Source organism: Pollachius pollachius, assembly GCF_949987615.1.
Source record: "Pollachius pollachius genome assembly, chromosome: 3".
NCBI classification, from domain to species: domain Eukaryota; kingdom Metazoa; phylum Chordata; class Actinopteri; order Gadiformes; family Gadidae; genus Pollachius; species Pollachius pollachius.
Genome location: NC_136936.1, coordinates 25725270 through 25869448, shown reverse-complemented (window position 1 = coordinate 25869448; position 144179 = coordinate 25725270). Strand labels below are relative to the sequence as shown.

General features: G+C 46.2%; 4 protein-coding genes across 6 annotated transcripts; 1 reads left to right on the top strand and 3 right to left on the bottom strand.

The window, feature by feature from the left end:
* Positions 1-36761: 36761 nt before the first annotated feature.
* Positions 36762-70119, bottom strand: pax3b (paired box 3b; the record flags this gene model as incomplete). Its single annotated transcript, XM_079732248.1, has 9 exons — positions 36762-36891; positions 41744-41939; positions 51652-51851; positions 52395-52554; positions 53291-53490; positions 68257-68394; positions 68760-68817; positions 68927-69162; positions 70065-70119. 9 exons carry the CDS (start codon positions 70117-70119, stop codon positions 36857-36859), a joined length of 1278 nt encoding a protein of 425 aa, XP_079588374.1. The 3' UTR covers positions 36762-36856.
* A 5884-nt stretch (positions 70120-76003) lies between these two features.
* On the bottom strand, positions 76004-76765 carry rnf228 (ring finger protein 228; the record flags this gene model as incomplete). Its single annotated transcript, XM_079733753.1, has 1 exon — positions 76004-76765. One exon carries the CDS (start codon positions 76763-76765, stop codon positions 76004-76006), a length of 762 nt encoding a protein of 253 aa, XP_079589879.1.
* Positions 76766-83025: 6260 nt separating this feature from the next.
* Positions 83026-109169, top strand: sgpp2 (sphingosine-1-phosphate phosphatase 2). Its single transcript, XM_079733228.1, has 5 exons — positions 83026-83358; positions 97633-97794; positions 103379-103558; positions 104767-104856; positions 105515-109169. Exons 1-5 carry the CDS (start codon positions 83116-83118, stop codon positions 106064-106066), a joined length of 1227 nt encoding a protein of 408 aa, XP_079589354.1. The 5' UTR covers positions 83026-83115; the 3' UTR covers positions 106067-109169.
* Positions 109170-109304: 135 nt separating this feature from the next.
* On the bottom strand, positions 109305-138370 carry farsb (phenylalanyl-tRNA synthetase subunit beta). Of its 3 annotated transcripts, none has more exons than XM_079731129.1 (18): positions 138210-138370; positions 137664-137719; positions 137398-137552; positions 126327-126399; positions 123710-123825; positions 122043-122193; positions 121865-121973; positions 120161-120231; positions 119731-119792; positions 119546-119597; positions 118382-118443; positions 118023-118230; positions 115642-115722; positions 113977-114069; positions 112683-112800; positions 111258-111410; positions 110077-110224; positions 109305-109719 (listed from the first exon to the last, which is right to left on the bottom strand). In XM_079731129.1, the coding sequence occupies exons 1-18, from the start codon at positions 138265-138267 to the stop codon at positions 109374-109376; spliced, it is 2112 nt and encodes a 703-aa protein (XP_079587255.1). In that variant the 5' UTR covers positions 138268-138370; the 3' UTR covers positions 109305-109373. The 3 variants fall into 3 exon arrangements, with proteins under 3 accessions (XP_079587255.1, XP_079587256.1, XP_079587257.1); XM_079731131.1 differs by having other exon boundaries at positions 109653-109719; positions 110049-110224; positions 138210-138368; XM_079731130.1 differs by lacking the exons at positions 137664-137719; positions 138210-138370 and having other exon boundaries at positions 137412-137516.
* Positions 138371-144179: the final 5809 nt, after the last annotated feature.

The following is a 144179-nucleotide window of genomic DNA, read 5'->3' as shown; positions in this document are numbered from 1 at the left end:
AAAGCTGTTGCTTTTAGGATTGAGTGCCTGAACCCCTCTCATGATGTCACAGTTTGTTTTTGAAAACCGCCTCTCTAGCTCAGCATTTACACGGTCTAGGATTGGATAGTAAACAGTCTGACAAAAGTTATTCTTGTCGATGTCACTGTAACGTTGACCAACTGTGGACATGACAACTGTGTCGTTAAGAGCAGAGCTTGTTTTAAGTTGCCTTTTAGACATTCTCTCTGTGCTGATGTCGCACTGTTGAGCCATGCTTAGCACTTCTGTCCACAGCTGGTCAAAAGATGATTCATCCCTGTATTTTAACATTGAGTCCTGCAGCGCCTCAATGAGGTCAATTGCTCTGGCGAGGTCCAATGATGAGGACTGCAGCATATCACTCAAAAACTTTGTGTCTCCGAGAATTCTTTTGAAGGTTACTAGAAGGCAAATGAAATCTAGGTTTATCTGCCCTCGCAGTCCACGTGCCTCTACACTTCTGTCTCCATTGTTGTCCTCATCAATGTCATGAAGGACTTGTAGCACAGCTGGAAGCCGGTCCATTAGGTTCCGACAGGCATAATATCTGCAAGCCCACCTAATGTCACTGAGTCTGGGCAACTCTCGAGGCTGATCCTTTGGATACATTGAGCGCTGTATGTCCTGCCACTTCTGGTGGACATAGGAACCGGACAGAAACACATAAAGGCGCTGCAACAAGGGAAGAAAGCATGACGCCTCTGGTACTGCTCTGACTGTGTCCACAATGACCAAATTTAAGCGATGTGCATTGCAGTGCACATAAAAGGCATGCTTGGCCTGGGACTGTATCCGTGCAGACACACCACTGTGCTTACCACTCATTACAGAAGCCCCATCATAGCCCTGCCCCACCAGCTGTTCTCTGTACTCTAAACCATACTTTTGCAGGCTATTAACAATTTTTTCAGTTAGCCCAGCAGCATCAAGTTTGTCTGCATGCTCAAAATGCATGAAGCTTTCATGCACTGTACCTCTGTAGTAGTACCTCAGTACTAATGAAGTTTGTTCCTCTTTTTTTAAGTCTTTTGTTTCATCAGCTAGAATACTAAAGACCCCACTTTCCTTTACCTCTTCAATAATTTCCTTTCTCACCATGTCTGCCAAAACCTCTAAAATCTCATTCTGAATGTTGTTGCTGGTGTACTTGGCATTGCTATGTTCCATTTTCTGTTTTATTAAGGGATCATGTTTGGCTATGAGCTCCAAAATGGCCAAAAAGTTGCCCTTGTTTCCAGAGTCCTCTGATTCCCGATGGCCACGCTGTGCTATGTTCTGAGTGGCTCTGCATAGCAAAACATCAGCAACTGTTTTGATATACTTCCTGTTTTCCTCTACCTTTTTTTGGTACTCTTTGTCCATTGCCTGGAGCAAAGAGGCATTATTGTCAACACCCCTCTGATACTCCTTCCATGCCATCATGGCATTAAGATGGTGCTCTGCTTTGGCATGTAAGCAGAAACCTCCATCTTTATACATGGCCTTTTTCCAATTTGAAAAGCCAGTAGCGGAGTTGAATGTTGTCTCCGGAACAGAGGGCAGCGAAAAATGTCTGCAGACGAAACAAAAAGTTCTATCCTTGCACTGGGAATATTCGAACCAGGTGTAGTCTTTATACCAGGAAGCATTGAAAGCTCTTGTCCTACCCTGTCCGTGCTGAGTACGGGGAAAGTTCTTTAGGGTAGGTTGCGCAGGGCCAGCAGCTCTGGTTTGAGAAATGTCTGAAAATATTAAAAATAAATATCAAAAGTCTGGAAATTACTACTCATGATCCAAACTGACATTTAAAGACAAAAATGTGCTTTTTGTTCTTGTTCCCACATCCAATGTCTGACAAACATATGAAAACATGTGGATTCTGGAATTTTTAAATTATGAAAAATTAAGTACATTTTTAAAAAGATGTTTAACATTTTCTTTAACTTTTTAAAGTTGAGTTGGATCATTATGCAATTAAAACTCCAAAGTAAGATTTTTATATTGTCAAGCTTTACCTTTTTAAATACATTAAGAGACAACGGCATTTCAGCAGGCAAGTAATAAACATTTTTTTAAAAAAGAGTTATTCACATGTTGCTGGTGATAAGTTAATACAATTTTTAATAAAGATACTACCTTGGGGACCTTTCGGTGTCGCAAAAGTAGCATGAACTGGGGGGTTTCTGCTGGGGGTGAGCTGCTGTGACTGCTGGAGCTGCTACAGCTGTCATCTGATTCAGCAGCATCATCAGGGTCAGTCCTCTCCCTTTGTGCATCTGAAAGTATTGATTGACACAGTCAACACATCAATTTTATTTTTAATTGCACATACATGATTTAAATTTTTAATCAAGTGTACATGATTATTTGTTTTATAATACATAGCATGAATTACAGATATTTAACAAATATACAATTTTAAGTTCATAGTGCCAGTTTTATACTGTGATTAAAAAATAGGTAATGAACCCTCAGAACTTTTTGCATGATAATGTTTTGACTCTATAGAGGCTTCTATCTTATTCCATTTTAAGCCACTATACAAAAATGACTGAACAATAACCATCATGATTTCTAGGCAGATTTTTAATTTTTCAATATTTGGCCTATGATGTTTGCTTATTATCAAACATACACACACATATTGGAGGTTATTTACAAATAAATTAATAATAATAACCCTTTCTTTAAACAAATCTAATTGAAATTTGGGATAAAACAAAACAACAAACCTTTTTGTATACAAAAGCAGTGTTACACTGCCTCATTTGTAGTTATTATAGTTTATACAGTTATTTTACAGTGATTTTACAGCCACTACAGTAAAATAAACAAGTGTTTGATTATAGTTATTTTATACAGTTATTTTATATTAAAACTCTCCACTTGTTGACGATCCATCGCTTCACCTCACACACAGGCAGCACTGACTTTCGCGGTCAATTGATTTCGCGGTAAATTGCGATAAGGTACTTCCGGTTCAACGACCACTTCCTGGGGGGCAAACGTCATAGACATATGGGCAAACGTTATATCTGTTACCTAAAGGTCAATGACCCTTTTCCCGGCCTTTCCACAGTCAAAAAATTATAATATCGCGAGTTTTCCGATCCGCGGCTTCATTTTACAGCCGCGGATCAGACGGCTGCTGCATCGCGGCAGCGGTAAAATGTTAGCGGTTTTAAAGTGACCATAACTTAAGCTATACATCACAGATTCAAACATCCAACCCCACATTTTAACACCTGAACCCTCCCCTTTCGATACACACCAACAGGACCTCAATGTAAGGTTTAAGGTGTAAAAGTTTTTATTTTCAGAATTCCGTAATTTTCCCGCGTTGCGCTAGCGGCACGGATCCGTGCCGCTCGAGTTCTAAGAGTTAAAAATGGTATTGAATTAATTAATTCATCGACTAACTGTAAATTTGTGCAGAACACGTCACACATTTTAAAGCTTTTCCCTGGTCCTGGCTGTATTTTCACCTGGAGGTCCGTGAGTGCTGGTCTGGCCCTGGAAATTTTGACCCTGTTCTGCTTGGCTGCATTCGGCTCGACTCTCATCCTGGTCACCTGCACTTTCCCTGCTAATTTTCGTCTTGGAGAAGAAATCGAAGATGTCTCCCTGCCTCCGTTTCATACTGTACTAGTAGGCTACATTGAAAAACATAAATAACGCCTATTACTGAACGTTGATTCAGATGGAGAGCTAACTAAAGTAAAACACACCTGTCGTGTTGTTTTAGAGCAGTTTGTCATGCAAATTTAACAGAAGTTGGCAAAAAAAACAACAACTGTAACAGACAGTTTTAAAGAAAAGGTTCTGTTCTTACCTGAACTCGTTCCACCAGGTCCAGGTCACGTTGAAATAAAGTCAGACTGTTGAAGTTAAGCGAATTCTACCGCAGAGCCGCGGAGCTACTTCCGTTGTATTTAGAAAATAAAAGCCTTCACGAGTCCTTAACACGGTCGTCACGCATAGGTTTCACATTTACTTCCGTTTTAACGTGCGCCGTATAAAGAGAACTTTACACAATGATTGATATTACCAGCGAGCTATTGACCATTGGGGGGGCACACGGGGTGGCCAATCAGATTACAGGGAGGGCGGGTGCCCCCCCGTGCCACCCTGGTAAACCCGCCGGTGCCTGCCTTCCGCCAATTGCCAAACCCTCCTTTAATGAAGTTGCCAGCATTAATTATCCCGTCTGCCCTGACAAGCTTTTTCTCTATTGCAGTGCAGCACACGAAGCATAACACGGTGTCGGTTTCCCTCACGTAGTGTAGCCACGTCCACTGGCCAAACCAATCAACCTTAAATGACCGGCTAAAATTCTCACTTGCCGATCGCTTGGCTGGGAAGTGAAACTCCTTTGACTGGCAGGGCTCTTCAGCAACAGAATAACTAGTTGTTGCGACTGCCGGCAGTTGCACGTTAGCCAAAGCCAAGACATTAGGATCGACCGGAGGGGGGTTAGCATCATTGTTGCCGGCGCAGTCGATATTAGGCTCGACCGGAGGGCGGGGGCTAGCAATAGCACCATTGTTGCCGGCGCCGTCTTGCAGCAATAGCGTCTGTGAACATGAACTCTCTTCCTCAGGGGTGCTGGGGAGACAGCGGGCTGCTGACAGGGAATCGAATGACCGGCTGGTGTTTTGATGAAGTTTTGCCTTCTTCGGGCCAAAAAGAAATCTGAAATAGTCATTGCGAATTGATGGGACTGACCTGTCGCTAAGCTCTGCCCTTAGAATGCAGATGAGCCAATGACATTCCAGCCTCAACTTTACTCGGACATCGGCTCGGACGACTCAATTGAAAATAACAGGGAGGAGGCATAATATAACAATTTAATGGTGGAATTATGGTGTTTATGTAAAAAAAAATAAACATGGTCAAATTATGTGGTTGGGGTACATGTAACACGGACAGTTGGTATCCCGAGAGGCTGCAGAATGGGGTATATTTCATCCTTTTTCCCAAGCCACAACGGGAATGGAGAAGGTGTATAATGTGGATCAGACTAGCCACGTTTACATGGACACCACTCATCCGATTAGAAGTGGAAGAACAGCTCAATCAGAATAAAAAATGATCATATATACGCCTGAATCAAAATACAATTCTCTGAGCGGAATAGAATTCCATGCGGAATAGAAGAGGTGGTGTAGTCCGCTATAATCGACATGTATACACTTAATCCGATTGGTTTTGGGTGGGTGCGGCTACTTTTTAACTTAGAGAGGTGGCATCAGCAGCTGCAGTTGTTCGCAATTGGTCCTTCGGTTTTTTTATGGACACCGAACTTGACCACTCTCAAGGATAGTGGATTTTTTGCCTGATTCACGTCTTTCTTATCACTCCGCAAGTAGTCCGGTAACTTATCAACCCCAGCGTGTCCGGTTAGTGAGCGACGTCAACGTCTTTGGCGGACTATTTCTCTGCTGATGAACACTACGAATTGTAATTGTAAAAAGACACACCGTGTGAAGATATTTTTTCGTTTTGGCAGTGTAGCGTAGTGTACTTTAGCGGTGTATTAAGCGGGATAATGTATAGAACGTCGCCGGTCATTATCGAAAATAATACCATTCAAGGCAAAACAAGACACCTCAGCTTCGCGTCGGGGTCCGGTTCGCCCTGTCGGGGCTTATTTTCCCTATAATGACCGGCGTTCTGTACATTATCCCTCACATAACAGCACTGTTTGCGGCAGTATTGTTTGCCGAGGAGGAGGGGGTAGATATAAAGACCAGACGAGAAATTGACGTCGCTGTGCTGTCATCCTTCTTCTTAATTAAAGGAGCAGGCAGAGAAGCTCTCTCCTGCTGATCTTTCATTAAAATCAAATACATAAAAATGTCGCCGCCAGTCCAGATGTGTGCGGGAGAGACATACGAACGTATGCTTACCAGTTTTGTAAATCAGTGGCGAACCGTGAGCACTACAGCCGGGCCTTCACCTCAGCCCTAATTGCTGAGAAAATAAATCATTGCGGAAAAAAAGACAGTGCACTCAATTTAAAGCGTTTAACCACTGCAATCCTTTAATTAACGATGACAAGGATGTAGCCTAAACAAATAGACCAAAACATCAATAACATTCTCCGCAACAAGAAACATACTCTAATGAAAAATCTGGAAATATAAAATGAGGTCACAAGTGCAGGCTGGAAATGTATTTCTTGCATTTAACCTGTAGAGGTCTGTATGCAGGTTTTGCACCGCCCAGGTAATATAAGGCCAGGTGTGTGTTTGGCAGACACTGAATGCCAAGGGAAGAGGCAGCGGTTTAAAAAAGTATTTTGACCGCGCGCTTATTAAGTCTAGTTCGTTGTTATTTAAGTTTACTCGTTACCTATAAAGGTTTTTTCGTTTCCTTGTAATATTGTCTTTATTAAGAAGACAGTTTGGTTCTTTTTTGAATGGTAAAATAAACACAATCATTTTTTAAAGTCGCGAGTGTCTTTGGAAAATCTTTGGAAGCGAGTCGAACTGACCTCGTCTTCTGCACCCACAGCTCAAACGAAGAACGGCTGAGACACCAACACACCGAGGCTAATTTCATCACCATGGACAGCACTATGAAGTCACGGCGCACAACAAACCATACACATTGACAAATAAATTCCTCCTCAAACTACAATACAATTTCAAATGCACAATAAAAATCCTCTAAAAACAAAAATCCAGCCACACACTTTTGATAAGTTTCCATATTGAATTAAAGGCAATTTGCGCTGGAAATGTTACAGACAACCTCTGCAATAATAACAAATGACTGAATATCCACTTGGCCCGAATTAATCACTGGAAATAATAATTAAGGTGGTTAACATAGGCCTACCTTAAATGAAAACGAAATCCATTCATCGGTCTTTCTTCGTGAAGTGGGCGATGGCAGTGCGCAAAGTTTGTCCTTTGACTTGAGCTTCAAAAGAAGTCCTTTCTCTTTGGACATCAGTGCCAAAGCTCCCAGGCGATCATGTCTAGTACTGTTTCTGGCGTATGTCTTGATGCGCTTTAGAGCCGAGAAAGACCGCTCCACGGAGGATGTGGACACGGGGATGGTCAGCACCAGGCAGGTGAGGTGATACAGCTGCCGCATGCTCTCAGTCAGCTCTTTAAGTGTCAGAAAGTGCAGCAGGTCTGATGGGCTCCTTGCCTCAAAGTTTGCCATGCTGTACATGACTGTCAGTTCAGTCTTGAACCTGGGGAGGTCAAAGTGCAGCCCGTAGTTTTCAGCGAGGCTCTGAAACTCAGAGCTGGGGAAGTTTTCTCTGTATGAGGCAAACTTCTTGGGGTCGAGAAGGGCAAGGAACATCATTCTTTCATGATCCTTGAACCTGTTCCTCAGCTGAGTGAGAATGATGTCCAGGATTTCACTGTGCAGCTGCTGGTACCCTGTCCGCACGTCTCCAACTCTCCGTGCCCTGCGCCTGCTGGGAGCCCCAACTTTGCGCACAGTGTCCTCATAGATGTAGTCAAATTTGGCCTTTTCTCTCTCTGTGGTACTGCAAAAGTCATCAGTGCTGGACAAACAGAACTGCATGCCACACTCCTTATTCTGCAAGATCCCAAAGAGCACGTCGGAGTAGGCAAACACTGAGTTTAATGTGGCAAGAAGAAAGCAGAACTCGAAGCCTGTCAGCAGTGCGATGTATCCATCAGCGCTATGCACAGCATCATCATCAAAATTGTTGTGGTTGTCCACAATGAATTCAAAGAGCTCCAAGAGTTCTTCTCTCCGCCCATACACAGTGCAAACCAAACGTGATGAAAAGTTCCACCTTGTTGGAGCCCCTCTGGGCAGTCTTCGCTGGCATATTTCATCCAGGAGTTTCGTGCATTTGGCTGACCTTGAGAAAAAGGCTGCGAGGCCACTGAGGTGTGAGAAAAATATTCAGAGGTTCAGAGAGTGCGCATAACAGTGAATGAAGAGAGCTTGTGGTATTTTCCCTTTATTTTAGCTTGGACCCCATTCAGTCCAGAGGCCATGACTGCAGCTCCATCGTAACACTTGGCAATTACCTTATTGGTGCAGGCACAGTCCTCGAGAAACTCCCACACTTGTCCAGCTATGGCTTCTGCGCGCTTATCACTACTGATGTCACCACACTGGAAAACGCGCTCCGTCACACCACCGTCAGTTGTGTAACGCAGGACATATGCATCTGAGCGGTGTAACTTACGTCAGTTTGTCATTACGTCCGCCACCGATTGAATCAGATCATTCTGAATTTTGCTGGAGGTGCGGATGAAAACAGTGGCCGAATCAAGATGACAGCTCAGAGGGCTGTCATACTCGGAATACTTCTTTTCGGAATCTTTACTTTTGTCATGTCCTCGAATTGCCAGCCATTGCTTTCCAAGAAATGTGACGATATTGATGAGACATTTCAGGATCTCTCTGTTCTGCCTGACCTTGTTGTTGTGAGCTGTAGTATGATTACGGTGCGGCTCATCTAGCTGAAGGTCAACCCTTGTGTCCCAAAAAGCTTTCAAAATGACCGTCGCCTTGCAGGTGTGCCGCAGAATATTGATGTCGGTGGGCTGACTTTGTCAGATTTGTAAGGCTGACAAATCCGCCCGCTGACCTAAGTGGATGACTTGTCAGTTGTAAAAGGTAGACAACTCCAGCAGTACAGCCTGTTTGTTTTCTTACAGCATGTCATCCATGGATATCTCTGATAATTTTCGGTTTTGAAATGCCTTTCCACTGTCTTAACCTTTTCTTTTAATTCCAGTTCTAGAGTTGGTCTTCCGTTTTTTATTAATTTAAGTTTTTCTGTGAAATGCCGCCTTGCAGAAGGCGATGCTATCAAGCTAGGCACAACGTTGCTCTCGTCTTCCACCATCGCTCTCACCACTCTGCCCCGCCCACTGTTCGGACTTCACGAAGGCCTACAATCTTTTGTTTTTGTCCCGCCCACTGAAAATCAAACCGTGATTGGTCGATTTTACCATCACTCTCAAAACCAAAACACATAGCTTGGCCTTCCCCGAGATTCGTGAAGTCCTAACCAATTAATGAGCCAGCTAACCGGGCTTCGATAGAGACAGACTATTCTGATTGGAAAACATGTTTCAGGACAGTAACCCTTTCATTGCTGATGTGAACTGTAAACTTAACTTTAGAAGATAGATGAGAGAAAATGTATGTAATGTATTGTATTAAATTAAATTAGTTCGATTTTTTTTAATATACATATCATTTACATTTACATTTAGGGCATTTAGCAGACGCTTTTATCCAAAGCGACTTACAATAAGTGCATTTGTTACAATAAGTACATTTGTCATAAGAAGTGAAACAATATATCGCTGTCGGTACAGTAAAGATGTTCATAGAACCAAGTGCAAGTATTACAATCGCTAGGCTAACCCATTCCCCGTGTAAAGCAATGATAGCAGCTACTGTAGATGCTACACAATTAAGTACCTTGAATAAGTGCAATGTACAAGTGCCAGGATATATTATTTAGTCAGCATATTTTTTTGGTTCAGAATTTTTTAAGGCCTTCTCTGAAGGCCCTGAAGGTTCCCCTCTGTTGTAAATGCCATATATACAGTACATTCAGATCGCATGATAGGAATAGATCTATGCCGATTAGAAATCTAATCGGAGAAGTGTCCATGTAAACGCTGCTACTGTGCGGCAGGCCAGAATACCAACTGTAATTAATTTTGTTACCTTATGCATGTATTTTAAAGTTTTGAGTATACTCCTCCATACTGTACTTTAGTCCCTTTCGATTGATCCTGGAAGGAATTAAATACTTTTTTGCCCAAAACTTCTCGAAAACCTGCTTTGATATACTGTAAGCTGACATTTTTCCATATGTTTTTGTTATCGAGTCTAGTTTGTTTGTCCGAGTTCTTCATGGTAGCGACGGGGGACGTGACTTAGTGACAGGTATATTCAATCGCGGGGCCCATGAGATCTAAAATAGTACTTTCAAGCTCGGATGAGCTGTTATAAAGTCAGGCACGGGCTCACTGCTGCTGCATCTGCTACATTCTGAAATTGCAGCACTGCTCAGACGTCAGTTTGCCTCAGGCTTCACGCCCCCCCTTGGCTCTCTGGCCAGAGCAACCGTCCACTCTCAGAAGAACATGCTGTCTATCGCTTTCTCTAGCATAATAGAGTGGAATGTGGTCTCTCGCTCGTCCTCCCACCTTTAGTTCTTCTTGTCTATCTCACTCGCCCTCTCTCACTCAAATGCACACACACAAACGCACATTGACACATACACGCTGACACGCACATGCACACTGACACAGACACACGCGCACACACACACTCACAGACACGCACAAAGCCTCTCTTACTCTCTCGCTCGGCTACACACTGATGCACACACACGCACACACACACACACACACACACACACACACACACATACACACACACACACACACACACACAGAGTCCGGACAGAGATATATGCCCAGCTGCTCACGCTTTACTAGTGAGGGGCCAAAGTTGTCAACTATTCCTGTCTGCTTTGGTCAATGTTATTGTTCGTCTGCCACCGCACCCACAATGATCAACCACAGCAAAATAGCAATGAGCGTAACAAAGCGACCAAGCGTTGCGCAAATAGCAGGGTTATTGACACAAAAAGTAACTATATTAGTCCCAACCATACAAGTCGAACTGACCGCACTTGGTTCAAATAAGTATATTTGTCCGAACCATATAGTTCTAACTGACCGCACTCGGTGTCAACGAATATATTTGTCTGAACCATGTTAGTCGAACTCAAAACAATCGGTCTCAATATGTATATTTGTCCGAACCATATAAGTTGAACTGATCGCACTCGGTCTCAATAAGTATATTTGTCCGAACCATGTTAGTCGAACTCACCACACTCGGTCTCAATAAGTATATTTGTCCAAACCAAAATCAAGGAGAAGTACTTTTCGGACTATTGTTCCATATTTGTAAATGTCAGTTTTACAAATGGAGTGGTAGGGTGACATCTGAAAGCTACTTAGACGTTTTTAAGTTTAAGCTTCACGTTCGTGTTAGCATGGGTAGTACTAGGCTACTGACTTTAGTGGCTTATAGGCTAGTGACAATGACCCCCAAATTCTGAGATACCCCTACCGGAGGTAGAACTAAACCCAACAATGTTTTTCCTCATCTCTAAGGTCTCCCATACATGAAAGTGATTCTTGGCTAAAATATTTTTACTGCTAAGATTGTGAAATTGACAGATATTGTTATATACCTCCAAACAAAAAAAGGCCTAAAATATAGCCTGTCCGTATGGGAGTTAAGACATATAAACTAATGCAGAATGATAACACAAGCTCTGAGAGCTTTGAGACTTGGCAAGTTTGTAGCCAGGGAGTCAATGCACCTACTGGAAAAAGCTGGATGTGAATATCTTGATGTATGAAGTAGATGGAGACCTATAAACACATACCTAAAATAAGCGGACAGTGAAAAAAATTATTTCTATGCAGAATGTTATCATTTACTTTGTAGTTGCTTTGCCAGGCATTATCATAGGAACACATAAGATGGCTTGTTGGAAAGGTGGGATTGTGCTGAATCCAGCAATACCAAATATGTATATATGGTATGAACAATAAAGATGGTATGTCACTCAATGTATGAGGTGTCCAAAATGAAAGAAAATGAAACTCTGATATAAAAGTCCAAAGCTGCAAATTGCAAATTAAGTAAGAGGTTAGTGCTGCTCTATACTACACATTTAATAATGACACAAATAATATAGCACAATGTATATATACTGTTGTAACGGGTTGGATGAATGAGAGCAGGCGGGGTTGTCGTTCTCTCCGCAGGAGATCGGTTTATTTTGCGACATAAACTGAACAGAAATCTCAAACGGTAACAAAAAGGTCATTTAGCCGTCTCTCGGTGAATCTGGCTCAGCGTCACGCTCGCTCCGGACCTCCCTGGTCCGTTCGCTCCCGGGTCTCCTACTATAACAGAAAACAGGCACATAAGTACAGCCTCCCTGATTGACCTGAGTGCAGACACCTGCTCGTCACCAGGTTCAATTCCCCCCCCGGCCAATCCCGTGCGTTCCCAACCTGTCCATACTCCCCCTGCAGGCCAGACGTCGCACGTCCCCCCACAACTGTATATATCTATACAGTTCATATGGAAACAAAGACTGAAATTGAAAGGTGACACGTTTACAGTGACTACTTGTACTGTCCTCGAAACTCATAAAATGGCTTGTTGGAAGGATGTCATTGCGCTAAATCCAGCCAACCAAATATAACAATATAATATAAATATATTATATATATAATATAAAATAAAACATGCAACCATTCATAATTAGATGTTTTAGCTGTCCCAAATGAAAGAACTCATTGCATTGCAATGTGCTGTAGTGTCCTATCTGAGGCGAGTCTAGTTATGGCTTAGGGCCTGGCAATAGCACACACAGGAGACCAGGAGTCAGGATTGCAGTTTGGCATTGATGAGCCTTTTAATAAAACTATTACTTAAACTATAACATTTCATTGTCACTCATCCACATCATCATCAGTGACAAAATGAGTCACATTTGGAGAGTCTGGAAAAGAGCAAGAGCAAAACTCAGTGCAAGTCAATCCCACTGCAAGACACTGGCATTTGGTGGTATCATTGCATTTTCCATCTTTACAGTACATATGGGTGATGTCTCTGACTTCTTTAGGTGCTGGTTCCTTCTGGAACATCACAGGTTCAATGGACCCATCTTCTCTGAGCTTCCATCCTCTACCAACTGGGTTCCAGAGATGAGGCCTGGCCAGGTGGCTGTGACGCCACACTGCTGTTTGATACAAGGCTCTCAACACATGTTGCTGGAAGGCATCTTCTGTTGGAGGTAGATTTGCTGCAGATGCATCTGTGGTAGATGCAAGTGTGTACCTCAGCTCATCCAGATTGGTGCAAAGATGTCCATCCACCCTTTTCTTTTGGCCATACAGGAGCAGGGCATATTTTCTTGCCACAGGCAAAGCTTCTTGCAGGCTTCCAGAAAGTCCAAACTTAGTCATTTCCTTCAGCTCACTCAGATGGGACTTCAGTGTTGTGAAGGCAGTGGTCTTCCCAATTCTGTATAAGCTGCTTGTTGTATCGCAACCTGTGAGGGCATGGCATGCAGGCAAACAATCACAAAGAACCGGTCCAAGCTTCTGAGTGATTGAACAGACTGGGATGAATCTTTCCTTCAGGCCATGTCCAGAGTGCATGAAAACTGCAGAGGATCCAAACATTCCTTTGCTTGTATAGTAGATCAGCAAAACCAGCACATCTGTGTCATCACATTTGACTATTAGACGAGAATGTGACCTTGCAAGGTGTATTGCATGTAACACCAGTCTCGTATCTGCCTCCTCCTGGTCACTGTAAAGCTCTGTCAAATTGTCGATGCCTGACTTCCTAACCCTCTTTACTTCCTCACCATTATCAAATCCACCAGCCAAGATAACTGTGTTCTCTGAAGAGAGTCTCATCGGCCCAGTATTTGTGATGTAGTTACTCACAAAGCTACATAGAGCAGCCTGGTTTCCACTTATCTTAAGGTATTTCCTATAGTTTGGAACACTTGCTTGTCCTGTGATGATATGTGTTTGTGTGGTTTGAATGGTGCCTCTTCTTTACCTCTCTAGATCTTTGACTGAGTGTTGATGGTCATATCTGTCAAACACTACAACAACACAGCTGATGCCTTCCTTTCCCATTAACATTGTGATCTTTTTCCAGATACACTCGGCCAGGTCGTTGAATGTTTGAAAGGCTGAATCATGGAGAGTCTGTATAAGAGCCATGCCATCGATGATGTATGCTGATGGTACGTCAACATTTGGCAGCTGCTGTGACTCTTCAACAACAGCCTCCAGTTTCTTGGCAAGGTCAGCTTTAGTTGTCTTCCTCATGCTTCCATCATCATAAAACAAAGAGGGCGGGACAGCTGCGAGTTCATGAGACATCACAGTTTCCATGGACACCTCTCGCTGCTTGGAAACAGCCAGTAACCTTCGAAAGAGCACATCTGAGTCCATGTGAACCTGTCTAGACTGGACTCCAACTGATGTTTTCATATCCTTGAAGGTTGCACACTGGTTTCTTTTCTCAGGCTCCCAGAAGCTCTTTGTTCTTTTTGATTTTGCCAGACGTTCTTCAATAAAGACGGCATTCTGCTTTGCACCATCTTGGAGGAAGCTTGAGAGCCCTTTTGCAACCTTCTCAGATGCAACCTGACCACTTGCAATATTGATAAATTCCTCAGGAATGCTTTCAAGATCAAAAGGATTCTGTCTCTGCTCCACAGCTTCCATTATCTTCTGTATGTCTCTCTCGTCTCTTTCTGTTCTGGATGCTCCATGCTCCTGGTGTACTTTTTGGCCCTTTGCATCAGTGTCACAAAGCTCTTTCATGGCATCCACATATGCTGTGGTCACATGTCTTGTCATCAGCCATCTTGTGAGAGCTCCCTTTCGCAATGTAAAACCAACAACTCCACCCTGACTCTTGCCTTCACGATTAATGGTTTGCTCCAGTGCCTGATCAGATGCCACACAGTTGAAGCTTCGATGCTCAGACCGGCGAACAACAAACCCACCTTGCTGCATGAATGTGTATGCTTCTGGTTGTTCATGTTCAAGAGCTTTCATTTCTGCAACATAGACAGGCATGTACTTGGAATAATTGGTCCTTCCAGCAGCTCTGAACCAAGGCATAACTTCACACATGCAATTCAGGTGAAGTTGAAAGTCAGCTTCGCGTTCTGAGCGAAGGATCCGTAGCAACAGATCAGCACCATTTAGGAACATTATCCAGTATCCAAATGTTGCTGATTGCTTAACTCCCTCATTTGTGAACTTCTGGATTTTCTTCTGAATCTCATGGAGTTCAGTCTCCACCTCACCGATGAACTGTTGAGCAGTGGCCTTGTCATTACCATGAAATGCATGCTGTACATCTCGTAGGAGTTGCTCTTGTTCTTCAGTCATTGCACATTGGCCTTGTTTTTCAAGCCATGATTGCATAGCTTTCCAGAAGAGCCTGAACAGAGCCTCAGAGGCTAGCTTTATGCTCCTTACTCCTCTTGCCAGCTGTTTACCTTGAAGCATCTGTCGAGCTGTTCCCTCTGCATACACATCTGACTCAGTAAGTATGTCAAAGAGTCCACCATCGCCATACAGCTTTCCGATGCTTGCCAGGTAAGCCATCGTGATATGCATACCTCCCAGTCTCATTGTGATCTTTCCTTGTAAAGGAAGTGGTTTGCTCCACATTATCTGTTGTGCTTTACTATAAATAGCAAGGTCTGCAGTCACAAGAATATGGTCCTGTCCCAGGTCTGCAGCAAGCTGTACAAGTCTTATCAAAGATGTATAGATGGTGGACAATTCTGAGGGTGATTCTCTTATGAAGGGCATGTAGAGTACACTGGCTACTGAACAAGCAGTGTCTGACGTGAAGGCATTGAATGCAGACCATGAAGGGACATGCTGCTGATTCTCAATTACATTTCGGGACAGCTTCCATACCAGATCTCTATCTTCAGCTGCTTTAGAGACTGTTGTGTTTGTGTTTAGTAACTCAGGAAGTTAGGTGGTTCTGGTCGCTTTGTTGATTTGATGTATCTGTCAATTGAAATGAGAGGATAATCTTGTGATCATATGCATTGAATATTATATCACTTTAAAACTTCACAGCATACATTCACTCAATTCATTCAATTCAATTCAATTCAATTTTATTTGTATAGCCCTTAATCACCATTACAGTCTCAAAGGGCTTAACAAGTCAAATATTTATGACACCCCCCTTTACCCAAGCCCCCACAAGGGCAAGAAAAAACTCCCTTGAAATTAGCAAGGAAGAAATCTTGAGAAGAAACGCATGGTGGGGGATCCTTCTTCCAGGGATGGTCAGGAGTGCAATGGGTGCCATAATTGACATACAGGTAAATACATGCACAAAAATGGTGATGTGGTGCTGGCCGGTTGACCATGAGGAGAGTCCAGGCATCCAGTCCAGTCACCGCAACATGCTAGAACAGACAGAATAGTGAATTAGAACGGAACAGTACATAGCGGGAATGTATACTGCATTAACAAAACACAAACAACCAGAGTGGCCTTCACTTCGCATTTTCACAATCGTTTTCACAATCCTATGTTCCAAATGCAAGATCGTAGAGGTGCGTTTTGAGCTTTCCTTTGAATAGCTCCACAGAGTCAGCTTCCCTAATCACTTGTGGCAGCCTATTCCATAGGAAGGGGGCTCGATAGGCAAACGCTCTCTGTCCGGCCGATTTCTTTTTAACCTTCGGCAGTGAAAGAAGGCCAGCTCCCGAAGACCGGAGGGACCGAGAAGGACTATAAGGAATGATCAGGTCCTTCAGGTAGGATGGAGAAGATCCATGCACGGCTTTATAGGTTAGCAGTAGCACCTTAAAGTCCGATCTGAAGGTTATTGGTAGCCAGTGCAGAGAGGCGAGAATAGGTGTGATATGATCAAACCTTCTCGTTCTGGTCAGCAGTCTAGCTGCAGCATTCTGTACAAGCTGTAGACTTTTTGTGGTAGATTTTGGTAGTCCCGAGAACAGTGCATTGCAATAATCCAGTCTTGATGAAACAAATGCATGAATCAGTGTCTCTGCATCCGCTGCAGATAACATTGGTCTGATTCTTGCAATGTTTCTCAGATGGAAAAAGGCAATTCTAGTTATGCTTTTAACATGTTGGTTGAAGCACAGTTGAGGGTCGAACAGGACCCCAAGATTCTTGACTGATGCACTCTGTAGGATGGCGAGTCCATCCAACCACAGTGAGACATCCTCAAACTCTCTCCGGTCCGCTTCGAGACGATAATTATCAGCTCTGTCTTCCCAGTGTTAAGCTGGAGGAAGTTTTGTGACATCCAGCCCCTCACCGCAGCTAGACAGGACTCAACCCTCTGGATCTGGGGCGAGTTCCCTGAATCCACTGGAATGAAGAGCTGGGTGTCATCCGCGTAGCAGTGGAAACTAATTCCGAAGCTGCGGATAACGTCGCCCAAGGGAAGCATATAGATTGCAAAAAGTAATGGGCCAAGGACCGACCCTTGTGGTAAGCCAAAGCGTAGTTTGCAGTGTTTTGATTCTGAACCCTCATGGAGCACAAATTGGGTTCTATCTGTGAGGTACGATTCAAGCCAACCAAGAGCCGTACCCCCGAAACCAACATAGTGCTCAAGACGGTGAAGAAGAATGCTATGGTCGATCGTGTCGAAAGCAGCACTCAGGTCCAGCAGCACAAGCATTGAGCTTGTATTTTTATCCAAGGCAAGAAGGATGTCATTTACAACTCTTGTAACAGCAGTTTCAGTTGAGTGGAAATTCCTGAACCCTGACTGGAAAGGTTCGAAGAGATTGTTCCTCGTCAGATAATCGACGATTTGCTTTGCTGCAATCCTTTCCTGTACCTTGGACAGGAAGGTCAGGTTCGATATAGGCCGATAGTTCCTGACTAAGTCCGGGTCTAGGCCAGGCTTTTTGAGTAGCGGTTTTATCACCGCAGCCTTGAAATTGGAGGGAACAATTCCTGTTGAAAGCGAAAGATTCATAAGCGAGAGGATAGTAGGCCCCACAGTTGGAAGAAGTTCTTTAAGAACCTTGGAAGGGAGAGGATCCAACATACAACTTGTTGGTTTCGATGCCTTTATCACCTTTTCAAGTTCCACCAGAGGAATTGCCTTGAACTCCAAGAAAGTTGCGCCAGAATTCCCCATCCTACTAGGCAGGACCCCATCCTGCCCCACAGGATGTGTAGGACAAGCTGCACGGCAAGCATCAATTTCCTCTCTAATCGATTGAATCTTATTCACAAAGAAGTCCATGAATTCACCTGCCATGATGGAAGAACTTACTGTCTCAGTCTGATTCTGAGTCAGACTCTTCACCGTGTCAAAAAGAAACTTGGGATTGTTTCTATTCAAGTTGATGATACGGGAAAAGTAGGCGTTCCTGGCAGTAGTCAGCGCACCCTTATAGGTGAGCAGACTGTTGTGCCATTCAAGATGAAAGACCTCAAGTTTAGTCGAGCGCCATTTGCGTTCAAGGATTCTGCAGCTTCGCTTCATAGTGCGCGTTTCTGCATTAAACCAGGGAGCTGGTTTTTTCAATGATCGTTTTTTAATTACGAGCGGGGCAACTGAATCAATGGCAGCAGACAGGGCAGCGTTGAGGTCATCAGTAAGGCAGTCCACAGAACCCCTATAGTTACAAAGAGGAGCAAGTGAACGGGGTAACTTATCTGCCATCGCTGTAATGGTTGCAGGTGTGATGCGGCGACAGCTGAAAGTAGCCTGCTGATCGTTGCAGGTGCAGGATACCACCACCTGGAAAGTGAGCAAAAAATGGTCTGATAAAGCTGAGGTGTAGGGAGAGACCACTAGCTGTGAGATGTCTACACCGCAGGTCAAAACGAGGTCCAGCGTGTTTCCACCGATGTGGGTTGGGTGCTGGACGAGCTGTTTGAAGCCAAGCATATCTGTAATGGACAGAAAAGCCCTTGCGAGGGCATCAGATGGGTTATTCACATGAATGTTGAAATCCCCAATGAGCAAAATATTGTCTGAATATGTAGCCAGATCAGCTGCAAAGTCAGAAAACTCATCAACAAAAAGTGAATACGGTCCTGGGGGACGGTATACTATAGCTGAAACTAAAGAGTCTGGAACTCGTTTCGCTTGTCGGGGAGCTGAGGAGCAGAATGCAAGCACCTCAAAGGATCTGAATGTAACCTTAACTTTTACCTTACTACCTCTGTTCTGAAATCAAAGACGATTCAAGATGTTCTTTTTTGCGCAACTGGACTACTGGATTTCCTTGATTTTGCTTGTAATTCCAATTCACTTACCCGTGGTCAGCGAGTGATTGAGAAGGCAAAGTAGCAACAGTCCAAATAGTATTTAGTTTCCAGGCAACTTCTTCTGGTGAGGTAGGAGCTGACCACGTAACCATGATACTTTTAAGACTAAGCCATACACAAAGTATCAAATATATTAAAGAATAACATATCCTTATGCTTGGATGAATGAAATAGTATTTTTTTATCAAACAATGAGTGAGAAAACAAGAATGTGTGTGTGTGTGTGTGTGTGTGTGTGTGTCCAACTGGAAAAACAAGAACAAAGTGAAGGAACAGGAATCAATATTGTGTATATAAATATATATATATATATTGTGGCAACCTGTCCCCAACCCCTCGGGCTGGACGGCCCAGGGGAGAGGTTGTGGAGGGTGTGTACCGCCCATACCCAGCAGACGGAGCCAGAGGACGTCCTTTTCGTCCCAAAAATTAGCGAAATACGGAACACCTGCGGCGGGGAACGAGGAGAGAGAGGTAACCTTTAAAAGGCACTGTCACCTGTCCCGAAACAGAGTTGGAGCCGGGAGAAACCAGAGTACCCCAGAACTGTGGACGAACAAGCAGACGGAAGGTGAACTGAGCCGTTCCCGACAGGCTTGAAGGAGAATGCACCCCGGCCAAGGACCAGCCGCCGTGGATCGGAACGCCGATGGGATCGACCTCCCTCTCCCAGAGAGAACCGAACATTGACCCCCCTCACGGAGTCAGAGTATTATTTTCGTTTTCCCCACGTTGGACCCTGATCCACGTGGTCTGGTTTGGTGAGACCAGCCGTCTCACCAAACTCGGACCGGATGACGACATGGAGGCCTATTTAGAGGTGTTTGAGAGGGTGGCCCGACGGGAGAGATGGCCGGAGGACAAGTGGGCGCATATCCTGTCCCCCTTCCTAACCGGACCAGCACAGCAGGCCAGCCATGAAACAGGCCATACTGGCCTACTATGGCCATAGCCTCGCCGCCAGAGCCCAGCGCTTCCACGACTGGCCATTCGACCTTCGAGGCGCCGTACCCACTCAGGTCTCCCAGCACGGATGGCTGATCCGAAGATGGCTAACTACCGGAGAGGGACCAAGCATCCTAGTTCGGGTCCTGATTGACAACACCATGTTAAGGAACAGAACGCGGAGACCCAAGTGCTGGACACAGGGAGGCGGAGACAGGGCGAGGGCAACGGGATTTATTGGTACAAGCAAGGCGGGTAGTCAGGCGATTGGATAGGCAAGGGCTCGACGATGGACTGGTAGTCAGGCAGGCGGGGGTCAGGTACCGGGCGGGCGATCGGGTAGGTAAGGGCTCAGCGATGGATGGGTAGTCAGGCAGGCGAAGGTCCGATAACGGGTAGGCAGGCAGGCAGAAGGAGAACTAGAGAGGGGGAGAGGGGATTACAAAGGGAGCAAGGAATCGGGGCAAGACTGGAAGAAGAGCTGGTAGGGCAATATGAACTTGTAGTAGTAAACGACGAACTGGCGCCGGCAGACTGGAAATCCCTGACTGAAGTAGGGTACAATAATTAGCATATTACCGGCAGATGCGTCGAGGGGATGAGGACCAGAAGCCACCAGCGGCCACTAGATGGGGGTGTTGGACCGCGTAGCAGGACGTAGCGTAACACACCATCCGTCAGCTCCCGCCAGATGCCCGGAGAACCCTCGCCCACAACCATCCCGACACGGTGGACGAGCTGGTTCGGCAGCTTGAAAACTGGCAGGTGGCACAACAGCTGAGTGTCAGCACCCGTCGCGGCCCGCCGAGCCGCGTAGGGAACGACGAGACCCGAGAGCCAGACCACAGTCGCCCCCACCGAGGCCGCCGACCTCCTCCCTGGAACCCCGGGAGGACTGATCTAGCCCCACAGTGCACCGGGAGCAGGGATGTGTCCATGCCGTCGGCCTTCGCCGACGAGGGACGGCCCGGACCGTGTCTCCTGGCTACCTGCTGGGCCCACCAGAAACCCGCCGCCCCAACTATCCCGGTACGGGTAGGGAACAACGACACTGAGGCCCTCCTGGATACCGGCAGTGTGGTGACCCGCCTACGCCCAGACCTAGAGGGTGGATGGCGGGGCGAGCCGATCGAGGTCGCGTGTGTACATGGGGACACCCGCACATACGACACGTGTCACGTGGTCGTGAGGACAGTGACACAGGCCGGGATTGTGCCCAACCTGCCCGTACCCCTGCTCATAGGCAGGGGCTGCCCCATATTCAGCCACCTGTGGAACCCCGTCTCAGGTCCCCGACCCCTGTGAGACCAACCATGACGGCCCGGGCGAGTGGTCCGACCCGCTTATGGGGCTTGATTGGCCCCCACAACCCCAGCGGAATCATCGGCGGAGGACGGCGGAACCGAGGGGGACGGACCCACCCCGCCGGGCACACCAGCCCACTCGACGGGAGGACCCCACCGAGCGGAGTCGGCGGGATCACCCTTGAACACGCCGGACACCCTGACGGCGACTGAGCAGACCGGCCCACATGGAGGATCCGAGAGCTTCCATCTCACAGAGTTTTCGGATTTCTTCCCGACCGGGGGGGGGTGGGGGGGGTGGGTGAACAGATCGACCCGGACAGTTCGCCAGCGCCCAGCTACAGGACGACGCCCTGAAGCACGCCTGGAGCCACGTCCTCGCCCACGAAGGACAAGCGAGGGATCGGTGAGTTGTCTACCACACGCTCACTTCAGCACCAAGGGGGGCCTGCTACATCGGGTCGTAGTGAAGGGGGGAAAAGTGATAGAACAATTGCTAGTACCCTGGCCCTATGTTAGTATAGTGCTGTTCATGGCCCACTCCCACCTGCTAGGGGCCCATTTAGGCATGGATACAACTAGGGAAAGGATTTTAGCTAGGTTCTACTGGCCTGGGGTGAAAGGAGACGTGGTCTGATATTGTCAGTCCTGCCCCAAAAGCCAGCGCACAGCCCCGAGACCCTCGGTACAAAACCCCCTGATCCCCATGCCGATCATTGAAGTCCCGTTTGACCGGATAGCTCTGGACATTGTCGGCCCACTCCCGAAGACCAGCAGGGGACATAGATATATACTAGTCATCGTGGATTACGCCACCAAGTACACCGAAGCCCTTCCCCTCCGCGCCACCACTACCAATGCGGTAGCCAAGGAGCTAATGCTGCTGTTCAGTAGGGTGGGGATAGCCAGCGAAGTGCTAACCAACCAGGGGTCCTGCTTTATGGCCCAAGTCCTGAAACAACTGCTCAGTCTCCTCCAGGTGACCCAGCTCCGAACCTCGGTGTACCACCCCCAGACCGACGGACTTGTGGAACGCTTCAACAAAACGTTAAAACAAATGTTGAAGAAGGTCATGGACGCGGATGGGAAGAACTGGGACCAGCTCCTGCCCCATGTACTCTTTGCAGTCCGCGAAGTACCCCAAGCCTCGACGGGTTTCTCTCCCTTCGAGCTGTTGTATGGGAGAAGACCCAGGGGGCTCCTCGACCTCGCCAAGAAGGCGTGGGAGAGTCGACCGTCCCCCCATCGCACCATGGACGACCATGTGGAGCAGGTGAGGGACCGCATGGCCCAGGTCTGGCCCATCGTCCGGGACCACCTTCGGCAGGCCCAGCAGGCCCAGGCCCTGGTCTACAACTGGGGGGCCCAGCTACGCGTGTTCCGGCCCGGAGACCTGGTCATGATCCTCATTCCGACGGCGGAGTGCAAATTCTTGGCCAAGTGGCAGGGGCCTTACGAGGTCGTCGACCAGGTGGGGGAGGTGAACTACCGGGTGCGGCAGCCCGGGAGACGAAAACCCACCCAGCTATACCACGTCAATCTGCTGAAGCAGTGGAGGTCTGGACCACCCGGTGCCGGCTCCCCTCGTTCTGGCTGCCTGGCGCGACATACCAGTGGTCCCCAAGGGGGAAGATCTCAGTCCTGCCAAGAAGCAGGATCTTGAAGAGGTCATCCTTCAGCACCAGGATGTCTTTTCAGAGATACCCGGGAGGACCACAGTGACCCACCATGACATCAAGACGGCGCCCGGCATCACGGTGCGCGTCCCCCCCTACCGGGTCCCAGAAGCCCGTCGGAACGCCATCTGGGAGGAAGTCACCCGAATGCTCCGGCTCCGGATCATCGAGGAGTCTCGCAGCGCATGGTCTAGTCCCGTTGTCCTGGTCCCTAAACCCGACGGCGCATTCCGCTTTTGCAATGACTTCCGGAAACTCAACGAGGTGTCAAACTTTGACACCTACCCCATGCCCAGGGTAGACGAGCTGATCTAGCGGCTCGGGCCGGCCCGCTACCTCACCACCCTGGACCTCACCAAGGGGTACTGGCAGGTGCCACTCACCCGGGCCGCTAGGGAGAAAACTGCGTTTGCGACCCCGGGGGGATTGTACCAGTACACGGTCCTCCCTTTTGGCGTCCATGGCGCCCCGGCCACATTCCAGAGGATGATGGACCAGATCCTTTGGCCTCATCAGGCATACGCAGCCGCCTATATTGACGACATCATTATACACAGCACAAGCTGGAATATACACCTCCGACAGCTGCGGGCGGTCCTGGCGGAGCTGAGGAGGGCCGGGCTCACAGCCAACCCCACCAAGTGCCGCCTAGGGCTTCCCACTCTGGCTAGCCCCCTGAACGATCTGACCCGGAAGGCCCTGCCGGACCGGGTAAAGTGGACGGAGGCAGCAGAGGGAGCCTTCGCAACACTCGAAAAATCGCGAAATACGGAACACCTGCGGCGGGGAACGAGGAGAGAGAGGTAACCTTTAAAAGGCACTGTCACCTGTCCCGAAACAGAGTTGGAGCCGGGAGAAACCGGAGTACCCCAGAACTGTGGACGAACGAGCAGACGGAAGGTGAAATGAGCCGTTCCCGACAGGCTCCAAGGAGAACGCACCTCGGCCAAGGACCAGCCGCCATGGATCGGAACGCCGACGAGATCGCGACCCTGTCCCCGAGAGAACCGAACATGACCCCCTTTTTCCCTGGCTCACAGAGTCAGAGTATTATTTTCGTTTTCCCCATGTTGGACCCTGACCCACATGGTTCTTTTGATTTACCTTGAATAAATGCCCTTCCGGGCTTTGAACCAGCCGTGACGTGTGGTGATTAGCGTACAACCGAGACGTTCCTGGGCCCGGGTTGCCACAACATATATATATATATATATATATGTAAGTGTTATAAAGAGAGGAATACAGTGAGGAAAGGAGACAATTAAAAAGCAATACAAATAAAATGGACAACTGGTTATAAAACCCTCCAGCAAATGCAGATTCCACTGCATAACATTTGCACGCTGCAAAGGACGATGCAGCATGTAAAGCTGGAGCCAGGAGTTAAAAGTGTTTGAGATGCTGAGTGTTTAGAAAAAAATCCTCTCCACATATATCAGGCTGAGGTTTGTGGAACCAAAACGAGTGGGAACAAGTATGACTAAGAACAACGAAGCAAACATACCGTATGTGTGAACAACAACAGCAAAGTAGAGCCAGGGGGCATCAATGAATAAAACAAAGTTAGTCATGTGTTGAACAAGAACAACAAATGTGTGAACAGGTGTGCGTGTATATCTGACTTGAAAAACAAGAACAAAGTGAAGGAACAGGGAGGAATATTATAAGTTATTAATAAACAAACAAAATACTCCACATACACCAGGCTGAGGTCAAGGATAGCAAAGTACATCAGGTCGAAAAGCAGCCGTCGCCACTGTAATGATATGTATGTTCTGTATGTTATATGTTATGACCACTAGGTGGCAGTGTTGATTACTAGATCAGATGAAGCTAGACTTGAGAACGACAGAACAAGTGTAACGGGAGAACCATGAAGGCTGGTAAAATAAAGACACCTACTTAGAAATATCCAAAGTTGTTTATTTATAATTACATAACTTTACATGGTACCAGGAATGGATTCTATAAAGCCACCAGGGACTCTAAAACTTACCGGGAACCTCGACGCCAACTGGAAGACTTTTAAACACCAGTTTGAGCTGTACCTCGCGGCCATCGGTGTGTCGGAGACGTCTAACAAGAGAAAAATAGCACTGTTGCTAACTGTTGCAGCGACCGAAGCAATAGAGGTGTATAACACGTTCACTTTTGACCCTGAAGAAGACAAGAACAAGCTGGATGCAGTACTCAAGCAGTTTGATGAACATTGTCTTGCTAAAAAGAATGAGACTTACGAAAGGTACGTTTTTAGATCATGACTGCAACGTGAAGGAGAGGCGTTCGACAGCTTCCTCACGGACCTGAAGCTAAAAGCTAGCACCTGTAATTCCAATGTATTGAAGGACTCATTGATTCGTGATCAAATTGTGCTCGGGGTCTGTGACAGGAAAGTCAGGGAAAAGCTGTTGGGTGAGGCTGACCTGAACCTAGAGAAGGCAGTGAAAATATGCCAGGCGAGGGAGTTAGTTAGGCAGCATGCCGAAACGTTTGATGTTGCTGACAAAGGACTAGCTCAGCAGCCCGCTCAAATGCATGGTGACGTAGACGCAATTTCTTTCAAAGGAAAGTGTCGCGGGAAGGACCGAGATAGAGACACTAGGCACAAAGAAGGAACAGAGAGGAGCAGTGACAAAGAATTCAGAGAAAAGGAATTTACCTGCAAACGATGTGGAGGCCAGCACAAGGCCAGACAGTGCACAGCATTTGGAAAAACCTGCTCCAGGTGTCATGGACAAATTCACTATGCTAGAATGTGTCTTTCAAGGGAGAAGGAACGAAAAGTCCACGTAGTGAATGAAACAGATGACAGTGATTCGCAGAGTGATCCAGAGTTTGTGTACATGGTTACTGAGGGGGGCAGTGAAATAGAGGAGACTGGACAGCCAGTCAATGCAGATGAGACTGTGCGGCCAGTAAATGCAGTGCAAACAGATAAATGGGTGGCACCACTGTTAGTTAATGGGACAGTGGTGTTGTTCAGACTAGACACAGGGGCAATAGCCAACCTGATCAGTTTAAAGGACATTACAGCACTTAAAGAGAAGCCAAAAATACAGAAACGCACTGTCCCACTGAAAACATATAGTGGACAGCCAATTGAAACCAAGGGGGTGTGCCGGCTTAAAATGTGTGTGAAAGGCAAGAAACAAAACCTCATGTTTGTAGTGGTTCCTGATGACCACGAATCGTTGCTCGGAGACAGAGCATGTGAGGACCTGGAGCTGGTCAAGAGGGTCTACCAGCTCAACAGTGAAAAGGTGTCAGACACCGACACAGGAAAGGAATCCGTAAATGATATAGTGCATAGGTTTCCAGAACTGTTCAAGGGCCATGGAACGCTGCCTTTCACATATAAGATCCAACTAAAAAGTGATGTCACGCCAGTCATACATGCACCGCGGAGAGTACCAGCACCGCTCAGAGACAGTCTGAAAAAGGAGCTGGACAGAATGATGGATCTTGGAGTAATTCGGCCCATCGAGGAGCCCACAGATTGGGTGAACTCCATCACATGTGTGAAAAAACCCAATGGTGAGTTAAGAGTGTGCCTAGACCCCAAAGATCTCAATGAGAACATTAAAAGAGAGCATTACCAGATACCAAAAAGGGATCACAAGTGAAATGGCAGGGGCGAGATATTTTAGCAAACTAGATGCATCTCATGGTTTCTGGCAACTGAAACTGGACTCTGAGAGTAGCAAGTATTGCACATTCAACACACCTTTCGGAAGATACAGTTTTCTTCGATTGCCATTTGGAATAAAATCGCCCCCCGAAATTTTTCATAGGGCGATGGAATCGATCATAGAGGCACTAGAGGGCACCCGTGTGTACATCGATGATTTAATAGTATGGGGCTCAACACTAGCACAACATAATGAAAGGCTGCTGAATCTCCTGAAAAGGATTCAGTTGAGCGGTCTGAAACTGAACGAAAGCAAATGTCAGTTCGGGGTCACAGAGATCACTTTCTTAGGTGACAAGCTGTCCGGAGAGGGTGTAGAGCCAGACCACTCCAAAGTACAGGCTATTCTTGACATGCCTGCCCCTATGGACAAGAAGGGGGTACTGTGAGCTATGGGAATGGTGAACTTTTTAGGGAAGTTTATTCCAAATCTATCCGCAAAAACACTGACAATCAGAGGTCTGCTGCAAAAAGACAGAGGATTTGAGTGTACTGACAGCCACAACAAAGAATGGGAGAAGCTCAAAGAGACACTTACCAGAGAACCAGTGCTTACCTTCTTTGATCCCTCTCGAAAAACCAAAGTCTCCACAGATGCATCCAAAGACGGATTGGGCGCAGTGCTGCTCCAAGCTGACAACGATGGCCACTGGAGACCAGTGGCATATGCATCAAGATCAATGACGGAGACGGAAACGAGGTATGCCCAAATCGAAAAAGAGACTCTAGGGTTAGTGTTTGGATGCGAGAAGTTTCATGGATACATATATGGGCTGCCTACTTTCACATCAGAAACAGATCACCAACCACTCATCTCTATCTACAAAAATAACCTGAATGACATGTCTCCCAGGATTCAACGTATGATGATGAGGTTACAAAGATATGATATGGATCTAATCTACACGCCAGGGAAATACATAGTTCTGGCTGATGCACTGTCTCGAGCACCCGCGCCGCCCCAAGCAGCTGTGCAATCAAGAGAGGCACAAACAAAATCGTCAGAAGAGCTTGAAAGGCATGTAAACTTAATTGTCTCTTCTCTCCCAGTGTCAGACATGGTGCTCAAGAAGATTGCACAGGAAACTGAACAAGATGAGACACTGCAGGCAGTGGCAGCAAAACTCCAAAAAGGGTGGACAAAAGGCACACTCCCACAATACTATTCAATCAGGGCAGAACTGAGTGTGGCAAACGGCCTACTGCTGAGACAAAATAGGATCATCATCCCAGCATCTATGCGGAAAGATATGCTCAGCAGAATCCACGAGGGGCACCTTGGCATAGAAAAATGCAGAGCAAGAGCACGGGAAGCGGTCTACTGGCCAGGTATAAACAGAGACATTGAGACACTGATTAGTAAGTGTGATACATGCCAAAGACACAGATACAAGCAAGCCAAAGAGCCAATGTGGATCCCAGATATGCCGACTGAGCCATGGCAAAAAGTTGGAACAGATCTCTTTCATGTAAATGGAAAGGACTTTCTCTTAGTGATTGATTATCACTCAAACTATCCTGAAGTAGCACAACTGAACAGCACATCTGCCAGTGCTGTTATAACTCGCATAAAAAGCATCTTTGGCAGACATGGCATTCCCCAGATAGTCCAAAGTGACAATGGTCCGCAGTACAGCAGCCAAGAGCCAAGAGAACAGAAAAGCAGTGGTGCTCAATGAGGTCGGTCCGAGGTCATACACAGTCAGAACGGAAGATGGACATGTATTCCGGAGGAACCGCAGATGCCTGCTCAGGACTCAAGAGACATTTAGAAAGCAGTCACACGCAGAAGTGACAAACCCTCCTGATGCACACCAGGATGTGCAGCCCACAGAGCATCAAACACCAACATCAGAGACAGGGGCACCTGTCTGCCGTAAGTCTAGCAGAGCTAGAAGATCAAGAGTGATGATGGACTTGTAAGAGTATGTGTGGTTTACATATGTGAGTGTTGCTTAACCTGAGAATAGTCTTAAAGTAAAGGTTATGGTAACATTGAAAAAATAATAATAATAATACTGTTTATTACCTTGATTTCCTGAAATAAGAGGATATCCTGTTTATTGCTGCTGTTGCATAGCTGTTACTTACTTTATTACCTACCGTTACTTACTAGTGTTACCTGAAAGAAGAGGTTTTAATGTTCATTACCACTGTTACCTGAAAGAGAAATAGTACAGTTAATTTACACAGTACAGTCAATTAAGGTTACTTTCTAAAACCTGTTATCTGAAAGAAGGGATTAATTGTTAACCTTGTTTACCTGTAAGAAAAGCTTTAGGTGTGGTAGCCCTTACTGTGTTTAATAGGTTTAGGTGTAGCTTCCAGGTCTAGTCTTGATATAGCCTTGGGCCTGCTTTTATTTGACTTTTAACCTCAGAGAAAGGAGGATGTAATGATATGTATGTTCTGTATATATGTTATATGTTATGACCACTAGGTGGCAGTGTTGATTACTAGATCAGATGAAGCTAGACTTGAGAACGACAGAACAAGTGTAACGGGAGAACCATGAAGGCTGGTAAAATAAAGACACCTACTTAGAAATATCCAAAGTTGTTTATTTATAATTACATAACTTTACAGCCACCACCATTCGCCACCACCACCAGCCACCAGCAGTCGCCACCTCCAACAGCCATCGCCAGCACAAGCCGGCCGCCACCACTAGCAGCAGAAGTCGACACCACCATCCTTTGCCAGCTCAAGCAGCCATCGCCTCAAGCAGCAGCCACCTGCAGCCATCAGTGTTTGCTGGCACCAGCCAGCTCAAGCCACCAGCAAGCGTTAGCAGCATCCACCATCATCATTTACATTTACATTTACATTTAGGGCATTTAGCAGACGCTTTTATCCAAAGCGACTTACAAGAAGTGCATTTGTTACAATAAGTACATTTGTCATAAGAAGTGAAACAATATATCGCTGTCGGTACAGTAAAGATGTTCATAGAACCAAGTGCAAGTATTACAATCGCTAGGCTAACCCATTCCCCGTGTAAAGCAACGATAGCAGCTACTGTAGACGCTACACAATTAAGTACCTTGAATAAGTGCAATGTGCAAGTGCCAGGACGTACAACATTCAATGGTGGCTGTGCATTGGTTTCTATGCAGAGTCGAGGTGAACTCTGAACAGGTGAGTTTTGAGTCTTTTGCGGAAGCTGGTGAGCGACTCTGCGATCCTGACATCGGTAGGGAGCTCGTTCCACCACTGAGGTCCCAAAACAGAGAAAAGTTGTGACTTCGCTGATCGACCTTTGCTTGCTCTTAGCGATGGCGCTACCAGACGTCCAGCTGAGGTAGTTGAGCGGAGGGATCGAGCTGGGGTGTGTGGCTTTACTAATGCTTGGAGGTAGGCAGGGGCAGTTCCATCGACTGCCTTGTATGCCAGTACCATCATCTTGAATCTGATGCAAGCTATTACAGGGAGCCAGTGGAGGTCTCGGAAGAGGGGGGTTACATGTGAGAACTTTGGTAGGTTGAACACGAGGCGCGCTGCCGCATTCTGGATGCGCTGCAAGGGTTTAATCGCAGAGGCAGGGAGTCCAGCCAGAAGCGAGTTGCAGTAGTCGAGGCGGGAGATGACCAGTGATTGGACTAGAAGCTGAGCTGCTTCCCTTGTGAGGAAGGGCCGGATCCTGCGGATGTTGTAAAGTGCAAATCTGCAGGATCGGGCCACTGCAGTGATGTTTGCGGTGCAGCATAACTGATTGTCCAACACTACACCAAGGTTTTTGGCAGTTGGAGAAGGAGATACAGTGATGTTCTCAACAGTGACCAGTAAGTCCATGTGTGGGCAATCTTTCCGTGGTATTAGGAGGAGCTCAGTCTTGTTGAGGTTAAGCCTCAGGTGATGGGCAGTTGTCCAGGTGCTGACTTCTGCCAGACATTCAGATATGCGTGTTGCAATCAGGGCTTTGTCAGATGAGGGAAAAGAGAGAAATAGCTGAGTGTCGTCAGCATAGCAGTGATAGGAAAAGCCGTGGGATGTAATTACAGAGCCCAGAGATCTGGTGTAGAGGGTGAACAGAAGAGGCCCCAGTACAGAGCCTTGAGGGACACCTGTATCAAGCGTGCAAGGTTTGGACAAGGAGCCATTCCATGTTACTTGATAAGTGTGATTCATCACGTAGGATGTGAACCAGGAAAGGGCAGATTCAGCTATGCCAAGTTCGGCGAGAGTGGCGAGGAGGATCTGGTTGTTCACAGTGTCAAATGCTGCAGACAGGTCAAGGAGAATGAGAACCGATGAGAGGGATGAGGCTCTGGCCGCACGGAGGGACTCAGTCACCGCGAGGAGAGCCGTCTCAGTGGAGTGTGCTTTTTTGAAGCCTGACTGGTGAGGGTCAAGCAGGTTGTTAGATGAGAGATAGGAGGACAGTTGGTTAGCGACGGCACGTTCCAATGTATTAGAGAGAAATGAAAGAAGAGATACCGGTCTGTAGTTCTGGATGTCAGTGGTATCAAGGGTTGGTTTTTTGAGGAGAGGCTTTATTCTGGCAGTCTTGAAAGACGTTGGAACAATGCCAGAAGTGAGGGAGGAGTTAATAAGTGCGGTGAGAAATGGCAGGATGTCGTTTGACACAGCCTGGAGGAGGGAGGAAGGGATAGTGTCCAGGGGGCAGGTGGTGGCATGGTTAGATATTATAATTCTGTTGACCTCGTCTGAGGTGAGAGCGATGAATTGGGTAAAGGCAGAGGTGGGGGTGGGGGGAGGGAGGATGGTGGCAGTGATAAAAGAGGAGCTAATGTCCTTTACTTTCTGGGTAAAGTAGGTAACAAAGTCATCAGCAGTGAGGCAGGAAGGAGGAGGAGGGGAGGGAGGGTTGAGGAGGGAAGAGAACAAGGAAAACAGTTTCCTGGGGTTTGAGGCGGAGGAGTTAATTTTGGTCCGGTAGAAGGCAGATTTGGCTGTTGACACAGTGGAGGTGAAATCTGAGAGAAGAAAGAGATAGTGAGATAGATCATTAGGACAGTCTGATCTCTTCCATTTCCTCTCAGCTGCCCGCAGCTCTGCTCTATGTGTCCGCAGAGATTCAGACAGCCAAGGAGGGGGGGGGGTGAAGATCGCGCCGGTCTGGAGTGGAAGGGACAGAGGGAGTCCAAAGAGGAGGAGAGGGAGGATAGCAGCGTGTCAGAGGATTCCTCTGTGGATAGTTGAGAGAATTGTTCAATAGAAGGTAGTGAAGACAGAACACTTGAGGCAAACGTAGAGGGAGAGAGAGTTTTGAGGTTGCGGCGGGTGGTGACAATGTGGGGACTAGAGAGGAGGGGGGGAGAGGACTTTAAGGGGAGAGAAAAAGCAACAAAGTGATGGTCAGACACTGGGAGTGGGGTACCAGAGAGAGCAGAAGTGCCACAGGACCTTGTGAATATCAGGTCAAGCTGGTTCCCTGCCCTGTGTGTGGGAGGAGAAGGGGATAGTGTTAAGTCAAAGGTGGCAAAAAAGTTGGTTAATTCAGGTGAGTGCAACTTCTCTGGCAGGATGTTAAAGTCGCCAAGTATAACGAGTGGTGTACCATTTTCAGGAAAGCAGCTGAGAAGGGCATCCATTTCGTCATAGAAGTCACGAAGGGGACCACGGGGACGGTAGATTACCACAATGAAGAGCTAGATAGGAAGGGTGACAGTGACAGCGTGGAGTTCAAATGCAGATCTGGCCAAGTGTTCTAGTGGAAGGACCTGATAGGACCACATCGGAGAGATGAGGTGACGTAAAATCGAGGTCCTGACTCACTGAAGTCATAAAAGATCCCAGGGCAGTTATCGCAAAGAGTTGGGGTTTCCCCGGTGACCTGGCCCAACCATGCTAATTCAATCTGCCCCCCCCTAATAATCCCACAGGACAAGGTGTCGTTCTGTTCAGCTAAAGTGGTTAAAGCCCATATCTTCACTCAAAAGGTTGAATGATAGTTAGGTACAAATTTGTCGTTTTATCTCGGGAATGGAAGTGGAAAAGAATGTAATGCCTTTGCTCGTGAATGGAAGAGGGTCCCGCTCCACTCAGGGGTGGAAACAAGCGAGGGGGTAAGAGGGTCCCGCTCTCCTCAGGGCTGGAACCAAGCAAGGGGGTAAGAGGGTCCCGCTCTCCTCAGGGCTGGAACCAAGCGAGGTGGTAAACTGAGTGGTCCAGGAGCAGCTTGTAACACGGAGACTGAGGGCTAAGGTAAACACTGCAATGTGTTTGGCTAATAATAATAATATATCAACACAAACATTGTCACGCAAGCATGCTAAAGAATGTGTTTGCGTTACAAATGTTTGTCCAGTTTCATTTGAGCTGAATGTATTTATTAATTTAGCTTAATTCTGCAGTGATCTGTGTTCTTTAAGTATTCAGTACTACACAAACTGCAGTACTTAGTACTGCATTTTGTGTTTGTGCATTACTCCCTGTCACAAAGATACATGCATACACACACACACACACACGCACAAATACCCCCACACACACACACCCACACTCACAGACTCACACACACACACACCCACACACTGAAAGAGCAAATGGAGGGAGAAGGAAAACGGCAGCTGTTTGCGTGATCTGGAGGTCATGTTAGATCAGGACGTGGAGGAAAAAACAAATTCTTGCACCCAGGGGGTTGTCCAAGTTGTGAGTTACTATATCACATGTTAGACAAACTAGTGTGTGTATGTGTGTGTGTGTGTGTGTGTGTAAGTGTGTGTGTGTGTGTGTGTGTGTGTGTGTGTGTGTGTAAGTGTGTGTGTGTGTGTGTGTGTGTGTGTGGGGAGGGGGGGGGTCGTGAAAGAGACATGAAGAAAGAGAATGAAATTGATAGGGTTAAAGACTTTGGTTTTCGTGTTGGTAGATGGAAAGAAACACAAAAATACAAAGAATATACACGCCCGTGTATTTTTGACTGTTTGCATACAAACAAAATTATGTGTGATACAAGTATCTTCCAAAATGGTAACTTACCAAACTTAAAAAGGTGAAATTCCTATTCAAATAATTATAGTTAATACATTTAGGAGTTAATATAACATCTGATTAATAGTAATAATTATAATATTTTAATTATTATTGTTACCACAAACCGACATACTCAATTGGGATATTCTTCAAGATATCTTTACTCTAGCGTAAATTACTGTGATGGTTATATTCATGGATATAAAAAGCGAAGTGGGATTATAGCTTGTTTTATATAATAGCCAATTCATAATAGCTTATTTATAAAGCAAGCTTTTGAGATGTTGGAACTTCTGGAATTAATCAAGCATTTTGGTCAAAAGCCATGATGTGCCGGGATGAAATTAGAATACCTTGATTTAACGACCCTCTGGGGTGTATTAAAGAAAAAACTGCTTTTTCAGGGCAGGGAGATGATTAATTAATAAAAGGAATGTCTCGCATTGGAATTACACCGGTGTGATATGTCTTCATTCTTTACGCTGTTCGCTGATTAAGAAAGCAAACGGAGTTGCTGTGTGTGTGTGTGTGTGTGTGTGTGTGTGTGCGTGTATGTGTTTTTGTGTGTGTGCGTGTATGTGTTTGTGTGTGTGTGTGAACGTGTGTGTGAACGTGTGTGTGAACGTGTGCGTGCGTGTGAGCCAGCATAGAACAAGTACATTCTGTCCTTGTATGTGTGCAGTAATGCACTTGTGTGCAGTAGATTGCAAAATGTGTGCCATTGTGTATGTGTTTGGCTGTGTGTTTGTGTGTGTGTGTGTGTGTGTGTGTGCCTGAGTGTGTTTGTGTGTTTGTGTGTGTGTGTGTGTGTGTCTGTGTATGCCTTTGTGTGTGTGTGTTTGTGTGTGTGTGTGCCTGTATGTGGGTGTGTGTGTGTTTGTGTCTGTGTGTGCCTGTGTGTGTGTGTGTGTGTTTGTGTGTGCGTGTCTGCCTGTGTGTTTGTGTGTGTGTGCCTGTGTGTGTGTGTGTGCCTTTGTGTGTGTCTGTGTGTGCGTGTCTGCCTGTGTGTTTGTGTGCCTGTATGTGGGTGTGTGTGTGTGTGTGTGTTTGTGTCTGTGTGTGCCTGTGTGTCTGTGTGTGTGTGTGTGTGTGTGTGTGAGTGTGTGTGTGTGTGTGTGCGTGTGTGTGTGCCTGTGTGTGTGCCTTTGTGTGTGTGTGTGCGTGGGTACCTATGTGTTTGTGTGTGTGTGTGTGTGTGTGTGTGTGTGAGTGAGTGAGTGTGTGGGGGGGGGGGATCATAGCATCCTGAAGCATTCAGCCTGGCCCAGCAGAGTGGAGGAGAGTATGAGTGATCCTAAACGTTGTTGTTGACTCAGACTGTACTTATAGAGTGTGGTCCGCATGCACGCAAGGCACAGAGCCAGATGCCATTAATTAGACAAATGTTAGAATTAGTGTGAATACCCTCAGGGTTCACACACACACACACACAAACTTTGGCTTGGTTGGGAACTCAGAAAACACAGATACACATACGGAAGAAAATGCAATGTGTGAACATTTATGAATGCAAGTATTGCACACACACTCCCGCACACCCACAGAGGGCCTCTGTGTGTGTGCGTGTGTGTGTGTGTGTGTGTGTGTGTGTGTGTGTGTGTGTGTGTGTGTGTGTGTGTGTGTGTGTGTGTGTGTGTGTGAATGAATGGGATGCAGAGGTTGGGCTGGGTTGGTCGTGCTGTTTGTCCAAAACGCTCTCAGGCTTGTTCTCCTCCTGGTCAGACTGAACAACTGTCAGTTTGTTCCGGTAGAGGGACGGCGGGAGCCGGGGGGGGGGGGGTGGGCAGGGGTATTAATACACAGTTGATGCAGATGTCTGTACATATACAGCATTCCATGAGAAAGACTGTTGTGTTCAATTCATATGACTGGTGATCCCAGGCCTATTTTGGAACCCTGGCCAAAGTACACATTTGTCTCAAACTGTATTTGTTTCCTCTGTAGAGCAAGACAAGATGCTCACTTTCTTTTTGGATAATAGTGAAAAAATACGACAAAGAAGCCCTTTAGTCAATAATTAGAAGTGTGCTGTAAAAAAAGGATTCCTTATTTTAGGATTGTATTTCGGGTTTTATTATAAATAGCAAATGGTACCGGGCATTTACAAATGTCACATCATTCGCTCATCAAAATAAAAAATATAAAAAAGTGAATGAATGTCACAAATTCAAAGAATGGGACAAAAACAAATATACAAAATGAACAGTGCCAGTATCAAAGCTTGAATGGCAAATGGCTAAAATTCAAGGAACAAATGAATGGATACAGTATGCTTTCTACAACCAAATGTTTACCCTCTACATTACATTATTGGTATACAGTACATTATAAGTGGAAATATGTTACATATTCACCCAAATGGTCGCTGTTTCCATTCCCTTTGCGTTACAGCAACACAATGAAGACTTACAACACAATAAAACACACTTTTGGCTTGTCTTTTGGACGTGATTGGCTGCGGTGGTCCCTCCGTCGCCTCGCATCGTACCGCGTGCTGTGTGTTGTGTGTTGTCTTCATGCCTTTGATACCACTGTATCTGATGTAACAGAGGATCAGTGGGACTTTCCGCTTGCTTCTGACCTAATAAGTCTCTTAAAGGCACATGTGTTGCCCCCCCCCCCCCCCCCCCCCCCCCCCGAGAGAGGCTGCATTAGGTGCATTTGTTCCTGAGTGTTTTAAAGGCCATGGTTACTCTGAAGACACTTTGTAGAGAGGAGGAGAGGGAGGAGGGTGGAGAAGGGGGAGACAGGAGGAGGCGGGGGGGGCGTTCCTTTAGTTTAAACTGCTCTCACTTTTTCTTGGTTTCTCAAGTGTCTCTTGGTCGTGACTTGTGACCCAGCTGAGATCTTTCAGTGTGCAAGTCGGGGTCTATAGTAGGAGGCTGCCCCCCTCCCCCCCCAGTGAAAGATACAGCCGTGTCCCCCTCAAAGGTTTCTTTTTCACCCCCCCCACCCTTCTCTGTTCCACTCTCTCATCTGTCACTCTCTCTGAGGTCACCCCTGACCCCTCCAAAGGCCTTTCCTTGAAGAGGAGCGTCCAGCGGGCCCACCTCGCTCACGCCATGCTCCTGCCCCAGCGTCGCCTCACATCACCGGACCCCAGGGGACGAGCGGGGAAGACAAAGAGAGAAAGAGGGGGGTAGGGATCGGGGAGGAGGGGGAGGATGTGGAGAGCTTCATGGGCAGACCCAGCTGTGAGTTGAAGAACACCATCTGTGTACAAACACACACCCACGCACATGCAAGCACGCACGCACGCACACACACAGGCACGCACACACAAGCACGCACCAGCACGCACGCAAACACGCACACACACACACACACACACACACATGCACACTCACGCACGTGCACACAAACACACGCACACGCGCGGGTGTTCCTCATGAGGTCCGCTCCAAGTCCTTAGGTGATCTCAGGCCTCAGGTAAGGAAGGGCACCTAGAAAAGAGGGGATCCATTAAGTTAAGTATGATATATTCGTTTTGACATAAAGTGAGACAAGAGAGGGAGGCTGTACAGTCTAGCCACGTGGTTTTGGATGCCTTTCCACCAACGCACACATGCAAATATTATGCTAACAGCCTAGTGCAGTGTGAGGTGTGAACAGATCACGTTGATTCCTTGGCAGTTTACCAAGGAATCAACGAGAGGGGAAACGACGGAGCGACCCGGTGTGCCGACATTATTGCTCTACTGGAGGTTTAGGCTGGAAGTACAACGTCTGCCAACGCCGCGCTGACGGAGAACCGGCCGCAGAACGGGGATGGCTTCAACCTGGGCTGCTTTGGTGCCTGCCTGCACTCTATGATCTGATCAATGCACGCCCCACATAACAACAGCACTTCTTTATTTTCAGCACTTTCAGCAAAAATGTTACCTGCACGTAATGCATCAAAATGAGAGAAAAGTGACGTTGATCTCTGCATAGGTAATTTAAAAGAAGCTAGCCTAGCCCCATGTCATTTACGACAAGCGTACAGCACTGTTTGATACTGGTTCCCCAGCTGACCTCACCAACCACCTGGTTCCAATAGCCCCGCTGCCAGAGGCCCTTAGGATCCACCCAGCCCCTGGAAGAGCACTTTCCTCTGCCTGTGTAGGGCCGGCCGCACACTGGCGATCCACTCACACTGATTAACCACATCAAGATGCACCACTCTGAACTGCGTCGCACACTTCATGTGTGTGTGTGTGTGTGTGTGTGTGTGTGTGTGTGTGTGTGTGTGATTGTGTGTTTGTGAAGGCTTATCAAATGCAACGTAACGAGGGTGTTTCATGTGTGATGCCCTCATAACTCACATCTTAGCCTGCAGAAATCCCAGTGAGATATGTCATTAGACAGTTACCGCTCTCGGATGCTTGCTCAGATATCTTCGATAGATGCCGGTGATGCAGGGCCCATACACCCATGGCTTTGAAGTAGTTTCAGTGTACAGAGAGAGAGGGGGTAGTCATACGGTCAGTTGATGACCCTGATTGGTTCATCTTCTATGGACCATAATTGGGGGTGGGGGGGAAAGAAGGAAAAAAAATGAAAAAGAAAATAAAGTTTTCTTCCATATTTCTGTAAGAAGTTTGTTTTCAAGTCAATGTTAACCCCAGTACTAACAATTTGAAGTGAAGTCCACCCCCTCCCTGTTGGACCCAGGTAGATATCTGTTGAGGACTCCTAGCTGAGGGGAGGCCATCTTGTATTACTGTGTGTACGCATATCACACTGATGTCGACTGTGGCTAACTAAATTATTTGATTGAAAGGTCCTTGCTCACTCAAGCTCATATAATATAAAACCTTTACAATTTAAAACCACATTGTTTAAAACCTTGAAACAATTAATTGTTTATTTTATTTGAGCAAATTATAGATGATTTTTCTGTTTTATATAAAATATTCAAAATTAAAACAATCTGGTACTGGCTTGGCTGCATCTTTACACATTGTCCAATTTTTTATTCTAATAATCTGTGAATATTCCTCCACATTAAGCTCTCCTCCCACTACAATCTTGTCGTTAAAAGGAAGCATACATTTGCAGAGCAAAATGGTTTAGTATTGGGTCAGAAATGTGATGATGACCAGACCTGACACACTAATAAGATTATATATTGCTAGGTTTTGCATTATTAATTATTGGTTCTGACAACTTCTAAACCAAGTCCTTAATTGTATATTATAGCATTTTGAGTTCAACCTAATTTGATGAAATGGTGTGATTTCAAAATCTATAAACCTTAAATAAAGAAAATTGTCTCTTTTCTCCTTCTCCTTCCACAATCTCATACTCTGTGTCTTACTCTGTACATGTTTTGGAACCTAGCAGTACAATTATTTTTCAGTGAATATTTTAATGTGTAAAAAGTCCAAAATCATATCAAATTTGTGCTTGGATTTCTACTTAATGTGAAAAATACATACTTATTTTTAACTAATAAGACACATCTGGTTTTAACATTTAGAAATCACTGTGCTCAAAATCCAACAAAGAAGAAATGGTTAAACAGACCCATAAAGCAGATGTTTCCTTGAAAAAGCAAAAACAGTATTCTGAAACCACCGCAGAAGACTATTTTAATTTCAGATAATAAAGTCGATAATGTTAATGTTACTCATATATATTTCATCATTATTGGTGTAAATATATATAGGTGTGTATATATATATATATATATATATATATATATATATATATATATATACACACATAGGTTTATACATACACTACTGTTCAAAAGTTTGGTGTCACCCAGACAATGTTTTCAATGAAGACTCACACTTTTATTCAACAATTTTCAGCTGTGCTAACATAATTGCACAAGTGTTTTCTAATCATCAATTAGCCATTTAACACAATTAGCTTAACAGTGTACCTTCAGAACACTGAAGTGATCGTTGCTGGAAGGGGGCCTCTGTACTCCTATTTAGATTTTCCATGAAAAATCTCCAGTTTCCAGCTAGAATTGTCATTTACCTTATTAACAATATCTAGGCTGTATTTCTGATTAATATAATGTTATCGTCATTGAAAAAAAACAGTGCTTTTCTTTCAAAAAGTAACCCAAATATTTTGATATACTTCCAGATTAGCCGCCCCTTCTCTGAAAACTCCCCACATCTTGCAGGACCATGTCCACTCACGTAGACAGGAAGTAGGTTGGCAAGGTACATCTTAGTAATATTTAAAGCAGGCCTGTCGCGCAAGTCACTCAAGTTGGTCAGTGCGCATGTGCCAAGCAGCCTGAAGCTCACACACACACACACACACACACACACACAGCACGCGCGAACGCACACGTACACCGCACGCACGCACATACACACCTCATATACACACAGGCGCAGAAACACACACGCGCAGAAACACACACGCGCGCGCTGACATTTCAAGACAAAGTCAGCGCAGGACACCGCATACACAAACACCGCACACACGCACGCACACACATGCATGCAAAGCAGCCCGCAGCTCACACACACACACACAGCACGCGCAAACGCACACATACACCGCACGCACACACATACACACCGCATACACACACACAAGCACATGTTACCATTAAAACTGTTAAATTCAAACATTGCGCCGATCGGCATATCAACAAACAAGTCACATGATCTTAAAGAGTCGTCCCTAAAGTGTAGAACGAAAACTTATCAATAACACAGTATGGTGGATTATGTCTATAGAGTCCACCACAAGACTACACTTTGTTGCTCAATTGTAATATTGAGCCACTTCCTTGAGCCTCCCAAAATGGTTTCACGCTCTGTTGCTCATACTTAATATTACTCTGCTCCTTGAGCCTCCCAAAATGTCTTGTGATGTTGATATCCCCCCTCCCCCATGCAGACTGTTTTAGTTGTTTTATTTTTCATGTTTTGTGGGTATGCTATGTGTGACTGTAGGCTACTGCTGCCTGTCTTGGCCAGGACACTTGATATGATGATACAACTAACCAATAGTAGTTGCCATGCATTTTATAATGTCAATGCACTTTTCAGCCCTGAATAACAGTAAAAGCTATTTAATAATTGATTTGCATACATAGTATACTACAATTTCCATTGAACAATTACCCCTGTTACCCAGAAATGGACTCATTTAATAATGTAATCAAATGCTTACACACTAGCTGCTTTCAGACACACGTGTAAGTCCTGATATTCCCCTGATGGGCCGTATGTGTGAACAACATATCCTGATATTTGTACCCTGAATATTGTATGAATAATACTACCCCTGAGGTAGTATTTTCTCCTTAGGAAATGTAAATGACCTTATGTGTGAATGAGGAGTAGAAAGTCGGTATATCTCACACCACTTCAGTGGGCGTGTTGATGATGCTTCTGCATGTCATTGAGTGGCCCCTTAAATGATAATCAGCCTGTTGCCTTTTGTTCGCTGAATGGTTAAAAAATATCATAACCCTAAAAGTACACATCATATAATAAAACAATAGATCTGTCCACAGCTGCACGTGATAGAAAATGTTTTAAAGAAAAAGTATTATTGACAACAGTCAGCTGAAAATTATAGGGTCCCATCCTTCCACTCCCTGTTTTCTCATGCTCTCTTTCTCTGTTAACCCAGTCGTTCGCGACGCCTTTCTTCTTCGTCGTTTCTTCTATCTGTCTCTAACTCATGCTCCAATCTTTCATCGATCGATGCTTAAGATTTTGTGGAGGCAACAGAATATATAATGTATCAATTTAGCAACATTTTGCGATGAGTTCCGCCTGTTCTGCCTCCATTTTGTCTACGGTAAAACAAACTACAGTTACAGTGGCCACACTTATCCCCCCTCTTACGAACTTTGACCCTACGTCATATCCCGCCCTTGCAAGCCCACCCCCCTAATCCCCCCATTGATTCTACTGATGTCTAAATGACATTGATGTCCGCATATAAAGCATTAAGTGTGAATCACCCTCAGGGTAGAATCTGCTGATATACAAATGCGGCAAAAATGTGTGAAAACGGCTTATAGGTAGAAAATTATTATGCTTGCTTCATAATGTAAGGAGGAACGTAATAGTATACGTAATAGTTAATTATAATAGTTAGCAAAGTGTTATTATATTATGCGCTCAGAAATTTGTAACATTATCGACTGGGGTTTCTACATTATTTATTATTACATGATGCGTTTATCGACACCTCTCTATTGAATGGCGCAGTCTTTCGAAGTAAACGGACGCGTGAAGCCCTGTTTAAGGCCTCCGTTGGGTTGCTACCATCATCGCATATTCAGTCTCAGTCCGATTAGAATGTGTATCGTGTAGACCTTACCTTGTCCATACTGGCCGTACTGGTATGAGGCCACGTGGTCCACGCTGTAGGCCCCGTAGGAGGCCGGGCAGTAGGGCTGGGAGCTGGGCGGGGGGACCGACCCGCTGCTCAGGCTGCAGCTGGAGGGGGGCGGGGAGAGGGAGTATTCGCTCTGGGGCTGGAGGGGTGCGCCGCCGGGGTTCAGGAGACCCATCACCTGGGGAGACACACCCACATGGTACCAGTGGTAAGCCATCAGCAAGACAGTCTGGCCTTGGTAGGCCAGCTTAAGGTGGCCATAAGGAGGGTTTGGTATCAGATGTGTAATAAGTAGACTGATATTGGGTGTGTTTCTTCACCAGGCCTCGGATACAAATAATATTATGCTCACTATTGTACAAAATGTGCACATCGTGCATCCACACACACACACACACACACAAACACACACACACACACACACACACACACACACACACACACACACACGTGCACACATACATACACACACAAAGAAAATCTCCCTCAAACGTTTATAGCAAGGCCATTTCCCACACCGCCAGAGAGAGAGAGAGGGAGAGGGGGAGAAATAGAGAGAGAAAGAGGGGAGAGAGAGAGAGAGAGAGAGAGAGAGAGAGAGAGAGAGAGAGAGAGAGAAAGAGAGGGAGAGAGAGAGGGAGAGAGAGAGAAGCTAGCACCAAAGAGGAAGAATTAGGCAATTTGTCTCAGACTATAGGCTCTACTTATCCTGAAGTTGTCCGGGCCGCCGCCCAGGATGAGGCTGGTGATAAGAGATGTGCTGGAGATAGTGATGAGGGACACAGCAAGCTCCAGAACCATGGAATAAGAACCAGCCTGCTGACCTGCTCTTCATTAGAGCTGTATAATCACATTAAGGGCGGGGGGAACGACGGAAAAGAGCTGCGGTTCGGACCGTCTGTGATTGGGTCAAAACCAACCTGAGCACAACCCCCCCTTTCCATATGTGTGCACATATGCACACACATACACTCTTAAGAAGAACCTCATCTGTCCGTCATCAATTATTGTTCCCAGAATGTGGGGGTGATGAAAAGAGACCACCTGACACGTCACTTTGACCTGCGGCTACCTTTAAAACGTAAAACGCCTCATATCCACTTTACCTCTGCAGCCACTCTCCTCTCTCTCTCTCCATCTCTCCCTATCTCTATCCTTTCTCTCTCTCTCTCCCTCTTCCTCCCTCTCTCTCCTCCCTCCCTCTCTCTCTCTCTCTCTCTCTGTCCTTCTCTCTCCCTCTCTCTCTCTCTCTGAGTGTGGACCCCAGGGCCCCTCTGGCTGTCCTAATAAGAAGCAGGTTCATGCTACTCTTTCGGCCCTCTTGGCCCTCTAAGTGACATATTATTCTACATCCACACACTCACATGGTGCTGCTTAAATAATTTCCCAACCACGGGGGAGGGTTGGGGGTTAAGGGTTGGGGTGGGGCGGACTTGAAAGAAGGCATCCATGTTGAATTGGACCAGGAAGTTGCTCCATATTTTCCCTCTCAGGGTTCGAATTACGGGGGGGGGGGGGGGGGGGGGGGGGGGGGTCTGACCCCCTCGAATGGGATTTGGACCCCCCCTAAAAGGGACTAAAACGACAGTTTGGGGGGTACTGAAATACTTGATGTGTGAAGTGTTTGGTTATATATTATTTCTCAATCTGTGCTCATCATGCAAGGAATAAACATACGATTTCAAACACCCCTTCAGTGGACTGTACCTTTTTGCTCCTTCAGCTTCCTTGACTTTTGTTTACTTGACATCACTCGACAATTGCTCCAATACGAAACACGCACTGGCAGTGATGCAGATTTTGTGTGTTTGTCGTTACCAATAGAGCTGCGTGGAGAGCTACGGTATCAAGGTGGAGGTTCCTTATGAGTTGTGAAAAAATGTCAACTAAATTAGGTTTTTAGCCTAGTTGTTGTTTGAAGTGTAGTGTAGCCGTTTGAAGCTGATAATCTTGTTCAGTGTTCACTTATTGACAGTCACGTCAGTTAGCCTGCAGCCCGCATTCAGCGCGCTGCTGCCCCAACTTGCAGGTCACATGAATGAGCAATCACGAAAATGCTCCAATAATCCTTTCTTGATGTTGTTGTTGTTGTTGGTGTTGTTTGTTGTTTCCCCAAGATATCGGTTAGCATGTGTTTCTTTCTTCAGAATTAGCTACCTGGCATAGGCATTTTATACCGTTTCTGAAGAATGTACCTGGCATAGGCATTTTATACAATTTCAGAAGAATGTAGGCTACACACTGTAGGTTTGTAATGATGTAGGTATGAATATAGAGGCAGGGCTTTCTAATGACGCCATCGCCCACCCAGTGGAAATACTGACCCCCCCCCCGAAGCTGGTGGGGCAATTCAACCACTGCTCCCTCTCTCGCTCTCTGCCTCTCTCTCTCTACAGATCTCTCTCCTATGAGAGATGAACTCTCTCTCCTATAGTCTCCTATGAGACTAAAGGACACTGGTGCTCTGTCTTTGTCCTGTGAAACATAACATGAGACTGTAGGACACCGGTGCTCTGTCTCTGTCCTGTGAAACATAACATCAGAGTATCAGTCACTGTTACGGACGTAGTGTGTTGTGTTTATGTTGTGTTTGTGTTTCACTGTGTTCTCTCCCCAGACTGATGCCCTTTCCCCCCCTTTCTGATTGCAACCCTAGCAATCAGGAAATTGAGTGCACCTGTGCTCACCTGATGGCTATATTAGCTGGGAGCAGACAAGCACACACCTCTTCCTTTTTGTGCCAGCAAGCGGTCGACGATTGTTGTGTGGTGGAACTAGTGACCGAGTGCCGTTGTTGGTGTGATCTTGTGAGGGTAGTGAGCTATTGGTTGTGAGTAGTAGACTATTTGGGTGGTTTGTAGTTGGTTCTTTTGTTTCGTGCTTTCCTCTTTTGGGAAAGTGGTTCTTAGTTCTTTGGCATGTCAATAAACCTTTTTGCTTACCGTTACCTCTGTCTGTGTCTCCTCCTTGTCCCCCGGAAACTAAAATATTCTTTGTTACTCCCCTGATCCCCCTGGATACTATTTGGGGTCGTAACAGTCACGATTAGCCTGAGAGTGTGCGTTCCATATGAATATGCTCACTGCTCTTGTCATGTCTAGACCCTACGTGCGCAGTCCTGTTTTTATTTATAGAATGCATAGGCTGCGTCTGCGCACATATTACAAATGGAAAATGTGTTTATTCTGAGTCGTATAAGATAAAAGCTCATCACAGAATGACGTAGTGCAATGGCATGTAATGTTACACACGTGTGACGCGTTCAAAACACATATATATATATATATATATATATATATATATATATATATATATATTTATATATTTGTATATATACATGTATATATGTGTTTTTAGTGATCGGTTCTTGATATTCACCTTTGGGCCATAGTCCCCCAGACCCTGTCTGAGGGGCCTCACCGCGTGGTGTTTTGGTTAAAGAGAGGGGTTGACTTGCATGGTGCCGGTGTAAACAAGCGTTGTGTGGATGTAAGCGGAGCTGTCTGCCTGGCATGTGTAATGCGGAGGAGTTCAGGGAGACGCTCGGGGGGAGGAGGGGGACCAGAGTCCGTCCCCAGCAGGGATGGAGAAGCTGGGTTTAAGACGCACTCAAACACTCAGGCCGGGGCCTCTCTGAGTTACTGCCAGAATGGTGCTCTGAATGGTGAATTGTATTTCTGAAAAATGACATTAGGAATTGACTTTTTCCAGACCCAGATGTGCTTCTCGTGTAACTTAAGATGGTATGCTAAATAAGTATTGATTCTGTCGATTGTTAGAATTGAAGTCTTAACATAAAAAAAAGAAGAAAAAGTCATTTTATTTAAGAATCCAGACATTGGTTGATGGAAGCCAAAGCAAGCGACGATCATATATGTTTACCTACAATCCTTACTTTTGAATATTACATTATATTATATAATTAAAAAAACTATTTGAGATAAAAATATCCTTACCCGTTTGTGTGCATTTGTGTGTGTGTTTCTGTGTATGTGCGTGTGTGTGTGTGTGTGTGTGTGTGTGTGTGTGTGTGTGTGTGTGTCAGTGAGTGTTTGTCTGTGTGAGCTTAAAATACACATTTGATTGATTTAGTGGTTCAAAACACAAGGTGTTTTTCTCGCCACTTTTCGTCAACTATATACAACTATACAGCTATGATTTTAAACGGCTATTGAATGCACAATCTCCTCTTCATTCTGGCATCAAGAAATAATGAACCTTCTCCACCGAATCAACGGCTTTAGAGCCAATCAAGACAGCAAATTGTTTTTTAGTGGAAATAAAAGATCAAATCAAATGGACAAAGGAAACATAGTTGGAGCAATTTTCCAGATCTCAAAAAATATTGGCACTGTCTATCATCAAATACTAATTTTTTAATTTCTCAACCAGTGTTATTAACTGGATGAGATCATATCTGTCAAATAGAGTTCAGTGAGTAAGGGTTAGTGGTGATACATCACCACCCCTGAGGAACGAACTGGGTGTACCCCAGGGATCTATCCTGGGCCCTATTCTGTTCAGCCTTTATATAAATTACCTGCCATCAGTATGCACTTGGTGTGAAGTTCAGATGTATGCTGATGATACAGTAAATTAAGTTCATGAAAAAACCAAAGCCCAAGCTGCTGCCAAACCCAATGATACAATGGTACATGTATATAAGGGGCTTGCTGACTCACAGTTGTATCTCAATTTAAAGAAGACAGTGTGAACCCAAGGTGTATGTGTCTGGGGAGGTCGTTCAAACAGTTACGTATTTTAAATATCTAGGTATTATCCTTGACACTACTCAAAAACCAAGTGAGAAAGGTAACGCAAATAACTAAATACAATCTAGCCAGCTTCAGATATATAAGGAAATGTCTGACAACACCTGCAGCAAAGCTCTATATGAATGATATGATAATTTCCCACTTAACATAATGTATGACGAGTTGGATTCAGGTGAATAACACAACATAAAGGCCTATTTTATTACTTCACAAACAAGCGCTTAAAGTTTTGGACAGAAAACCAAAGCTTTACCACCCCTATTACATCCTTGGCAAAAGTAACTTGCTCAGCTGGAAAAATATTTAAAAACATACTGCCTCACTTTTAAGATTATCAATGGCAAGGCTCCCCACCACTCTGCACTTTTATACAGCAGAGAAAATCCAAGAGCCGAACCACAAGGTCTGCTCTAAGAGGGTACTGTGTAGTACTTCTTAGGTCCAGCTCCTTTGGTCAATTATGATTCTATGTGAGAGCCTCTAAACTATGGAACCAATTGCCAGTGGAGATTAGAAATTGCACCTCCCACCATACATTCACCCACCGTCTTAAAGGGACACTTCACCCATTTGCATTAAGCCTTGTATCGTTAGAAACCCAGTCATATTTCTGAATGGTCTTGCATAACCCCTGAGACAGGAGAGATCCGTATCTACCTCTAATACTCCCTGCTTTAAATGACGCAAAATTACGAAAACTCCAAAACTACAAGCACTCCTCATTTTCAAACCCGCCTAGGGGGTGGGACCCACTGACACTACAGACCTATTTAAGATCAGTGCCAGTGGGTGGGACTTAGGGGTATATGATATAGGGTGAATTTGCGCTAAGGTATGGATTTTGACAGTTCCGTGTAACCGGTGTGACCAGTAGATCACACAAGCGCTAAAGAAGCAATGATGTAGTAGGCTACTAGAGACGCAGCAGTTTATTCATAATATCATCCGGCGCACACAACTTTTGGCCGTGTTCTATAAGATATTCTAGAACACTCTGGGAGCTCCGGCGGGATACCTGGAGCTCTATATCTAAATTATATTATATAATATATAGACATCGATAATATAATATATAATACAACGGCCGAAAGCTGTGTGCGCCTCTGGATGATATTATGAATAGACAACTGTGTCAAGTTCTCCGACGTCTCTGGTCCTTCCACATGAATCTGAAGTTGCGTTTCAATCTGGACTTCAGAGAGTCAAAGCCAACGTTTCTTCCCCCATTCCTTCTACACCCTGGCTGAGAATCAATACACGGGTCTTATTTTGCAAACCCGCACCCGCCCGTACCCGCAAATTACATTCCGCACACAACCAGACCCGCTATAAATTGATACCGACCCCCGACCCACACCCGAAGGAAAATTAGACACATATGGCTGGTTCAGACTATACGATTCTCAGATATTCCTCCCCGATTTAACATGTTACACTATACAATCACAGAGCCAGGAAATCGGGCCTTGTCTCGTCAGAAGACTGGCCACACTACAAGATTACAGCGGTCAAGCCAGCCGACCCATTGAGATCGGCGGTCAAGCCAGCCGACCCAGTTTTTTGCTGTACCTGTATATACTTGCCATTACGGTAATAGCGCCTCAGCGCCTCAGAACTAGTTTCAAAATAAAAGCATTTGTCTGGTACATACCGAAAGACAGTCATTAAAAGCAAATACTATCAAAGGAAATGTACGGACGTTGTATCTATTTTCACGATAAAAGCCCAACTAATTGACAAATGTAAGCTTATGCCAATAGTTTATTGGAGATTTAAAAGCAAAGGCCCTGTTATGCCAGACTCAAATTAAAAGCCCACCAAACATTCAAATATGAGACATATTAAATATGATTTTGGATTAAATTTAAAAGAAAATGCCCCGTTATTCCAGGCTCATTTCACTGCAGGGTTATAGGTCACGACCCCATAGGGTCACCCAAGAAGTTTCAGGACATTCGGATGTGTAGTTCCAAAATAAAAGCCCACCAAACATTCAAATATGAGACATACTAAATATGATTTTGGATTAAATGTAAAAGAAAATGCCCTGTTATTCCAGGCTCAATTCATATAAGGATTATAGTTCACGACCCCATAGGGTCATCCAAGAAGTTTCAGGACATTCTGATGCGTAGTTTCAAAATAAAAGCCCACCAAACATGTGTAATATTTCAATATCTAGTGGGCTTTTAATTTGAAACTACACATTTTTTTTTTTTTTTAATTGAATCCAAAATCATATGTAATATGTATCTTATTTGAATTTTTGGTGGACTTTTATGTTGAAACTACACATCACAATGTCCTGAAACTTCTTGGGTGACCCTATGGGGTCGTGAACTATAACCCTAAAGTGAAATGAGCCTGGAATAACAGGGCATTTTTTTTAAATTGAATCAGGTACAGCAAAAAACTGGGTCGGCTGGCTTGACTGCCGATCTCGATGGGTCGGCTGGTTTGACCGCAGTACAAGATTCGAGGGTGCGATTCTCTTTACTTTGTATCATTCACGTTTGTAAGATATTTAGAAAATCTAAGGTTTAGAACTGACATAAATGTTTTCTACATTTTTGTCATAAAGGTTCCAGTGGTTTTTATATCTGCTCAATGCAGCAACTCCTCACAGTATTTGCGTTGCGCGTGACATGAGCGATACAAATTACCCGCAGCAACAACGTAGCCTAGCAACAGAGCGTCAACAATGGATCCCGAGTACCTAGCACTAGGCATTATGCTGGCGGTTTGAGGTTTATGATAGGTTATGATAGCTATTAGCACGTCAACAGCTGTTGGCTCAAAACTTACCGGGTAGATCAAGGGCGTCGGATATTTCTCGGCAGCCTGTATCCCTTCACCCTATCATGGAACTCCTTTGTGGACATTTCAACCAAAGTTGTCTCCATTATGTTGTTCCATTTTCTCATGTTTTCTTTATTAGCATTATTCTTCTTGCTATTGATCGTATTCATTTTTGCGGGGCAAAATCGGGCTGAAATCGTTTAGTCTGAACCAGCTATTAGATGAAACGCCAGGGACTTACACTATGTGGTGTTTGTCGTGGTGCTTTAGATTGCGGTGCAAAAAAAGCACATCATCCACTGTGGACGGTTTTAGTTTACTCCTCCGCTCCTGAATAACATCTCCAGCACCGGAGACGTCTCGCTCGCAATCGCAAAACCCGCAACCGACCCGCGCTGTTCAGGCGTCCGATCCGACCTTTGTCCGGGTCCGACACAGTACATTATTTTTCACCCGTTTCATCCAAATTGTGCGGGTCACCCGTCGGGTACCCGAACTCATGCAGGACTCTGGTCCAGATAACCCCCAATACGAGTTTTAACTTGTTGTCGAAGTACCAGAGACGTCCGAGAACCCGTAGCAGTCTTTAATTCATCATATCATCCAGACGCGCACACAGCTTATGGCCGTGATATTATAATTTATATTATATTATAATATATAGATACCTTTACATTATATTATATAATATTATTTAGATATAGAGCTACGGGAGTCCGCAAACGGCAACAATCACTTCTCCTTCATGCTGCTGTTCACTCTGGACTGCAGAGAGTGAACGCTTATTGGCTGTTATGTTATGTCCCTCAGGGAGTGAAAAATTATTTGGCATTTTGGGAATTGTCAACTTCAATCCAAAAGCGCCAAAAAGTCACTGTCTGCATCTTTTCGGTCAAGATGGCACAAAATTTGAAATTTATGTTACTAATCGACTACATAAATGACCCACTTTCAATACAGATTCATGTCTCCTCCAGTGATATTCTCCTTTAAGAACTGGCTTTTAAGCAATCAAAAATGTGAACACCTTCGTTAGTATTTAAGCTGAGTTCATGTTTGTCTGTTGCTATGTATTCTTGTAGCTGTCCTTTCTAACCTATGGTGGTTTGTATGAATGGTTATATGTCTATTGGCATCATGTTATACTGTTGTTATATATTGCTGTGTGTATTCTTTAATACAAACAGCACACCCACTTTTTTTAACCATCCTGTGCCTAGCTTAACATTTTGCCAAAGGACTACAGTTGAAATTTAGGCTGCTGGCTATCACTGGCACATCAGCGGTTTAATCATGTCCAATTCAGTCTGTCCAATTCACACTGTAGACTAAACATTATGTACACTTAGATAACCGTGTTTTGTCTTTGTTTAAAGACCTCAGAAAGTAGCTTATGGGTCATATTTCCGCCTCTTAAGACTGTGTTCAATGTGAATTGAATGTCTTTTATTTTAGGCCTCCATCTATTCTTCTTGATGTTCAGTGTTGCTGTTCTACTAGCAGTCAAATTCTTTACCTCATCAAATCAGTACAGACGTTTGTTAAAGAAGGTTTTGTTAAATTAATGCAGTCTCATTCTGCTAGGCTATGACATGATAAATGTATGTTTGTGTCCACTTAGTGGCTTCCAAATAATTGAAATGGAAAATCCCATTCCCTCCAGTAGTCGTCTAAGATGAATCAGCACTATGAAAACATAACTGTTATAGTATTTGACGTCGATTGTAACATCTACACTTCTTATGACAAATGTACTTATTGCAACAAATGCACTTCTTGTAAGTCGCTTTGGATAAAAGCGTCTGCTAAATGCCCTAAATGTAAATGTAAATGCACAGCCACCATTGAATGTTGTACGTCCTGGCACTTGTACATTGCACTTATTCAAGGTACTTAATTGTCTAGCATCTACAGTAGCTGCTATCATTGCTTTACACGGGGAATGGGTTAGCCTAGCGATTGTAATACTTGCACTTGGTTCTATGAACATCTTTACTGTACCGACAGCGATATATTGTTTCACTTCTTATGACAAATGTACTTATTGTAACAAATGCACTTATTGTAAGTCGCTTTGGATAAAAGCGTCTGCTAAATGCCCTAAATGTAAATGTAAATGTCTTCACGTCTACAAAGCGGCGTGGTTTGGCCCTTCCCTGCAGCGGTGGGTGCATGAGTGTGTCAACATGTTGACCCCTTCACAACCAGAGAGCGGTCTAATGAGCCAACCACATAAAGAACGCATGCCCTGAGAACCACGACACAGAAAGCTGTTTCTGCACCGCGACCTGAACCCCCTGGGTCCCTGGCGCTTACCTGCGGAGGCAGTACGCTCCCCAGCGGGGGGGTCATGGGGTTGGGGGGGCCCCCGAAGCTGTCCGAGTAGCCAGAGAAGGAGTGGCGTGCAGGGGCCAGGCAGTAGGCCCCGTCCCCCTGCCCTCCTGCGGAACCCTGGTGGCCCGAGGAGGGGGGCAGCGGCTGGGGACGGTGCACCGTGCTGGGGGGGGGCTCGGACCCTGAGGAGGACACCATGTGTTAAAGACCGGGATGGATGATCTGATGACAGTATCACACACATAGACCACCACAATATACCTGTTTATTCCACTGAGGGTTACACTGTATTAGATGTAATATCATTGTATATTATGCATCATTCATTAAGTTTGTATTTAACGCTATTCATTTAATACTAATCCAATACAGAAATGCATTCTAGAATTTAGTTAATATCCTAATGTCATGACCAGGTGGGGGTGGGTGTAGTACCTGTTGCTAAGTGGGGATGGGTGTAGTACCTATTGCTAGGTTGGGGTGGGTGTAGTACCTGTTGCTAGGTTGGGGTGGGTGTAGCACCTGTTGCTAAGTGGGGGTGGGTGTAGCACCTGGTGCTAGGTTGGGGTGGGTGTAGCACCTGTTGCTAAGTGGGGGTGGGTGTAGTACCTGATGCTAGGTTGGGGTGGGTGTAGTACCTGGTGCTAGGTGGGGGTGGGTGTAGCACCTGGTGCTAGGTGGGGGTGGGTGTAGCACCTGGTGCTAGGTGGGGGTGGGTGTAGTACCTTGTGACGGGGATGGGTAGGGGCTGTCAGACAGCTGATACGAGGGGATACCGGACATGGCTGAGGGCGGGAACCCCCCTGGGATCAGCTGATTAAACACCATGAGCTGATTGGCTCCTGTCTGCTTACGCCAGCGTGCTCGCCTGTTGCTGAACCAGACCTTGGAGAGACAACGCCAGATCAGTGTGCTAACAGACGCTACGCTAAATCACATCGCAGTCAATACCTACACAAATACTTTGTTTCTGGAGGTTACATATTTATATTCTGAATGTTGTCGTGTGAGGACGGGGTGGATATATGAGGTGTGTGGTAAAGTAACTAAAGGGGAATAGGTTCACTAGACATGTGACACGCATTAAAGAACAACAATGAGCTAAAGCCTGTGCGGGACTTGTCCCTGTCACTCCGACACTACCCATGTACACATACTCATAGGAATACACATACGTCCCCACATAGCTGCCGTTTCCTGCTGGGACCCACTGCAGAAGTGCTGTAGGCCGAGGACCCACCAAATATTGTCTACAGTAAAATAATGTGATAAGAATCCATTGAATTCATATCTTTATCTATGTATGCTGTTCTTTAATACATTATTTCACTTTACGGTTCAAACATACAGGCCTGTAGCCCTACATACAGGCCTGTAGCCCTACAGACAGGCCTGTAGCCCTACATAGAGGCCTGTAGCCCTATAGACAGGCCTATAGCCCTATAGACAGGGCTGTAGCCCTACATACAGGCCTGTAGCCGTATAGACAGGCCTGTAGCCCTAGCGACAGGCCTGTAGCCCTACATACAGGCCTGTAGTTCTGCAGGCTTCAAAAGGTTCTTGTTGGATAGAGGTTCCTTTCTCCTACCACTGTGACCTGCAGATGGATAGCTCCGCCCACCTGCACGCGGGCCTCCGTCAGCTTGGCGCGCTGGGCCAGCTCCTCGCGGGTGTAGATGTCGGGGTAGTGGGTTCTCTCGAAGGCCCGCTCCAGCTCATCCAGCTGCTCCGCCGTAAAGGTGGTGCGGCTCCTCCTCTGCTTCCTCTTCAGGGGCAGGCTAGGCTCCGACTCCACCTCCGAGCAATCTTCAGAGAGGCTCCCTGGTGGAGGCATGGGAGGAGTCAGAACTAGATTCAAAGCATAATGGGAGGAGTCAGAACCAGGCTCATAACATCATGGGAGGAGTCAGAACCAGACTCCAGCATTGAGAGAGCATGACTTTAGACATGACCTTAGACATGAAACCAGACATGAAACTAGACATGACATTAGACATGGCACTAGACAGGAAACTAGACATGACATTAGACATGAAACTACGATGAAACTAGACATGACATTAGACATGGCACTAGACAGGAAACTAGACATGACATTAGACATGAAACTACGATGAAACTAGAAATGACATTAGACATGACATTAGACATGTGATTAGACATGGAATACGTTTATCTTATTAAAGATGTTTGATTAATGATGGGATTAGTGCCTCATTAGTAACCACAATAGGAGTTTAACATTTATATATCTCATTCATAAGCAAGGAATAAAATCAGCTTGCAAAACACCAAAAGCACTTGCAAAACACCAGCTGATTCCAGTGTCGTGCTCTGAACATATTAGGCGGTGTGAAGCCATGGTGTGGAACTTCACGTTGAATGGAACGTGACTGATTGACCATCGAGGAGCATAAAGTCATGTGAGAAACAACAACATGCCCCGTCTGTGTTCTACCATCCATGTTTACAGAAAGCTGTCAAGGGACCATTTAGTTTTTCTTTTCTTGACACTCACTACACTACACACCCTCACCCTCACACTCACGCACGCACGCACGCACGCACGCACGCACGCACACACACACACACACACACACACACACACACACACACACACACAGCATCAGGCTCTCTTCCCAGTGATCATGTGCCGAGACATACGTCCATTCATAAGAGATATTCCCTGCCTCAGGGGTAACCCCAGTGGACAAGACGCCGCATCACCGCAGGGGCCCGCCGGGCTGAGAGCCACACAAAGGATCGCTTTGGTTCCAGGGGCCTTCCTTTGTGTGAGTGTGTGTGTGTATGTACGTGTCTGAGCATCCAGGGTTAGGACAGGGTACTTAGTGGAATGGTGGCAGGGATTCGGGACAGGGTGCCTGTGTGGGTGGTGGTGGCGTGGGGTGGGATGGTGGGGTGGTGTATTGGTGGGCTTGATGGAGTGCCAGGTGCCTGCTGCTCCGTTTACCCAGGAGCCATTCAGCAGAAGGGGAAATGAATCGTTCCCACCGCGCTCTCCTCCATCTATTCTCATGTTGTTATTGTTGTTATTGTAGAGTGCACCCGGTCTGATCCTAGGTCCCAGATTGGATCAGATCCAGGTTCAGCCAACTCACACAATGACAGTGGTTAGTCTCACATAGGCAAACGGCCCACACAAACACACACACACACATTTAATACACACACACACACACACACACACACACACACACACACACTTAGTACACACACACACGCATGCACAAACACATACACAAACACACACACACACACACACACACACACACACACACACACACACAAACCAACGCACCCACATACCCCCACACACACATGACTATATCCTCATATCTTTCAGGCAGGGGCAATGTGTGACTTCATCTGATCACTATAGATACAACACGACATGGGAGAATAAACGCCAAACAACGTGTCTGTCGTGGTCATGGATGACGGGTTTTACAGAGATTGAGCTTAAGTTACATCAGGGGTCCTGACAGCAGCCATGTGGCCCCGCTCGTCCTCTGCTCCTCAGGCTGCTGATAGTCATTGTGAAGGCCATCCTACCAGCCCTGCTCCTGACCTGCTCACACCAGCGCAAGGCGGCCAAGTTGGTGCTTCAATAATGCTCCTCCAGTGCAAGGGAGTTTGTATGCAACACTGTGTTAGTTCCCCCCATGAGGGGGAGTTAAGGTGCAACACTGCATTAGTTGTATAGTTAACAGTGTTGCACTAAACTAACTCATTCGCAGCAGTTTGCTCAAGAAACATTCAACTGTGGGAATTGGGGGGGGGGGAGTCAAGAAGAAGAGCAGAGCAGAGAATTCTCATTTTCTAGTGTCACACACTTGAAGATTGAGCTTTTATGGACATGCCATTTTTTTGGATTCACGAGAAACTGCACAGTTGCATAAACACTGAGACGATAGACGATAAACACAGACGTGCACATACACACACACATACACACACACACACTTGCACATTCAGACACACATATACACACACATACACACAAACACACACACATACATACACACACACCAAGATAAACACGCACACAACTTTACAACAGCAAGGCAGGGTGGGCAGAGTGGGGCAGGGTGTAGCTGGCTGAAGCCGGGTGGGGCAGGGTGTAGTTGGGTGTAGCCGGGTGGAGCAGGGCTGAGCAGGGCAGGGTGGAGCAGGGCGGGGCAAGGTGGGTCAGGGTGGGGATAGGGTGGGGTGGGTGTGTTTCTAGAGGTGGAGGGATATGGGATGCCTAGGCTCACAGGGATTTGGGAGTTGTTCTGGATCGGACATAGTGAGGGAACGAGACAATGCCTTTGTAGCCAACCCTCTCCCCCCCACCTCTTCCTCCTCCAGCCCAACCCGCTCCATCCCCCGGCCTCCGCCAGCCAGCCTCTGGAGGAGCAGGCGGAGGCTTTCATGCCGGCTCCCCTAGCAGACCCCTTTCAGTGAGCCGTGGGGAAGAGCAGGGCTGTGGACCTCAGGGGCATAGCAACCGCCCAGCACCACTCGGGTCTTCAACACACACAACATGAACTTCTTCATCATGATTGCTCTCCTGCTGCATTCAGGCCCGCTGATACATTCATTACTGACTCCAATGAGAATGAACGTGACATTTGGATGGTGATACTGGACTCTACACTCTGGAACTATGCAACAGTGTGTTAACAGTGTCAACACAGTGTACTTTCTCTCCCACTCTTCCCACTGTCTCTCTCTCTCTCTCCTCCCACTGTCTCTCTCTCTCTCTCCTCCCACTGTCTCTCTCTCTCTCTCTTTCTCTCTCTCTCTCTGGTCTTTGTTGGCCCACCGAGTCGAGGGTCTTTGCAGGCGATTTGCACGCTCCATCTGTGGAATCTATCATGGCTTTGCCCGCCCCTCCCTCCGAGGAGGCTGTCACCTGCCCCGTGAGGTGGGGGTGACATGTTGCTGTGTGCAAGCATATGTGTGTGTGTGTGTGGGTGAGGTATGTGTGTGTGTGTGTGTGTGTGTGTGTATTCACGCACACACACCCCTCTTTACCATGACGCCGCCGCGTGCCACCCTGATCCGATCGCATCCATTCGGGCCAACAGCGGCGAGTAAACCTCAGCCAATCAGATTACAGCCTGGTGCCACCGTGCCTTCGACACAGCTCTCACTGCCGCCTGCTGTGAGCACTGGACGTGGAAGTGCAGTGTTTACACAACCTTGTAAACACAACCTCTCTCTCTCTCTCTCTTCCAGAGCATCAGTGAGAGAGAGAGAGAGAGAGGGGGGGGGGGGGGGGATAGATTGTGGTGTTTAGGAAGTGAGTACTATGTGTGTCGGGGAGGGGGGATGGGGTTTGGGAAAGAAAACTGTTTAATTTCACTAAACTGATGCCTGGTGTTGGGGGGGGGGGGGGGAGAGGGGGGATTAACGGGTGGGGATAATAAGGCTTAATGTCCACTGAGGTTGTAGACACAGAACCCACAGTGTGTGTGTGTGTGTGTGTGTGGGGGGGGGGGGGGTGGGGGGGGGGGGGGTGTATTTGTTTGTGCATGTGTTTGTTGCGTGTGTTTATGCATTAACACGAGAAAGGGAGAGAGAGAGAGAGAGAGAGAGAGAGAGAGAGAGAGAGAGAGAGAGAGAGAGAGAGAGAGAGAGAGAGAGAGAGAGAGAGAGAGATGGAGCGGGAGAGAGAGAGAGCTTTGGGGGACAGGGGGAGTCCAGCGACCTTATGTGTTGCTGTTTCCTTCCCTGGTCAAGTGAGCAGCGCCTTCAGGCTGGAGGGGGGGGTGTTGCTCAGTGGTAAATTGTGACATGTTGCCCCCACCCCCGCCCTTCCAAAATAAGAAAAAAAAGAGAAAGGCCCCAAAACAAAACAAAGGCAGGGGAGACAAGTGGTGTATTGCTGTGGGCGGGCCGGGGGCTGCTGAGTGCCAGGCCCACTGCATTAAGCAGTACATAGAAGTCCGGCCAGATGCCGGCCCATTATGGCTCTACTGACAGCCCATCTGGGCCCCGCGTTTTGGCGGGGTAAGGAAAAGAACACTTGTGTTTAGTGTCTATGTTTGTTTGTGGTGTGTGTGTGTGTGTGTGTGTGTGTGTGTGTGTGTGTGTGTGTGTGTGTGTGTGTGTGTGTGTGTGTGTGTGTGTGTGTGTGGTGTGATTGTTTGTAGTGTGGTCTGTGTGTGTGGTGTTGGTGGGTGTGTTTGTGTGGTTGAGTGTGTGTGAGTGTGTGTTGGTAGGCGGAGGATGTTCTTTGACTTTTTAAGAGGAGCCCTGACCTTCAAAGCTAAGAGAGCGAGAGAGAGAGAGAGAGAGAGAGAGAGAGAGAGAGAACTAGAGAGAGAAAGAGAGAGAGAGAGAGAGAGTGAGAGAGAGAGAGAGAGAGAGAGAGAGACAGTGGGAAGAGTGGGAGAGAAAGCACACCGTGTTGACACTGTTGTGCAAAGTTCCAGAGTGTAGAGCCAGTATCACCATCCAAATGTCACGTTCATTCTCATTGGAGTCAGTAATGAGAGAACTAGAGAGAGAGAGAGAGAGGGGGGGGGGGGGGGGGGGGGGGGGCCGGCGGGGAACAACGATGGAGTCAGAGGCACAGGGGATGCCTGACTCACTGTCTCTCTCTCTCTGTTTCCCATCGAGACCAGTAACATCCAATAGAGACCGGCAACATCCAATAGAGAACGGCAACATCCAATTGAGACCAGCAACATAGACCAGCAGCATCCAAAAGAGACCAGCATCACCCCTTAGAGACCCGCAACATCCAATAGAGACGAGCAACACCCAATAGAGACCAGCAACATCAAATAGAGACCAACAAACTCTCATAGAGACCGGCAACATCCAATATAGACCAGCAACATAGACCAGCAGCATCCAAAAGAGACCAGCATCACCCAATAGAGACCCGCAACATCCAATAGAGACGAGCAACACCCCATAGAGACCAGCAACATCAAATAGAGACCAACAAAATCTCATAGAGACCGGCAACATCCAATATAGACTAGCAACATAGACCAGAAACAACCAATAGAGACCAGTAAAATAATAGAGACCAGAAACATCCCAGACCAGCAACATAGACCAGAAACATCCAATAGAGCCCAGCAACATCCAATAGAGACCAGAAACATCACATATAGACCAGCAACATCCAATAGAGACCAGCAACATAGACCAGCAACATCCCATAGAGACCAGGAACATCAAAAAGAGACCAGCAACATAAAATAGAGACCAGGAACGTCCAATATAGACAAGCAACATCCCATAGAGACCAGCAACTTCCAATAGAGACCAGTTACATCCCTTAGAGACCAGCCACATCCAATAGAGACCAGAAACATCCAATAGAGACTAGCATTATCCCTGAGAGACCAGCAACATCCAATGTATACCAGTAACATCCAATTGAGACCAGCAACATCTTATAGAGACCAGCAACATCTGATAGAGACCAGCAACATAGACCAGCAAAATCCAGCAGAGTCCAGCCACATCCAATAGAGACCAGCAATATCTCTGAGGGACCAGCAACATCCAATAGATTCCAGCAACATCCAATTGAGACCAGCAACATCTAATAGAGACCAGCAACATCTGATAGAGACCATCAACATAGACCAGCAACATCCAATAGAGATCAGCAACATCCCATAGTGACCAGCAACATCCAATAGAGACCAGCAACAAAGACCAGCAACCTCCAATAGAGACCAGCAATATCCAATAGAGACCAGCAACATCAAATAGAGAATAGCAACATCTCATATAGACCAGCAACATACAATAGAGACCAGCAAGATCCAAGAGACAAGTGACATCTAATAGAGTTCAGCAACATAGACCAGAAACATCCAAGATTCCCGCAACATTCAATAGAGACCAGCAACATCCAATAGAGACCAGTACCATCCAAGAGAGACCAACAACATAGACCAGCAAAATCCAAGAGAGACCAACAACATAGACCAGCAACATCCCATAGAGACCAGCAATATCCAATAGAGACCAACCACATCCAATGGAAACCAGCGACATCTCATAGAAACACAGGAAATACAGGAGTAAATCTAAAGCACTTCTCTTTCCAATATCTCTTGCCAGGAACTACGTCATGTTCACATGTACCACAGACAGGTTGTGGGTGCTAATCCCTCCATCGTCTGACTTCCTGGAGCTGACAGTGAGTAGCTGAGGTCCGGGGTGAACAGCCATGAATAAAGCTGAATGATAAATAAATAATCCATCCCAGAATACACAGCAGACTTGGACGTCTGGATGTGACTCATATTTAGACTTTTTACAGCAAGAAAACACATTATACATGTTTTATTTTGGAGTCTTAAAAGCTATGTATTTCGTGTAGCAAATAGGTTTATGCAACCAGAATCTGACACAGAGGAAACAGCTTCAACAGGTCAGACTTAGTGTTGTTCAGTGGTCGGTGATACACACAGCTCTGCTGATTGACAGCTGCCCGTCTCTCTGACCATGCCCCTCCACGGCAGCCCTGACGCCTCTCCCACAGACTTATCCAGACCTCATCCATATCACTGGTTGGTTTTAATTGTTCTTATTTTCTTTATTTTTCCCCATATATGGCGTGCCCTATAATATATAATGCAGAGATTGCAGTTGGATGAAGTGGATAAAGAGGCTCCTTATATGGCGCTCCATTCAACTTGACCTCTGCCGGCTCAACCATGACCCACACACACACACTAGCCGCCCCCCAATCCATGCCCCTCGCAAAAATACCCCCGATTTCAAAGTTAGTATGCATTCATTAATTGCCCTTTGAATGGATATCAGAAAGTCACAATAAGAAAGGGAGAGAGAGAGAGAGACGGCCTGAGGGTACTCACTGCTTTGCCCCTGATGTCCCCCCCCCCCCTTCCCCAGTGCCCATGGGCACAGTAAAGTTGTGACACATTCTTGCTGCAGACGAGGAGACGGACAGAGCTCCACCACACTCTAGGCTCAGGGCACGGTTTCCTCGCCTATGTTATGTCCCGCAGTTCTTGGTCTGAAAAACTTAGAAATCATGGTCAATCATTTCTGAAAACTATTTATATCAGTATAAATAGTATTTTCTTAGAAAAAAACGTTCCCATATTCTTACCCACAACACACATGCAGCCAAACACAGACACGACCACACACAAACACACACACACCCTCTTCTGCCATCCTTCTAGTACATATACTGCCCCCTAGTAGTGGATAAAGAGGCTCCTTATTCTATGGCGCTCCATTCAACTTGACCTCCGCCGGCTCCTCTCACCCTCTCACTTCAAACCGTGATAGAGCTCAATGTGGCCCCTCCATCACAGAGGACGGGGGTGGTCCAGGGTGTGTGTGTGTGTGTGTGCGTCTCGGGGGACACCCCCTATAAAAACCATGACACACACACACACTAGCCGCCCCCCAATCCATGCCCCTCGCACAAATACCCCCGACTTCAAAGTTAGTATGCATTCATTAATTGCCCTTTGAATGGATATCAGAAAGTCACAATAAGAAAGGGAGAGAGAGAGAGAGAGAGAGACGGCCTGAGGGTACTCACTGCTTTGCCCCTGATGTCCCCCCCCCCCCCTTCCCCAGTGCCCATGGGCACAGTAAAGTGGTGACACATTCTTGCTCCTGACGAGGAGACGGACAGAGCTCCACCACACTCTAGGCTCAGGGCACGGTTTCCTCACCAACGTTATGACCCGCTAGGCCACAATTTTGCACGGAAGAGCTGGGAATGGCAACTTACAACTTAGTGAAGTACAAAAAAGTATGAAAGGTTCTTTTAAATCTGACAGCCGAATCCCTGACGCGTTGGTAAATGAAGATGTTTTAAACACATTCATGAAAAGCGTGGGCTACTTTAATCCGTTATGTTTTGTGAGTGCGATAATATTGAACTATCCAGCATCAAGCAGAGATTATGTGCACAGTTGTGACATTGAAAGGCCATTTCAAGACAAGAATATGAGGAATATGATTTTAAGCTACAGTATAGGAATATAGTCTGTGATACAAATACATAAATAAACATCAGTCTACAAAGACAGTATATTCATATTCAAACATTTGAACAAAATAAACATCAGTCTACAAAGACAGTATATTCATATTCAAACATTTGAACAAATATCAAACAATATTATGCATAAGTTGAAGTTCTTTTTATAAAGGCTGTAGCTTGTTCTGTTTCAAAACTACACAACTATTTGTTGCAGGGAATGACTACTCACTCCTCTCCTCTCCTTCCCTCTCCTCTCCTCTCCTCATATCCTCCCCAGCTCTCCCCTCCTTTAATCTCCTCTCCTCTCCCCTCGTCTCCTCAATACCTCCTCCCCCCTCCCACTTCAGTTCCTCTTCATTGCCCGCATTATTTACACAAACAAATCCTGCTCCGTTCCTTCAACAAAGCCTGCTCAACCTTTCTGCTATTTCATGTCTTATGGGCTCCCGGCTGCCCTTTGTGCGGCTGCCTTCTGACCTGGGCGCTGGGTACAATGAGCTGGAGAATGGAGGCTGCAGAATGGAGGCACGATGGAGGAATGCGCCTAAATAAACCAAATGATGACATGATGACTGCGCTCACCTTGGTTAAGGCTTTCTCTTCCTCACAGATCCCTGGCTTATTCAATTAGCTCCATCCAGGATCTCCTTTCACCAAATAAAGTTATCCCCTTCTGACTGTTTGCATTGAAGAGTGGAATGTGTGTGTGTGTGTGTGTGTGTGTGTGTGTGTGTGTGTGTGTGTGTGTGTACGTGTGTGTGTGTGTTTGTGTGTTTGAGTGTGTGTGAGTCTATGTGTGTGCGTGTGTGTGAGTGACTGTATGTGTGTGTGTGTGTGTCTGTGAGTGTGTATCCGTGTGCGTGCATGTGTGCGTGTGTGTGTGAGTGTGTGTGGTTGTGTGTGTTCGCGTTTCTGTGTGTGTGTGTGTGGGTGTGTTTGTCTGTGAGTGTGTATCCGTGTGTGTGTGTGTGTGTGCGTGTGCATTTCTGTGTGTGTGTGTGTGTGTGTTTATGTGTGTGTGTGTGTGTGTGTGTGTGTGTGTGTGTGTGTGTGTTTGGAATCTTCCAGGCCCTCCAAAAACTGTGTATGTATCATTAGGCTAATTTCCCCACTGAAGAAATAAATACACTGCTGGCCACTGGCCAGAAGAGGGCCAGGGGCCAGTCGAGGGCCAGGGGTAACAGAGGGCCAGGGCCAGTAGAGGGCCAGGGGCCAGTAGAGGGACAGGGGCCAGCAGAGGGACAGGGGCCAGCAGAGGGCCAGGGGCCAGCAGAAGGCCAGGGGCCAGTCGAGGGCCAGGGCCATTAGAAGGCCAGGGGTCAGGAGAGGGCCAGGCGTAGAGGGCCAGGAGCCAGCAGGGGCCAGTAGAGGGCCAGGGGGCGGCAGAAGGCCAGGGCTAGTAGAGGGCCAGGGGCCAGTAGAGGGTCAGGGGCCAGTCGAGGGCCAGGGGTATGTGTGTGTGTGTGTGGTGTGTGTGTGTGTGTGTGTGTGTGTGTGTGTGTGTGTGTGTGTGTGTGTGTGTGTAATCTTCCAGGCTAATTTCCCCACTGAAGAAAGATACACACTGCTGGCCCCTGGCCAGAAGAGGGCCAGGGGCCAGTGGAGGGCCAGGGGTAGCAGAGGGCCAGCGCCAGTAGAGGGCCAGGGGCCAGAAGAGGGCCAGCAGGGGGCCAGGGGCAGCAGAGGGCCAGGGCCAGTAGAGGGCCAGGGGCCAGCAGAGGGCCAGGGGCCAGCAGAGGGACAGGGGCCAGTCGAGGGCCAGGATCAGTAGAGGGCCAGGAGCCAGAAGAGGGCCAGCAGAGGGCCAGGGGCCAGCAGAGGGACAGGGGCCAGTCGAGGGCCAGGGCCAGTAGAGGGCCAGGGGCCAGAAGAGGGCCAGGAGTAGAGGGCCAGGAGCCAGCAGGGGCCAGTAGAAGGCAAGGGGCCAGCAGAGGGCCAGGGGCTTGTCAAGGGCTAGGGGCAGCAGAGGGCCAGGGGCCAGTCGAGGGCCAGGGGGAGCAGAGTGCAAGGGGCAAGTAGAGGACCAGGGGCCAGTAGAGGGCCAGGGCGGGCAGTAGAGAGCCAGGGGCCAGTAGAGGGCCAGGGGCCAGCAGAGGGCCAGCAGGGGGCCAGGGGCAGCAGAGGGCCAGGGCCAGTAGAGGGCCAGGGGCCAGCAGAGGGCCAGGGGCCAGCAGAGGGACAGGGGCCAGTCGAGGGCCAGGGCCAGTAGAGGGCCAGGGGCCAGAAGAGGGCCAGGAGTAGAGGGCCAGGTGCCAGCAGGGGCCAGTAGAAGGCAAGGGTCCAGCAGAGGGCCAGGGGCTTGTCAAGGGCTAGGGGCAGCAGAGGGCCAGGGGCAGCAGAGGGCCAGGGGCCAGTCGAGGTCCAAGGGTAGCAAAGGGCCAGGGGCTAGCAGAGGGCCAGAGGCCAGTAGAGGGCCTGGGGCTAGCAGGGGCAAGTAGAGGGCCAGGGGGCAGTAGAGGGCAAGGGGCCAGTAGAGGGCCAGGGCCCCACAGAGGGACAGTAGCCAGTAAAGGGTAAGGGCCCAGCAGGGGGCAGCAGAGGGCCAAGGGCCAGTAGAGGGCCAGGCAGGAGCAGAGGGCAAGGGGCAAGTAGAGGGCCAGGGGCCAGTAGAGGGCCAGGGGGGCCAGTAGAGAGCCAGGGGCCAGTAGAGGGCCAGGGGCCAGCAGAGGGCCAGGGGCCAGCAGAGGGCCAGGGGCAGCAAAGGGCCAGGGGCCAGCAGAGGGCCAGAGGCCAGTAGAGGGCCAGGGGCTAGCAGGGGCCAGTTGAGGGCCAGGGGGCAGTAGAGGGCAAGGGGCCAGTAGAGGGCCAGGGGCCCGCAGAGGGACAGTGGCCAGAAGAGGGTAAGGGCCCAGCAGGGGGCAGTAGAGGGCCAGCGGCCAGTCGAGGGCTAGCGGCCAGTAGAGGGCCAGGGGCAGCAGAGGGCCAGGGGCAGCAGAGGGCCAGGGGCCAGTAGAGGGCCAGGGGCAGCAGAGGGCCAGGGGCAGCAGAGGGCCAGGGGCCAGTAGAGGGCCAGGGGCAGCAGAGGGCCAGGGGCAGCAGAGGGCCAGGGGCCAGTAGAGGGCCAGGGGCAGCAGAGGGCCAGGGGCCAGCAGAGGGCCAGGGAGCAGCAGAGGGCCAGGGGCCTGTAGAGGGCCAGGGGCCCGCAGAGGGACAGGGGCCAGAACTGGGCCAGGGGCAGCAGGGGGCCAAGGGGCCAGTACTGGGCCAGGGGCCAATGCAATCTTAAATGTGTATCCAAGGTGAATGAATGGTGCGAGGGCTCAGGGCCACAGTCCTCTCTCTTTATACTTACGATGCAGTGTTTACCAGCATTTAGAGATCCTTCTCTCCCTTTAAATTGGATCGTTCATCTGTATTTATAACGAAAACTGAGCAAATTTATATTTTTTACAAAATTATTTTTTCTCTTTCTTCCTATATTTCAAAATGTATTTATCATAAAATGTACAAAATGTTACGATTTAATTGATGAACAATAATCCAAGCTTTAAATGGCTAATGGTGTTTGTGATCATTATAGACATGAGGGCAATTAACGTTTTGTTAAAAAAAGAAGAAATTTCCGTTTGATTTGAACAATCGAAAAGATTATACAGTAACAAAACAAAACTTTATTTACACTAAACTTACACTAAATCTACACTTTAGTTGTGCAGCATGTGTAGTTAAATCTAGAATAGGCTACTTCCTGGTCCTTTCCTTGTCTCTATAGACCTAAAGACTTCAGCGTCTGCTGATGAGTCGGCTATGAAAGGAGAGAGTTAGATACAAGATAGATGGTATGGTTAGTTTATATAGATTCCGATTTATTAGTAGGCTAATAATAATATTTATTATAACATTAACTAATAAATGATACAGGGAAGAATATACAAACTCTTAAGGTAGAATTTAATTGAAAAAAGTGTGTTAATCCAGCGACTCTGTGTGACTGAGCAGCCAGATATGAGGAGTTTGCACAGCGGGCCCCCAGGGGGGAGCGAGGCCCTCGCTCCCACATGAAAGGGAGATGAAATAAAAGAGTCGACTTAATCTGCTTGAAGAGCTTTGGGGAGCGAGAGGGGGTGATCTGGAGCCATACGCATGACGAGCGGGAGGGCCCCATTGTGGCCCCAGGCCCGGGCTTTGCAGGAGAACATTGGCCCCCATTCACCCGGCGCTCTTTAATACACTCCCTCGGTCATTAAATGTGACAGAGCACAAAATCTACATCGTTTAGAAGACATTATTAATGTTCAAACGGACACAACGGAGTATCAAAGAATCCATGGCAGACAGCGCTTCGCTCAAGGCAGTGGTTATTTGTGGCAGCATTCTGAAACATGTTTGGTTCATAAAACCATTTGAAGCAGTTTTAAGGAACACCATTTTTTTTGTCTTAAAAAAAATAAAAATAAAAACAAAATCAGAATAATCGTGTAAACAACTCGATCTCCTCGGGTTCACCTGAGGCCCTCCAGATACTTCTACAATTATTATTGAGCTTTAGACATGTAACAATAACAGCCATACAATTACACAGCAGAGGCCTTATCTTCCAGAGTGATAAGAAAAGTGCTCGATGCTTATGCTGTGTACACCCCTTATCTTTTCTCCCGCTTCACATTAAAGGTGCATGAGGTTTCTCTCACTTGTATCCTCACTCAGTCAACTCTTATAACTTTCTGTTTCCTGCTTTGGGATTCAGGTAAGCGGATGCACGAACGATATTTTCTGTGCGTTCAAGCAGCCTATGCACGTGCGCGTGTTATGCGCATGGTCGAGCGCGCACTCGTACGTTAGGCGGTTTCAGAGGTCGCATTGTCCTCGTGAATGGCAAGAAGCGGCTTCTTTTACTGATCCAAAAGGCTACGGCTCCCTGAATCATCCATCCTCCTCTGTCTTTCTCAGGCCTTGCTATTATTATTATTATTATTATTATTATTATTATTATTATTATTTTTATTATTTGAACAAATTACAATAAATATAATTATAATGATAATCATAATAATCAACAATATTGATTGTTGATTATTATGATTAACAATAATCATAATAATCAAAACAATCATAATGTTAACGATAATCATGATAACACCAATATAGTAATCTTACAATCAGAATATACCAAATTAAACATTTTGTAGTCCTAAACGGTGCTTGTTCCACGGCTATAGGGTTAGGCCACGGCCCCCTGAATCATTCCTCCTCCTCTGTTTTGCTCAGCCATTGTGCAGCAGATCTGCTCTCCGAAGGCTAGCTGAATCCTAAACAGGTCGCCTCCTTCATGGAGTCAGAGCTGCTTCTGAGCCGCCTTTTGTCCCCCGAGTCTCAATGGACTCCCGCCTCAGTCTCCAAGTTCATCCCAAGTGTCCGCTTGTTTGCGTCTTTGTTAGACGGATTGGCTCTCCAAACACCGATCATTGATCCATTGATCCATTAATCTGCTCATCTGGGGACGCGCACTGTAAAACGGCCCCAAGGGACGCGCTTCAGGTCCTCTTCCTGATCGATAAATCTAACCTAAATTCTCCACTGCACGTCTGCAATAGTCCTGCGTTGAATGTCCATCTATTCAACAGACGAGCAGGCTACACAACGAATATAAAGTAGAATATTATAATATCAAAATAATGTGTAATAATGGGACTAATAGGCCTCATGCTATAAAGGTTGCTAGGCTGCAACCAACATCCAGTTCAAGAACTCAGTGTGTAAGCACTTATTCATAATAATGATAGTAATAATAACAATAATCATAATAATAATAATAATAATAATAATAATAATGATAATAAAACAATAATAATAATTATTATTGTTGTTATTATCATTATTATTATTATCATCATTATTATCATTATTGTTATCATTATAATTATTTAAACAAATAACAATAATCATAATAAGAAGAAGAATTATAACAATATTCATAATAACTATCAGAATGATAAAAAAAAAAAAAAACAATCATAATGGTAAAAATAAGATTACAATTTTACAATTCCTACATATATATATATTTTGATATTTATATATATTTATATATATATTTTTATACATATATATTAATATCTTTAATATAATAATATTAATTGATATCTGCCCTTGTCCCCCTCAGCTCTGACGAGCCTCTCGACGGGATGGAAACCCACGCGCTGCGGCAACCCACGCGCACACACGCATACACGCACGAGCGCAAAGCATCCACAAGCGCACGTCTGCATCCACAGACACACACAGTGCAGAGCGCCGCTCCTGCAGAGGCGGTGGCCGGCGGTCCGCTCTACGGTGGGCCTCACGGGAGGACAAGGTCGATCAAGAGCTCAGAACCAACGAGCAACCGAGCGGCCCCATCACCCTCACGCAGCCCCGCTCCCCCCGGGGTCCACCCTCACGCCCCCCCGGGGTTCACCCTCACGCAACCCCTTCACAGTTGCTCCAAGTCCCGCAGTGAATTGACTAATATACCTCCTTATAGCTCACATCATGATCCAATGAGGGCACATTTCGTTGCGATGCGTTTTGAACATTGCTAAAAGCGTTCAGCAGTATAAGAGCAGCAGCAGATAATCAGGGTGAAGCTCTCTTACATCTGTCGCCCAGGATCCCCTCGATGCTATGTTTGGCCCGCCGCTCGCTCTCCTCAAGCTCCTTGCTCTCCACCTCCGCCTCCTCCTCCTCCAGCTTCCCGCCAAACTTACAGCGCACGATGCGACTGATGGAGCCCACTGGGGGGGGGGGGGGGGGGGGGGGGCAAAATTGACATCCAAAAATATCAAAACAACTTCTGAAAACCTTGATATTATCACTAATACATAGAGCACATGGTTCAGTCATGCAGCGAAGACTGCATGGAACAACAAGACGAAGACTTTAAGGCTGTATTAGCATCAGGTGGGGGAACATAACAGTAGAAAGCCAGTTTGTTAATGATTGGTGACCTGGTGACGGCGGTTTTGATCGGGGTGCTCAGAGCGCCGTCTGAAACCACTCTGCCCCCCATGTGGAAACACGAGGAACGCCACAGGGGTCCTCTACCTCCCGCTCACACATGCCCTCCTCCAGTAAGATCCAGTCTCCCAGCTCAACATACCCGGGTTGTCTCGCTTGTACTCCTCTATCCGTGTCTCCCCCTCCGCAGCGGCGCCCTGCTGGAGACACAAAAAACGAGGTCAGCTCCAGAGGTGGGCATCGGAAACACATGGATCACAGCCTCCGCGGTGGAGTGGGTTCTGAGGACCCTCTTGAGATGTCCGGTACCTTGGACTTGCTCCCGCCGATGGCCCCGGGCCGGATGGATCCCGTCTCCTGGTACCGGCACAGAATCTTGGACACGCAGCCGTGAGACACGCGTAGCTGACGGGAGATGACGCAGGGCCGGACGCCATGGTGGGCCATCTCCACAATCTGGTGGCGGATGTGGTTGGGCAGGGGTCGGCCGTTGATGAACACCCCTCCGAGCTGGTTCACACGCCCCTGGCCCAGCGGGGTGGAGACTGGACAAGAGGACGTGATAACTGAAGGCGGAATACCTGGTGCCACTACCACTTGAACACTTTACACTTACACTTGACATTTTACTTTATTACACCTCATTACTTATTTTTACTTACTACCTCTGTTTTAGTTTCTCTTATTATTACTTACTCTATTTTATTTGATTATATTATTTATTATTATTATGGTATATTATTGTTATCTAGTCTGCTTATCATTTATAATTTTTCTGCTCTTTATTTTTCATATTTCTTTACTTATATTTATTTACTTTATCTTGTATTGTTATATGTTCCTGTTGAGGAACCAACCCTAAGAATTTTACTCTTGTGTACTTCTGATTCTGATTAATAATCTGATTCGGAATAACATCAAGAATAGAAGATCTGCTCTGCGCTTTAGGTCAGAAACCAGCTGGAATGATGCGTCTCAAACCAGCGGAGAGTTGAGAATAAGAACTTTAAAATAAAGAGTAAGCTTGAATTTATTTGACACAAAATATTTTCATCAAACTATTCTAGGTTATACACCACCGAGAGAGACGGAGAGATGGACAGCGTTAAACGAAGGAGTCCCTAGTTGTCCTTCCCCTTTTTGTGTTTTGTATCTTATTTAATTTCGAAGTTCAACAATCAGAATCAGAATTACTTTTATAACATCTTATTTTACAAGTACACAAGGGTGCAATTCTTAGGCTTGGCTCCGCAAGAGCTACATACAACTATACAAGATAAAATAAATAAAGATACGTTAATATAAAAACAAGTCAAAGTAAGTAGTAGAAGTTGTAGTGGTACATTAACCCCTTAAATATATGTCATTTAGCAAGTGTAATTGAAAGATACCCTACTATATATTGTTCATATGTCCCATTAGGAAAGGCGCGCCTGGTGGTCTTTACCTTCCAGAGGGAAGCCGGTGCGGGGGTAGTTGTGAGCCAGCGTGGGGCTCATCATCCTGGGGATGCCTCAACGACCCCGTCCCCCGGCGGAGTCCTGTGGACTGGTTTACCTAATGGTTTCCAATGGAAATAAAAGTTCCTTCAACAAAGGCTCTCTGACGTTGTTGAGTTCCGAACCGGTTATACAAAGTCGCGCTTTCCCGAAAAGAACCGTAGTGTCCGGGTGTGAGCTCCTGCCTCTTCACGAGCTGCGCCGAATAATACAAGTGAGCAGATCTGGTTTTCTTAGTGCGTAATGTGGAGAGAGAGAGCAGATCTGTTTTTCTTAGTGCGTAATTTGGAGAGAGAGAGCAGCTGAGTGTCCGGAACGGCGGAGACACAGCAGCAGAGGACAGCGCCGCGGTCGGTGTTGTTTGTCGACATGGTCCAGAGTGAGAGGAGGAGATGGTCCAGAGGAGATCAGTACTTCTTAGGTACTCTCTCAATGTGTCTGTTTCCGTCAGTTTGGTGATCTCCTATTGGTGGAGCTTGACGCTCGGTCCAGGGCGCTGCGTAACGATTGGTCCATAATGAGAGAGTCGCTCCTTGGAGAAGCTCTCACACAACTGCCTCGCACAGACCCGGGGTTAGATCGATGACCTTTCGAGACAGATGTCATTCCGATAAACCTTGCCACAACTTAATAGATCATTGGATACGAATGATTATACATTAAATTAATACAGAAAAAAAACATAAAACGAATGCATAATCTTCGGTGATTGTAATCGGGAACATTTCGTGGATTTTGCCCAGATTTCATCGAATGAGTTTCCATTTGAATGCCTTTAACCCGAGGAATGGACTGTAAGGTCTCCATAACACCGGAGGAATGGGCTGTGGGTCTCCAGAGCACTGTAACCCGAGGAATGGACTGTAGGTCTCAAGTACACTGGAGGAATGGACTGTAGGTCTCAAGAACAACGGAGGAATGGACTGTAGGTCTCCAGAACACTTAAACCAGAGGAATGGACTGTAGGTCTCCAGAACACTTTAACCCGTGGAATGGAATGTAGGTCCCCAGAACACTTTAACCCGAGGAATGGACTGTAGGTCTCAAGAACACCGGAGTAATGGACTGTAGGTCTCCAGAATACTCAAACCAGAGGAATGGACTGTAGGTCTCCACTCCAGAACACTTAAACCAGAGGGATGGACTGTAGGTCTCCAGAACCCCTTAACCAGAGGAATGGACTGTAGGTCTCCACTCCAGAACACTTTAACCCGAGGAATGGACTGTAGGTCTCCAGAACACCTTAACCCGAGGAATAGACTGTAGGAATGGACTCAAGGCCTCCTAAAAACTTTGGAGGAATGGACGGTAGGTCTCCAGAACACTTTGGAGGAATGGACTGTCGGTGACCAGACGGGCCAGCTCGGCCCAGCGGGTCGCGTGTCCCAGCGGGGGTTGACGCCAGGGAGGCCCGTAAGCACGACTTTATGGTGTTTGAATGTAATATTGTGGTAACGGTATGGACGGACCTCTGGTACAATGAAGGGGATATACTGTGGTATTGTTTCTAAAGGGTATCTGTTCATGTTTATTTTCCCTAATTCATTCGAATTGGCGCGTTTAAGTGGATTTAATTTCCACACTGAACGTTGATATGCCTCTCTATTTCAAAATATCTTTCGAATGGTTTATATGCTATTATATGCTCACTATTTCAGTACTTCTTTTTAGAAAGACTGAATCGAAACCACTTCACCTTACTTGGGTAAAAGTTTAAGTCAAAATCACCTTCGGTGTTATCAATAATATACCATTCAATAAAAACACATAGGCTTTAAGCCTACAATAAAATAAAAAAATGGTACCTTTTTTTTTTTCTTCAGTAATTTACAGCGTTTCACATGACCGGGTCTGAGGGCATATTTGGCTTCATTTGGGCCTATCTCTATTGTTCTTGAAACCTAAGTCATTCCTTTAGTGATCATGTTCCTCTTTTGGAATTTGGGGGTTAGGAGCAGGAGAAGCTGGGTGCCTTCAACCGGATAGACACTTTATTTCATTTTTAACCACACGCATTTGCATATACGGCTACATAAGGGGTTTAAATAAAATTTGTAGTGAATTTAGATAGAGACCTTTAGATGTTCTGCCAACAATATCTCCTGAAGAGATCAAATATTCTTCTATGTCATGCATTTAACGGGAAATCTTAAAAGCTTAAAACATCTGTTTAACTGGCCTCTCGCTGTCATTAAAAGGTCGCGCTGTCATTAAATAATTATGAAGGAAAGATGTTGATGGTCCACTTAATGGAATCCTTTGCCTCCTGCAAAGCAATAGCTGAATGTCATTTTAAGCTTTTTCATGATGCTATGATCGGGATTCGAACTCTCAACCTGATGATCACTTGTACAAGGCAGTATCTCACTGAGCCACTAATAAACCTGAACTGAAACCTCGTTCACATGGTCAAAATGTCTATTGATGAGCATATAACATCCAGAAAACTCCAAGCACACATTTCTCAAGTGAAACAAGGGCTTTATTAAGGGCGGAACCTAATCCCCGCATCCAATCCATTAGGGGGAGGCCTCAAAGTCACAAACAAGGATTCGAACTCTCAACCTAATGATCACCTGTACGAGGCATTATCCGCTTGAGCCACTGATAAACCTGAACTGCAACCTCGTTCACATGGTCAAAATATCTATTGATTAGCATATAACATCCAGAAAACTCCAAGCACACATTTCTCAAGTGAATTAAGGGCTTTATTAAGGGCGGAACCTAATCCCAGCATCCAATATATTATCCCCGGGAGGCCTCAAAGTCACAAACATGGCTTTATGAGGAATTAATGAGTTACGTTTAACTCAATAGGAACAGACTCATGTGGCAATATTCTAGCTTATTCGATGCACACAACCCTACCTACACTACCACAAATTCCCATACAATATTTACCTGAATCTCATTCCAACTAAGGCATATCCAGCTATTGGCTGAGGTGTCTGGAACAGAAATCCAAATCGTCTGAAGCCTTCAAAAACCAAACGGGAAACACATAAATGTAAACGTTCACAGTTAATTCCACACATATTAAACCACAACACATAGTAAGTAGTCATTGTTTCATTGTTAACATTCTACAGGTTAACTATGAAATCAATCAATGCGTCAATAAATAAATGCTTGGAAATAAATTCAGAGTATCTGAGACTTGAGTTTATCAGGCAAAGCTATTCTAAAATAAGCTATTTACTTATTTCTTGTAAGAAACTTTTTGTTTCAGCATGTTTCAACCTTGTGCGTTAAGGTTGGAACCACAGCCTGATTGGCCCACTCCCCAGACTGGGGCAGGGGAGCTCCATGTTGTCAAGTAAGATCAACCGGTTTGGCTTAATGGATATTACAGCCAGCGTCCAAGCGTGAGAAGCAAAACGTAATGGTTTCAGCCAACGTGGTGTACAAAACCAACTTCTCGTCAGGCCTGAGGAGCTCACATTCGTTCTGTGTGTGCGTGCCTCCTGAGCGCCAGAAGAGGGCGCGCTGGAGCAGTTTACTTTTGGAATAAGAAACTGCCTCCTGAATGAAATCAAAATCAACTCAATGGCAATTCAGCTTTTCTTTATTACTGAAATGAGTTTATGTATGTAAAACATCACATAAGGATAATTTCTCTGTGCAAATACATATTGGTACCGTAACAGCCATAAGAACAACCACCACAAATTCCCATACAACATGTTCTATAGGTCCTCTTAAATAAATACAATAAGCTTACATGGGGTTTTCTCAAAATACACTCTTCAACTTGTGGCAAATAACAGAGTGAAAGTGCATTACGTTAAATAAAAGGTTTTAAGCTGGCATTAAGGTCAATCTGGGAAAATGTGCGTAGCTTTTGCCTCATTCGCAGTACACATGTAATACGTGCTGTGACAGAAACACACGTTATTGAACCAGAAAGTACATGTAGGCCTATGGTCTGAGTCCTGACACGCTAAGAGCGTGTTGTCTGCTGTAGGGTCCGCACTCTGTACAGAGGACTGTGACGTCTCTGACACCGTGAAAGGAGAGACATTACAGAGGACTGTGACGTCTCTGACACCGTGAAGGGGGAGACATTACAGAGGACTGTGACGTCTCTGACACCGTGAAGGGGGAGACATTACAGAGGACTGTGACGTCTCTGACACCGTGAAGGGGGAGACATTACAGAGGACTGTGACGTCTCTGACAACGTGAAGGGGGAGACATTACAGAGGACTGTGACGTCTCTGACACCGTGAAGGGGGAGACATTACAGAGGACTGTGACGTCTCTGACACCGTGAAGGGGGAGACATTACAGAGGACTGTGACGTCTCTGACACCGTGAAGGGGGAGACATTACAGAGGACTGTGACGTCTATGACACCGTGAAGGATGAGACATTACAGAGGACTGTGACGTTGCTGATCCCGTGGAGGAAGTGTTTTGGTGTATATTTCTAAATCTCTCTTTGGCTTCTAAAACACTCCTCGCCAATATCATAAATACTGAGCTCAGCCTGCCTTACAAACCTTGGTTTCCAAAACCCTGAAAATAGATTAAAAAAAAAAACGGCAACAATTTCAACAATGATAATAATGATAACAGTAAAAATAATACATTTTCTCCAGATCAAAATAAATAAGCCCCGAGATGGAAGGCTGAGAATACCCTGTCTGCTCCGTCTCTGACCACCTGTCTGATCCCCTCTGACCGCCTGTCTGTTCCCCTGTGACCGCCTGTCTGGTCCTCTCTGACCGCCTGTCTGGTCCTCTCTGACCGCCAGTCTGGTCCCCTCAGACCGCCTGTCTGGTCCTCTCTGACCGCCTGTCTGGTCCCCTCAGACCGCCTGGTCCTCTCTGACCGCCTGTCTGGTCCTCTCTGACCGACTGTCCGGTCCTCTCTGAGTGAAGAACCATTTCTCAACAATCACAGAATCATGTGACACGGCCTGATTGAGCATTTCCAGTAGCCAGTGCATTGATTGATTGATTGGATTGAGTATTTCATTGGTCGGTAGACTGATTGGGTGATTGGATTGAGCATGTCATTATTCTGTAGACTGATTGGATTGAGCATGTCATTGGTAGGTAGACTGATTGAATTGATATGTAGACTGATTGAGCATGTCTTTGGAAGATGGATTAGGTGGTGGCTGCAGGTCACTTTGGAGAGCAACAACGGGGAGAGGCACACAAGCGGAGAGACACAGGAAACTGCCCAACTGTCTCCCGCCTGTACTTGGTGTATCTAGCATGCAAAACCCATGACCCTGTGGGTGGGATCAAACACAGCTGCACTGGACCTGAACTGGTTCCTCATCAAGGACACTGATGAGGACAGGAGAGCATAGAGATCAGAGGAGTGTTTGACCCGAGGGACTGTCTGTACCCATGACTATTTACAGTAAAGATGGTGGATCCCATAATGTTTCACAATGAAAGTCAAACTAAATCCAGCTTCTTCATAGAGAATGTGTTATCATTTGCAGCTCTACTATGTAAGTGAAAGCTAGAAGAGTGAACGACAATATCATATACAGTGAGCGGTACGGAATATGCAATATCTTCCAGGAGAGGTTTTGGTCAAACACTTATAAGCACTTCACTTCTTCATCAAGCCAACCACCACAGTTCAGTGCTTGACCAAAAAACAGTCTGAATCCCTCACTACAGGGAGCCCAGTGCTCACATCACAAGGCCCTGGGGTGTTTTGTTATCATCGAAAGGCAATTTTTGTTAGATATATAGGTTCCTAGAAAAGGGTAAAGGAAGTAGGAATATCAGTATCCAGTATTATACACACACATACTCTCTCACACACACACACACACACACACACACACACACACACACACACACACACACACAAAAAAATAAAGGGGCCGTTCTCGGTCCAGACCCTATAGCTGCGGATCAGGCATTCCTCCGGGAGCTGTTGGTGGCGGTCGCGCGCCCCCCCGTCTCGTGCTCGGCCGGTCTGTATTTGAGCCAGCATATGAGCCACGTGACCACCACGGAGAACATGGCGAGGATGCTGGCCACGGACAGGCAGATGGGCCCGGCCGGGGAGGGGGGGCTGCCGTGGCTGTGCACGAAGATTAGGCCCATGAAAAGCAGCACGAGCATGGACAGGAAGGAGAAGACGACGCACACGCAGCCCGTGGTCAGCGCAACGCGCTTACAGCTCTGGCAGCTGTGGTAGTCTCGCACCGAGTCCCGCGAGAGGGTGGTGGCGGTGGACACGGGGTCGGAGGTGGTGGTGGAGGAGGGGGTGGCCTGGCCACCGCCGGACACCTCCTCCTCCCGCCGCAGCGCCACCAGGGCCGGGTGCAGCGGGGGCGGGAAGAGCGGCAAGGCGTCCTGCGGCAGGGGGTCGGAGTCTATGTAGAGCGGGAAGTCCTCTGTCACCTTGGTGTTGTTCGGCAGGTTCTGGATGCGGTAGTCCGGCACGGGCGTCCGGTGGCGGCACACCGGGCAGCTGACGCGCCACGGCCGCTCCTCGCGCAGGTGCAGCGCGGTGAGACACTGCTCGCAGAAGGTGTGCACGCACTCCAGCAGCTTGGGCGCGCGGCGGTCCAGGTCGAAGTAGTTGTAGCAGATCTTGCACTCGTACTCCTCGTAGGGGAATGGGGGCTGATGGTCCCGGCGGGGGGGCGCTGCCTCTACCTCCGCCATCATGTCATCCCTGGTCATCCCCTTCTCGGTGAACAAAGGGAGATGGAGGCGCGCGGTGGTGACGGTGTCTCTGGTCTCCCCCTGTCGGAGACACGTCACATCATACCGCTATGGCTGCATCGTGGCCGTGTTGTTGTTGTAAATCATCCCCACGATGTCCGGTCAAAGCACCCGACCGACTTCTCCCCCCCCCCTCCCCCCCCGCGCCTCTGATCGGGGGTCTGCAGACGGAAATAGCCTTCCGATCTGAGCCGCTTGCTGCTGGATATTGATGATGTAATGCGAACGATGGCAGAGCGGGTGAACACAGACAAGCAGAGAGAGAGAGAGAGAGAGAGAGAGAGAGAGAGAGAGAGAGAGAGAGAGAGAGAGAGAGAGAGAGAGAGAGAGAGAGAGCGAGAGAGAGAGAGTCTCGTGGATGATGTCCAGTCCCGTTCTCGTCTCTATATTCTAACAACGCGAATGGACCGCTATTTATTTGGATCTCCAACATAGCAGCTATAATTATGGTGGTAAAGGGTTATTTGGCCTTCTTCAAACATTTGGCTACTATAACTTTTTATCACATGACGTTTAACGTTTGTCGAAACTACACCTATTACACTATTATTTATAATGATATAATCCTCATTTTTAATTATATCACACATCTTGCTTCATGCTGATGTCAATCAACACATCTGTTTTTACATATATCTGCCAATGGATGACAAGCTAATGATTAACGTCAGCACATACCAAAAAAAAGCTATAGTACAGTTGCCTGACCACGCGAGGTGGAGATCTACATCACTCAGTCTCGGTTGCTTCATTGAGACTCGTTGCAGCCCTCCTCCGTCTCCTCCACCCCCTCCATCTCCAACCCTTCCCCTCCCTCCACCTCCATCCCCTCCACCTCCATCCCCTCCACCCCTCCACCTCTATCCCCTCCACCTCCACCCCCTCCACCTCCATCCCCTCACCAGTCCCTCCTGGTTGAATAAAGCGAACAACATCATATCCTTTAGATTTATTACACATGCACTCTTCATGGTGAACTCCTCTCAGTGTCTTAAGGTCGCACCTCTACCCAGTGGCGGACTGGGACAATAATTCAGGCCGGGAATTTGATGCCATTCCAGGCCACCCTTCTCATGCAGACCACCATACCTCTAGTTGTGTATTCTAACACTATTTGATAGTTAAAAGAGATTTAGGAGTGACCGATGAGTTATCTATTTGAATATATGATTTTCATTGAAAACCCTGTTTTCAAATGTTATAGCAATGGATGAATACTCAAAAACTATTGAGGACAGCAGCCATAGGATACACAAATGTACAAGGCAAGACACACAAAACAATGGGCCTATATTTGTAAAAAGAGAGACAAATACTAGCTTGGATGTTCAATAATTAACTTTACTTTCAAGCATCAAACATATAAAACATTTATCAAAACTGGAATATATTAATTTCTTTAAATTTAACAAGAAACAATGTAAGAACAACAAAGAAGAACTTAGAATACAATATTCACTCATTAGTGTCAATAAAGTAGATCACTAAGAGTAACCAGTCAGCAATTATCCCTAGTAAACCAGTAGGCGGCGCAGTAGCTCACTGCTCTCTGCCATCTTGTCAATAATGTCATCTTTGTCAAGTGCCATTAGAATCTCCTTCTCTGTTGCCATCAGCATGAATGCTTCTAAGTTCTCTTGATTGAGAGAGGTTCTCAGGCGATTCTTCACAAGTTTCAGAGTAGAGAAGGTCCTCTCACAGGCCACCTGTGAGACTGATAGTGTGAGGATGAACTTGTAGCCCAAACCAATGATATGATATGCATCTGTGAGCAGATTGTACTGTGACAGGAGTAAATAGCAGCATACCAGGCAGTTTTTACAGGTTGAACAACTTGTGCTCACAAACTCCACACTTTCATCAAGATCCTCTCCAGAGTTATCACTGGTGGTGGCAGCCCTGGTGTTGTACTCCTCTTGTAGTGATTGTTTGAGTCTTTCCCAGTGTTGTGCAAGGCTGGTCAGTTCAGCCTGCAATGCTTCAACAGTGGCACGGTCATCAAATTTCAACAAGCATTTGCTGAGCTCCTTCATGGCTGTGTTTGGAAGGCCCTTTTCTCTGATTTCAGGAAAGCGTTTAGGATCCATGCAGGAGACATCTGCACAGAGCACTGCATTTGCTGCATAACGATGGTGGATACTTTCCACAACAGTGTCCAGTATCACATTGTGGATTTTGATTTCATAACTTTTGTCAGCATTAGCAATGAGGTCATCTTCGGCCAATTCACCTGGCCTTCTCTTCTTTTTTTTTGTTCTCTTCTCTGGCAGAGCAGTTTGAGCTTCAGCATCACAGTTCTGCTGTTCTTCCAGAATGCCATTGGCCCACTCAACAAAGTTGTCTGCTGCCTTCTTCACACTCTGAAAGTCTCTTGCATACTTTCTCAGATTATCCTCTGTTCCAGTCACTAGGTGTTGTGCTGTCACAAAATCGATCCCACTTGTTTGCAAATATTTCGAGAGAGGGGATGTGTTCTCAAAGATCCTGAGATAAATCTCAGCTGTGCGAATCGTCTCATACCTTAGCAGAGCATCTTTGTACCCTTGGGCCTTGCTTCGGATAGAAGGTTTTATGGTCATGTCCTTTTCAATTTTCTCCCTAGTGATGATGACATCTGTGTAGAGTGCCTGGTTGGGCTTTGCAAAGCCTCCGAAGACTTTCTTCAATGCTTCATCTTTAGCCCACCAGCGTGTTTCACCAATGACACCTAGCCGCCTGCGTCTCTTGTCCTCAGTGGTTTCCTCCCATAGGTGCATGCGCTTATAGGAGTCTCGAATTAACACTGCAATGTCGTTCAGGAGACAGAAAAGGGATTTGCTTGCAACAACAACCCGAGTGGTGTCACTCAGCACAAGATTTAGGATGTGTGAGTAACACCAAATGTGGACTTGGTTGGGAGATACTTCTGTAATCAATGCAGAGAAGCCTCTGTATTTTCCCTGCATATTAGCTGCTCCATCTGTTGCGTTGCCAATGCAATGTTTGATGTCTATGTCCATCTTTGCGAGTGTCTCTTTTACAAGGTCCACAAAGTACTGTCCAGTTGATGACTCACAGTCAATGACAGCAATTAGTCTCTCATAACAGTAGACAACAGTAGTGACATATCGCAGAGCTACTGCACATTGGTCTTTGGATGTCAAATCCTGTGTTGTGTCCAGTTGTACAGAGAACATCCCTGCCCTTTTCACTTCAACAGCAATTGTCTGCTGAATCAATGACCTGATGACTTCAATAACTTTATTTACTGTCGTTTTGGACATCATTGTTACCAATGACCCTCTTCCTTTACTTCCCATCTGTTTTTTACTCTTCTCAATACAATCCTTAACGTGCTCTTGTAGGCAGACATCATATTTGCTCAGCAACAAAATTAGTTCAAGAAAGTCGCCATGGTTGCTGGCGATGTTTTCCAATGTATACGCAGCTTCTTGGCTGTGTCCTCTGTAGCTAAGCCCGCATTTACCGATAACTTTTACTACATTTATGACACGTTCCATGACCTGCCTCCTCTTTCTGATCTGCTCTCTTTGAATAGACATTTGTTTGTCACTCAAAAGGCTACAAATGTCTGCCCTGCTGGCTCTGAGAAAAAAGGCTTCTGCACTCTCTCTGTGAGTCTTGCTTCTCTCATGCTCCTGTACCCTGGCGATGTTTTCCAATGTATACGCAGCTTCTTGGCTGTGTCCTCTGTAGCTAAGCCCGCATTTACCGATAACTTTTACTACATTTATGACACGTTCCATGACCTGCCTCCTCTTTCTGATCTGCTCTCTTTGAATAGACATTTGTTTGTCACTCAAAAGGCTACAAATGTCTGCCCTGCTGGCTCTGAGAAAAAAGGCTTCTGCACTCTCTCTGTGAGTCTTGCTTCTCTCATGCTCCTGTACCCTCTGATGGGCATGTTTCCAATCATGCATCCCTCCTTTGGCAAATGTACTTTCACTGGCAGAGGGTTTTGCAAATGCTAGACATACTGAACAGAACAAGGAGTGAGTTCCTTCATTGTATGTCAGCCATTTTCTGTTGGTGCCATCTTTGGAATTGAATACATTAGGGATGATTCTTTGAGTGGTTTGTTTTGGGTGGTTCTTAAAAAATAAGTCATAGTCCTTGGGCTGAGGGCGGGCAAAATAATCAAATGAATGTTCTGTTTTCTCCCTTTCATTTTCTCCTGTGCTGGACTCTGAACCTGTCTCTCTCTCTCCCTCTTCCTCAACTTCAACGTCTGGTTGCTCTGCAGAATGAGATTGACAAGTATAGCCTGATTCTAAACTTGTATTACATATTATGCAGTCATCAATTGTATTCTTCCTGATTACACTCTTACTGATAGTTTCATTAATAAATCACCTATTAATCTAAAAGCATACTCTGTGTGCTCTTAAGTGGTACCTAGGAGGTCCTGCTCTGTTTCTGACTGTGTACCAACACTCTCCAGTTCTGCAGGAGCACTTGGGGTACCAGTGCTGCTGCTGGTTCCTTCTCCACCTTTGCAAGGAAAAACCTAAGAACAGGCCATGTTTTAAGTTTATTGCACTGCTGTTTACATTCAAACAATGTGTATTGCACACACAAACCAGAAAGACAGGTGTCTGTGAACACAGCCTATAAAGTTGATAGTCATACCATATAGAGCCTGTATATATTATTATGATAGTCAAACTATCATTTATGGTGCAGAATTACACTAAAGAAAACTGCCACAAAGCTGCAGCCTAATAGATTAAGAGTAAACAAAAAAGCTAGCTGTATTTAATAATGCTTTATTATTTCAGCATGTATAAACTATCCTGTAGTGGCTCAAACATTATGCAACATATTTTTCATTCATGTCTAGGTATTCTGGATTGATTGTCGGGCCGTGTGCCTGTGTCAGTGTGTGTATGTGTTTGTGTGTGGAGGGGGCTGTGTTGTAAACTCTGAAACCACCATAAGAAATAGTAGGATCTCTTCTTTCTTCTAGAAAAAAAGTTTGTTTCTACCCTTTACCGTTCCTTAGTAATTGGTATTAGCGCGTCTTTCGCTTCGCCATTTAATTCCTATTATCGCATGTCTTCTTCGTGTAATGAAAACTGATAGCTCATCCTCAAAAAGCACTATAGCTGTCCCAAAAGATTATTTTTCTAACGACTAATCTAGCGATTATTTTTTCGATTAGTCGACTAATCGAACGACTTTCTTTTTTTTTTTTTAACATGACAAAAGTTCTCTTTTCACCAGAGTATAAAATCCGAACCCGACAAACTCTATTCATATTTCATAATATTGTAATGACCACGGAAGAGGCAGTGAATGAAGTGATTAGACATCTTAGATACCTAATAAACCGTTGGAACACGCAAGACCGGTCATCATAGCAACGCTGGTAAACAAACCCTCGGAGCTCGGCTTTTGGCCGAGTTTTATACCATATAAAGGAATGAAGACATTTAATGGTCCAAATATTATTAATAAATATTCGAATATATTCAAATATTAATATTAATAAACATACGAACTTTTATCTTTGGTATACTACTGCGACTGCTTGATAAACGAACATTCCAGGTCGGGGAAGGGGGAAAATCAACAGAACTTGCGGTGGTTTGCGGCCATCCTGAACCAGAGCTCCCGGGTGTTTTCTTTTTAAATGCTCGTGCATTGCCGTAGTACGCTAATGTAAATTTGCATAGTCTGCAAATAACCACCTTGTTGGGAGCGTTGAGAGTGAAAAAATCCCACACTTTTGAACACCTCAGTCGTGTTTTTTTTGCTTTCTGTCCCTCTCTCTCTCTGCTCCACCTTTCCTCTTTTTCTGACTCTCCATTTCTCTCGACTACTGGAATGAAGACAGCGGAGATAATTGGTTGTTGTGTTACGCCGACAGGTCGCTGCGGGGTTATTACGTAACTAGATGGATCGATTTGATTGGCCCGGGCGTCAGTCACTCAGTCCGGTGACTGTTCAAGTCAGGCCAGGAGGACCATCAGGCCACCGGGAAACGTCCCGGTGCTCCCGACGGCCAATCCGCCACTGCCTCTACCTCAGGTAGCTCCGCCTCCTGAGGACGCACCTGTTCTCCCGTAGCTCCGCCTCCTGAGGACGCACCTGTCCTGGGGTAGCTCTGCCTCCTGAGGACACACCTGTACTGCCGTAGCTCCGCCTCCTGAGGACGCACCTTGCCTGCCGTAGCTCCGCCTCCTGAGGACGCACCTGTCCCGCCGCTCCTCGCTCTGCATTCTGCACGGTAGGGCTCTCGACGCAATTACGCTCAGACACAGTTCCCGGCTCGGTGTTGTGGTGCCACCATGTCAGAGTGGCTGGACTACCTGAACGACTCGACCCTCGTCGCTCGCTTCCAGAGACAATGCGGGCTCTTTCTGTCCGACGCCGGCCCCCGGGACAGCAGGGGGAGCACGGGAAAGGACCACCCGCTGCGATCCGTCACACAGCTGGCCGGTATGACACCTGGACACGTGTTGGAGCCCTTGCATCCGCAGAATTCTCCCGAACATAACCAAAAGATGAACGGATACAAAGGGAATGTACACGTAAGTTGTCGAAAACAGAACTCGTTATGATCCGTGTGACCTGCTTTTCTGGTTTGTCCACCTCCTCTGCGTTGAGATGGTCAACCCGATAGGCTGGTTGCCTGCTATTGTTCCAGCGATCCTCTCGGTTCATTCACATTCCTCCACCTCTAGTGCAAACCCAGCTAGAACTCCTTTTGCATTTAAAAAAAAATTGGCATAATATTCTTAGGTACTCTTTAATATAACTTGTATTTGAGAGTTTCCATTGCAGCTAAATAAATCGTTATCATGAAAAACAATTATTAGGCTATTAAAAAATACAAGCTTCCCGCTTTAGTCAAATAGTCCAAAATAGTTTTGCTATGCCACATATTTGCCATTCATTGAACTCAACCTGAATGAATTCTCTGGATCACTGTGTGATGTTAATCGTTACTAACCATTATGAGGGTCAACCATAAAGCAACTGGCAGCTTTGAGTTTCCCACGAAAGCAAGACCTAATCTGACCAGAAGAACTAGGCAGACATGTCAGTGTTTCCCCAGCCTTAGTATTACCCCCCTCCCCCACCACACGCACGCTTCCTTTCAACAAATATCACACTGTCATTCAGCCTCCTTATTCAAAGAGGCCTAGGAGCTAATAATATAGATGTATCATTAAGCATCATTACTAATTACCAACATAAATAGCGAACACATGTCAACAAATATCAATATAAAAAAACAACAACATTATTTTCTGGAAATATTTCATGCCCCAGTTCTAACGGGTCCATGGACCAGAGCCGGTCCATGGACCCGTTAGAAAGGACTGGGTCCATGGACCGCGTCGGGAATCGCTGCTCTAGATGGGCCAAGCATCATCTAAACCTGCCCAGTCCGTGTGAATCCCATACCCAGTGGGCTTTGGCAGCTAGTTGTTAGGGTGTGGATAGAGACAGGATACTCCTGCTGTAACATGGCAGCCGCATCGGTCCGGTTCTTCATATACATAACTATCCAATTGCAAGATGGTAAAAGATCTACGTGTCTGTGCTGCATGATGAGATGGAGAACACATTGAGGAACGATTGTAGTGGTATTAGTGTTCTAGTGTGGGCTTTCAGCACTAGAAGATTCTGGAAGCACAGCAGGCTGCAGACCTCAAAGGTGTCCACGTGTAGCTTGACCAGAGCGGAAGACAAACCCATATGAGGACTGCGGTTCTCCAACCACAATAACATGCCAAACATGTGTTCGCTATTTTATTGTGGTTCTACAACCACAATAACATGCCAAACATGTGTTCGCTATTTTATTGTGGTTCTACAACCACAATAACATGCCAAACATGTGTTTGCCATGTTGTTATGGTTAGAGACAATAGTGACAGGGTTGAACTGTTTTATCAACCACTCTAGATGATCAAATCAAAGGCCTTGCCAGGTGTCGTTACTGGTAGAATTCATAGGAGCCGGAACCTATGAGGCCGCGGGGCCAATGGCCACCCCACTTTTCGTGAAAAAAATAAAATGTATATATATATTTTTAGCCTGTATTGATGAACTATTTCGTTTCTTAGTAATGTTTTGGCCTAATATTGTTACTATACAAATGAACAGAGCTGTAGCCATGGCCCAAGGGTAAACAAATGATAAGGCACACCGCCAGACAAGTTAACTAACGATCGCTGTAGGCTTCCATATCATGCAAGCACTTTATGTTTTCTTTTTCTTTTTTTCTACATCACAATTGCATGCTATAATAAACTATTGTTTTTACCTACCATTACGAGTCTCGTTTGGTCTAGTAGGGAATTCTTACAATGGTGCCACTGCTGCTTGCTTATGGCTGGTTCAGACTACACGATTTCAGCCCGATTTTGCCCCGGTTCTTTCGTCGCAGACAAATTTGAAATAAATAAATGAATAAGTAGGTTGACATATTGACTAGACAAATGGCAAACTGACAAATTATATTTTTCTATAATCTCCCTGCTTCTGAAATCTCCGCCCAGTGCTCGTCCGCTGGTTTTCAATTAGCATTCCACTGTGCGATCATCCCTGCTGCATATGCCCTCACACATTGTTCAAATCACATGCTGGATGCTTTACTCTTTCTATGTGGCTTTTAGTTAATGATCAGGCTATAATAAGACCACGTTGGCTATGTTCGCTAACAACAGGGGACATTTCATAGTGGTTGGACATTTTAGCGAGCCGCTTTTTGTCGGGACGCGGAACACGCAACTGAAAATCAGAAAGACATTACTGACGAACTTTACTGAGAATTCAAGTCAGTCATGATTAGAAAATGGAAATAATGTATCGATTTGATGTTAACCAACAAAAAAGTAGGTAAATATAATAATAAATACTGTTTATGTAATGGTATAGGCAGGTCAGGGACTTGCATAGCTAAAAAAGCAGTTTTGGAAATAGTAATGAACATGGGACATGTATAGCTATGAATACGTAAAGATATAACTGGGTTTTACTTTACTAGAACAAGTCGTATGCACGTTTGATGTGGTATGCAAAAGGTAGAGCGAATAAGGACAATACGGAGGGACGTGTTGGGTACATAGGAGTGAATCAAAGCGTGGACAACATCAAATGCGAGCAATAGGTAGAAGAAGAAGATAAAGAGAAGAGAAGATTAAGTCATCCAATTTAAATAGTTAGTGTAGGACAATCGGGTAGAATAATGAAAGGAATTTATATTATGAGACACGGTTAACGCAGAAGTGTTATTGAACATGCAAATTTTAATATTGGGATTTTTCTTTTTACATCTCTTTGGTTAAGGACAACAGATGGATTAGCGCTACATCTGCTGGGAAGGGATCCTACATGCTAGGTCCTCAATTTAGATTCATACATAGTGGGTTTTCCCCTTAACTGATACTACTACTGCTAACTAACTAACGTTTGATAAAATGTTAGCATTTGATACTATGATATTTTTAACTCTGATAAGTTACTTTTGGATTCGCCCCATCATCCGCCCCCACGCACACACGCACACAGAGGGTAATCGCCCTGATGTGTATCCATTACACACACACTTGGCTGCCTGGGTAACTGGGACTGAAGACTCTGTCTTAACCAAAATATGCTTGAACAACTAACTGCTGTACATAAGTTTGTATTCCAATAAGAGAAACACAAACTTCCAGAGCCAGATGCAGACACACCCGGAACCTACCAACTACTTGAGGATCAGACCCAGCCGAGCAAGGAGCAACAGCCACATGAGGCAATCAAATAATGGCAGGATTTGAATCGGTTCTGTTTTGGTGGTCCACCATTAGCAAAAATGTTGATCAGATAAATTACATATACCATAATCAGCAACAGTTTGTACAGTTTTCCACGGATAAGGTTAAGGGACTATATAGATATGGATATGTTATTGTATACAATATACATTATATATTTAGGATGATGAGGTGTCACGTGCTGTTCGACACATGCACGCGCATTTTTCCCCCCCACCACTGAAATCATTCTGGCGCCACTGGTAGAATTCATATATTGCATTGAGATTCAGAACATGTAAGAACAATGTCCACCTGTAACATTTACATTAAAGATCTCATGGCAGGGGCGTCACTAGGTTTTAAGGACAGGGGGGGCTTAGCCCCCAGGAGATGCACAGAATGTGAGCGAACGTTTAATTTCACAAACAGCTAACAAAAACTGAGAAATTACAACCTAGGTTGCAGGGAAAACGTGGATTTCAGTGATGTGGGCGTGCTCTATATGAACAAGTGGAATGGACTCGATAACGACGCACTGACTCTGACTCTCTACCGCTTCCATAAGGGAAACTAAGATTTATGATCACATTTAAGTTAATAATAACTGGTTATATGATTATTTATCTAAACTCAAATTCTCACCACATTATATTGAATTTGTCGGCACTTTTTTGTAAAAAAAAAAATATATATATATATTTATAAATGAACATAAAATTATTTAGGGGGGCTTAAGAATATTTTAGGGGGGCTGAAGCCCCCCTAAAATAGGCCTAATGACGCCACTGTCTCATGGTATGAAAATTTCACTTTCTGAGGTTTTCTTACATTAATATGAGTTCCCCTAGCCTACCTATGCTCCCCCAGTAGCTAGAAATTTCATTGGTTGTAAAACGAGCAATAGGCATTCTGCTACGCCTTTGAAAAAACGAAATCGTCATAAGGGGAGATGCCATCTCCCCTTTCTCTGCCTTGCCAGAGAATTTGGCCCGCCAATGAGCTACGACTGTGCGAGCGCCATATGTGTGTTTGTGTGTGTGAATACACGCACTGTAACGCAAGTGTTGTACACTTCTTTGGATAACCGTTCTGCTGTTGGTGTTATGGCGCATTTCTTTGACGGCTCTGGTATTTCCACAACAAGACTGTAGTTGGTGTTATCTCAGCCATCGTTGAGCCCCGCTGCCCGCCGCCCGCTGCCGCGAGGCACCACCACCACAAAGCACCACGGCCCGGCAGCGGGCAGCCGGCAGCGGGCAGCCGACAGCGGGTGGTTCAGTCTACTTCAGATTGATGTGGAAGTGGAAGAACCAGAGACGTTGGAGAACCCGACGCAGTCGTTTGTGATTCATAATATTGTCTGGAGGCGCACACAGCTTTTGGCCGTGATAATATGCATTAAAGGATATGTATTATATGATATTATTTAAATATAGAGCTCCAGGACTGTAACGCAAGTGTTCTTTGTTATTTGGATAACCGTTCTGCTGTTGGTGTTATGGCGCATAACACGTCAGACTCTCGTCTCTGGTATTTCCACAACAAGACTCGTAGTAGGGTTATCTCAGCCATGGTTGAGAAGGAATTGGGGGAAAGGAACTTTGGCTTTGACTCCCTGAAGTACATGAACCAAGACATGGAGGAAAAAGGGATTGTTGCCCGCGAATGTCTCCCGCTTGAGCCGCTGCCCGCTGCCAAGGGACCACCGCCCCGGCGCTGCCCGCTGCCGAGGCGGGGGTCCCTCGGAAGCGAGGCTCAGGCGGGAGACAATCGCGGCAACAGTCCCTTTCTCCTCTATGTCATGGTTCAGTCTACTTCAGATTGATGTGGACGTTTGACACAGTCGTTTGAGATTCATGATATCGTCTGGAGGCGCACACAGCTTTTTGCCGTCATAATATATATTATATGATATAGATATCCATGTATAATATGATATTATTTAGATATAGAGCTCCAGGACTCCCGCCGGAGCACCTGGAGTGTTCTAGAATATTTACAGAAAACAGCCAAAGGCTGTAAACAGAGCGCATGGTACCGTGGAAGCGTGCTACTCAGGGCCACACCCCCACCCTCCTCCTTGACCTTCCTCTCTTCTCCTCATTTGCATTAAAGCTACAGACACCAAAACGGCACGTTTGGGGAAACTCAATGTGCGACTGGCTCGTAGTGGCTGTAATTCTGCACAACGGCTGAATTTCGGGAATGTCTTCAAATACTGTGTTAGGGGCCCACCAGTGGTGGGCCGTCAGGGCCAGCAGAGCCTTCTCTGCTGGCCCTGTCAAAATCTAAATAATATATATATATTATTTTTTTCAAAATTACATTAATTTGTGTCTGAACGCATTTTAATTTCATATTTTTTCAGTACTTACAACATAATTCCAGAAGGAAAACCCTTTTTTTTTGTACGGCTGAGCTCAGCTGAATAACACATCACAGCTAGGTTACATGGACCAGCGGGGCCAGCACTGAAAGTATTGCCAGCCTTTCGCTGAAGCTGCCACCTCCCATTGGATAATAAATTTGACTGACGTGTGTAATCAGCCAATCAAATGTTGATGTGAAGTAATAGAACAGCCCCAGGGCCCAGCAATATGCCGGCCCTGGCCTCCGGTGGTGTCATCAGCGAATTTTGAATAGTTGGCGGTACAGAGTTCATAGTGAACTACTATGGCCACTGCCTTCACAGCACCTAGCGATCCTGTTTCTGATCTCCTTCGTTTGCCTTTTTCAAGCCGATCGTTTGGAGAGAAGACAGATTTAATTTCAAGAGGAAGACCTACACCGAAGCTGGATGGGCTGACCCAGGCCGGTAAAGGTTTTGTGCGGCACTTGACAGAGTGCAACTACAGCCGCTATGACTGGCTAACGGCTAGCACCGTTGAGAACAAGCTATTCTGCTGGCCGTGTTTGCTGTTCAACATCAGTGAGGGGACATGGAACAGCGCCGGATTTAGCAGTCTTAACAGCTTCACCAAGGCAGCTTTAAAACATCAGGCCATGGGTGATGGGTGAGTTTTAATTTGCACTGTGTAGGAGCGATAATGTTGCTGTGGTACTTTAGTTTATGTTGTGTAAAGACTATAGCGGAGCTATATGTATGTTGTTGCACAGATCCGTTTAGGGGGGACACAGAGATGACTTGCGGTTCAAGAGTAAAGACGTTGTTTGCAGCTCCGTCTCTGTCTACTTCATTAACCCTTGCCTAACGTAACATGGTGTCAGAAGTGGGGCAGTAGAACGACAACAACACGGAATGCGATAAGAAGAGGAAAGGAAATACGGGGGGACAAAAAAGAAACAAGATGCAAGGCCGACAGCAGCAGCAGCAGCAGCAACAGTTAGCACCACAGCTAATCCCGCCCAATAAATTCGACTTCTCCAATACAAATGACTGGCCGAGATGGATGAAGCGGTTCGAACGCTACAGAATTGCATCAGGGCTGGACAAACAGTCCAAGCGTTCACCAGGAATTCCAGGTGAACGCTTTTATGTATGCAGCTGGTGACGATGCAGAAGACATCCTCAGTGTTTTACCTCTGTCTGATACCGACAAGAAGTCGTTTGAAAAGCACTGCGTCAGCAAGGGGAAAGTGATCTATGAAAGGGCATGCTTTAATCGCCGAAGTCAACAGCCGGGTGAGAGTGTGAAATCTTTTATCACAGCGGTGCACACGCTTGCAGAACATTGTCAGTTCGGGGCTCTGAGGGAAGAGCTGATAAGGGATCGAATAGTGGTCGGCATACTAGATGCTAAGCTATCGGAGAGTCTACAGCTAGACGCAGAACTGACATTAGCTAAGGCAATGACAAAAGTCAGACAAAGTGCAGCAGTAAAAAAGCAACAGCCTGTGCTGAGAGGGGCAGAGTCTTCAGCAGGGCATGTTGAAGCGATACACAAAAAACACATAAAAGGGCATAAAGGATTTCATGACACAGCGGATAGCCAGCCCACAGAATGTGGCAACTGTGGCTATGCCAAGAGACACCTCTGGAAAGACTGCCCTGCCCGTATTGAGGAATGTAGGAAGTGCCATAAAAAAGGACATTTCGCTAAAAAATGCAGGTCAGCCAAGAGTGTGCATGACATTACACAGGGGCACACTAGTTCGGAAGATGAGGAGTTCGCGTTTTTGGGAGAAGTGCGCTCGGGTGAAGAGGAAGAATGGTTGGGAGTGCTGCAACTGAACGGTGAGGAGACTGCATTCAAACTAGATACAGGAGCTGCAGTTACTGCAATTCCGAGCAGCACTTATTCCAGTAAAATACATGGAACACTCAGGCAGCCTAGTAAGGTGTTGTATGGACCAGGGCATCACCGACTGGATGTTAAAGGATGTTTTGAAGGGTACCTGACCAGTAAAGAGAAGGCAACTAAACAACAAGTGTATGTTGTTGATGAACTGACAAAACCTCTTTTAGGTGTCCCAGCGATTATGGCTCTCAAGCTAGTGAAGCGTGTCCATACAGTGGAAGTGCAATAGGAGGATTTCAAAGCTCAGTTCCCCACTGTATTCTCGGGTCTGGGAAAATTAAAGGAGCCCTACACGACTGCATTGGAGCCAGATGCTGTCCCATACGCCCTGTCTTCTCCACGGCGTGTGCCTCTCCCACTGCGTGATAAGGTGAGAACAGAGCTTGACCGTATGCAAAGCATGGGGGTGGTTTCCAAAGTGACACAACCTACACCATGGTGTGCTGGCCTTGTCGTTGTACCCAAGCCCAATGGAAAAATACGGCTGTGCGTGGACTTAACACACTTAAATCAGTGGGTTCTGAGAGAGAGACACATTCTCCCAGCCGTAGATCATATTCTGGGAATGCTCGCTGGGGCGAAAATCTTCTCAAAGCTGGATGCCACGTCGGGCTTCTGGCAGATCCCATTGTCAGATGAAAGCAAGCTGCTGATGACTTTCATTACCCCGTTTGGGCGATATGCGTTCAATAGGCTACCGTTTGGAATCAGCTCGGCGCCCGAACACTTTCAGCGTTGCATGTTTCAGATGCTGGAAGGATGCGCAGGTGCAGTGTGTCACGCAGATGACATACTTGTGTATGGTGAGAACGAGACCCAGCACAATGAGAGACTGAGTCAGGTCCTACGAAAGCTCAAGGAAGAGGGACTGACACTAAATGGGGAAAAATGTGAGTTTGCAAAAGACAGCATGATGTTTCTGGGCCATTGTGTCACTGTGGACGGGGTGACACCTGACCCAGGGAAGATTAAAGCAATACAAGCACCAACAGATATCGAAGGGGTGAAGAGAGTGATGGGAATGGCCAATTACCTCAGTACGTTTTTGGCCCATCTTGCATCCTACACACGCCCGATCAAAGACCTGCTATGTGGAAAGAACGAGTGGTGTTGGGAAGAGCCACAGAAGGAGGCCTTTCAAAGGCTCAAAGCAGAACCGAGTTCCACACAGGTGTTGGCTGCATACTTACCGACAGCTGAAACGTGCGTGTCGGAGGACGCCTCATCGTTGGGACTAGGGGGGGTCCTAACTCAACAGCAGCCAGATGGAACATGGAGACCCATTGTGTTCATCTCGAGAGGTATGTCTGATACCGAAAAACACTATGCACTATTCGACAGGAGGAAAGCGAGAACGAGGCTGCGGTCACCGTGTTCGTGGATGCGGTCACTCAAAGTCTTCCTGCCACAGAGCCCAGATTGAAAGAAATTATAGAGAGACAGAAAACTGACCCAGTCTGTGCGAAGCTGATCAGGTACTGTGAGATGGGGTGGCCAGAATGACATATGCTCCCCCCAGAGCTGGCCCCCTTCTGGCCTGAAAAGGGTAACATCACACTGACTGGACAGCTACTTCTCAGAGGCCAAAGGATTGTGATCACACGTGACATGAGACGGGAGATTCTTCATAATCTCCACTGTGGGCACCAAGGGATCGTAAAATGCAGAGCGAGGGCCCGCCAGTCAGTGTGGTGGCCAGGACTATCTTTCCAAATCAGTCAGATGGTGGAAAACTGCAGCACGTGCTCACAGCATAGGGCAGAACAGCGAGAACTGTTGCTGACCACACCTGTGCAAGATAGACCCTGAAGTCGGCTCAGACTTGTTTTTCTGGGAAAATGAGACATATCTTCTTGTAGTGGACTATTTTTCACGGTACATAGAGGTAGCCCGTCTCAAGGTAGCTTCAGCTGTGACTGCTGTAGCTGCCCTCAAAGTCGTTTCTGACAATGGGCCGCAATACAGTTGTTCACTGTTCGAGTCCTTTGCCATGGAGTATGGGTTTACTCAGGTCACAAGGAGCCCCAGATACCCCCAGGCAAACGGAGAGGCAGAGCGGGCGGTGGCCACAGTTAAAGGATTGTGGAAAGGAGGAGGTGACAAAGCAAAAGCGCTACAGACATATCGGGCTACACCGTTGGAGAGTGGCTACTCCCCAGCACAACTTCTTATGGGAAGACAAATTCGCTCCGACATACCACAACATCCAGCAATGCTCCGTCCTCGGTGGCCGAACATCAAGGGCTTCAGAAGGTCTGAAAAGCAGGCGAAGGAGGACCAACAACGCCGTTACAACTTGCGTCACAGAGTTCGCTCCCTGCCACAGCTGCAGCCAGGTCAGGACGTGTGGCTGACAAGAGAGAGGAAGCAGGGCATTCAGAAGGCGGTAACACCTAGGTCGTACCTCATTCACACTGATGAAGGACAGCTCAGGCGTAATCGCACCCACTTGCGCTCAGTACAAATTCTCAGCCCCAGACACAGACGAAACACCTGATACAGGCCAAAATCCAGGTAACACAGACACACCCACTGACACTACTAGGGAATCAAAGAGCCACACACATACAGAGGCAAATAACACATATGTGACCTCTTCAGGTCGTGTCTCACGCCCGCCGGGGCGTCTGGATCTCTAAGGACTGTTGGACTGTGGTATGAGCTGGTGAAGAGAAAAAACAGCGCAAAGTTGTGCACTTGTTAGATTTAAGTTCTCTGTTTATGTTTACAGCTCTATGCTTTATGTGATACCTGTAGGAGGGTTTAAGTTCTCTGTTTACGTTTACAGCTTTATGCTTCATGTGATACCTGTAAGAGGGTTTAAGTTTTTGTTTATGTTTACAGCTTTGTGCTTTATGTGATACCTTACATGAGTGTTACTAAGGAACCTACAATATTAAGCTTTAGGTAATATATAGTTATATAGGTTGAGATAACTGTTCGAGTGTTAACGGTGAACCCTGTTTGTTATTGGAGGGACTTATTACTTAAGGGGGAGATGTTGTGTAAAGAATATAGCGGAGCTATATGTATGTTGTTGCACGGACCCGTTTAGGGGGGGACACAGATGACTTGCGGTTCAAGAGTAAACACGTTGTTTGCAGCTCCGTCTCTGTCTACTTCATTAACCCTTGCCTAACGTAACAGTTTATAATGCATTTTTTGTAATGGTTGAAAACACAAATATATTGCTGGAATTTGGGCAGTAGGCTTAATGGTAATACTGTGTGTGGATGCCGCTTAATAAGAATATTAAATGAACCCGTTCACTACTACTCCTGTGGGCTTAATATTCTGGCTGGAACAGCTGTTGTAAAATATGTGGCATAAAGGCCTTCTTGTATGTTTCATTTTTGTTAATGAACTGGCGTTTGACTTGTAATATTGTCACTATAGGCTTTATTGAATCCGTTGAAGTTGCGAAAGCATCCCCTGAAAATAACAATAACTGTGAACACTTGTTTTTGTGTCATGTGTATGATGTGCAATCTGGTTGCGAAGTGACATAAGGAAAGACCTGATGGTGATGCTACATTACTCTAGCTCTGCGGTAATGCAAAGTGGTGTGCGTGTGCGCTGTTGTTGTTGCTGAAGATCAACTGTCTTGTTGTGGATGTTATGCAGTAGCGCATATTGTGGCTGTGTTGGCTGTATTGGCACCGAATATGAAATTTGTGTGCATGTCTGAGTGTTTGGGGGTTGGCCATTGGTGGAGTTCGTTACTGAAGGCCCTGACTTAAACCCCACGGTACACTACTGGGGCCCACTAATATCTATATTCAAGCATCCATAAAGTAGCATGCCATGGGGCCTTTAACATTTAGCGCATTTAGCAGACGCTTTAACCAAAGCAACTTACAATAAGTACATTTGTAATAAGAAAGTGAAACAATATATCGCTGTCGGTACAATAAGGATTTTCATAGAACCAAGTGCAAAGCACTACGAATTGCTAGGTTAACCCATTCCCCGTATACAACAAAGATAGCTAGGATAAGATACTACATAACTATGTACTATAGCTAAATACGACTTACAATAAGTGTGTACATTAAGCTCATAAAGTGCCAGGACGTACAACACACAACACGTATGAGGGGTGGGACAGGTTGGCTGTACAGAGTCTAGATGAACTCTGAACAGGTGAGTCTTGAGGCTTTTATGGTAGCTGGTGTGCAACTCTGAAATCCTTACTTAGGCAGGGAGCTCGTTCCACCACTGCGGTGCCAAATCAGAGAAGAGTTGTGACTTTGATGAACGACTTTTACTTGCTCTTAGCGTTGGCGTCACCAGACGTCCAGCGGAAGTAGTTGAGGGGAGCGCTCGAGCTGGGGTGTGTGATTTGACCAATGCTTGGAGGTAGGCAGGGGCAGTCCCATTGACTGCCTTGTATGCCAGTACTATCATCTTGAATCTGATACGGGCTACTACAGGGAGCCAGTGGAGGTCCTTGAAGAGGGAGGTCACATAGGAGACGGTAGGTTGAACACAAGGCATGCTGCAGCGTTCTGGATATGCTGCAAAAGTATAATTGCCCAGACAGGGAGTCCAGCCAGGAGTGAGATGCTGTAGTCGAGGCGCAAGCTGACGAGCGCTTGGACAAGGAGCTGAGCTGCTTTCCTCGTGAGGAAGGGCCGGATCCTGCGGATGTTGTAGGGGCAAATCTGCAGGATCGGGCCATCGCGATGATGTTTGCGGAGCAGCAAAACTGATTGTCCAGCACCACACAGAGGTTTCTGGCAGTTGGTGATGGAGATACAGCGATGTTCTCAACAGTGACCAGTAGGTCTGTGTGAGGGCATCTTTCCCTTGCATTAGGAGGAGCTCATTCTTGTTGAGGTTAAGCTTCTGGTGATGGGTAGTCGTTCAAGTGCTGACATCTGCCAGCCATTCTGAGATGCATGTTGCAATCAGGGACTTGTCGGAGGAGGGGAAAGAGAGGAATAGCAGAGTGTTGTCAACGTAGCAGGGATAGGAAAAACTGTGTGATGTGATTACAGAGCCCAGGGATCTGGTATATAGGGAGAACAAAAGGGGTCCCAGTACAGAGCCTTGAGGGACACCAGTGTAAAGAGTGCAGGGTTTGGACAAGGAGCTATTCCATGTGTCTGAGAGGTGCGATTCGACAGGTAGGCTAGGATGTGAATCAGGATAGCGCAGTCAGCATTGCTGAGTTCAGCTAGAGTGGCGAGGAGGATCTGGTAGTTCGCGGTGTCAAACGCCACGGTCAGGTAGAGGAGAATGAGAACTGATGAGAGGGAGGAGCGGCTTTATTCTGGCAGTTTTGAAGGATGCTGGAACAAGGCCTGAAGTGAGGGAGGAGGTGATAAGGGAGGGGAGAAATGGCAGGATGTTGCTCGAGACAGCCTGGAGGAGTGAGGAGGGGATCAGGTAAAGGGGGCAGTTGGTGGCATGGTTGGACTTAACTACTCTGTTTACATCATTGGAGGAGAGAGGGATAATGTGGGTAAAAACAGAGGTGGGGATAGGGTGAGGGACGATGGTGGCTGGGGCAAAAGTGGAGCTGATGTCCTTCAGCTTCTGGGTAAAGTATGTAACAAAGTCATCAGCAGTGAGGGATGAAGGAAGGGGAGGGGGGATGGGTGAGGAGGGAAGAGTACATGGAAAACAGCTTCCTGGGGTTGGAGGTGGAGGAGTTAGTTTTTGGTCCGGTAGAAGGCAGGTTTGGCTGTTGACACAGTGGAGGGGAAGTCTGAGTGGAGCTAAAGGTAGGATGATAGATCATAAGGACAGAGAAAAAGCTACAAAGTGATGGTCAGACACAGGGAGCAGGATAACGGAGAGAGCCAAGGTACCGCATGGAATCATTCCATTCATGATGGAATCAAACCTTGGTTTTGTCTCTTACCGGGAGAGAATCTACCACCATCTTTCTTAGTACACAATAGTTAAAGTTAACATATTATACCACCAGGTGTGTGCTGGATAGATCAGTCTACCAGCCTACCCAGTGGACTGTAGCAAACGTTGCTCATCTATCCATCATACATCTAGGTGGACACGGCCACTTGTGATGTCAGAAGAGGCAGATTTTCAAAACGGCTTGTAACGGCTAATCAAACTCACACCTGGTGGTATAATATGTATAATATGTGGTATAATATGTTAACATCTGAAAGCTGAATGAGAGAGCACATGACACAGAGGCTGGCCTTTTTAGCGGTCCTATTCGACAGTCTACTACATGGGGTGTCAGCATGCATCAACATCAGCCTGAACCTCCATCTGACCCCCATCCTGGGCCCGAGACAGCGGTGACTCACTGGATGCTGACCAAACAAATACTATGTTCCACAACAACGTGTGTTTGTAATCTCTTGCAGGGTTTTTAATCGCTCCCCTTTGCCAACTGAAGCAGACTTCTTCCAAGACCACATCCAATAGTGATGAGATCCATCCAGTAGAGATGGTCCGGCACACATGGGTTCTTCATGCCAATGTGTTTTTGTGGCTAATACATTTACATTTAGGGCGTTTAGCAGACGCTTTTATCCAAAGCGATTTACAACGGTTCATACACACATTCACACAACAACGGCAGAGTCAACCACGCCGGGCGACAGCCAACTGGTCGGGAGTAGTCAGGGTGAGGCCTCTTGCTCAGGGACACCTAGACACTCATATAGCTTCCCCTTATACCTCTTCCCTAAACAGGGCCCTATCTATTGTTCCTTTTGTTGGGGGCACTAGTGAGCCAAGTGGAGCCCAGGCCATGTATTACCTGCTAGCGTCATGCCTGCTCTGATTTTGTTCCCTCCCTCTCCCGCAGGGTGGGGTCAGGCCTCGGTACGAGGTGAGGAACTGGCCTCTCTACATTCTCTTCCTGCTGTCGGCGGCGCTGGGACACGAGGTCTTCTACATCACCGTACTGCCCGGCATCCACTGGCACCTTGACCCCTTCCTCTGCAGACGGCTGGTCAACACCTGGACCGTAGGTCAGGGAGGGAGAGAGAGAGAGAGAGAGAGAGAGAGAGAGAGAGAGAGAGAGAGAGAGAGAGAGAGAGAGAGAGAGAGAGAGAGAGGAAACCTCAGAATGCCAGACTGTTCCCAAATGAATGGCTCTAACAACCTCCATTTCTATCTGTCTGTCTGTCTGTCTGGTGTTCACCTTCAACCTCCTTTCATCCTGTGTTGCCCCCCTCCTGCCCCTGCCAACCTGTCTCTGACACCAACATCTCCATATCCCAAGGCCTGGGAGCCAGTAGGGGCCAACTGGGGTCACTTCCTGAGGGACAGGGTCTGAGTGTCTGGCGGCTCTTTCACAGGGCCCCCCGGGGCCCCTTGTGACGGCAGTGTGTTTGCCCTTTGTGTCCTGGCCCCATGGGTGCATGGTGTGCGTTCTGTGAGTGAACTCCCCATGGTAGACACCCTTAGGGAGTCAACACTACATGCCATTCTTTTGCAGCTCCCCCCCCCCCCCCAAACACAAAGACACACATGTCTGACACACACAGACCAGACACAGACACACAGACACAGGCTCGACTAACACAGACATACACACAGACACATACAGGCACACAGACACACGGACACACACAGGCCCGACAAACACTCGTGCGTTAACATGGGACAGCTAGATCAGATTAAGCCTCATACCGATTTTGCTACTCGAACTGGCCGTGTCAATTGTCCGAACGTACATGGCCTTTAAGAGAATCGAATAATGGCCGGACCATGGCTGAATCCGCTACCCTAGGTGGCGCTGTAGCCCTTTCAACAAGTGGTTATATAGCCACTTCCGGTTGACCTCTACGTACCAGCAACAACAAACTCAGGCGGCATTCGAGAAAGATGTTTTCAGTAGACAGCTGTCAGTTCACTTCAAGTCCATGTCATTTCTCCGACGATCCACTGTTCCGACCTCTCGGTCGTATGAGGACTTCTCCGGCGGCGGATCAGCGGGAGGAGTCCAGCTGGAAGAGTCCGCATACGACCGAGAGGTCAGAAAAATGGAGCGTCTGAGAAATTACATGGACCCGAAATGAACTGACAGCTGTCCCGCATACGGCAACAATCCCTTTCTCCTCCATGTAGCGTTTCAATCTGGACTTCAGAGAGTCAAAGCCAAAGTTCCTTCCCCCAATTCCTTCTCCACCATGGCCGAGGTAACCCCCACTACGAGTCTTTGTTGTGGAAGTACCAGAGAGTCTGAGAACCCGACGCAGTCTTTAAAATTCATAATATCAGAGAATATCCCTGTGAGTTCGGTCGCGGCGCAATGAATGAATAAAGATTGTATACATGTCAGTAAAAAAACACGTTTATTTTGAAAGATGTGCCCGAAGTTACTACTTTACAACCTCGTTGATGACTAACGTTTAAGAAAACATGTAGGCCTACTTTTAATTCAGCCTTGGCTTTCTCCATCTTCTCCGTCACCTTTTTAAATAAATCGCCGTTTCTCGTTTTCCGACGGCAACAACCATAAACATATAAAGAAATAATTAAATATTTATATTTATAAAGAAATAAGAATTGTTTATATGTCTATGGCGACAGCAACACGACTATTGTCTCCTTCTACTTCCGGCTCACGTCCCCCAGCCTCAAGATCTCGAGCATGCGCAGAATGCATTATTCGATACGAGATAGGATGCAGGTTTACATGCAGGTAGAGATCGGACTATGATCGAGTTATCTAGGTGCTCTTATTCGATCTTGCTTGTACGTTCATGTACCGATTTCGGTCCGAAGTAGATCGGGTAAAGGTTTACATGCATTTTAAAAGTCTGGTTAAGGTCTTATTAGATTCTTTATCCGATAATGACTCTGCATGTAAACGCACTGACAGACACACAGAAACGCAGACACACACATACACACAGATACACAGACACACAGACATACACAGGCCCAGACACACACAGACATACAGGCAACAAGACACACACAGGCCCAGCACTGGGGATTCAAACTCCCTTCTCACACTCACGTCAGTAAAAACAAAACACAACACACTTGTGTTTCTAAAAACATAAAACACAGTTGTAAATCTTGAACAAGGTTCTCACACTCCTAGGTAAATATCTCATTTACATTTTCTGGACGCTTTAATCAAAAGCGATTTACAGCCAGGTTTATCCTCACACCGACAGCGTGTGTTTAAACCATGCCAGGCAACAGACAGCTCAGTGTCTTGTTCAGGGACCCCTTGACACTCAAATAGGAGGAGCCTCGGATCGAACTAGCAACCTTCCGGTTACAAGTCAACCCGCTCTACCTCCAGAGCTAGTGTCTCCCCACTCAACCATCACCATCAAGGTAGTCCACCATGAGCAGGGACTCTCTGTCCAGACTCTGGGTCCAGACTCTGTTAGTTCAACACGAGGGAGGCAGAGCCAGGAGCCGCTCATAAGTCATGGACCTCAGAGGATGTCCTCTTGACACCAGACGTCTGGTTTCTGGTATCTCTCTGCCTCCTTACTGTCTCTGTCTCTTTCACACTCTGGGCTCACCATGTGGTCTGATCACCTCTCCTTTAGAAAATCATTTACACACTGTCAACATACTGCACCTGTGTGTGTGTGTGTGTGTATGTGTGTGTGTGTGGTCACACACACACACACACACACACACACACACACACACACACACACACACACACACACACACACACACACACACACACACACACACACACACACACACACACACACACACACACACGCAGGCTGTTGTGATGATACAATGGCTGTTGTTAACCATATCGTTCATGAATGGCTCTCCAGGAAGCATCTTGCAATCCGAACAAGCAAGCAGCTGACCATCAGCTGACCTTGATACACGTCCTCTCTCAAGCAGCAGACACTGGGCTGACCTTGATACACGTCCCCTCTCAACACAGACCCTCAGCTGACCTTGATACACGTCCCCTCTAGACACAGACCCGCAGTTGACATTGATACACGTCCCCTCTCAAGCAGAAGACACTCAGCTGACCCTGATACACGGCCCCTTTCAAGCAGAAGACACTCAGCTGGCCTTGATACATGTCCCCTCTCAAGCAGTAGACACTGGGCTGACCTTGATTCATGTCCCCTCTCAAGCAGCAGCAGTCAGCTGGGCTTGATGCACTTCCCCTCTCAAGCAGCAGACACTCAGCTGGCCTTAATACACGTCCCCTCTCAAGCAGCAGACACTGACCTTGATACACAGCCCCTCTCAAGCACAGAACAGAGACAACTGCCCTACTCCTCAGCAACACCCACCCTTCATACACACACACACACACACACACACACACACACACACACACACACACACACACACACACACACACACACACACACACACACACACACACACACATACATTTACAGATACACAGACACATACAGACCATACACACAAAAACACACACCTGTGTATATGCAGATCAAAGTCTGGCTTCAAAAGGGCTTGGTCAATACAGTCATTCTGGAGAAAACATAAACACATGCACACACACAGACACTCACTCACTCACTCACTCACTCACTCACTCACTCACACACACACACACACACACACACACACACACACACACACACACACACACACACACACACACACACACACACACACACACACACACACACACACACACACACACACACACACACTCCAGAGCCAGGTCTGTGATGTCGTCTTTGGGGATTCTTGAGGTCTTGGTGTGTGTGTCGGGCGTCGGAATAGAATCGTACTCAGTGAACTCAACATGTACTAGCAGCTAAAGTCATCTGGAGTTATGTATCTGGTCACCTGTAGCAGGATAGGATAGGATTGAATATCTTGATGTAAAGTAATATTAGAACAGCATTCACTTAGCATCCAGCTGCTGCAGAGATACGACTCATCTTCTGCTCTTTGGTCTATCCTTTGGTTCTACTGATCTCTCCCTTTTCTTGCCGACTAGCACTAAACCCGGTGCAGCGCTCGCTCTCGCTCTTACTCACTCTCTCGCTCTCTCTCTCTATTACGGGGCAATGAACAGGCTATTTGCATATGTCTTGCTTTTTTTCTCCATGGCAACAGCCTCTTTTCTGATTACAGTGGTAGAGTAATGATAATATCCTCTGTCTCTTTCCTTTCTCTCTCCCTCTCTGTTCCTCTCTAAGACAGCCATTCATTAAATATACAAGGCCCAGGCCCTAAATAAACCAGAGCTCCAGTGAGCAGTCTATCTCTCTCTCCCTGTCTGTCTGTGTCTCTCTCTCTCTCTCGAAACATTTTAGACCGAAACGTTTGGCAAGCTGCACAGCCATTGCTGCACGCACACACACTCTCTCATTGTGTGTGTGGGTGTGTCATTGTGTCAGGAACGCCCCCCCCCAGGCCGGCTGGCTGTAGACGCTGTGTCAGCACGCGGGCCAGCCCCGGTCTGGCCCTCAGCAGGCTGCAGCTACAGGCTCTGGAGCCTCATCCATTATTACCACCTCCTAGAGCCAGGAATAGAGGAGCTATAAATGTGGTAAAAATCTTCCATCAGTGACCTGAACCTTAACTATCAAGCCCCAAAGGGAACGTGGGTACAAGTTGTCTTTGAGGGTTAGTTTACTTCTGAGTACAACTGTATGCACTCGCATGATTTATGATTCGGCAATTTCAGGGTTGTATCTTCACGGGTGAATTGCTTTGATAAAAGCGATTGGCTTATTAAACACAGTGTAATGTAGGTGCAATCGGAAAGGGCAGCAATTAGCAACGGTTTTAATTATCGATATGTCTGCAGGTTTAATAACCACTCCAACCACAGCCCAACATATGTTTTACATCATCTTGCATCGAAGAAAGAGAAACAACATTTGTTTTCAAAATGTAAGAAACGATGGATCAATTATCAGATTATACTCCTACAATGACCTGTTGATGGAACATCAATGACAGTGGTGCGAACATCAATGACTCGACCACCGCGGTTCCTCGGTGTAACGCCTGGTGCTATGTAGTGCAACAGTGACTGCCCCCTTTTTGAACAGTTCTGGTTCCGGTAGGACATGCTCCATTGACATTTCGTAAAATCATTATATATAGAGTTTTAAGCCTCCAACCAAGGCAGTCATTCGTCAAGGTAGTGGCATCCATATAACTTTTGATTCGGGGCAGAACAAAAAAAAGGAAGGTGGTATAAAAAGCAAAGGTATAAAAAGCAAAGGAACAAGAATGTGTTCATTCTCTTTTTGAACGACTGAAGGAACTACTCATACCTTAAACCATAGCAAACTTTTTCTCAATGGTCGACGTCGTCGTATTACACTTTAAGATGTTGGCGGTGTAGTGCTTTTAAATGACATCGCAAATAAAACATGTTTTTCTAAAAACTAAAAGTGAACTTCTTTAACTTGTGGCTTCTGCAGGAGCATATACCGTTGTTTCACAATATAACGGCGGGTGGTAAGTATAGATTGGATGGTTACGACATTACAGCTTTTGATCAAAACCTCTATCGAGAATATTAATGGGATTTTTGCGCTCTATAGCTTTGCGCTCTATAGCCGTCATGGTGATCCAGCAGACATGTGCTCCTTCCCCAGCTGGTGATGTACGTGGGCCAGGTGCTGAAGGACCTGCTGAAGCTGCCCCGCCCTCTGTCGCCCCCGGTGGTCAAACTGGAGACGCGCGTCGACGCAGAGTACGGCCTTCCCTCCACGCACGCTATGGCCGCCACAGCCATTGCCTTCACCCTCCTGCTCAGCGCCACCTCAAGGATCCAGGTGGGTGCACCGGCCACTATCCCTAGGGGGCCCCGTGGACCCTATTGGCCTCCTCTCTCCCGTTGTCATGGGGACACCTGGAACAGGAGGTTCAGAATAATTCAGGAGCCTCCCTCAACCAATCCTCGAGGGCATAACAAAACTTTAGCCATCCCGTCACTGAGTGGCACTGACCCAGCTTAGCATTAGTGACAGCTTCCACAGAGCCTGCCTCGTGATGTTAGTTTGGTCATGTGAACTTTGCTCCTGTGTGCGGTAAAGCTTTCTTGTGGGGGGGTTCTTTGCAGGAGGCTGTGAGGACCATGGGCATGAGGCTGTGAGGACCATATGGGGGGTTCTGGGGAGCGTGGGCACAGGATCCCCGACCAGCGCGTTGTTCTCTCCAGTGCTGAAGTCCAGTGGCAACAAAAGAAAACTCGATACAGTACGGGGGCCACTCAAACCGTGGCCCTCTGGGGGGGATTTCTCTATGAGGGCCACAGCCCGGGACCCTTCTGACACTCTGAAGAGCAGTTCAGTAGTAAGGGGCCTGTGGGGTGGGTTCTACGTTTCTCAGAGCAGGTCGGTGGTCACGATAGTCAATCACAGTGTGGACCCCTCCCCCCTCTGTCCTGCCCTTTGTGCCCCTTTACAAACCAAGAGAAGAAAAGTCCTCATGAAGTGCCAGTGAATGGGGGTCCAGCTGCGAGAGAGAGAGAGAGAGAGAGAGAGAGAGAGAGATTAGTAGACATAAGGTATGTCATGCCCAAATATGGCTGTTACGTTATCTGGTGTTGTGTTCTCTGTGTACGGTTCACTATTCCCACATCACACTCAGAGCTGAAGTGTTTGTATACATCAAAACAAAACACTCTAACACATCCAGACCCCTTGATGAGAGAGAGCAGGAAGGAGAGAGAGATAGGTGCTTGTCACCAAGCTCCAGTGAACGTCAGCAGGAAGAGAAGAGCATCCTTCCGCTGAAGGATGAAGGATAAATGGCTGAATTGTGGCGTAGAGCTCAGGGTTTGTGGGCGGGGGGTGGGGGTTTATTCCCACGCTGACACAGTGGAACGTCAGGAATGTTTATGGGGGTTGTGAGGAATTCTGAGCAGCCGGTCTACTATACTTCCTCTCACACACAAAGAGACATCAACCAACTGTTTGCATGTTTGTCTGTCGTGTTGTGTGTGTATTTATTGGCGGTTCTGTGTGTGTTTGTGTCTCAGTTCCAGTTTGAAGTGGGCCTGATGGTTGCGGTGGTCCTGTCCTCTCTGGTGTGTCTGAGCCGTCTCTACACCGGCATGCACTCACTTCTGGTGAGATACAGTAACGCACACACACACACGTGCGTGCGTGCGCACACAAATGTGCTGATTAGAGTTAACAGGAACGTAATGTGAGGAAGCTTGGAGTTAAGGCCATCAGTTTTACCCCTGACTCTAAGTACCTTAACATAAGCATAATGAAAGAGGGATTTCAACAGGCTAATTTTATTTAGTTATGTTGAATGGATCATGGAGGTAAAGAAACGTGTTGTTTGGATGGACGTGCCAATCCCCGGTCGTCGGCGGCTGCGATTCCCGAAACAAGCGCTCAGGCAGGGTTGCCGTGCAATGTATTTTATTGCGTGCAGCTCACAATAGAAAGAGGAAATCTTACATCAACTTAAGTTTCTTCCACACTGGGGCAAAAAGGGTGAGGGGTCTCCGGGTCCGGTCTGTCGGTGAGGTCGGCATGGCTACCGCTCCCGGCTTCTCCCGCTCAGTCTGCGACTGTCTCCCACTCGGCTCCCTCCCGGCACGAGCCACATGGCTGAGAGAGTCCCGAATGAGTGGAGAAGCAGGCTATTTGTGTTATGTTTCTCAGATGCTCTGCATCTCCTTAATTGGCAACGGCCGGGTTGCCACAACGTATAGAAACCAGTGTTATGTTTTGATGGACGTATAGAAACGTATGTTATGATTGTCTGCTCAGGACGTCCTGTGTGGAGTGTGGCTGTCGGCGGGCCTCATGCTCCTCACCTACCCCTACTGGGAGGCCTTCGACCGCTTCCAGCTGACCAGCCCCCTCTCCCCCCCGGTGCTGGTTGCCCTGCCCCTGTTCCTGAGCTACAACTACCCCCAGCTGGACCACTACAGCCCCACACGCGCTGACACCACCACCATCCTGGGCGTGGCGGCCGGCTGCTCCGTGGGATACTGGACCAACGCGCAGCTGGGCGTGACCTTTGAGCCCCCCCAAGGGGCGCTGCCCGTGGCCCTGCCGCCGCTCACGGCCGGGGCGCTAGCAGCGGGGGGGGCCCGCTACTTGGTGGGCGCAGCGGTGTTGCTGGCCACGCGATGGGCCGTGCGGGCAGCCAGCCTGAGGGCGCTGTTCGCCTGGTACAGCGTGGCGCCCCGCGACGCCCCCAGCGCCGCCCGCCGGAGGGAGATCGAGGTGCCATCAAAGTTCCTGACGTACTCGGTGGTGGGGCTGGTGAACGCCGTGCTGGTGAACCGACTGTTCCTCCTACTGGGGATCTTATGACCACCAGAACCACCTGTGACCTCATATCCAGGACGCTGATGGTGATACCGGTCACTCGTCCAACGCTACACACTAGAGACCCTGAGACACTGCTAGACCCTGCTTACATAACTTCATACCCACTCATGATGACACAATGGCCCAATCCCAATGTCAGGACTCACAGACTTTGCTGTGCATTCTCGCCAAACTATTAAGGCTTTAGGACTATCCCAATGTCAAATTCCAAAGGGCGTGAGGGTTTGAGTCCACACCTACTGAGCCCTTTCTGTGAGTCTGCATCAGTGCAGACTTCACCTAAGGGAATTACCCACAGTTCAAAAGGTTGTGACGTTTACCGCGGAGACCATAGGAAAATCCGGAAATCAGGGAGTTAAACAACCAGACGACGCTACTGTCAATGCGCGATCAGATGGGAATTTCTGCCTTTTTTTAGTGAGCCGGATCATTTGGATCAGCTCACCAACAAGAGCCGGCTCTTTTGGCTCCCAAACGGCTCTTCATATTAATAATTATACCTTTTATAATTCAGCCAAATGTAGCCCGTTCTCACTTATGATTAGTATGTGTAGGCCAATAATCACCTAATTCAATACGTCCTTTATACTGAAGTATTCAAAAGTAAAAAATATGTAGCCGATTGTTTTCATTGCATTTATAAAAAAAAAAAAATAATAAAATTGAGAATTCCCAAAACGGCAAGCGTCAGCAGCATCTTTGTCATTAAAAGTTGCCAAGGTAACATGTGCTCTGTGAAGTGCTGTCCCAATCCCATATATACCTATCTGAGCCCATGTGGCCTCAAGCACTCACTCACTTAGCACCTGAGATCAATTAAGTCTGTGAGTCCTTAGTCCTCAGGGCTCACTTTGGGATTTGGCCAATCTGTTCCATAAAACCAAAGGCGTCATAGAATGAAATGAAACAATGAAAACTAAAGGCCTGCTTCATCTATCCTCACGGCACTTTGTTATGAGAGACTGACCTGTTAACCCTGCCCTAAAAACCAAGCACTAGTGAGGAAAACCAGTCCGATGGTGAAGAATTCCCGGCCGTCTGTTGGCCTGACTGGGTGGTAAAGAGCCGATGTTCAGCCCTGCTGCTCTGCTCAGACTAAACACACAGCAACAGGGCCTGTTGATACCAACATGCTGCTGTACTGGAACAGCATGTGGAAACATGACCAACATGTTGATAAATGACCAACATGCTCTGGGCCCCGTTTCCCGAAAGCATCGTTAGCCTAAGTGGATCGTGAAGTGCGTCGTACGAGCATCGTACAGTTTTCCCACCGTTTCCCGAAAGCATCGTTGGTAACGAACGTCGTGAAGACGCTCGTAGCTAACGAGGACTCGAGGGGTACTCATAGGATGCTAAGAGCATCGTTAGCCTACTATAGCCTCAGTGGCGTCACCAGCGGGCTTTCCGTGTATTGGATGTTTTATTAAAACATATCCAATACCACGGAATGCCCAGCTAGCACAATTTCGGAACCAAAAACAGTGATTACCGCCGATATATTACTCATAGACTACTGTTAGATTTAAACAGCAAAGGTAGTGACATGCTAGAAGTCAACAACAACATCATTTATTGCAGAAATTTAAAATTCCAAAAATACATGCGCAGCCGAAATGTACCGATCAAACGCTACGTCACAAGGCATATAATAAAATCAAACGATTCCATTGCTCTTGTGTGGGAGGTCGCTTTCGAGCTGCACTTGCTGTCTCCCTCTGATTTTAATTCAATCATCGTGGTTAAAATGTCCTCATATTGATCAATGACAGAAGACATAGGCTACTGTAGACATGAATCATGCTGAGACCAGCGAGTGTCGGATAATTTCTGCAGGCGTTTTTTGTTGCGATTGTTTGCATTAAGCACTGTAGGCGCTTCGGTGAGGCTGTGACCGTGTCTAGACAGTAACGAACATCCCTGACCATAGTTAATCGCGTTTGTAGTCTACACTCAGACGTGAACTCATTATTGCATGTTGGTGTCTTCATTCATAAAAAAAATTAAAACATTCGGGAGTATGCATTAATAAAAATTATTCTAAAGAGGTCTAGACTCTGTGCGCAGCCCCGCCTTCTCCAGTGAACCAAGAAAGCCCACGCCATGACGACCGGGGGTTGACCCCCTCGGTTTTACACAGGAAACTTGAGATAAGAAGGTGAAATCGCCGGGTGTGCCAAGCTGCGACCGAACCGGCTTGGCAGCGTAAAAAGACCTATATCCTACATCATCCTGCCCAACAATATGGATCTAGACCAAGCTCTTCTAATCGGGTCAGCAATAGCCGTGTGTCAATGCCTAGCCTCTGCGTTTGAATGATAATGAATTAATGGAACGTTGCATTTTTAATGTCTACAAATCAATCAATGAAACCTTATGCGGGATAAGATAAAGTCGGCTCTCTTTGCTGCGCAAAGTATGTTTCAGAAATCAGCACAATAAGATAAATGTAGTTGTCAGACAAGCTATTTTGAATTTTTGTAGTATGTAATTATTTCAGGGGGGGAAATGCCGTGAAAAAATGTATGCACAGTGCGTTCAGGATTAGGACTGATATGGCATCGGCCTAGGCCTAATCAATTGCGTTTTAATATCTTAAGCATTCGGGAAACGAGGCCCTGGAGGGAACACACATCATGACATCACACTATGTGAGCTGAAATAATCCACTCACCAGAACTGGATCTGATCTAAACTTTTATTTAACACGTCATTCCAAAGCACCATTCTTCCAAATGGAAATCTCAGCTTCTGTAAATGAATCCTGTAATAGCCATATTTAGTAAGTGTCAAGTTAGTATACTTTGTTTTATTGGTTTGTATTATATGATTAAGATTGCATGAGCATGGACCCATAGGGTTTCCGTAGTCATGACGTCAGAAGAAGTAGAGTCAGAAGTAATGACATGTGCGGGGAACAGAGCTAGAAGCCTGCGGAACCGGTTTATGGCCTATTATTTGAATTTCATTTTGTTTGTATTGTTCCCTTTTGACAAGTCATTTATGGAGTCAAACTCATTGTTCCTTTAGGCTTACTTAGGCTTGATGTGAAGAAAATTGGAAAGACAACGATACAAATCCCTTATACAGATCCTTTCCTTTATTTGACCAATCATGTGAGCTCTAGTCATTGTAATCGATGGCCAGGCATGCCCATGGAATACAATGTATGTTGGGGGGGGGGGGGGGGGGGGGGGGGGGGGGGGGGGGGGGGGGGGGGTCTTCTGAGGAGTAGGGTGCAGGCACCCTGTATGTTGGGCGGTGTTCTGAGGAGTATAGACTACGGCTCTCACTCTGCCTCCAGGACGTAGCTGCGCCGTGCGGCGGGCAGGCCACAGCCGGTCCCTAGTGAACAGGCGTGGCGGTACCAGCGTAGGGCATGGCAGAGTGCCGGGGGCGGGGGGCAGTCCGCCGGTATAGCCCCCAGCACCTCCATGTCGGCGCTGGACGCCACAAACCCCTCGATGTAGCTCCTCGGGGCCAGGAACTCGTTGAGGGCCCGCAGCCCGGCGGCAGTGCCAAGGTCCCCGAACACCGTCCAGGTGGGGACGGGGACGGGGACCTCCATGAACCGGTGGCGGAGGACCTCCTGCAAGGGGACGTCGTGCGTGAGCAGCACCTCTGAGTGGCGGCCGCTGGGGAAACCAAGGCAACACAACCAGAGTGAGTCAGGCTGAGGAGCCCCACCCCTCCATACCTCCTCCATCAGCACCAACGCACAGCAAAAACACAGGGAGGCACCAGGAGGTCATTCACTCATTTTAATCACAACAGGCTTTTATAATCAGTATGGCGTCAACTAGAAAACAAGAGCCTTCTAGGCTGCAACACAACACACACCCACTGTCCATCAGGTCAGACAGGCTGTTTTAAAGCACTATCCGTCTCTACATGTCAGGGGGAGGAAAGTTTATAAGACTGAGCCATCATAACGACTCTCATGCAGATAAGGCATGTGTGTTACGAGGTGTTAAGAGGGGAAGTGACATCACAGGAAGGGCTCCAGGTCCATCTCCAGGGCGGAGCAGGGCATGGTGAGCTCGAAGCGTTGGATGACGTCAGGGTGGAGGACCCCCAGCCGGCCCACGCTGACCCCGCACACAAACACCTCGGCGCAGCGGCCCGGGAAGAAGGTGGAGTCTGAGGAGCGCGAGGAGACACGGGTGAGATGAGGTCCTCTCAAAGAGGATGTGACACACATGGCTGGCTGCTTCCCACGCTGCCTTGCTGATGGGCACCAGAGGCCTGCGTGCGTCACGCTCATCAGACCAAACACATCGTCAAGCAATTCAGGACACCATGGACAATTATAATGTTTCCACGTGACTATATTTGGATTATCCTGTTAATACTTCCTGTATTAAACAATTTCCCACAATACAAAAAGACAAAACATTTGTATTGATGTTTCAAGCAGAGCAGGAGCAAGCTGGACCTAAGGGAAGCCACTCCCTGGATCCCTTCGTGTGTGCGCCGGAACCCTAAGCCTGTCAGTGCTGTCCCCCTCTCAGAGAGGACGAGGGTCACCCAGTCAGAGCTCCTCACCCTGTCCCCCTCTCAGAGATGGTGAGGCACTCCCAGTCAGAGCTCCTCCCCCTGAAGGAGCAGAGCCGACTGGAGCTCAGCTGGGATGTCTGATGCTGTGTTCTGTGGTGTATTGCAGGTGAGCTTTTGCAATGGTGTCATGACCTTGTCATTGGGTTTTCCAATGCGCTGACAGATCGAGGCTAATGGCCTATGAAGGGTTCTGGACAACACTGCTGAGTGAGAGAGGGAAACTATTTTAGTGTATGGATGGTGCATGTCAGATGATCCAAGGTGTGTGTCCAACCAGGGCCTGAGTGACACTGCAGTTAGTCAGTCAGTCTCTCGCTCTCTCTCTCTCCCTCTCCCTCTCCCTCTCCCTCTCTAAATCAATGAGGAAGAGATGAGGGCCTCTCTCCTCATTGATTTCTACTCCATGCTTGGGCCAAGAGCCACACTGGATATCTTACTGGATGACCTTGGAACAAGAAAGGGAGCTGGAGACGGGGGGTAGACTGAAAGTTAGACAGAGGATGAGGGAGTCGAGAGTGAGATGGGATGGGTGAGGGAGTAAAGAATGAGAGTAAAGAGCGAGAGGGCCAGCAGCAGGGGAATGAGAGTGGTAGAACCCCCCACCCCCGGGCCTCACCATCAGCAGCCTGGATGTGGTACCCCGTCCCTCGGGCCGGCGCTACCGCCAGGAGCTGCATGGCTCGGTCCAGTAGGCCGTGGATCACCTCGAAGCCCGGGCTGCGGTGGTAGAACACGGCACACAGCCGCCGGCTGTTCCTGGCTCCCACGTCTGGGGGGGGTTAGAGACAGGAGTTAGAGACCTGGGGGACAGATTTAGGGAGAGACCTGAGGGTAATGGACAATGATGGACAAGAGGGACACAAACACTCGAGGAAACGAGCGCCAAGCAAATCAGAAACAACTACAGAAAAATAGTTTCCTACAAATACACCATGTTGAGATGTAACTATGGAAAGTTTTGATGTAGGATATATCTTTATTAGTTCAGACAGGTTTGCTTGCCTTTGTGAAATAGCAGTTAGGAGTAGGACGACTTCCCCGCGTACTAAGAGGGTATACAATCACATCCCCTTTAACAGTTAACTAGATGTTGGATAACCAACAGATATCAGGTGAGGTGGGGACCTAAAGAGGTGATCACCGGTACAGTTTAGATTCTCTGCCCGAGCCCGACCCGACCCGGCTCGACCTGCGGGCCGGGTCGGGCCGATATTTCCCACCACTATCCTCGGGACTAATTCTCTGCTGATCAACACTACGAATGCTGGTATAGAATAAATTGTAAAAAGACACACCATGTGAAGTTATTGTTTCGTTTTGGCAAGTAGCCGTGTAATAAGCGGGATAATGTAGCCTATAGAACGTTGCATGTCATTATCGAAAATAAGCCCCTTCAGGGCGAAGCGAGACCTGGTCGCCCTGTTGGGGCTTATTTTCCCGATAATGACCGGCGTTCTATACATTATCCCTTACATATATATTTAGCAGAGTAGGCCTAAGTAACAAATGTGTACAAAGTTACACATGTATTAAAAAAAATGTCGGGTTGAAATCGGGTTCGGGCTCGGGCTCATAATTATAGTTAATGGGCCGGGCCGGGCTCAGACAGAACGTGCACGGGCTCGGGCCGGGTCGCGCTTGATTTTCTGGCCCCGATCTAAGCTCTAATGACCGGTATGAGTCTGTGTGACCATACCTTCCCAGGAGATGGGCAGCAGCACACCTCCCCATAGAGCCATGGCTTGGTCAAGATTTGCATTACAAGGCTCTCTGCCCTGAACAATATGGGACCGTCCAAAGGTCTCCAATGGATAAAACATTTAAATTGGTGTTAAGATGCGTTTTCCGCTCACTCTACAAAAGTAAAAGCAGTGAACCGACTAGCTGACCAGAGGAGCTCCAGTTGAAAACGCAATGCAGGAATAACAGTGAGGTCTGGTTAAGATGCAAACAGTATATGAATTGCTAATGGTTTGTTATAGGTAGGTCTGTATCTCTTATACTTACACAACACGTAAAATCACCCAAACACACACCGTACCTTTGGTCTCATCCTTCAACACCACGTCTGAGATCTCAAAAAGTTTGAGAGGCAGCGGCATCTTCCTATTGGCTGCGATGGTCTTCAGCAGGCCTGGGAGCAGCGTGGTGCGTGCCACCTGGTGGAGAGACAGGGGAACAATGGCAGGCTGTCTGAGGGCTGTTTGGTGTGTGAGTGTTACAGATCCGGGGTACAGCACTCTCTGGTTGAGACAGGGGAACAGCAGCAGGCTGTCCGAGGGCTGTTTTAAGTGTGTAAGTGTAATGGCACGTTTCCACCGGCGGGTGCGGTTCGGTTTGGTATGATTAGCTGCGGAACGGTTCGCGTTTCCACTGCCAAAAGTGGGCGGGATCCGGACTTAGCCGTGATTAGCTGTACTTATCTCAGTACTCCTCGTTGGGGTAGCGGTCTGACAGGGAGCCAACAAGTTCGAGGAACTTGTTGGCTGGAAACGCAAGCTGTAATTGAGCTGCGCCTAACCGCACCTACACTACCGGACCTAGTCGTACTGGGCCTAGCCGCTACCACCGGTGGAAACACGCCTTAACAGATGAGGGGTACAGCTCCCTCTCGTTGAGACAGGGGAACAGCATCAGGCTGTCTGAGGGCTGTTAAGTGTGTGAGTGTTACAGAGGAGGGGTACAGCGACCTCTGCTGGACTCAAAAATCCTCAGCCAACGCAAAATCTAACTCAGTCCTCAGGCATACATACATGAACACCAGGATGAGTATTACGTTTGAAAACATCCCTAAATGCCCTTTTGTCACCAGAGTGGTCTGGGAGCCAAGACTTGTTTTGGAGCCAGCTCAGAAACCCAGGTCAAGTCAGAAAGACATTGAATAGGATTTGATACTGGATTACAATATTGAAAGACAAAAGCGACCTTGAGCTGTCAGGTTATAACATACTGTACTGTAACGACTATTGTACAGTATGTACAGGCTGTATTGTATAGACTGTAGTGTACTTTAGACTTTACTGTATAGACTGTAGTGTACTGTATACTGTATAGACTGCACTGTAATGTGCTATAAAGTCTGTACCCTACTATATAAACAATGTACTGTTCTGTAGACTGTACTGTACAGTATAGTCTGTACTATATATAGTGTGTACTGTATAGACTGTACTATACTATATGTATTAGTAGTTAAGTGATAAAAGATCATGTTCAAATTGCATTGCGAGGTAAACGAGTGGAACCACATGTGTACATGGACATTCAATCCCTCCATTGAAACCAATCATCGACATCATTCAAAGGCCCAAATGTCCCCAGGACGAGGTACAGACCTGGAACTCTGCTGTCTTGGGGTTGGCGATGTGGGCGGCCCTGGTCTCAAAGAGCTTCTTCCTCAGCTTGTCAGTGATGTCCTCCTGAGAACACTGAGGATGCAAAGGGTCACTTACAGAGAGTGTGTGTGTATTGGTGTGTATTGTGTGTGTTGCACGTGTGCGTGCGTGAATAGTTGCGTGTATAGGTGCGTTTGTTGCGTGTGTATTAGTGATCGACCGATATATATCGGCCGGTTGATATTATTGGCCGATATTTGCGTTCTCTGGATTTCCAAGGTATTATCGGCTCACGAAAATCTGTATCGGCGTATCGGTTATGGGCTAAGGCTGATGAAAAAATATCGGTATCGGTATCAGCCATAAAAAATCCATATCGGTTGATCCCTAGTGTGTATCAGACCTGCAAACTCCTAAGAGTAAAAAAGCTGACAGTGTCACGGGGGGGCGAAAATCATCGGCCCAAGGGCTGATCGGTGTTTCGAGATATACGGCTACTCGAATTCTACCCTGGGCGGGATTTAGAGTGAATATTCATTACGGAGGTTGTAGCACACAATACAAAGGAAAGATTTCAAATGACAGACTTGAATGCAAAATGTAGCCCTTTATTATACAGAAATTTGCCGTTGGTGTATTAGCCTAGGACAACACCCTTGCCAGATTATTTATCTAAATAGCCCTATGTTGTTAGAATTTACTAACTTTATGCAAGGTCTACGTTCGTTCAGTACTCGGCGTTGACTCGGTCCTAAAAATACAATATTATTGTAAATTATATCACATCAAAAAAGCGGTAGCTAACATTAGTTGAATCAAGCAAACAAATTTGTTTGCTTGATTGTTGTTGTTGCTTTTGCTCCAAAAAGCTTGACTTACCTCGAATTTAACATAAGATAGTTCCTTCAAATAAGGGCTGCACGGTATTCACACTGGTGTACTTTCTATACCGTTTATACTGTACACCTAGGGGTGCAACGGATCGCAAAACACACGGTTCGGATCGTGTCACGGTTTTTGAGTCAAGGGTCGGATCATTTTCGGATGAACAACAACAAAAAAGATAACAAGACAAATGTGACTTTAAATAAAATCTTCAAATGTGTAAAAACAAAATAAAGTGAAAAATTAGGTAACAATCCTGCTTCATTTAAGCATAGTCAATATTTAAAAAAAATCTGAGGCATTATTCCTTTTTAACATGGATAGTAAATAATCCCTAACCCTGGATTTACAACTTTAAATTCAGGATGTCTGCATTACCTGGGGAGAGTTTAGAGTCTACACTCTCCCAAGGCAATGCAGACATACTCATCTTCTTTTTTTTCATGAAGTATGGTAGCGAAATATAGTTTCTGTCGTGTTTTATTTGGCATTTTGTAAATCCATTGATTTCTGTTGGAAGACTCATTGCTCATTGCAAGGGGGGTTGGTTGTAGCCTTTTCGCTCGGTTCTAGTCCTACTGTTGATACGGAGAACCGAGCAAAAAGACTACAACCAAACAAACATCCAGTTCCGGTTTCCATTTCAATAGGATTTACGGAAAGCCAAATAAAACACGACAGAAACTGTATTTCGCTACGATACTTGTGTGGTGCAGGTGTGGTGTATAGGTGTGTGTGCTTGAGTGCATGCATGTGTGTTTGCTAGCATTGGACTCCTACCAGGGCAAAGTTGAGGGCTTCAGTAAATCCAGCCGCCGCCAGGTCTTGTCTCAATAGCTCCGTCAGCTTGTTCAGGGGGTGCTGAGGGGGCACAAGGACACAGAGCCTTGTCAAACACGCAGCTCTACCCTGCCACGGCCCAGGTCTACTCTGCCAAGGCCCGGGTCATTTCCTGCACGGGGTCCTGTGAGCCCGGGAACAGGCATCAATATCCGGGACATCTGCAAGGATGCTTTGCCTGCTCATGACCTGGTAACATTTGTGGTGTCGGTCCAGCCGTGTTGTGAATGAAGGAGTAATATCACGGAGGGGTTCATCCACGTGGGAGAGAGGGAACCAATCCAAAGACCTTGGTGAGGACGCATTTCATTCACCACCGCTTATCTAAACTCCTCCAATGCTTTTCTGTTATCAGATAATAACAATAAGAAATAGTATTTTCTTTGAAAAATAAGATTCAAGAATGGTTGAAAACTGGACAGATTCCGAGATAAGGGAGCTCTGTCCAAGATGCATGGCGGCTGGCATCCATTAGCATACCATCTGCTGGATGGCCCCCATGGCCCATCTATTCTGGGAAGGCTAGGCTGTGTGGAAATCTAGGCTTTGCTAGACAGAAATCTTCCAGAACGCAGCTGCATGGGTGAAGAGTAAAAATCCCTAGAGCCTGAGAGGTTAACCCAGTCATTTTCCGGGTACTAGCCACATGCAAACAGGGCGGAATGTGGCTCAGGAGGTAGAGCAGGATGGCTGGTAACCGGAAGGTTGCTAGTTTGATCCCCGACACCGCGAGTGTCGAGTTGTCCCTTAGCAAGATAACTAACTGTAACTAACTGCTTCCTAAGCGCTGGCTGTCGCCCTGCATGGTTGAAATTGCGTCGGTGTGTGAATGTGTGAATCCATGGGTGAATGTTAGGCAAAATTGTGAAGCGCTTTGAGTGTCAAATGGATAGAAAAGTGCTCTATAAATGAAGTCCATTTAATGAGAAAGGGGCCTCATACACCTCACCACATACATGACAGTGGAACTCAGAGTGAGAGGGCCTTCATACACCTCCCCACATACATGATGACATTCAAACTCAGTCAGAGAGAGGGTCTTAATCCACCTGGCCACCTTCATGACAGTGGAACTCAGAGGGCCTTGATAGACCTCCTCACATACATGACAGTGGAACTCAGTGAGGGGCCATCATACATCTCCCCACATACATGACAGTGGAGGCATGCGGCACATCACCTAGCTACAAGGCAGTGAGGCTCATTGACGTAAAACGGCCTTTAGGGGGCCGCCGAGGCAGGATCTACTTACAACATGATAGAGCAACACCATGACAGCAAAAGAAAGGGACATGGGGACAAGAGCGTATGCAGTTTACATGCAGTTCCTTTGGCACCACAGTAATGGGGCTCATCTCAAGGGGGGATGAGATCACCTACAGAGACGAGGTGGAGCATTTGGTGGGGTGGTGCAGAGCTAACAACTTGCTCCTCAATACATTTATGACCAAGGAGCTCAGTGTGGGTTATAGGAGGAAGAAGATGGTCATCCAGCCGCTTCTGATAGGCAGGGTCTGTGTTGAGAGGGTTTCTGACTTCCGCTTTTTGGGAGTTAACATCATGGAGCACCTGACCTGGGGCGTCAACACCACTGGGCTAGTGAAGAAGGCCCAGCAGAGACTTTACTTCCTTAGAGTTCTCAGGAGGAACAACATCCCCCAAAAACCGCTGCTCAATGGAGAGCATACTATTTGTGTTTCTTAAGCTACACTGTGGCACAGAGGAAAATGCTCCAGGGGGTCATAAAGGCATAACAGAAAATACTCGGCTGCCCTCTTCCCTCTATGGAAGAAATTCACAGCTCTCGCTGCCTCAAAAAGGACAAATCCATCCTGCAGGACTCATCACACCCCGGTCACAAACTGTTTGAACTACTGCCATCAGGCAGGAGATACAGGTCCATGAAAACTAGAACAAACTAGCTTTAGCCAATGGCCATAACTTCTATAAATGGTGCTACTAAAGCATAGTTGTTACCACTTTTACATTTACGAATGTGGATGTTTGTGTGGATGTTTCTTATGTGCTTTTTAATGCTTATAGTAGTACTATATTTATATATATTTATATATTATTTATGCATACTAACTCAATGATGTTTTTGCACTGAATAAGGACTGCACTTAATTTTGTTGTATCTGTTACAATGACAAATACAGATTTTATATTCTAGCAATAGCTAGACTCCCATTAGAATAAAACAAACACCTAGTCCTATTGGAGTGATGGAGGCAACTATTGTGATAACACCACAAATATTTAGTGCGGAAATTGAGGATGTAAAAACACACCGACACACACACAGACACCCACACACACACCTGATTGGCCACGGTGTAGGTGCCCGGAGTGGTGCGGGGGATGTTGTTAAAGCCGTAGGCCATGGCGGCGTCCTCCATGATGTCGCAGGCGTGGATGACATCAGAGCGCGTGGGCGGGATCTCCACCTGGATCTGGTCCCCGACGCCGGTGGGCTGCGAGCGCAGACACATCTTGGTGAGCAGGCCGGCGATACGCTCCGTCGACTCGCTTGGGAGGGGGGGGGGATACCGGCTGTGTTAGGGTTGTTGTCGTATGTGTATAATGTGCTAAGAAGATGTGCGCTCTAGGAGATGACCAGAGTCAAAGTCCCCTTCCACTGAGCCCCTCCTCCCTTCCCCACAGCCCGCCGTTTACTCACTTGATGCCGACCTTGCGGTTGATGAATTCACTGGACAGTGTCTCCGTTCTGTAAGCAAGCTCCTACGCATCCACATAAAGATACAGGCAACAGTGAACACAACAGACCTAAATAAGACTAGTGAACACAACAGACCTGAATGGGACTAGTGAACACAACAGACCTGTGAGGGATAGTGACTGAATGGGACTAGTGAACCGGCAGACCTGAATGTGACTTGTGAACACAACAGACCTGTGAGGGATAGCGGCTGAATGGGACTAGTGAACACAACAGACTGAACAGGACTAGTGAACACAAAAGACCTGAATGGGACTAGTGAACACAACAGACCTGTGAAGGATAGTGACTGGATGGGAATAGTGAACACAACAGACCAAAAGGGACTAATGAACACAAGAGACTGAACGGGAATAGTGAACACAAAAGACCTGAATGGGACTAGTGAACACAACAGAACAGACTGAATGGGACTAGTGAACACAACAGATCTGTGAGGGATAGTGACTGGATGGGACAACAGACTGAATGGGACTAGTAAACACAACAGACCAAAAGGGACTAATGAACGCAAGAGACTGAACGGGAATAGTGAACACAAAAGACCTGAATGGGACTAGTGAACAGAACAGACCTCAATAGGACTAGTGATCACAACAGACCTGTGCGGAATAGCAACTGAATGGGACTAGTGAACACAACAGACCTATGAGGGATAGTGACTGGATGGGAATAGTGAACAAAACAGACCGGTGAAGGACAGTGACTGAATGTGATAACAGACTGAATGGGACTAGTAACACAACAGACTAAATGGGACTAGTGAACACAACAGACGGAACGTGTCTAGTGAACACAAAAGACCTGAATGGGACTAGTGAACACAACAGACTGAACGAGACTAGTGAACACAACAGAACAGACTGAATGGGACTAGTGAACACAACAGATCTGTGAGGGATAGTGACTGGATGGGAATAGTGAACACAACAGATCTGTGAAGTACAGTGACTGAATGGGATAACAGACTGAATGGGACTAGTGACCACAACTGACTGAATGGGACTAGTGAACACAATCAATCTGTGAAGGATACAAACTGAACTGGACAAGTGACAGAACAAATCTAAAGGTGTGAAGGTGTGATAAAAGTGTGTCCAGTACCGGGTACATGTAGGTACTGCCATCAGGAGACACGACCTCAGCCCCCTCCACCCTGCAGAAGACACAACATAGAGGGGATCATTGGAGAAGAGCTGCAGGGTCTGTCTGTGGCGATACAAGCCACTAAAGGGTGTAGAGAGTGACTTTTGAGTCCAGGATTACTGCGGGTAGAGAAGTGTACTCACGTGAAGGGCTCTGCGCAGTACTCAGAGAACATGGTCACCATCATATCCAGCACGATCTTAGCCTGTAGGGAACATCCACTCAATGGTGACTGGTGCCGGATTCATCGCAACCACCTCCTCATTCGAGATTCTACATGTGTATACCCCTCCAAGAGCACTCGAGGTGCAACACCTGCTGCTCCTGCTAGGCTTGGCCTCCTTCAGAACCTTTCCATGTCACCCGGTCAGGTCTACTGTTATAGAATTTACACTCCTACCATGGTCAGGTCTTATGTAACCTTGGTCAGGTCTTATATTACATCATTTATGTTCCTACCTTGGTCAGGTCTTATATTACACAAATTATGTTCCTACCTTGATCAGGTCTTATGTTACATAATTTATGTTTCTACCTTGGTCAGGTCTTATGTTACATAATTTACACTCCTACCTTGGTCAGGTCTGTGGCTGTGCATTCGACAAAGACGTTTTTCGTTTTGAGGGAGATTTTGGTATGGTCTCCTGAAAGATGGAATAGAAGTAAAAGGCATAGGTGAGTAAGGATTAGGATCCATGCCATGGCTTAAACTGGTTCAGTGGTCAATGCTGAGTGGCCACCACTGCTGCCCCTCCACGTGGAAGAGGCTGGAATAGCACAATGAACTAATGGCATGTTTCCACCAAGCGTTACGGTTAGGTGCAATTAAGTTGTGGTACAGTTCACATTTCCACCGCCAAAAGTGGGCAGGGTCCGAACTTAGCAATGATTAGCAGTGACTATTTTTCTGTAGTCCTCCGTTGGAGAACCAAGCGGTCTGAAAGGGTGCCAAAAAGTTGGAGATACAAACGCCTTCCGTTGATTGGTCGACAGAATCAACACTTCCAGGTGACGGGGTTAATAACAAACAAACACAGTACCTGCGAGGTATTTATGGACAACGGTGAAAGCTTCGTTTATGAAGAAAATGTCTCGCAAAAGTTTGGACATCCTACATTGTTGCTCTTTGTTTAATGTGTCACGTTCTTCTTTTTCATTGGATTTATTCCGCGGCTATCGCCATCCGGCCTAAACCCATCCTACCATAAGGGTACTGTCGGCTGTGGAAATACGAGGCGTAACTGAGCCACACCTAACTGTACTACAGCAGTCCACTACTGCACCGGACCTAACCGCAATGCTCGGTGGAATCGAGCCATAAGGGCCTAGCATTTAAGTCTTAGACCCCGTCCCATTACTCCCCCTAGCCCAAGATTTGAGGTCTAGCCCTAAAATGTGCGCGTTCCCACAGAGGGGTAGGGTGTTACAATACTTCAGCAAGAGGGAGTGCTTATTTTCCCTTAAAATCATCCCATGTCAGCTAGCCAGCTCGGTACCTCACTTGCAGCTAAGGGAGTATCACAAATTACCCAGGATGCCTTGCGAACTCAGCAAGTGGCAATTTTTCCATGTTTCTCAAACAGTTATACATTATGTTAAATTATTTAACCATAGACTGGATTTAACTATACGATCTGAATGTACGTCATCTTATTTTCAACACAAGGGTCACATTTTCAAACGTGAATGAAAATAGTAGTAGGCTTCTTCCTGTAGTGCAAACGCATCGATGCTGCGCGTGACGTAGGGGAGCACGTTCGTTACGCTAATTTGCATAATATTAATTATAGTGGTGTCTCATTAATAGGAAAAGATCTTCAATCTCACTTCCCTCTTGATGGGACTTTACTATGGAGGGAACTCAAAGCAAGTGTTCTTTTAAGGGGAGAGTAATGGGACGGGGCATTTGTGTTGTACACTTCCTAGTGACCATCTAGCCTACAGACATGATCACCCACTATACAAATACAATTGACCGTACACTTAAGGACAGCCAAACCCCAAGAGAACTTACTTTAGATAAAAAAGTGAAGTGCTGCATAGTAGAGCTATGCATTGATTCAAAGGTTAACATAAATGCACTTAAATGCCACTTAAAAATTTACGATTTCAGGTACTTAAATACCAAACAATTATCCATCAGAAAATCCAAAAGTATCTCAATAAATAAACGCTGGTTCTATTAACATCACTTTGAGATGATGGTCCTCTGTGCAGATACTCTATATTTGAAACGGGTAATTTTGCTGAATGCCAGAGCAACAAGGCCTGGCTCACCGTTGATGATGGGAGGCATGGACAGGATGACACCATTGCTATCGTAGATAACGGGGTAGGCGGGCTTGTCCTGGATGATGTGGAGGTAGTGCCTCAGGTGACTGTCCGTCTGCAGGCCCAACCAAAGTGTCAGTTACACGTCAAACAGCCTCTCACAGCCACCTTCACTGGTGTTTACCTTGTACAGGGTCATGAGCTCCACGGCAGTGAACTCCCGGGTCTGGTTGAGGGGCCTGAAACGTATGTCGGCCGGGAGCTTGGCCGTGTACGTGAAGGGGCCGCAGACGGTGTCCAGGTCGTGGGTGCCGATGGCCACCAAGGTCCTTTTCCTGAAGGAAGAGTATGATCAGGAACCCAGAGTCTTCACAATGAAAAGCTACCATCCATAGCCGTGCTGAGACAAAGATCGGCCAATGGTCTGTTGTATCGTTTCCCTGTGGAAACTGCTCTAGACGAAGGCGACATCTCGATACAACTTTGATCAATTCTAATTTATGTACATTTTTTATTTTAAACTCATCTAACATGTTTAAAAGAATCATGAAAAAATTGATTTTAAACAGGAGCAACAGATCTATAGACATCGCCCAATATATGTCATACATATACAACCTTTTTTTTCTACTGGCACCGATGCGACCTAGGAGGAAATCAGATTGAATCACACAGCTAAAGGCTGTCGGTCTACAGCCCTTCCAGGGTCATCTGGACCATGTGGGTTCCCCTCAGCAGGGGGGCATGCCCTCCATGAGATTTGATAATGAAGAAGTGTTTATGTTCCATCTACAGTCAATTTATGTTCTTAGACAGAAAAGGCAAACCATTTTTTGCCAAATAAATGAAAAGCATGCTGACATTTCGGGTGTATTAATAAAGACTTGCGTCATCCCCTGATTTACCAAAAACGTACCCAACCGAGGCAAAGACCGTGACTCCAAAATCGTGCAATGAACCGAAGGGGATTATTGTGAACCTTCGCCCCCCTGGTGTCATCTCAGATTATCCATGGAGCCCAGCCCACTGCAATGGAGATTTAGTGAAGTGCCCCATTGTGGTGAAAGAAAATATGATATATTTGGACTAGGGCTCTTTCCAAATGTAGAGAACCCGGCGTTTTCTTTTAGGTACACTCAATAAAGAGTAGTCCTCAACACATTTTTCACACATCCCCATGTCAGTTGAAACTACTGAGGTATCTAAAATCCCTCAGGTCAAGGCTGCTCCCACCAACTCCCTTCTGCTCTGTGTGGAACTAACTGGCAGCTCCGCCAGTTTAACGCTTAACGGCATAACCAAAAGCTAAGGCCTTCTTGGAGCCTATACCTCATGGCTCGTGAGTGAAGCCCTTGACAACGCTCTTCCTCAATCTTCATCCTGTGAGGTGGGAAGTTTTTGCCGTGTTGCGCAGGACGCCCCACAGTAAAGTCTAGCATGTTGGATATTTTTTAACAACTGCCATTTTCTAACAAATCCTAGTAAGATGTGTAGGCCTACACTCCCCGATCGCAGATTTATTTTTTACGCTATATTCATGAAGATACAGCAAGTTAGACAGGAAGGTTTGGGAGAGAGAGGAGAGGACATGCAGCAAAGGACCCCAGGGAGTCGCTGCCCTAAGGGCTGAGCCCTAACGGTACACGCTCTACCCAGTGAGCCACCGGGCACCCAATGATCTCCTAACTGTGTGGGACCGTGGGAAAGACGGCGGTGTTGTGTGGTCTTATCGCTGCATTAAGGATAGAGTCAGTGTGGACGTTGTGTTGCATTAAGGCTACAGTCAGTGCAGACGTTGTGTTGCATTAAGTGTACAGTCAGTGCGGATGACCGCAGCGGTTGGCTCTCCACCTGCAGACGTTCTGGTGAAGCTTCTCCTGAAGCTCGATGAAGCTGTCGTAGCGCTCCTGCGTGAAGGTGATGTTCCTGAGCACTGCTGCCACAGCGTAGGGACGCACCACAGCTGTCTGGAACACAAAAGAGCGCATGTTATACAGCTGTAGGATCAAAAACACAACAGATCACATGCTATACAGCTGTAGGATCAGGAACACAACAGAGCGCATGTTATACAGCTGTAGGATCAGCAACACAACAGATCACATGTTATACAGCTGTAGGATCGTGACCAGAACAGATCACATGTTATATAGCTGTAGGATCAGGAACAAAACAGATCACATGTTATACAGCTGTAGGATCAGGGACACAACAGATCACATGTTGTACAGCTGTAGGATCAGGAATACAACACATCAAACCAGTTTGATATTATCGGCAGACTCGCGTATTGTCTGGAAGACAAACTGAAATTGGGTTGAAATTGGAAACAACGGGGGTATCGTCCACTGGGAAGAAACAAAAGTCCCGCTCCTCCCAGTGGATGACTCAGGCCCCATCCACACGGAAACGATTTTTGTGTAAAAACGCATAAATCGTATGCGTTTGGGCCGACTGTCCAGACGGACCCGGCGTTTTCGGTGACACATTTTTTTGAAACCAGGTCCCAGGGTGAAAAAGAGAAAAATGGCACCCTGCGTTTTGGTGTTAGGAATCGTGTTGACGCTAGATATGCATGATGACGTAATCGCCCCCCCCCCCCAGCTAGTTGGCAACGTTAGATTTCCGTCTAATTTGTATTATTTTTGTAGCTTTAAATGAATCCCCTTGGTAAATTTAATTACTAACTATACATTAAAAAGTATTTTCTGCTCAAACTACAAGGATTAACAACTGCCTTCTCCTCCTCGACTGTTTGTAAACAGCGCCCAGGCTTGATGCGCATGCTCCGCCTCGTCTCGCATATTTGTTATGCGGGATCGCTGTATGGTGATATTATTGGTATCACGGGCCATGTCCTGCAAACTCCTCAGAGTAAACAAATGCGAAAATCATCGGTCCAAGGACTGATCGGTGTTTCGAGATATACGGCTACTCGAATTCTGAGTTACCCTGGGCGGGATTTAGCGTGAATATTCATTACAGAGGTTGTAGCACACAATAGAAAGATTTCAAATGACAGACTTGGATGCAAAATGTAGCCCTTTATTATACAGAAATTTGCTGTTGGTGTATTAGCCTAGGACAACACGCTTGCCAGATCATTTATCTAAATAGTCCTATGTTGTTAGAAATTACTAACTTTATGCAAGGTCTACGTTCATGCAGTAATCGGCGTTGACTGTCGTAAAAACACAATATTATTGTAAATTATATCACATCAAAAAAGCGTTAGCTAACGTTAATTGAATCAAGATAAAAAAAATAGCTGTTTTTCCTCCAAAAAGCTTGACTTACTTCGAATTTAACATAAGATAGTTCCTTCAAATTAGGGCTGTACGGTATGGACTAGAATGTATATCACGGTATGATTTGAGGCATAGTATGTTTATTTTATCTTCTAATTTCGATATAAATGCTTCTGAAGGGGTAAACTAATGGTTAGGCAGCAAAACTGCATAACATTTTTTAAAATCTTTTCTTAAGTTACTTCCACTTCTAAAAAAAATAATGTTTAATAGTATGGATTTGTTTCTCCACTTGCTTGCGGACCTTGCCGTATAGTTTTGGCATCTCAATTTGGCTGAAGTGTGTGGGCAGGTAACGCGTACCTGGGATTGAGTGTTTTGACCATCTCTGTAAAACCCTTTCTATTGACATTTTGAAAGGGAACCATGTCCTTACACAGGTAAACAGTGACGGCGTTAGTTATCTCGTTCTACCGCTGGCATTTTGTCATAAGGACTGGCTTTGGAAAATGCCTGCGGACGCAATGTCTGATATGCAGAGATAGCTTTACGCTACCAGCGTGTCTCGTACGGTGTGGAATGAGAGCTCGTGAAGGGACTATTGCGCAAGCACGCTTGCTGCAATAGCATACTGCCTGATAAGGCAGTATCGCTGTCAAATCTGTCCCTGGGAAAAGTAACGTTGCGCCGAATTGAAAAATGAACTATGTTTTGTTACCATATTTTCAGTAGTTGCGCGTAACTTTACTTTTTACATGAAAAAGTAGTTATGTTACTGTATTAACGCGTGACTTACTTTGTTACATACAACACTGTCTACCGGTCTCATGGTAACGTCAAAATCCATACCGTAGCGCAAATTCACACTGGTGTACTTTCTATACCGTTTATACCGTACACCCCTACTTCAAATTGACGTGAAGCGTTTCCATCAGACTCGCGCGATAGCCAGGCGTCTCATCCAAAGGCGAGCTCAGTTGGCGCTGTGTGCTTCAAGATTCTGAAGCAAGCGCTGAGATTCTGATTGGCCCAGAGAAATGTCAATTATAAGAATTATTCAATAATGTTTCGCAATTCTAGCAGGGCAGCCTTCCCCCCTGCCCCTAAAAAAGCGACAAGTTTGCAGGTATGTGTATTTCGATCGCATCGTGATGTAACCCTTGATTCCCACCCCTAGTTGTTCATATTCATTCTCCATTTGGTTCGATGTATCCACCCACCTCTGGAGTCACAAGAAGCCTCTGAGGATCTCCACTGGCTGGGCTCACACGTCGGTAGCGCGGAGCCTTCATCCTGGAACACAGAAGATATTCACGTCAATCACAACCCAACACCTCCTTGCGAGACCACCACGCTCAGGCTCTCAGCATACATTTACATTTAGAGGATTTTGCTGAAACTTTTATCCAAAGCGACTCGAGAGATTCGCAATGCAAGGCACACTTCCAGCTCCATGATCATCCAACTTCCCTTCTCCCAGCTGGCGTTCTGTCTAGTGGCCATTAACCACATGTGTGTAGGGTATAGACGAATAGTTTATAAACCAAGAACCTATCTAGTAAGCTATAGTAGTATAGTAACGGTATGGACGATAAGCCCATCATTTAATACCAATAGAGACAAATATTTCTACTGTTGAGGTACCCTGTCAAGCTTTCTGCTGTGTCTGTGTACAGGTGTTGAACGTTTTTAAACTTGTTTACTCATGAATAGGTAGGTCTAGTTTCACAGACCAAATATAATATTCACATTATCTCCTTTATTTGTACATCTAGGTAGTTCTATAGTTTCAAAGATTAGACTATTTATATCTAAAGTCTAATGGCAGACGAGCATTTCACTTTCTTTCGCCTCATATTTCTTTCAGCCAATCATGTGGCTGAATGCAGGGATCTGTAAGCGTGTGATTGGTGGACACAAACTCAGCCAGCAGCAGTAAACTGTATAAAAGGTTTCAAATCAAGATTTTTTAGACAGGCCACTGTACATTAAAATCCCCTTCTAAAAGCTTCACCCACTGGCGTGAAGGACTTTTCTTCGGCAGAATATCCTGTCGGAATTCATGCGACTTTGACGTCCTTAGATTAGTGGTCAGTATTTTCCCAAACCAAATTTTAACAGGAACGAAAACACACTCATATTTAGCTCTGGCCCCCGTTTCCCGATAACGATGGATCCACGCTCGTACGATCATTCTCACAAAGGATCTTGCGAACCTTTGTAGATTTCTTTCGAGCGTTTCCCGAAACTCCTCTTAACGTGAACACGCGTGCACTGCTCTAACGACGGTTGTAGGCTAACAGTCCACTGACACGTTGCTGAAATGTGCTCTGTAGGAGGGGGGGACGCAGGAATGTTGTTGAAACTGTTTATTTTGTGGCAGCAAAAAAATATCTCCCAATCAAGGCCAACAGCAGAGTATCCTACGAAAACAATAGACTGCAATAATATGAATGCTACTGTGGCAACCCGAGGGCAATAATGCACGCACACGTTGAACTCAGTTAGGGTCTTTACTGAAAATCATCTCACGGCATAGCAGCCGAAGTATAGAACGATACATTCCGGTGCAGAGCAAACTGTAGAGCCCCCCGGTGGCGTACACAGGTATAGGCACAAAGGTTCCGGGGTGCCGGATATAAATGAGTGCAACACTAATTCAGTCTATAACAGCTACAAATATTAAAACATAATTAATTAGGCCTAGTCCGACATATGCTATATCAGTCCTAATCCTGAACGCACCGTGCGTAATTTCTTTCACGGCATTTTCCCCCCTGAAATAATTCCATATGACAAAAATAAAAATAGCTTGGGAAGAGTTGTTGCTGCCGTGTCTCCACAGAGACAACGCAGCAATATTATCATGAGCAGTTCTAACTGGAGAGATAGTGAAATCCGCAAGCTACTGATCATCATGGGAGAGAAGGTGATGCAGTCATACTAGACAAAGACGTTGAAAGATGGTTCGATCTACGAGAGAGACGCAGAGGAAGGCTTTTGTCGGGATAAAAAACAAGTGGCCAGCAAAATAAAGAATATGTAGACGCTTTTGCACTTGTAAATAGTTAATCACGCTTGTAGCCTACACTCAGTCGTGATCTCATTCTTGCATGCAGGTGTCTTAATTCATAAAAAAAAATAAACATTCGGGAGTATGTCAATTGCCTGAACCGTAACGACGGGGGATTTTACCCCCTCTGTTTTACACACTCAACTTGGCGATTGTGCACTTGACTCAGGTCAGGGATGTCAGGGTCCAATAAATAGTGAACTTCATCACAGCCTCACCGAAGAGCCTACAGTGCTTAACGGCAAACAATCGCAACAAAAAACGCATGCAGAAATTCTCCGACACCCGCTGGTCTTAGCATGATTCATGTGCAGTATGTCTTCTGTCATTGATCAATATGAGGACATTTAAACCACGATGGTTGAATTAAAATCAGAGGGAGACAGCAAGCGCAGCTCGAAAGCGACCTCCCACACAGGAGCAGTGGAATCATTTGATTTTATTATATGCCTTGTGATAGGGTTGCCTTGTGGTACATTTCGTCTGCGCATGTAGTTTTTGGATTTTTAATTGCTGCAACACATTATATGACAGACTTCTAACATGTCTGTCTTTGCTGTTTAAATCTAACAGTAGTCTATGAGTAAAATATCGGCGGTAACCACTGTTTTTGGGGTATTGCGAAATTGCACCAGCTGGACATTCAGTGGTATTGGATGTGTTTTAAAGGAGACATATTATGGTGTTTTCCCAACAAGTAAACATAGTATTTGAGTTCCAGAAAACCTGTTGTTGAAGTTTGCTGGAAATAGCTTTAAGGAATAAAGATCTCGCCTACCGCTATTCCCCTCGGCTTCATTCCCTTCAGAGTGCGCCGTTTCTGGGGTCTGTAGCTTTAATGCAAATGAGCTGCTGCCCATTGACCAATGACAGGGCTCCAGAATAACTTTATGCGTTGGTTGCACTGGTGCGCCTAACTTTCTTTTTTTAGGTGCACCAGCACAAAATTTAGGTGCACCAAATTTTTCATTGCGTCGCCTTTAACACCATAAGGTCCCCTTTTATCGCTCTCCATAACTTTCATATCATGTGAATGATTTTTGAACAAGAATAATGGTGCGTTCCAGGCAAACCATAACCCGTGTTTTCACAACCTTGTACCCGTGAAAATGCCCTGAAACGGCAGACAAACCCGCAACTCACAACCTGTGAACTCGTACCAGACCGATTCACTCCCAGTTCGTAATTTACGGGCTAAAAAGTCCCTGGAACGCAGCATGGGGTGTAGAGAAATGCTTGTCTTTATTTGAAGCACAATTATAAAAATAAAAATAAAGTGTTTCAAGTTTTTCACTGAGCTGAAATGGAACATTTAAAACTAAGAAATTAAGCAAAATAAAACATTTCCAAATAAAAGGGCTTGTAATTCAGACTCTCTGAATAACTACTCTCAGTAGCAGGGCAGGTTGGAACAGTAGGCTCAGTTTTTTTGAATGAAAAAACATTCTATGTTTTTACCTCGCTTAATTTTCCCCCTCTTTTGTTGCGTTTATTTTCTTTATCCATTTCAGTTTCTCTGGTGCTCAGGTCGTTTGCAATTTAAAAAAAAAACACAAGCAGTGAACAGGACCAGAGCCAATCAGAGGCAAAGAACCGACAAGCTCTTTCTCTTATTGGTTTAGACCACGATATGATCCTACCATGAGTAGGGATGGGGATCATTAATATTTATTGATATCGATACCATTTTCGAAACTCCTTAACGATCCGATTCTTTATCGATACCACTATCGATACTTTTCTATTAATTGGTGGAAATACGAAGCGTTTTTAGTGATGAGGAAAATATTTAGGAAATAAATAATTGCATTTTAAATTAAATATGTAATTCTTAATAAATATTGACATCAGTAGTTTTAGTTATATAAAATAAAATGATTAGAGCACTATACAACTGTATTAGTAATAAGGAAACATGAGTAATACAGTATTAGCATGTTTCTCACCAAAAACTCAATTTACCGTTTCTTTGTTACATTTGAATGCATCATGGTAACCTGATAGTCGTTTTACTGAGCCATCCTCAACACATCATCACGCAGCACATCTGAAACTTTATTTATTTTTTAAGATAACTACCTTGTATACTGCTGATTACAACACCGATTCAACAATTGGATTACTATTTTTAACTGACGGGACCAGCGCCAATGTCTGTGTGTGTGATTACCGCTTGTAGTTTGAGTGGATTATTAAGATGGGCCCGTCTGTGGTGCGACAGGAGAAGGAGGAGACAGTGTCTTTTCAACTCGGAGACAGTCGAAGGTACTGCATTTGGTCTTTATTTGATGCACAATGCTAATGTGTTTGGCCATTGATGTTGTGTTCCCCCCTATACGCCCGTTCAGCCATCCTCATGAGCTAAGTTAACTGCCAGACTTCACTTGTTTTACTTGTAATACCTGTTTGCTTACAATTCCATTCAAGAACATTGGTGGACACGCTGCAGTGATTGGATTGATTTGATTTAAATGCCATGACGCGACTCGAGGGACACAAAATTATGTTACAGGACCTACACGACAAAAAAAAAAGAATAAATCGACGGGACTCTATGATTTTCGACTCTATGAAAAACGACGGGACTCTATGATTTTCGTGTTTTGAAAAAAGTGGAACCGGGTCCTTGACAGAACCGGGTTACGATCCCCATCCCTAACCATGAGTTCGATTACAGGAGAACACAGAGAGATGATGCGACTGCGAAGGAAATTTATTTTTTCACCTGGGCAGCGTCAGGTGCACCAGTGCGACCTATAAAAAATATTAGTCGCACCCGTAAATATTTTGGTCACACTCTGGAGCCCTGAATGAGCTGTCAGACTGAACCACAGCATGGAGGAGGAGGGATTTTTGCCGTTTGCGGACTCCTGCAACTCTATATCTATATCATATATTAAATATAATAATAATATTATATATGGGTATTTATATAATATTATATCTAATATCACGGCCAAAAGCTATGTGCGCCTCAGATGATATTATGAATCATAAAGACTGCGTCTGACGTCTCTGGCACTTCCAAAACAAGTAAAGACTCGTAGTGGGGGATAACTTGGCCTTGACTTTGGCCATGACTCTCTGAAGTCCATGAACCGCGACATGGAGGAGAAAGGGATTGTACTCCGGGAGCTGAGCTGCCAGACTTGCCGCCGAGCTCCTTGTGCCGGAGCTGCCGAACTGCCACCGAGACCTATCCCAGTTCAGCTCCCAGAGTACACCGCCGGAGTTGGCGGACTGCCGCTGAAGTATCGGAGGCGGCCGGGTGGCTTCGACGGCAGCCAGACTGCCGCCGAAGCTTCAGCGGCATTCCAGCGGGGGGAGCCGCCGAGCTACCCCCACCGGACTGCCGCCGAATCTTCGGCAGCAGTCCAGCAGAGAAAGGGATCGTACTCCCGTAGCTAAGCCGCAGGGATACCGCAGAGTTCCCCCCGCCGGAGCTGCTCGTCCGCTGGTCCACAAAATCTTAGCTATGCTCTGATTGGAGGGGAGTGGGGAAGTGGGAGGTAATATTCAACTGTGCCCCCTTCCTACGTAGGAGGGGGCGCCGAAACTGACTCGCTCGTTTGGTAACTGTAGGCGGGGTACTTTCAGAAATGCATATCTCATTCAAAAAATCATGTACAGACTTTTTTCAAAGTTTGTATGCGTATGGGACCACCAGAGATCCAAAACACCACCCCAAATCCCAGGAAAAGTGTTGTTTTCATAATATGTCCCCTTTAATAAAACATATCCAATACGGGATGCCAAGCTGGTGACTTCACTAAGGCTATAGTAACGATGCTCTTAGTACCCTACGAGAACCCCTGGAGCCCTCATTAGCTATGAGTGTTTTCACGACGTTCGTTATGCAACAATGCTTTCGGGAAAAGCTGTGAAAGCTGTACGATGCTCGTACGACAAACTTCACTTAGGCTAACGATGAAACGTGGCCCTGGAACATGAATGTCAATTTATTTAAAAACAGGTTAATAACATTATTTAGTTCAGATTCCAAGCTTCAATTCATTTCAAAATGTTTATTTAAAGGTCCCATGGCATGCTACTTTATGGATGCTTTAATATAGATTAGTGGGCCCCTAACAGTACTTGAAGACGTTCCCAAAATTCAGCCGTGGTGCAGAATTACAGCCACTGAAAGCCAGTCGCACATTGAGCTTTCCCCAAACGCGCCGTTGTGGTGTCTACAGCTTTAATTTAAATGAGGAGGAGAGAGGCGGGTCAAGGAGGAGGGTAGGGGTGTGGCCCTGAGCAGCTTGCGGCCATGGTACCATGCGCCCTGTTTACATTGGATGTACCGCAATGGCGAGGCGCACACAGCCTCTGGCCGTGTTCTGTAAATATTCTAAAACACTCCGGGTGCTCCGGCAGGAGTCCTGGAGCTCTATATCTAAATAATATCATATTATACATAGATATCTATATCATATCAGACTATCACGGTCAAAAGCTGTGTCCGCCTCCAGACGATATTATGAATCTCAAACGACTGCGTCGGGTTCTCTGGTTCTTCCACATCAATCTGAAGTAGACTTAACCACGACATGGAGGAGAAAGGGATTGTTGCCGCGACTGTTTACCGCAATTGTCTCCCGCCGGAGCCTCGCTGCCCGCTGCCGAAGGACCACCGCCTCGGCAGCGGGCAGCGGGGCTCCAGTGGGAAACAATCGCGGGCAACAACCATGGCTGAAATAACCCCCACTACGAGTCTCGTTGTGGAAATACCAGAGACGTCAGAGAGTCTGATGTGTTGTGCCATAACACCAACAGCAGAACGGTTATCCAAATAACAAAGAAGTGTACAACACTTGCGTTACTGTCCTGGAGCTCTATATCTAAATAATATCATTTATTACACGGTCTTCTCAATGCCGTGGAACGCTCCGTTCACTTGCATGGGCTCTTCACAACTTCCAGCGTTGAATTATATTTGATAATTCACTGTTGCAAGTATAATTGACCGCTGTCAAGGAAAACAAAGGACATTTTGCCTCTAATGACATCTTTGGTATCACTCCGCAAGTAGTCAGTTAACGTGTCAACCCCAGCGTCTTCGGTTACTAGGCGACGTCAACGTCATTGGCAGACTATTTCTCTGCTGATCAACACTACGAATGCTGTTAACAAATAAATTGCAAAAAGACACTCCATGTGAAGTTATTTTTTCATTTTGGCAAGTAGCCGTGTAATAAGCAGGATAATGTATAGAACGTCGCCGGTCATTATCGAAAATAAGCCCCTTCAGGGCGAAGCAAGACAGACCTTTTGCTGTTTCAGAACGGGATTGACATGGACCAAACACCGGTCAGACAGAACGCACATTGGCCATATTCATTGATTTTGTTTCCTTTTAATGTAGCCACCTTAAAATTCAGTCGGATTAGCAGAATCTTAAGGTACGGCCACAGTGAACGCATTACACGTGTTAGAGGCGTAGGAAATCTGCATTTTTGCATTGGTTTAGGCGCGTAGATGCGTTATACGCGCTAAAGCGTATAACATATTTACGTACCTAAATAACGCGCCCAAAGCACCTACGCGCCCAACGCACCTCCGCGCGGAGTTCAAAAGATTTAACTTTTTACGCTCCTACGCGTGACGCATAGCCGCGGTAGCCAATCAGCGTTGAGCTTGACCCGACGTCACTGGCAGAGAGACGGAGGACAGACGCTCCGCAGCTGATATGGAGCGCGTGTAGTTGGTGTCCTGACGGGAGATCCTGGCACCAACCCGGGCTAGCAAGTCATCGAACATGGCCGTAGTCAACCGAAAATACCTCTGGAACCAGCCGCCATCCAGGCGGAGTTCCTGGAGGAGGTGGTGAAACTCACCCAGCTGTGAGCGCCTACGGAGGATGTCATGCACCCAAACACGACGGCGTTTGGGTTTCCTACTCTCCTCGAACTCCCACAACAAATACAGCGCAGCGATGGTGGTGATCTCAGCCATGTTTATGGAGCAAAATAAAAGTAGCAGGGGAAAATAAGTTTTGGGCGGGCTCATCTAGCTGTGTAGGCGCGCAAGCCACGTTGAACCATTTTTGTGACACACAATGGTCAAGCGGCAGGTTAGGCGCGTTACGCGTTCAGTATGGCCGTACCATTACTACTATAATAGCAGGCCTGTCGCACAAGTTACTCATGTTAGTCATGTGCGCATGTGCCAAGCAGCCTGCAGCACACACACACACACACACACACACACACACACACACACACACACACACACACACACACACACACACACACACACACACACACACACACACACACACACACACACACACACACACAGCAGTCGCAAACGCATACATACACCGCAAGCGCACACACACACACACATCAAGAAAAAGGCATCGACACACTTCCAGAGGTAAGACGTTATGCTTTTAAACATAACGGCTCCGCCATCGACACACGCAGAGGTAAGAACACACACGCACACACTGCAGCGACACTCGCCCTTAAACATAACGGCTTCGCCATCAACACACGCACGCGCACACACCGCAGCGACACTCGCCCAGTTAAGACGTTATGTTTTTAAGCATAACGACTCTGCCATCGACACACGTGCAGGTAAGAACAAACACGCACGCGCGCACATACCGCAGCGGCACTCACCCAGGTAAGACGTTATGTTTCTAAACATAACGGCTCCGCCGTCGACAAACTCTCCTTGGTAAGACGTTCTGTCTACAGACTGCAGAAATAGCGATAAAAGAAGGGAAGAGACAATTTCTCACCTCGACAAGCAACGGTAGGTCGTTCATTTTGTCATATAAAAACTGTTAAATTCAAACATTGTGCCGACCGGCATATTAACACACAAGTGACGAGATCTTAAAGAGACAAGAGTGTCCCTATAACACAGTATTGTGAATTATGTCTATAGAGTCCACCACAAGACTACACTTTGGTGCTGTATGTAATGTAATATGTAATATTAAATGTAATATTACCCTCCTCCTTCAGCCTCCCGAAATGTCTTTACACTTTGTTGCTCAAACTTAATATTACCCTCCTCCTTGAGCCTCCCGAAATATCTTGCGATATTGATATCCCCCTTCCCCCCTGCGGACTGTTTTAGTTTTTTTTTTTTTAATGTTTTGCGTGTATGCTATGTGTGACTTTAGGCTACTGCTGCCTGTCTTGGCCAGGACAGTCGAAGAGTTGTTTAATCTCAATGATGATTATTATTTTCATCTAACCAGTTGCCATGCATTTTAAAATGTCAATGAACTTTTCAGCCCTGAATAACAGTAAAAGCTATTTAATAATTTATTTGCATGCATAGTATACTACAATTTCATTGAACAATTACCCCTGTTAATTACAACTAGAGGTTGAGCCCGCGCAACACGCGCGAAAGCTCTAGTCTTAATAAAGCCAGACCGATTTGATGCTAGTGGGATGACATCGACCTCTTATAGAACCCTCCTAATTCAAACAAACATCCAACGGCGCATGGAATCATCTATTTACAGTACATGGAAACATTCATGTGCATTGTAGTCAAATATCCCTGGACTTTGTTATGGAAGGGGAAGCAAGCCGATTGTCTTTGCAAGTAAAACAAAATTGCTTCACCCTATTCAATCATTTTGTAGGCTATTTTGGTAAATAAATAGAGCTATACTAAAATACCGATCTTAAAATGCTTATGTAATGCTTTACGGATGCACATAAAACCTCCAGTCACTGGTTACATGTGCTTAATCCATGCGAGTGATGATATATGTAGGAATGTGATTTTGTGTTTTATCACATTCACCTAGAGGAGACCACCGAGGGAAAATACTAGAAGAGAAACTAACGTTAACTGTTTTTTTTTCGTTCAAACCGGTTCATGAACTCAAGGTTGGGAGCTGAAATAAGAACAAAACCGTAATAATATCAGTTCCATTCAGAACAGAAGAATTTGACTTTTTTTTTTCCAAGCCCATTTCAACAAATAGGATTATGGGCGCCCGCCGCCCAACATTAATTTTATTTCATGAAAATTGTAAAAAAAAAAAAGGCTGCTTGCAGTGGTGCTAGGTAGCTATAGAATATAAAATAATGCCCTGAGTGGGCCCATGAGTTGCAAGAGTGGCCAGATGGGAGTGAATTAAAAGAAGTATACACCAGTGTTTCCGCTACAAAAAATTGGTGCCGGTCATGTGACCTGGAAGGTTTCATTTTAACGTTTTTTTTTTTCTTTTTTTACTTCTTTTGATATTTGGCAGCTGTGAAGCCTGCCTGCTGACTTAAAGTAAAATGTATCGAGAGTGTCTCTGCTGCTTGCAATGCCCATGAGCCTCATGACTCTTCCTTCCCCAAGGCGGATTCGCTGAGCAGTCTTTAGTAGAGCTTAGATCGGGCCCAGAAAATCAAGCCCGCACCGGCCCGAGCCCGGCCCGACACATTAACTGTAATTATGAGCCTGATTTCAACCCAACATTTTTTTTAATACATGTGTAACTTTGTACACATTTGTTACTGAGGCCTACTCTGCTAAATATATATGTAAGGGATAATGTATAGAACACCTGTCATTGTCGGGAAAATAAGCCCAGACAGGGCGACCAGGTCTTGCTTCGCCCTTAAGGGGATTATTTTCGATAATGACCGGCGACGTTCTATACATTATCCTGCTTATTACACGGCTACTTGCCAAAACGAAAAAATAACTTCACATGGTGTGTCTTTTTACAACGTATTCGTTACCAGTATTCGTAGTGTTGATCAGCAGTAAAATTGTCCGCCAAAGACGTTGACGTCGCTTAGCGAAGACGCTGGGGTTGACAAGTTACCGGACTACTACCCATGCAAGTGAACGGAGCGTTCCACGGCATTGAGAAGACCTGTGTAATAAAGGCCTATAATATTTCTGTTTATGGCATAGATTTCTCCTCACATTAGGCCATAAAGCAATGATAATTTCTTTAAAAAAAAACACAAACGCTCAATCAAAGGCCCGGCCCGACCCGGCTCAAGGATAGTGGTGGGAAATATTGGCGGGCCGGGTCGGGTCAATCAAAACCCTCATTGTTTAACATGAATTGGCTAAACAAATTACCACTGTAGCATATTTAAACACAATTCAAATTGTGCAGAGAATTATTTCCATTGGTCATTCTGACCAGAGACCTTTAGAATTTTAGGTCCTCCTCATTTTTTTCCGGTCAATGACCGGTAATTACCGGACAACGGAAACTCTGGTATACACACTTGTCCTTAAAGACCTGCAGTCCCCGGGCGAGGCCTTCCAGGCACAGCAGGTCATAGCGGTTAGCTGGCACATCAATCTTGTACAGCACCACCTCGGAGGCCCCATATGCCTTGCAGTCCCCCTGCTCGCGACTGATCTGCTCTCTCTCGGTGGTCTGTAGGGGTCACATGGGGGTACTATTAACCATTTTAAACATTAATTACGACATATTTCTGTAGAGTGAATACTCTTATTTGGACTTTAACAAGGATATGCATGTACTTACTATTTCATCCAACTCAAGCCCAAACTCAAAGCACAGTTCATCAAACTCCTCGTCCGCTGTAACAGATAAGTCTCTGTTAAGACACATGCATGTTAAAGGGAACTTTAAAGTACACATTGTTTCTGTTGATGGGTGTACTATGCTAAAATGGTACTATCTTGCAAATGGAATGCAATTATAGAGTGCTTTCTAACATTTGGCCACTCTACCTACATTACAATTAGTACCCATATTCCCTGCACATGTTCACTGTCAACCATGGAAAGCAACAACCAGCTCATCTGGAGCAGTTAGGGATAGTTGACACATTTATACCTCAGGTGTCTTACTGAGGGACATCTTTATACCTCAGGGGTTTTGCTGAAGGACTTAATTATACCTCAGGGGTCCTGCTGAGGGACACCTCTATACCGTGATTGGACAGAAGGCAGGAAATGATGCAATCATTTATATACTATATTCAATGTTGCAAAGTAGCAAATACTAGCATAGTAGTATTAGAATTTAACTATGTGGTAAGGGGGAGATTAAAGAACAGCAACTCACTGTAAATTTTCCCCAAGGCTTGGAAGAGTAGATCCCGTTTCACGCTGACAGTCGGCATGTTGTCAGCTAATCCTTAGCCTAGCCACCGTGGAAAGAGGACCCCTTAACAGTGTTGCCATATCGAGCCAGATTTCCCGCACAATCTGGAAACACGCGGTGCAGCCATGGACCTATTAAAGGCAACACTGGCTGCAGCCAGAGTTGCCAGATTGGGCGGTAAATCTGGCCCAATCTGACAACACTGCCGCTCATAGACGTCCGCAGTACTGCCTGACTGTAAAGAGGACCCCTTCAGCCGCTCATAGACGTCCGCAGAACTGCCTGACTGTAAAATAAATAATAAAGACCATTTGGAATCTCAGCTTTTAATTGGTTGGAGCAAGAAAACAATATAATATGTATCACAAATATATATCGCAAATATATATATATATATATATATATATATATATATATATATATATATATCAATGATATAATATATCTTAAAAAAATAGCATTTGTATGTGACATTTAAATGTAGCCTACTTCTTTCAACTTTTAGTAATTTTTTTTGGTGATGATTACTACTAGTAATAGTACCACTAGTACCGATTGCAGTCCCCTACTAATACTATAACTAGTTCTCGTCTTTATTACATGTATATCAATATGTATTATTTTGATTATTCAATGTAGTATAATTGTATTTATTCATTTGTTTTAGGCTACAAAATATCTTTGGACTTCCACCTCCACCATCGCATATGCACTTACCAATATACCAGCCTATATAAGGCTCCACCTCTGGGGATTGTACTGACTTCAGTTGAAGAATTCAATCTAACTTAACTTTGGACGAAATGTCATGTTGAATCTTTCCTATAGCTTTATACTTATATCACTTACTAGCTTTTCTCATGTTTAACTTGAAAAGCTTTTGTTCGTGAAGGTTTTCTTATGAAACCTCTCATATGAATTGTCCATCTTCACATCTGATTTTATCTGTAGAATTATGAAATAACAGCCAACAGAATCCTCCCTATGCAGTTACCTTATACATTGCTCTGATGTCTGAGCTTTCATACAAATAGTTTATTCTAGGTCTGCATAACCGGTATCGTTAAGTTCTGGGGAGGGTCCATTGGGATATTAAGTTGAATTCTTTATATTATAGCCTTGTTTTTTTTTGACCCGGGATATTCGCCACACAAAACCAAGATTAAACTGTATTTCTATACCAGAAATATAAACGTTATGTAATGACCTCGCCGGTAACATAACGATGTGAGTATGAGTACTTGAAGGAACTTTCATGTAACAAACCAGGTCACTAAGGCCCCCTTTACACGAGGACGCTTGCGGGTAAAAACGACAAAATATTTTATCGGAAGTGCCTTTCGTTTAGACGGTGACGGCGTTTTTGGGGCTTAAAAACGCAAAAATCTGAAACCACCCTCCAAAGTGAAAAACTTGAATACGCTCCGCCGTAGCGTTTCCGTCTACACTGCCAAGACGCAAAACTCTGCTCAGATCTGCTCACGTCGCGTACACGTCACATACAGCGGCAGTACAGGGAAATAAGCAACCATGTTGTATTATTTCCATGCGTCGGCAAAGCTCAAGCTGCTCTGGCAGCTCTAATAAACTTACAGGAGTCTTTCCACGAAATGTACAGGATATGTACATATAGTATTACTGAACAGAGAAGGATCTGTAATTATGTTTTGGTTTTCGCGGCGCACATAAGAGAAGAAGGAAGATTCTACAGATGCGCTCAGACATGGTGGTTTTGTGTGATGGTGTATCACAGCACCACCTAGCCGCCTGACATGCATACCCAATAGAAATTAACACACTTTTGAGTCACCGTATGCACGCAGATTTCCTCCCGGAAACGCTCGTCTAAACGCCCAATAAAAAGTGAAGACGCGACGCCACTTTTGCGTCTTCTGTTCAGACCGTCATCATGTAAACGTAGCCTGAAACTCGTAACCAACGGCAAAAATCCACACTAACAACATCCGGTTACCCGGGCAACCCCCAGCTGACCTGATGAGTCGCCCCCCACACTGATAGACAAGAAGGACATTGCAATGCATGCACATAGAACAACTGGCATAACGGACAACGAAATGAAATGCAACACATAACACACAAACTATTTAAATGTCCCAGGGTCGCTACATTTATTTACTTAAGACTTTTTACATGGACATGGAAAACAATGTGGGGCTACACTAGCCTGGAAATCCCGCATAGAAAGTTGTCTGGCAACAGAGTAATTAAAATGACCAAGCTCGAGGGGCGGGACCAAGCGTGCATTTGAAACTATCACTGCACACAAATGGATAACAATACGACTAATCAGAAGAATACAAGGCGGGAAGTATCCAGAGCCCCATACGCTAGAGATGGAATTTATGGCTCTTTGATGGGAGCCGGATCTTGAGGAGCCGTTCTTTTCAAAGAACCGTTCAAAAGACTGGCTCATTAATTTATTTTTAAGAAGCTAGCCTAGTGGTAACCCTTTTATCTGGGAAATAATCACTGAGAGGAATGATAGGGTAAGATTTGGATCAGAATTATTCAGACTTGGACATCGGATATCTGAGTTTGATATATTCTAAATATTGATTATAATTTAATTTGACATGTGTGGACCAGATTTGAATGTCTGATCCGCATTCATTGTAAACATTCCACAAGGTGGTGCTATATCCCTCTGCTTTGACACTGAGATCACTATTTTGGATCTTTCTATACAATGTGTCGAAGTGTCACCTTTTTAATTGTAGCACAATAAAAACTAAGCAGGCAATGAACTTCAATACAAAAATATAATTAAAAATTTAAAATATATATAAATAAATAAATTTCAATATATAAATATTGAAATAGAAAAACAAACAAGTTACTTTCAAGTATAACACTGCAGATGACTCGTGAACTGTCCTTTTTAACATTAGTGCAAATCTTATGCTGCTGCGCTTTCTTTGGCTCATAGATGCAGTACTCTGCCTCTGCAGCTGACGCACTCACGTGAAACAAACAAACGCGTGTTCCCGCTTCTTACTGACTGTGAAATTTGCATATCAACATTCCACCACGAGTGCACTCGGCATGCTCTCCGTCTCAGTGGAGTAGGAGGAGGAGCTTGTGTGCGCATGCTGTGAACGTGACAGAGATAAAAAAAAGAAAAGAAAGAAAAAGAACGGCTCACCGCTGCGACTCGGTTCCTATCGTTCATGTTAAAGAGCCGTTCAATAGATTAGGTTCGCTCGTTCAAATAGATTCAACACGGCGGATGCGCGCGCAGAACGCTGTGTTGTTTGACCGGTTGCCATGGTTATCTCCACACCGTGTGGTTTTTGCAGTTGCGGTGTTGTCAGTTTACTGTTACATTAAACTGTAATCAGAAAACGCGGTTATATGCTATAGACCCTACAGTATCTGTCGTATAAAGGCTGGGACGAATTTCAAATTAAAAATATGTACACTTTATGTTGAAAGTATGGACTGCGCGATTCCCATTGAAACGAATGGCGCAGTGATTATTCTTCAAAACGAGAGCTGTTAAATTGTGAAAGATGAATTAAACTGTAATCAGACAACGCGGTTATATGCTATAGACCCTAGAGTATCTCTGGTATAAAGGCTGAGACGAATTTCGAAATATAATTATGCACAATCAGCGGACTAGAATACCTCCTAGAATCATTGCTTGTTGACCGGAAACGGAAAGGGGGGCTGTTCACGTTTGGTTGTAGTCCTTTCGCTCGGTTCTCCGTCTCAACAGTAGGGCTAGAACCGAGCAATGTCTTCCAACAGAAGTCAATGGAATTTACAAAATGCGCTAAATGTGCAATAAAACACATTTAGCGCTTTGCCCCCCCTCGCCGACAAAATCTCACTCTGAACTCAAACAAAACTTGAGAGCCCTGCACACTGATAGTCATTTGCAGTAAAGCACCACATCTCATAGGAGTTGCATATAAGTTGGCTGTTTACAAAGTAAATCTGCCTTCTTTCGCATGTTTTCGTAGCATGTTGTTCTAATGCGCTGGCGACTCTAAAACTCGACTCCTCAGCAGTGAATAAGCAAAGTTGGCAATTTAACGTTAGATAGACTGTTATCAATGTTGTTTGATGTTCAATGTTAGTTTGATGTTATTAAAATGTTTATTGAACGTATTGTGGAAATTGCATTCAACGGAAAAAGACAATTTCTCACGTTGAGCACACGAATAGGTGACTCGTTTATTTCGTTAGAAAAACAGGAAGACAAAATGCGATGCAAGTAGAAAACAATCCCGCATGGGGCTCTACGTCATGAGACGTTCATAACATTTAAAGGGACAGCGATCCCTGAACAACCAAGACAGTGAACGATATGCCTACAACAGTGTATAGAACAACACTTAACAACATAGGTGAATTATGATATGTTACACACACTACACATGTCCCCCCAGAATTCACCAACAGAAGAAAACAAAAACAAAACAGTCATCGTGGGGGCGGGCGTATTAACCGGCCACAACGGCTGTGTCATACAGGAGGTAGAGGAGCCACAACTGCGGCAGGTGTTCCGCCATGACACGGATGTGGGGCATGGATTTTGGGAGTCACGGGAGGGAGGGGAGCAGGGGGCGGGGGCAGAGCTGGAAGTCGTCCGCGTCGTGGGGGCTGGGCCAATTCAATGGGCCTGGCCACGTCCAAGTGAGCTGGCTTGAGGCGGTCAATGGAGAGTCGCTCTGGTTTTCCGCCCATGTCCACCACAAAATGTTTGTCCCCCGTCTCCAAAACCCGGAACGGGCCCTCGTAGGGCAGGCGTAGCAGACCCCTGTGGGCGTTGTGGCAAATGAAAACGTAGTCAGCCGTCTGAAGCCCAGTGGGGATGTGCGACTGAGGGAGGCTGTGACGGGAAGTGGGGACAGGTGCGAAAATCCTCGCATTGTCTAGTAGCGTGGACAGCTGGAGAGTGGCAGACCAAGGAACGGTGATACCAGGGACGAAATCCCCTGGAACCCGCAGCGGCTGGCCATAAACAAGCTCTGCGGAGGAGGACTGCAGGTCTTCCTTTGGTGCAGTCCTGATGCCAAGCAGTACCCACGGGAGCTTGTCGAACCAGTTGCTGTCTTTGAGGCTGGCACGAAGAGCAGCCTTCATCGACCTATGAAATCGCTCATAGAGTCCGTTAGCCTGTGGGTGATATGCGGTCATGTGGTGGAGTTTCACTCTGAGGCTCTGTGCGACAGCGTTCCACAGCTCAGATAAACTGCGCGCCCCGGTCAGAGGACAGGTCCGAAGGAGTGCCGAAACGGGCAACCCAGGTGCTGATAAATGCCCGTGTCATCTCGAAAGATGCCAGCGACGTCAGTGGCACAGCCTCAGGCCAACGGGTGGTCCTGTCAACCATGGTCAACACGTAGGTGAAACCGTGAGAGGAGGGCAGAGGGCCGACCAGATCCACGTTGACATGGTCAAACCGTCTCTCCGGCACCGGGAACAACTCTAACGGGGCTTTAGTGTGGCGGTGCACTTTGGCCCGCTGGCACTCAAGACAGGTGTTAGCCCAGTCCCTAACGTCCTTCTTGAGGCCGTGCCAAACAAACTTAGCCGCAACCAATCTCTGTGACGCCTTCGGACCTGGGTGGGAGAGACCATGAATGGCATCAAAAACTTGTCATCTCCATCCGATAGGAATGATTGGCCGAGGACTGCCCGTGGAGACGTCACACAGAAGCGTAGTGCCGGCATCGCAAAAACCCATATCCTCTATTTTCAGCCCTGTAGTCGGACCAGACCACGGGCCCGGAGTTGCACGTCCGGGCCCGTGGTCTGGTCCGCTGCAACGCGGTAGTAATCCAAGCCGAGATGGAGTGCCCGTGACAGGCAGTCCGCCACCTGGTTATCCGTACCGGCAATGTGCTGTAAATCCGTGATGAACTCTGAAATGTAGGACGGATGACGTTGCTGGCGGGCGGA

Excerpts from the sequence above, each read along its gene's own strand:
- farsb (XM_079731129.1), bottom strand. The coding sequence starts at position 138,267 with ATGCCGACTGTCAGCGTGAAACGGGATCTACTCTTCCAAGCCTTGGGG. Across the intron at positions 118,444-119,545 it reads GCAGTACCTACATGTACCCG|GAGCTTGCTTACAGAACGGA; the intron begins GTACTGGACACA and ends GTGGATGCGTAG. Across the intron at positions 112,801-113,976 it reads CCAAGACAGCAGAGTTCCAG|GTGGCACGCACCACGCTGCT; the intron begins GTCTGTACCTCG and ends TCTCTCCACCAG.
- sgpp2 (XM_079733228.1), top strand. The coding sequence starts at position 83,116 with ATGTCAGAGTGGCTGGACTACCTGAACGACTCGACCCTCGTCGCTCGC. Across the intron at positions 83,359-97,632 it reads GATACAAAGGGAATGTACAC|GGTGGGGTCAGGCCTCGGTA; the intron begins GTAAGTTGTCGA and ends CCTCTCCCGCAG. Across the intron at positions 104,857-105,514 it reads CCGGCATGCACTCACTTCTG|GACGTCCTGTGTGGAGTGTG; the intron begins GTGAGATACAGT and ends TTGTCTGCTCAG.